The following is a 144179-nucleotide window of genomic DNA, read 5'->3' as shown; positions in this document are numbered from 1 at the left end:
ATCCATTCATGTTTAAGGTAATTATCAATATGTATGTTCCTATGACCATTTTCTGAATTGTTTTGAGTTTGTTTTTGTAGGTCCTTTTCTTCTCTTGTGTTTCTCACTTAGAGAAGTTCCTTTAGCATTTATTGTAGAGCTGGTTTGGTGGTGCTGAATTCTCTTAGCTTTTACTTGTCTGTAAAGCTTCTGATTTCTTCATCGAATCTGCATGAGATCCTTGCCGGGTAGAGTAATCTTGGTTGTAGGTTCTTCCCTTTCATCACTTTAAATATGTCATGCCACTCCCTTCTGGCTTGTAAAGTTTCTGCTGAGAAATCAGTTGTTAACCTTATGGGAGTTCCCTTGTACGTCATTTGTCATTTTTCCCTTGCTGCTTTCAATAATTTTTCTTTGTCTTTAATTTTTGCCAATTTGATTACTATGTGTCTCAGCATGTTTCTCCTTGCGTTTATCCTGTATGGGATTCTCTGCGCTTCCTGGATTTGGGTGGCTATTTCCTTTCCCGTGTTAAGGAAATTTTCAACTATAATCTCTTCAAATATTTTCTCCTTTCTCTCTCTCTTCTCCTTCTGGGACCCCTATAATGCGAATATTGTTGCATTTAATGTTTTCCCAGTGGTCTCTTAGACTGTCTTCATTTCTTTTCATTCTTTTTTCTTTATTCTGTTTCACAGCAGTGAACTCCACCATTCTGTCTTCCAGGTCACTTATCCATTCTTCTGCCTCAGTTATTCTGCTATTGATTCTTTCTAGTGCATTTTTCCTTTCAGTTATTGTATTGTTCATCTCTGTTTGTTTGTTCTTTAATTCTTCTAGGTCTTTGTTAAACATTTCTTGCATCTTCTCTATCTTTGCCTCCATTCTTTTTCTGAGGTCCTGGATCATCTTCACTGTCATTATTCTGAATTCTTTTTCTGGAAGTTTGCTTATCTCCATTTCATTTAGTTGTTTTTCTGGGGTTTTATATTGTTCCTTCATCTGGTACATAGCCCTGTGCCTTTTCATCTTGTCTATCTTTCTGTGAATGTGGTTTTTGTTCCACAGGCTGCAGGATTGTATCTCTTCTTGCTTCTGCTGTCTGCCTTCTGGTGGATGCGGCTATCTAAGAGGCTGTGCAGGTTTCCTGATGGGAGGGACTGATGGTGGGTAGATATGGCTGTTGCCCTGGTGGACAGAGCTCAGTAAAACTTTAATCTGCTTGTCTGCTGGTGGGTGGGGCTGGGTCCCCTCCCTGTTGATTGTTTGGCCTGAGTGGACCCAAAACTGGAGCCTATGTGGGCTCTTTGATGAGGCTAATGGCAGACTCTGGGAGGGCTCACACCAAGGAGTACTTCCCAGAACTTCTGCTGCCCGTCTCCTTGTCCTCATGGTGAGACACAGCCACCCCCTGCCTCTGCAGGAGACCCTCCAACACTAGCAGTTAGGTCTGGTTCCATCTCCTCTGGGGTCACTGATCCTTCCCCTGGATCCCGATGCACACACTACTTTGTGTGTGCACTCCAAGGGTGGAGTCTCTGTTTCTCCCAGTCCTGTCGAAGTCCTGTAATCAAATCCCGCTAGCCTTCAAAGTCTGTTTCTCTAGGAATTCCTCCTCCCATTGCTGGACCCCCAGGTTGGGAAGCCTGACGTGGGGCTCAGAACCTTCACTCCAGTGGGTGGACTTCTGTGGTATAAGTGTTCTCCAGTTTGTGAGTCACCCACCCAGCAGTTATGGGATTTGATTTTATTGTGATTGCACCTCTCCTACCATCTCATTTTGGCTTCTCCTTTGTCTTTGGTTGTGGGGTATCTTTTTTGGTGAGTTCCAGTGTCTTCCTGTTGATGATTGTTCAGCAGTTAGTTGTGATTCCAGTGCTCTCACAAAAGGGAGTGAAAGCATGTCCTTTTACTCCGCCATCTTGAACCAATCTTTAAAACAATTCTTGATTTTTACTATGAAACCCTCTGTCATTCTCAATCCAAAAATAGAAGCTCCATTCTTTCAATTGCTCAGGCCAAAACCCTAGAGCAAGCCATAACTATTCTTTTTCTCTCATAAGCCAGTGTAAAGTGTTGTTTTTATCCTTGATACAGATGAAAATCCTAACTATGTTATCCTGTCTCCAATCCTTGTACCCTGTCCAGGACATCATCATCTGTAATCTAAATTACTACAATACTAATTTTCCATCTTCCACTTTTCTTGACCTAAATTCTTGTTCCTTATACTTGTCATGCTCTCCATCTCTTCTTTCTCTGAAAATAAGGGGAACATCCATATGGCTCAGCTCCTAACTTCCTTCAGGTCTTTACTCAAATATCTCATTATTAGAAAGAACTTTCCTTACTTCTTTATGTAAAACAACACCTGATTTACTATTACTCTTATCTCCTTACTCTGGTGAAGTCTCACTGTAGCACTTTTGACTTCCTGAGATACCATTCATTCACTCATTCATTCTGTTTTTGTCTGTCATACCTCATTAAAATATGGACTGAACAAAACAGACAGAATTTCTCAGTGTTGTCCACCGTTTAACTTGGAACACTGACTGGCACATGGTGTGTGCTCAATAAATATCTATTGAACCAATCCCAAACTTAACTTGATTTCCAGTGATTTTCAGTAGGGTCTAGTCACACAAAATAATAGCTAAAATTAAACTTAATTTTAACTCTCATTATCCTTTAAAATCCAACTGCCACAATCACTGTTTGTCTTTCATGTGTATGTTTACACTGTAACCTTGTACTCTGCTGGAAGGGGTTTATATGGGATGGAATAAGATGACCCTGTGGAGACAGTCATGTAAACCAAACCAAACTGAATGACCAGTAGTGTGATATGTTGCAGCCAGATCTTAAACAAAGCCACAATGAGATGTCTGCAACAATAAAGAAGGTCAAACTCTTCTTTATGATTTTTGTTGGGTGAACAAAATGATCAATTATTATAAAAAGAAAGAAATCATTTAAAGAGCTCTCAAAGCCTCTGATAAATACAACTTTACACAAATATTTCCTCAGAGAGGGGTGTGGTTTTGGTGTCTTTTTTTTTTTTTAAACTTTTTATTTTATATTGGATCATAGTTGATTAACATGTTGTGTTAGTTTCAGGTGTAAAGCAAAGTAATTCAGTTATACATATACATGTATCTATTCTTTTTCAAATTCATTTCCCATTTAGGTTGTTACATAATATTGAGCAGAGTTCCCTGTACTATACAGTAGATCCTTGTTGGTTATCCATATTAAATGTGTACATGTCAATCCCAAACTCCCTATATATCATCTATAGTTTTTAAGCTGAATATACAGTTGATCAAAGTCAGTGACCTATTTTCTGTCTGATTGTTACCTATTCAAAAATCTATGAAAGAGATACTAAATAATTCTTTTTTCCCTCCCTGGAAATCAATTTTTTTAAATCAGTTTCTTGAATAAATTACTATATCTTAATTTTTGTTTTTAATCTTTGTGACTACTATTAGTTTTATTCACTGTATCCTTTTCCACTTATCTATGCTTCCACTCTCTACTTTTTTCTTTTTTTTGGTGACACTAACCTTAATAAACATCAAGAATTTTATAGTGCAGGATAGTTGAGTAAGATAATGGAACAGAATAACAAACATAATATATAGAACTTGGTATAACAAAAGTACCCATAACTGGGAAATTAACAAACTATTCAGAAAATGGAGAAGGGATGGGGACTGTATGGAAAAGGATAAAATTAGATTTCTACTTTATACTAAATATTTAAAGTCTTAAGTTTGAAAAGCTAAACTTTAACATTTTTAGTGGAAATTATCAAAGACTAATCTTAATATATCTGTTTCCTTCAAGGTAAGGGAGAGAATTTTGTAAGTAAGACATAAAAACACAAAATAAAATAGGAAAGATTTCATTGAGTAATTGAGTTCATTAACATTAAAATTCTTTTACTAAAGACTTAAAGAGCAAAGTTAAAAGACAAACCACAGACTAGGAAATATATTTGTAAAGATTAAATCACAAAGGAAAACTGTAAGAACCCTCATGACTGGACAATGACCAAGCCTGCAAGCCACAGAAGAAAAATAAGCATGGAAGGCTCATGCTATATTATGAAAGGATAGCTAATATCACTACTAATCACTTATAAATTAAAATAAAAACGAAATACCATTTTATACCTATTAAGTTGGTAAATTTTTAAATTTCATAATACTAAGTGTTGCTAAGATGGGAAATAGGACACTCTCTTATGGAGTTGGTAGGAGTTTAAATTGGAATAACTATTTTGGATAGCAATTTGGCAACTATATTTGCAAAAACATACATCTCAGTGATTTCACTTCAAGAATCTTTTTCTCCATATACAGTCTCTCTCTGTCTGTCTCACTCTCTTTGTCTCTATGTCTCTCCATTTCTCTCTCCCATTCTCTCTTGACAGAGCCCCCCCCCCCACACACACAATCACATATGAATTCTGGTTCATGTTCACAAGGAGATTTATAAAGAATATTTTTATAGCACTTTTATTATAATAAAAGATACAAACAACATGTAGGTAAAAGGGCAATGGGGAAATAATTTGTGGTTCAGTCATATAATTGAATACTATGAATAAGTTAAAATAAATAAGATGTTTAAATTTCATAGAAAGCTTAAATAATGCTTAATGAAAAAGCAAGTTATAGAATTATACACATTGCATAATATAATAAAGTTGCAATTAAAATAAGCATACTATCTGTTGTTAATGGATACATACATATGTATATAGATTTGAATGGAAGACAACAATTTCAGATTGCGGTTGCCTTATGGTAAAATGGTAGTAAAAATGAGATGGGTGGTGGCTTTTGTATTTATCTTTTACATATTACTCTTAAAAAGAATGGAAATCTGAAGCAAACATGGCAAGATGGTAACATTTACTAAATCTGGTTGATATGTATGAGTTTCTGTTACTTTTTACTTACCTTTTCCTCAGAAATATTTTGTAATTAGAAGGAAAATCTGTAATGAATTGAGTTTTATGTTATCTACTTATAAACCTCTATTGTCTTGCTGTTTAGAAATGTCATTATTATCTGGTCCCAAGCTACTTCTCTGAAGTGTAGGGCACTTTAACCATGGTCTGAGACCCCCAATTTATACTCAGACCTAGTCTCTTTTATGCTTAGACAACAAATTGAAGAGGGGCCTATAATTTGTATTGACTGGACATTGTTTGCCATGAGTTTAGGTAACATGAGCATTTTTAAAGGCAGGGCCAGGGCTATGCTCTTTGTATTTTTGTATTTCCATTACATATACTTTTTTTTCTTGATTAAGTGATCAAGGCAGGACTCTATTGATCTTAAAAGATCAGGGATCCTGGAATTCATACCAGTTAATGACCCTGATAGCGATCAGGGTCCTTTAGATCCCTCTAGGGTTTGGGCATAACTGCTTCCCCAGGAAACAGATACCATTATTTGTAAAATTAAAAAAAAAAAAGTGTCTGCCATTCCTGTCCTATAACGGCACAGTCACATATTTCAATTTGCACGTTTCAATTTGACTTTAGCACAGATGTCTTTTCAGAAACTTTTTCACAATCATTCTTGATTTATTTGTGCTTCAAATTTGATTAGAGTCAAGTTCATGTTAGACTTTAAAACTTTCATACACGTATAATTTTAGAATTTTTAATGACTTGAATATGAGGCAATGGCATATGTACAAACCTACTCTGATTATGTTAATTTGTTGTTATGTACCTGCAAAAAATTTTACTCTTTCAACTCATTCCTAACAAAAATGTCAAAGCAATAATACCCTTCTGGGACTATCAAATACGAGAGGAAGCAAAAAAAATTCTATCTACTTATAAAGTTGTTTGTCCACTTAAAGTATTTATATGCAATGTGACAGTTCATTCACTTCAGATGATTTACCTCAGTGAATAATTTAGTGACTTCAGGATTTGTTTACTTTTCCTATATTGCACAAATATAATGATAGATATGAGAAGGTATTAAATATGCCATTTCAATTTAATTTACTGGCTTACAGTGGACTTTCAATCCCCCAAAAACAAATATTTGTACCCTTTCATAGAAATCTTTAAAATGTTTTACATTGTAGGAGTACTTTTAAAATGTATCTGTGATATGACCAATTATATAATCTACTTTTTAATATTCAGAATATTAAAATATATATTAACTTTCTTCTTTCAGATTTTGATTTGTAAAATATCGATATATCTCTTGCTTTTATTCTTCATATTTAGGATAATGATTTGATATAGACTGAAATCTTGCCATTAGTAAAACTGAAGTTCTTCAGTGAGTATTCAAAGGCTCCAGACTCTTTTAAGTTGTTGTGACATATCTTTCCCCCATTCCTAATTTCAGGTGGTGATAGATTAAATTTAATTTAGTTTCTAGACCTGGCAGGGAGATAGCATGGAGACACATGCCGTAAGTTATTCACCCCGTGGAGATAACAAATGGCTCATTAAGTATAGCATATTTAATTATGGAATCATGGAGTGGAAGAGAGTTTTGAGAGCTTCTGGTTTAACCTTTCTTCCAGTCCAGGAACTTTTGTCAACATGCCAGATGGATGGTTATTTAGCCACTGCTTGAACATGTGTGGTGTAGAGGTTTCTGCAGCTTTTAAGGGAAACCCCTTACATTTGGGACTAGGAGAATGATTTGAAAATTCTCACTCATGTTTATCTAACAGATGCTCCTTTTAAAATTCAATCTCTTGGCCCCTGTTGTACAGCACGGTATCTTTAGCTTTTTCTTTTACTTGACAATCTTTCAGATATTTTAGTCTGCTATCATATCTCCTTATATCTTCTATTCTCCAAATTAAGTTCTAAAAATCAGCTTGTGAAAATAATGTATTTGATTACATAATGATAAAAATAAACAGAGAGAATCACAACCAGGAAAAATACATGATTATAAAAGCAGTACAACAATGGGAAGGACATAATATAGAAAATCTATATGCCATATTGGTTTCTATGGTTTATCTTCTATTTGGGCTCTGTACTTTCTAGTAATCAAAGTGAAAGCAGATGATATGGTCCCTTACATTAAGTTCTCAGTGTAATCAAAGGTTTTTCACCGACATAAATTCTGAAAGGATATGTTATGTGGTAATTCATTTAAAAACTCTCAGTGTTTTTTGTTTTTTAAACCATTTTTAAAATTGAAGTATAGTTAATTTACAATGTTGTGTTAGTTTCAAGTGTACAGCAAGGTGATTCAGTTATATATATATATATAAATAAAAATTTTCAGATTCTTTTCCACTATAGATTATTGCAAGATATTGAATATAGTTCCCTGTGCTATGTAAGTCCTTGTTGGTTATCTATTTTATACATAGTAATGTGTATATATTAATCACAAACTCCTAATTTATCTCCCTTCCTCCACCCTGGTTATCCCCTTCGGTAACCATAAGTTTGTTTTCTATGTCTGTGAGTCTATTTTTGTCTTGTAAATAAGTTCATTTGTATCATTTTTTTAGAATCCACACATGTAACTCAGTGTTTTAATGAACAATGTCCTCAATAACATGCCTTCAGCAAGGGTATTATCATTATTCCTATGGCATTTGTATCTAGAACTTTCATAACCTCTGATATACTCAGGGGAAAAAATTGGACTGTGTCTCTCATTTCCATGTGAATTAGAAAAAATAGACAGTGGACCATTCATTTAATAAATGCTGGCAGGGTGTCTGATATGTCTCACAACAGAGGTTACAAGGATGCTGCAGTTCCCCAGGATAAGCCATGTCAAGAAATAGGCTTGGTCATCTTTGAAAGACTCAGTAGGGAGTTATCAGCTACTAAGATGTCATTCCTTCTCATAGGAGTAGTAATAATAGGATTCCTGCTGCTCACAACAGCTTATATATCTTCATTAGCGCAATACTGTGTGTAGATGGTACTTCAGAAGGCTCAATGTTTTCAGAGGGATGAAAATGCCAATTCCAAAAGTTCATTCCAGTTCTATCGAATTAAAAATTATTTTTTTTCTCTTTTTATTTTTATCCCTACAATGGGGCCAAAAACTTAAACTGTAAATTGGATGACTTTTTCTTTTCAATAGCTCCAAAGTGACAAAAATAGATTTAAAAATATTTGTTAGGGCAAAACTCATCATTTCTGCATCAATCTATTCATAGAGTGTCTTTATTCATAACATGGCTGATTTTGATTGATAGGTAATGCAGTCATTTAACATCTTGACTGTGTGTCACTAGTAATTGCTACAAATAGGCATTTCTAAAGGTAAATTATAATCTTTATAACAGTAGTTATTTATTAGGAGACTAAGTTAGACTCTGATGTTCTCTTATCTTGGAAACAGTAAAATGAAAATTATTTGATAGAAGATCCTGTTTGATCTAAACAAAACAGTGTTGGAAATCTCAAAATCGCTCTGCATAAAATAGAACAAACACAATTATTTTAAAGAATATTAAATAAAGAATTATTTCGCTAGCTGTATTGCTGAAGAAAATGTAAATAATTAATTGAAAATAACCATGTTAATTAGAAATTCAGTGTAGTTGAGGTTTACAAGAGAACATTGCCATTTTCTTCTTGGTACTTCTGTAGATGGTCAGCACTCACACAAAAGGAGTGATGTGAAACTATATGTTTAATGCCTCCATAGGGACAAATTAGAACATTTAGCCTCCAAAGAAAATTGTTCAGTTTGAATTATCTGGTTCATCTCTAATTTTTAGCTGTCTCTATTCATCTGGTCTTTTCACATGCCTTTTCTTCAGGCTAAAGATAATGAGCCCTGACTGTGTTTTTCAACATCTCTGCATGAATAAAGAAATAAGTACCTAGAGACACTTTCTCATGTTTGTAGTGTTTATTATTATGTATCTGATACTTAGTTTTGCAAATGGAAGTCTATTCAAGTCAGTACTATTATTATAAATTTTAACTAGTCAAGCAATTGTAAAATACTAAGCTGCATAATATGAATTATTCATGCTAATGTTAGGTAAAAACAGGACAGATTCTGTAACCATTTTCTGTCACAAGAGGCTTCTCTGATGATATTCAAGAAGATATCTGGAGATCAGAGGTTGGAGGGGAGGGTCAAACATCGTGGAAGTGTTTCTAATTATGCAATTTCTAGTATGGAGGGGGAAGCATGTAGGCTACAGGCAGAATTCTAAATTCTTTACACTGACTCCTTCCTTTCCGAGATTCCTGCTGCAAAGAGGGTATGTGCCCTCAGGAACCAAACTGAAGTCCCTCTGGTACTGATGCCTTGGAAGCCTTGAGATGAGGTCCCTGAGTGTCCTGGTACAGTGCGGACTGACAGAGAGCTAGGAGGAGGAACACAGTTAGAAATGTACAGTTTCTATATCTGGCAAAAAATTAAGACGTGTGAAAACTGAATATCTGGGTCAGTACCTGGTTTGGGGTTTTGATAGATAAAAAGGGAGAATGAAGTGAATTCGCTCTATAATAAGTCTTGTAAAAGTGGTATTTACTTCTCCTAGTGTCCTTCACTTCAAGTAGTGAATGCTGTGAACAAGCAGTTAATTAGATGCTTTTAAGAAGAAACATATAGTGCACAAAACACAATCAGAGCTGTGATAGATAAGTTCAGATCTGTCTAGTGCTCTTGTTTTATTGGTCCCTCAAGGACTGCCTGGAAAGTACCACAGGAAAGATATTTTTAGGCTGTAGGCAGTGGACTGCTATAGTGAGATCACTTATTAATCTTTAAACAGTACTATCTGCTATTGTGTGTGTGTTTTAGCATCTAACTTATCTTACTTTCTACTGCTAGTACAGGATATAAGGTCACATTCATAAATACAATCAAAGAGCACTAAAACAAAAAAGGTGAAGAAAAGCTGCTAGGAGTGTTAATCTTTGACAAATTGCATAATTACAAATTAAACTAAAGTCCACTATTAGGCTAATAAACTCTTTGTGTGTGTGTGTGTGATTATGCTACCCTATATTGGAAATATTATCACAGGATAACACACACTTGTATGATTTTAAAACAATATACAGAAAAGTCAGTAGTCTGAATATGGACAAAAGCAAATTTTCTTTGGTTTAATTTTTTCTGGTTCATTAAAATGCTATCATGGAGTAAATGTAGATTTCTAGTAGAATTTGAATATCTATGCTATTATACTGCATTATCTAGAAGTTTTTCCATATTATACAGGAGAAAAACAAAGCTGTTACAACTCAAGATTAGATGCATAGTGTACTTGGGTAAGTACTCTGGGTACATACATAGAATTTGTGTGTGTGTGTGTGTGTGTATTTTTGTAAGGAATTTTGTACCTAGTGTGGGGAAATATCATGGGATGCTATTTTAATTTTTTTATATATCTCTTTTCTTACCAGTGACATGAGGAATTTCTAGAAACTAGTCTGAGAGACAGGCTTTCAGATTTACAAGAGATACCTCACAGGTTCCTCTGTATATGGAAAGTGAAGACTTTTCTGAAGGGGGTCCAAAAGTAAAATGTTACTAAAATTATTAATCAGAATAATTCAGATATTATGGAATTTCCTACAAATTAAGAATGTACTGCTTATATTTGCATCATCACTTATTTTCAGTGGATTATTTAGCTATCTGTTTGGCATTAAGTTTAGCCATGTATATGATGTGATAGGCTATGAGATGCAAAGTCCAAGGAAATCCAAGTGTATTCAGATTATTCTACTAAGTATTTCCATTCAGATTTAGAGATTGTGTCATCAGTCATATCTACAGAAAATTAATGCTCATATTTGTAACTGTAACAAACAGGAAGAAAGGTAAGGAAGTGGAAGTATTCATACCCCAAACAATCATTACATTATACTACAGAAGATCACATGAAATGAAGTGAAGGTACCAATATAGGACATTACTAACTTGGTTTTGTTTCTTGGGAAATTAGTATATTTCTTTTTTTATCATTTGTGAGAGGATTTATTTATTTGTTTTATTGAAGTATTGTTGATTTACAATATTGTGTTAGTTTCAGGTGTACAATAACGTGATTCAGTTGTGTGTGTCTATATATATATATATATATATATATATATAGACACACACACATACATTTCAGATTCTTTTCCATTATAGGTTATTACAAGATATTGAATATAGTTCCCTGTACGATAAAGTAAATCTTTGTTGTTTATCTATTTTATAAATAGTATTATGTATGTGTTAATCCCAAACTCCTAATTTATCCCTCTCCCTTTACCCTTTGGTAACCATAAGTTTGTTTTCTATGTCTGTGAGTCTATTTCTGTTTTGTAAATAAGTTAATTTGTATTATTTTTTTAGATTCCACATATAAGAGATATAATAATATCTGTCTTTCTCTGTATGACTTACTTCACTCAATATAATAATCTCTAGGTCCATCCATGTTGCTGCAAGTGGCAATATTTCATTGTTTTATATGGCTGAGTAATATTCCATCCTATACATATATCACATCATCTTAATCCAATCATCTGTTGATGGGCACTTGCATTGCTTCCATACCTTGACTATTGTAAATAGTGCTGTTATGAACATTGGGGTGCATGTATCTTTTCAAATTAGAGTTTTCATCTTTTCTGTATGGCTAGAAGTGAGATTTCTGGATTATGGTAACTGTATTTTTAATTTTTTAAGGAGCCTCCATACTGCTCTCCATGGTAGCTGTACCAATTTACATTTCCACCAAAAATGTAGGAGGGTTCCCTTTTCTCCACACCCTCTCTAGCATTCATTATTTGTGGACTTTTTGATGATGACCAGTCTGACCTGTGTAAGGTGATACCTCATCATAGTTTTGATTTGCATTTCTCTAATAATTAGCGATATTGAGCATCTTTTCATATGCCTGTTGGCCATCTATATGCCTTCTTTGGAGAAACATCTATTTAGGTCTTCTGCCCATTTTTTGATTGGGCCCTTTTTTTTGATATTGAGTTGTATGAGCTGTGTGTATATTTTGGAAATTAACCCCTTGTCGGTCACATCATTTGCAAATATTTTCTCCCATTCCGTATGTGGTCTTTTCATTTTCTTCATGGTTTGCTTTTCTGTATGAAAGCTTTTAAGTTTGATTAGGTCCCATTTGTTTAGTTTTGCTTTTATTTCCTTTGTCTAAGGAGAATGAGCTAACAAAATATTACTATGATTTATGTCAGAGAATGTTTTGCCTATGTTCTCTTCTCAGAGTTTTATGGTGTCATGTCTTATATTTAGGTCTTTAAACTATTTTGAATTTATTTTGTATATCATATGAGGGAGTGTTCTAACTTCTTTGATTTACATGAGGCTGTCCAGTGGGAAATTAGTGTATTTCACCATAGCCCTTAGGTGGAAACATCACCTAACCTTATGAAATATATTGCTAAGTATTTTCCATCATGAAAAAAAGGGACATATGCACAAATTTCTTTCCTTAATATTTGGAAATGCCACACAATTCAGACTTTATCATCCTGAATATCTTTAAAGAGAAAGGTAGAAATTCCATGGTTATGTGGCAAAGTACTGCTATTTCATGCTACTCTAGAACATATTCTTTCTGCATCTGATTTAGAACAACAGCATCGGCCATTTGGCCACCAAATCACACTCTGGCTCTAGGTACACTGTGGAACAATAGACAGCATTTCCAACAGCAGAGATCTGAGCAAAAGACAAGAACAGAAACCTGCCCTTTTTATTGAATTCATCAATCTTATGAGTGTATATGTTGCTGTCTCTAACTGATTACCAGATTTTAATAATATCTGTCCAGAGAAGTTAATACAGTTCATGAAGATAATGTTGTATGAATAACTATTTCAGTTAATGATGCATTTGTTGTCTCAGTGAAAATTTGTGTGTTGGGTTTGGTTTTATTTTATCTTTTTAAAATGGAGTTTGGTTTATGGTTTCAACAAACCCCTTAAAAACTAGTATCTGATTACTTAACTCCTGAACTTTGGCAATCTTATTGATCACTTATAAACCATCTTAACTCTAATACCCTTTACCAATGAAAGAATGTGATGGCTTCTATCACATGATAAATTGCATATTGCATTTCTATTATACATGTTTGTAAGAAATGTATACTTATATATTGTTTTATTTGTTCACAGTCTGTAGATTTCTTATACTCTGAACTGATAAACTTTGCACATCTTGAACATGTACTGTTTATTTCACAACTAAGTTTTTTAGCAGAAAGCCCATTTTTAGCTGTTTAGAGGCATCATGCCATATGTTGCTTTCTGCAGTGTAACGATGTGATGCACCTCCCTGATGAAGTCTGGACTTCTTCCAAAGAAGGAAAGTGATATAATCCTTCTGTTAAACTGTGAAATTCTCCACTTGCACAGTATCTTACCCAGCAGAAAATGAGCATTCTTCACAGACAGGTTCCTTTAGATAAGGGTCTAAAGGAAAGGAATACGTTGGGGGGATTCAATTCAATGCCAGCTTCAGTGGCAGGTTAATTGCTACCTCTGAAACATTTCTGCACCTTTTTTTTGAGGGAGGAGATTAAATTTTCAGCCACATACTCCAAAGCAATTAATATGTTACATTCTGTTGTTTTCAGTGTTGACATGCTTTTGTTGGCTTCTATAAACATTCCCGGAAGAGTTAGTGCTGTTGTTGGCAGCAACTTTTTAATTACATAGAAATCAGGGTAGGTGCCATGCTTATGGTCACTCTGATTTTCATTGTTTAGCTTTGTATTGATGGAAAAGCCCATGAACATAAGAAATATTAGCTCTTTTGAAATCAGACATATGTAATATGTCTCACACATTTACATTTGTAAGGCTGCTTCATGTGGGATGGTAATTTGAAGGAATATTTCCTGTAAAAATTTTAAAATGAGGTTGAGAATCATACCACACTGCTTCTCAGTATGTTGCATATGTAGTAGAAATAATAGGATACTGGTATCTGATTTAAATAAACCAAGCACTAGTGATGTAAAACAAAAAGGAGCAACATACGCTTCATAGCACAGGAGGCCAACTATTGCTAGGGTCACAGCAGCCCATGGGAACACATTGTTGCAGAGAATCCTTTCCAGTTCCCTGGACGCTGGTGTTTTCAGAAGAAAATAATGAGAGTAATCCTCCTTGGATATGTTTTCTCTGAAACTTCTATCACAGAGTTTATCAGTAACTAAGAAATGTTGTGGGGTCTGGCGGAAGCCCAGAGCTTTCCAAAGATTCTCACAGTTCTTTTGTAGGACTATTGGCCACGGTGTTGGGAGATTACAGACCCCTCTGTGCCTTTTACATATTAAGGGATACATACACTTATTTATTTATTTTTTCATTCTCACTTCTGTTTTTCTATGACAGCTCACTTTTGCAATTTTTGCCTTTATTTCATTCAGATGGTTTTAACTAGAAAAGATTCAATTTAAAAGATGATTTTTAAAGCATCCTTCCTCACTATCCATTCACTCTTTAAATACAGTTTCTTTGTTTACTCCTGTTTTAGCACTGTTCTTTTCTAGAGTGAGGTTGGGAAAGTTCAAGCCCTCCAGAGGTAGATAGAACTGGTTTTGAATCTGAATTACGACACTTAATTGTGAGCAATATTTAAGGCTGGACTGCTTATTTAAATTCTTTGTGCCTCAGTGTTTTTATTTTTAAGTGGGGATGTTAGTGATATCACAAAATTTTTGTAAGGATTGAATGCAATAATTCTGTGGCAGTAATATACCTGACAGAGTAATCATTTTCTAAAGAGGTATTTTTATTATTGTTGCTGAACAACAATTCTGGTGGACTTTCTCAACTGATACTATCATTGCTTACTCCTTTTTGAAAATCTTTCCCTTGCGTTTTTGATGTCATGCAGACTTTCCAAATTATTGCTACTCCAAATGGTGCACACTCTCTCTCTTTCTCTTGCCTCAGCTCACACAAGTCTCTCCCTATCTCTATGTGCTCCCCCAGCGCTAAGTGCCCCGCCCATTGATCTGCTGGTAAATCGTGCAGATCTGAGCATTTCGTTGCTTGCATTCCTCCATTATGGTGCATTAATCAGAAGGGAGTAATTGTTTGCATGTTTGTCTCTTCCACTTGATGGTGAACTCTGTGTTTGCTGTGTCCCTGAGATATAGTGTGCAATGAGTATATGGTGATGGTGCTTGTATGTACGTAATATTAATTGAACAGATGTGTGAAGGGATTACTTAATTTTAGCATTCCTTCCATCTCTCTAAGCACTTCTCTGACTCCTCTTCATAATTCCCTCCCCAAGTACAGAAAATCTTTAAAGTTTTGGCTTTTAGTTTTTATTCCATGTACTCCATCCTCAGTCACACCTGGCCATCGCCAAAACTTCAAATGATGCTCTATTCTCATTCCCTAATCATCCTGATCTTTCTGGCTCCAGAATCTCTTTATATCTATCTGCTAGATATTTCAGCAGTAATAAAACAACATCATTTCAAGCTCTGTTTCCCCACTCCAAATTCTTCCCCTTTCCCTGCTGCTCCCATCCAGTAAAAATGTTTTTCCTATAGCAACACTTTTCTTTCTTTCACCCCTTCTTGAAGATTATAAATTAAATAATTATTATATCATGTTATACTTTTGTAGAACTCCATTGCTTACAAAGCTCTTTAACAAATGTTATTTCATTGCACCCTTTAAAAACCCTCAGATAATATTATTATTCCAGATTTATTAAAGAAACTATCTCTTCCAATTCTATAAAACTTTCCTAAATATAATTTATAATAATAGCAAGAGCTACTATCTATTCTATGGCCACTTTTCACTTTTACTTTCCTCATATTTTTTAATTCTTACAACAATGCTCTAAGGCTGTTATTTTCCACAGAAAGGCCATCTGAATTTTAGAGGTTAAAAAACTTGAGAGAGCTTCTTAACTGAACTTTCTTCCATTTATTCCTCCCTTCAGTCCTGCTTGATAAACAGTTGCATGAGTCATTTTCCTACAATGCTGCTTGTATGGTATCACTCAGCTCATAGCATACTTTTAGTGAATACTCACTGCTTACTAATGCTGCCTACAAATAGTGGACATTTCCTACCATGACATTTAAAGTCCAAGATAAAATGGTCCAAAATTACATTTCAAAGCTTATGCCAGATTTTCCAATATTCTGCAAAACATTATATCTAAATTTAACTCTCCCCCATAACATCCCCAAACTTTCCAACAAAAATTTTTACTCATGCCAATATCTGTCTAAAAGAAATCTTCCCTATATCCTTCTGTCAGCTTCTAGACCTATCTCTAATATACCTTTTGCCAAAGAATCTTTAACATATCAAGAAGAAATGGTAATTTCTTCCATTGAATTCCCATGATATTTGCACTTTCTGAAGGTGTTTTGCAGATACTACCTTATCTTTTAGTCTTAAATTTTGCTTGTCTTATTCCCAAACTATTCTCTGAATTTTTGATACTATTAGGTAAATTAAATCACACTATATAAACCTCTGTATAGAAATGACCTAAGTCCAGTAAAATTAACTTTTTAAAAATATTCAGTTAAAAAAATAAAATCCAGAACTTTAGAGTATATATTACCAAAGACTATCTCAAATGTAAGTACTGAAGTGGGAGGAATAAAAATAATGGAGTGGGGGCTTCCCTGGTGGCGCAGTGGTTGAGAGTCTGCCTGCCAATGCAGGGGACACGGGTTCGCGCCCTGGTCTGGGAAGATCCCACGTGCCGCGGAGCCACTGGGCCCGTGAGCCACAATTACTGAGCCTGCGCGTCTGGAGCCTGTGCTCCGCAACAAGAGAGGCCGCGATAGTGAGAGGACCGCGCACCGCGATGAAGAGTGGCCCCCACTTGCTGCAACTGGAGAAAGCCCTCACACAGAAACGAAGACCCAACACAGCCATAAATAAATAAATAAATAAATAAAATAAAAAAAAAAAAAAAAAAAAGAATTCACTAGTGAAGCTATCTGGGCCTGGCCTCTTCTTTAAAAAAAAAAAAAAAAAAATAATAATGGAGTGAAGTTACACCTGGAGTTGAGGCACTGGATCTAATCAATAAAGGGGAAGAGAAGAAAAAAGAGTACAAAGCATTTCTAGAGATGGAAAAGAGTGAAACAAGTAGCACTCCTCCTCTCTTTTACCATGTATGTGATCCAATGGGGGTGTATACACAGTACCCATCTGCCAGCAGCCATGTCAGAATTTTCTTAATATTTTATAACCAGATAACGTCACCTGCCCAATGCGAAACATAATGACATTCTCAGAGGATTTCTTATAAAATCCATGTAAAGTTTTTGTCTTTGTCATTGAAAAATTTCAAATACCCAAAGGCTATGGTACCTTGCTAGGAAATATAGGCACTTTTAATTTTTGATCCCTGTTGTTAATATTTATGTAATATCTAGCACACAAATCTACTATGTATAGTCAAATCAAGTAAAAAATGATATGAACAATTGGAAAATTCACATTTATTTTTCTTACTATAGTCAGAGAACATTATCTCCCCCCATCATATATATATATAGATATATATCTATATATATATATATATCTATCTATATATATATATATGTATATATATAGGAGAGAGAGAGAGATGTGTGTGGGCATGTGTGTGTGAAACTGTAGCATCTAATTTAATATATCACATTTCTTCACAACAAATTTAACAAAAAATACAAATAAGTTCAAATTGAAGTGATAGTATTACTCTTCTCTTTGTTAAAAGAATGTAATATCCTTTCATATTGACCTTACATCAGCTGTTTTTTAATATTTTTCCAATTTTAATCCATCCTCATAAAATCTAACCACAATGATTTTCACAAAACAGCAAAATAGCCTAGGGAAGACAATATAGTGGAAAACGGTTTTGTTTGCTAATTACTCCCCATGCCTACCCCCAAAATAGGATTGGCATAGGAAACTTGTCCAAATTTATATTTTTATTGTTTAGGAAACTGGTCCTTACATCGAACATCCTGTATGAGTGGAATTCTGACGACTTGAACAATAAGTCTTGATAGAGTTTAGAGTTTAATCTACTTCATGGATAACATTGGAAAACAGTAAACGCCTGCATGTACTCTCCAATGACATACAGCTTTATTTTCCTCTAGATCCAAGGCAAGTTCCCTTCCCACTGTAATACCATTTTGCTCTTCTGAGTGTGGAATTATTCTGTGAGTCTTGAAATTAAAGAGAAAGGTCATAATTGAGAACAGCTGAACATTTGTAACATATGTTGGGCTCCAATGTATTGGTTCTCGAGTACTGTGCCTCTCTGATGACATTTTCAGCTAATCATGGACTCTGTATTGGACGTGCATGTGAATAGCAATGTGAAACAATATCCACCTCACAGAGCACCTTGAAATATTGTCTACTTAGGTAGGATAGCTGTCTTCAGACTGATCTTCAAAGGGGTAGGTGGTGGTCCTGGGAGTGCTGTAGCTGCTTCTTTGCCAACCCAACTTCTAACTTGAGCTAGATTTCCTAAATTTATGATTGTTTTGTTTTACTCAGATGTTTTTCTCATATGTTATTATTTTCAGGAATTTTATTTCTATTTGTAATTCATTTGTGTGAAATAGTCAATTGCTACTTTAATAACACACAATGTCCTAATTATAGACATCAATATGTGAAGAGTATATCTAAGTCTTCATTCTACTAGTGAAAAATGAGGTTTCTGAAAATTATAGTTGATCAAATTAAAAACAATTTTTTTTTTTTTTTTTTTTTTTGCGAGCCACTCCCAGCCCCCATGGATAAATGCAAACACGTTGCAGGCAGCATAGGCTCTGGCAGCAATATTAGCAAGAGAGAACTCAGCAGTAATCAAACCATAAGGCACCTTGGCTTATTTTAAAAACCTTCTGCACCTCTGATTGTTCTCATTGTCCTCCTTGTTCTGCTTCACCTGATTTTAGATGGCCTCAAAGCATTCTTGATTTAGGTCAAAGAGCTGGATGTGTTCAAAGCAGCTCAGTATTTCTTTCCGATGACTCCCTTCCACACACTCAGCCCCATGTGATAACCATAATCAGTCCCCTTCACTTGCATTTGAATTCTTAGGGATCCATATTCACATGTCATAACTATTATAAAGAAAACCGGTGACATTTGCTCCAGCAACATAATGATTAGAGCTGATAGTACAAATATAAACAGACCCAGATGATAGAGATGCTTACTTCTCCCTGTAGTTTGCTTTAATCCTTAGTGGTGACTGCTCAGTGGAGAGCTGCCACTGTGAGGAAGGGCTCTTCACTGTGACACTGGAAGTAACACTTGGAGGACAACCACATCAGGTGCTTGGAGTGAAAGATTGTAAAAAAAAAATGAAATGTACAAATTATTAATACTTATGCAGAATATTGGCAACAAACTAAATTACAAGGGGCTGATTTTATAATCCTCACTTTTATACAATAAAGGGGATATTAAAAGTGGAAAAAAGGAGGAAATTAAAAATGTACCAACACTATCACCTTAAAAAGAAGGAACCAATAGATAATATAAATTTTAATGTTGATAACAAGAAAAATATAGGTTTAAGCACAATTATTTCTTAAAACTTAAAAGGATCTACTTATAGTAAACAAAAATTAGTTTAGAAAAAGTCCATAAATCAAAGACCAAAAATAAAGTAATAGAAACAACAATAAAAAGTAAATAATGTAAACTGATGTGAAAAATAAGAGAAGCCACATCAGTTATGACAATAAATATAAATGGATGAAGTGCACTTATTAAGAAACAGGCTTTGAGATTAGGTTGAATATAAGTTCAAAGTAGAGGCTAGCAAAACAGATAAAACTAAAATGATAGGAAGGGGTAAAATGTAGAAAATTGATATATACTATTCAAATAAAAAAATGACAATAAAATCATTAGTCAGCTAACAAATCACGTGAAGATAGCTGACTGATCACCTTAAAAAGTTATACTCCCTACCAAAAAATTTAAAAGGAAATCAAATCTCTGAAGATTAAATACTAAAGAATAAGGAAGAACAACTTAAAATGGGAAGATATTGCAAGTAAATGTTTATGTAATTTTGTAGTGAATTACTCTACCAAACAGATTGTAAAAATCAGAAAAGATACTGCAAAAATAAATAGATTGGATTGTATATGCATATATGTGTGTATAATATCTATAAATATTTCTATAAACAAAATAAAGTAGTAAAAGCAAGATAAATATATGAAAACATTTATAGCATATGACTGTTAATCACATGAATAATTATCATATGTAAAAATTAGTGTTATTTTATAAAGAAAAAAAATACTTCAGTAGAAAAATAAGCAGATTAACAAAGCCTGACAAAAGAAAATGAGAAATATTCAAGAAAAATATGAAAACATGTTCAACCAAAGAACAATAAAACTAATAATGAGCTTTCTCCACATTAAAATTTTAAAAATGTATAATGTTAATATGGTTTTGAGAAACAGGCCCTCTTGTAGGTTTATTGTTACTCATAGGTGTAACATTTCTAAAGGACTATTTGACCATTTGGGTCAATATTCATAGAAGTATTTATGAAATTTGACTCAGAGATTTCATTCAAGAAATTGATCTTAATGAAACTATCATAAATATAGACAAAACTTTACAAGACTACTCATTATTCTGTCATTTCAACAGTGTCATATTGGGAATTGTCTTTATGCTCAATAACAGGAAACTTGTTAAATAAATGTTGATCTATTCACAGATTCATCTACTGTGAAATTATTAAAATATATTTTATTATAATAGTTAATAACTTGGAAATATAAATTATACTTTTAGGTGCTATCAAAAAGAAAAGAAAAAATGGTAATATCAACCTTGTCCTTATTTTGTCAGTCCTTTCATATTATTGACAATTTTTAACAGTGCCATATATTGGTTTTCACAACTCTCGTGCTGTATGAACTCTAGCTTTGTGTAATGAAGAGGATCAGATGTTGTTTATAGACATTTTAAATAATTTTCTTTAGCCCTGAAGTTTAAGTCTATAATTATAGATGAATAGATAAGATGGAAATACATTAAAAAGGTTTAATTTAATCTCATAAATTTATTTTAAGGAACCACATAGGAGAAGAATCATTAAGTTATTTGGTAAATTGAAAAAAAAATATGAAACGAACATAATCCATTTTTTGGAAGCTCATTATAAGCTCACTAAGAGTTGAAAAAACAGAATTTTATTTGAGAGATTACCTGAAATGGATGATATAATGAAGTAATAAACATATACCGCAGGAGAACGGAGAAGTGGTTTATTTTGTCAGTAGGAAGTGATATCCTATTTCTTTGATTCTAAGTAAGTCACATTTCCCCCGCCTCCACCCTAATTTAAGTGCTCTGAAATTGGAATTAAAATGTGGCATTTACAGAATATTGAGCAGAGTTCCCTGTGCTATACAGTAGGTCCTTGTTTGTTATCCATTTTAAATACAGCAATGTAACAACCTAGTCGGGAAAAGAATTTGAAAAAGAATAGATACATGTATATGTATAACTGAATCACTTTGTTGTACGCCTGAAACTAACACAACATTGTTAATCAACTGTACTCCAATATAAAATAAAAAGTTAAGAAAAATAAAATAAAATGTGGCATTTTACAGTCACCATCAGCCATGTGGAAGTGATGACATGATTGACACACTACTTCAACTTCTGGAAAGATCAAGAAAAAGTTAGCATCCAAGTTTCTTAGAGGAAATGAAGCTTTGAAGAATGTGTAAGTAGAAATGGTAGGATAAAACACTTTATTCTGAAAGTTGAGAAACTGCAGTTTTTTTCATAGATTATTGAAGCAAAAGTGGATCATAGATCATTTAATTTACTTCCCTCATTTTATAAATGAAGACACAAAGACCTGGGGTTGTTAAGAAACTCAGCCAAAGTCATACAGTAAGTTGGTGACAGATTCATAACTAGAGAAAAAGTCTCTTGCTTTTTTTGAGAACTATAAATATTAGACCCATGTGGCTGTGGCAGAAAGAACACGACTAGGTGAAAGAGCAGATAATTTTTGGAAGGTGGGTAGTTGAGAGTAAATGAAATTAATAGTGAATTTAACTATGCAAATTTAACTGGCAGAATGAAAAATTTGCCATTGCTTTCTACCAATTTAACAAATTGATGTAGGAGGAAAATATTTTCTATACGATGGTGGCAAGATGTGGGGAGGATTATGCAAGATCTTTTTCCTGTGGATTTTAAGTCAAGATTTGTCTCAGACCCTTTTTTTCTTTGTCTGTGTTATATCAACTGTAAACATGATTGACATCTTTTTGTTGTTGTTGCTTTGAAAAGTGCATTTGATACAAAGTTTAAATTTTAAGAAGAAAACCAAAAGAAATTGGAGGATAAGATAAAAAATGTCATATTCAGAATATTCTAAACTAGATTTTTCTAATAAATTATATACAGTATCCTTTGGGGTAAAATTTTAATGTCTCCTAGCTTAATATTCCTCCAGAAATTGATAAGTATTTAAGTATTTTCAAAAGTTTAAATGTGATAATGATACTTTTTTTCAGATTTGAAACTTGTGAAATTCAAATTCTAAGTCATTTCTGAGAGTATAAGTGGAAAATACGTTCTACTTAGAAATAGTGTAGGGTAGTGAAGAAAATGCTGGTCTAAAAGTAAACATTGGGATCTATTCTAAGTTCTTCTAACCAATTCTCTAACCTTGGAAAAGTTTAAAACTTCTTTGTTTTTCAGTTTCCTCAGTTATAAGATTGGACTTGAATTATGATCTCCACAGTGCTAATAGTGTTTGCTTCCATAGTTTAAAAATCCAATCACATTAAATGAATTAATTCTGTTAGTAAAATTAATTAGAAAAAACATTGAGATTTCTAATTGGCCAAAATTTGACCAGTAGATATGTTGGTTGTTTATACAATTTAAACTCGTAGCAGTAAAATATGAATTTGCTCACCAAGATTTTTCTCAGACAAGATAAAGAAACAAGTTTACTTTACAATGTCAGCATCCCAAAATGAAAAGAAACAGATATCTCTGACACTGAGACCTGTTATATGAATGTTTGTGGGAGGTGAGGATTTTCCCACAGTCTTTATACAAAGAAAAACAGGTATAATAGTTGGTACATCCTTGATAATATTCCTATAATAAATACAAAAAGACTTTGATACCATGGTTTCTCATGGCAGTCTTCAAACTGATGGGTAATACCAAAGAATAATTTTCAGCAAATGTAAATTTTTTGAGGATACAGAATACATTAGATTTCTAAGAAAATTTTTTATTTGATCTAAAAGTAAAATTCAGAACAGCAAGGGAAATTTATATTTATTTCTATAGAAAATTCTCCACAAATAGTATTTTTTTCATAGCTGCACTTTTGATAAAGGTGGGTTTTTTGATAAAAAAAGATTATTTCATCTGTCATGATCCTAAAGTCCCAATATTATTTGTTGCTGATTAAATCAGTCACATATGCTTTGATATTAACTTTAGCAGATTGTAGTTAAATAGTTGAGGAAAATTATGGAACTTAATCACAACGGGTACACGGAACAAGAACAAGGAATGACTCAAGTGCATTTCTAGAGTCTTTTTCATAAATTTAGTTTGCATTCATCACAACACATGGAAAAAAGGGCAATTCTATGCCAGAATTCTTTGCCAAAGATCGTAGATATAACTCTTTTATCTGGAAATGATTCTATCCACATAGGTTCCATTAATGTCCATCGTGAACACAGAAATGTTTCAAATGCTACTTGATTGTCTAGTTTTAATAAAAGGAGAGTGAACTCTACAAGAAAGCACATTAAAAAAGTATATCTAGATTAAGGAATATTTTCTGACAGAATCATTAAATCAGAGAGAGTTGATTGGATGTTAGAGAAAATTTATTAAAAATTGATAGGATTTTAGAGTATTTGACCTTAAGCCAGATTCAACTGTCAAGGCCATTCCTAACACCCCAATTCACATATCATGTAGCTTTAAGAACATTTACTTTTCTACTCTCAGTACCTGGGGTATATATATACAGTCTATAGTTTCAAATCATTAAGGAGCAAATTAAAAGTAGTGGGTAACAAAATCTATCCCTATTTGATAGTTCTCTTTGTCTAGAATATTTCTGCTGACCCTGACCTTGATAAGGTGTTAATACGCAAGTTCTACCTGAAGATTAAGTTTGATTTGGAAAGGTTTCACTCCAGAGAGCCAAGGGCAATGAAAATATCAATAAAACTAAAACAAGTGGTTTATTTTATGCCTAACAGGTTTTTTGGCAAACTGACTAAGCAGGGCCAGGAAGGGGGTGAGGAAAGTGAGGCACCTAAGGCACAAAATTTCAGGAGGCATTCCCTCTCAGCTGTGGACAAGTGAAGACAAAAGAGTATGATATGCAGAAGTAGAGATATGGGGCTCTTTTGCCTCAAATACAAGCACTCAGTACTTCAGTGGAGGAGCAGAACATTCCATAAGTGAGCTTGGGGGGCACAGCATAGGGATGTATTTTAGTGCTCTTTGTACAGGTAGTGGAGGTGGCTTCCACACTATTTTTTAACAGTGCAATTAACTGAAATGAGCACCTAGCAATGTGTAGGAAAGTCTCTCTTTGTAGCAAAGGTTGTGGTAACTCTTCCTTTGTTATTTTGCATTCTTCAAAGCTGTCTGTACAAAGATAAACCTTCTCATAATATATATGTAAGTAAATAGATATTTCAAAAAATATAGCGAATTATACAAAAAAGGAGCTTGGACATTTTAATTTTACATGTTTTAAACAAACTGAAGTGGGATGGAAATCATCATATTTTGTCCTTCCAAGGAAAAAAGAGCCAGGCACCTAAACCTAGAGTTTCCTCCATGTTCCACTACGAAGAGCCATTCTTTGACAGGTATGTAGATGTCTTGCTCTTTACATTTTAGATTCTATATTTTGTGAGCTTATGCCCATGTGACTAGTCACACTTTCCCCAAGGTATCACCTCATAATTTGGATTACTGAGTATGCAATTAATCATAACCCTCTTCTTCATTAGCTTCTAGACCAATAGAAAACTAAACAAAAAACATATGGAAAATACAGGATAAAGCTGGTTTAGATAATAATATTCCAGCCGAAAGTCAAAAGATGCCTTCCTAATGCTTCTCCCACCCCAAATCTAGGGACCTGGATCTGCAAAGCTGACACTTAGCCAGGCAGCCAGTGGGCAGGACCACACTCTGCCTTACACACCACAAAGTAATAGACTGGGCCTGTAAGGACCTGGACATACCAGAAGCAGGTGTGGGAAAGCAGGATCTGCTTTTCTTGCTGGCCATCAGCTGAAAGCAAGAGAGAAGGAAAGAAGGAGAGAGTGAGAAATCTGGGTCACACAGGATGGATTATATTTATTTCAAGATTATCTATCAATGCTAATCTCATAGAGAAGAGTATTGATAAGTGGAGAACTGAGTAAAAGCCTTTCTCCTAATCCTTCTCTGAGAGGGCAGAAATAGCACTAAATGTTCCTATATTTTATTCAAAGCAGTAACTTGTAGAAAGGGAAAGAAGAGTTTCCCCTGTGCTGTGTACTCTGTACTAGGAAAGCATTTAAAATGTATTATCCCTTTTTATACCTGCAAGAAACCTATGACAGGGGACATTTATATTCCAATTTTACAAATTCAGGACTTGAGGCTTAGAGAGTTTGAGTGACTTGGTCCATGTCACATGGTGAGCTGAGAGAGAGCTGGGACTCAAACTTGTGCTCTGAAATACTGCATGGCATTCTGTCACACACTCTTCTATGGCTCAGTCAGAATATCATCTTCCTTGATCCCTCCTATCTGATAAATATTCTACTCTCAACATCTTCATATTTACTTAGTACATCTGTGGGTCTCTAGCCACTCTAAGATTTTTGATCATTTATTTGGGTGCAAATGTTATCTCCTTTACTTGATTTTAAGCCCAGTGGGGAGGGGTTTTTGTCTAAATTATACTGGGGTACCACATAGGATCTTACAAGTGTTCATGTGGTGACTTCAATTTTGCTTTTGAAAATTTAATAATTCCTTTTGTTTTGGCAGTTTAAAAATAGTGAGAATTTGTCATTGTAGAGAAATTTTCTGTTTCCTTTACCTTAAGATAACATTGACATTTTGATGTGTTGAACTTTATGTTCAGTTGTATACAGAATTAATCTCTCCATATCAACATCTTCAATTTAAATTATCGGGTTTTTTTTTGTTTTTTTTTTTAAGCAAAAAGGCCATTTGGCAAGAAATGTTCTTTTGAACTCCATAGCTCTTGAATTAGTGCTGTCATGTTAAAATCCCTAATGTTGTTTTGTACCATTTGAATTGATATGTAAAAAGAAAGCTACTATTAACCTGGAACTCTTTTTCTCAACTGGAATTCTGCCTGAAGTCTGACAGGCTTTATTTTAAACCCTACTTCTTATATGAGGAGTTTGCATGCAAACCCTGAGATTTTGAAAGCTAATCATCATGGCGTGTGCATGAAATTTTGAGTCTGTTCTACATCTGTTATCTCTTTGAAAATTCTGACCTGAAGGCATAAAACATTTGAGTTACAGAACATATGGAACATCTGGAAATTCCTCATTTCCATTTGGTGGGCCATAACTAAAACCCCAACTCTTTCCTAGTTCATTACTTCACTCACTAATGATTAGTGCTACATCAGGTCTGTTTCAATTCCCCTTTCTGGCTCAATAGTTCTTTATGCCTTTTATTTCCTGCTGTCTTGAACTCTGCTTCACTCGCTTCCTTCCATCTCATTTGCTATAATAATAAGCCACCCTCCACAAATTATTTTGGTTCAGTTAAGTATCCAGGAAGACCAGACACTTTATTCCTCAGGTTAAATTACCACTTGTCATGAGCATACCTTATTTCAGAGAGTACTTGTGATAGTTTCATTCATAAACCCTATGCTTATGTAAGGGGCTATGAAAAATTTGGTCAAATACGTATATAGTATATATATATTTACTTTCCAATATGATACAGATCCAACTGCTGTTTTACTCTCATTTATTTAAAGATGACAATATGACAATAAAGATGTTACCTTTATAGCATTTCTACATTTTGTACTGCTCACTAGTTTTAGGAAGAAATTCAGAGAAAGAAAAGTTATTGCATATGCAGCAAGCAGCTTCTTCAGAATCCTCCTCTTTTTATTATTTTGTTCATTTATTAATTTTTGTGCTTCCTCTCCAAATTCTCTTCAGTAAAACTTATCTACTTCTGGCCAAGCTTGCATCACATTCACTAGCTCTTCCTTCCCATTAAATATGTGATAAAATTTTAGAGTATGAGTAATGGCTTTGGAGGTAAGAGCCTCTTTTGGAGGAAACAGGGCAGGAAGGTTGAAGAAAACAGTGAGAGTTAAAATATATGCAAGACCTATATATAATATATAAATTTGGAAATGAGACTTTTTTCCTTCTCTTTTCCCTTAGAGATGACCTGCAACCTTTTGTTATCGGTGGCACATATAGAAATATGTTTCTATACTCTATAACTCTATGTTAACTTTAAAAGAAAGCAAAAACATGTCCTTGATGTTGTAGGAGATTTAGGGCATGCTAACTAGGCATTTTCTTCTCTCTAAGCTATGAACCAACTGAGAAATGACACAGGAAACTAGAATAAAAATAAAGGTTTCATGACAGCTAAACATTAAAATGCAGCTTGGATCAGAATTCTCTTTCTCCCCCCACCCAGTGAACCTTGGGACCCATACTTGGTGAGAGGCATGGAGGGCCCAGGTTTCCCTCACACACCACTGGGAAGGAGGAGAGAGCCCAAGGGAGACCAAGTGAGCTTGGTCAGTACTTGTTCAGAAGAACAACACTGACTGACAGATAGCAGCCTGTCTCCATCTCACCCGCCAGGGAAACCCACCTGCTTTCTCTGGCAGTAGGCACAGAAGAAAGGGCAAGAGCTTCTATGATATTTTTGAGAGGGTTAATGGCTCTAAAATATGACTTGCTAAGAAAATGCGTGGAGGAAGTTCATAGTTCTCCTTACTAATGACCTCTCTATTAAGAAGAAATCCATACTGCTTTCGTCTTTACTATTTTGTACACAAGCTAAGTTTTTAAGCTTGAAATGCAATTTTATAACCTAGATACTTTTATATTTTTAAGCGTTCTGACTTACAATTGTTACTAGTTTGCCAAGTAACCATAGATTTAAAAGTAATATTAATCAGGAAAAAGGTTTTAACCTAAAAGTAGTCATCAATCTTGGGGCCAGAGATATGACATGATAAGATTAGAGAGTGAGAATTCCTGTGGCAGAGGCATGAATGGAAATGAAAAAAAAAAATTAAACAACAAAAAAGACTACTGTAATAAAAGGAAAGAAGCAAAGAAAGACAAAAAAACATATAATTTTTTTTTTCTGGTTTTTATTTTTAAAGCAGTTTTAGATTCATAGCAAAATTGAGCAGTAGGTATAGAAATTTCCCATTTTTCCTTGCCCCTTGACTGTATGCACAGTCTCCCCTACTGTCAACAACCCACACCAGAGTGGTACATTTGATACAGTCAGTGAACCTACATTGTCACATGATAATCACCCAAAGTCTGTAATTTACATTAGAATTCACTGTTAGTCTTATACATTCTATGGGTTTGGGAAAATGTATAATGACTTGTCCACTGTTAGAGTATAGGGGAGCAAAATTTGCCACCTCCAAATGTGTCTATTTGGCATGAGGATTAATTTAAGCTGATTATTTTAAGAAACAGAAGACTCGAAGTTTTTCTTGTTACCTCCCCCTTAACTGGCCTAAAAGAATTTAGATAAAGGTCCTGATTCAGGATAGATCTATCACTAGAAATTATCTGGTAATATAGGTGAGGTGGGGAAAACTCTCTGGGTCCCACTGTCTTTGCAAGGCCTAGCAAACCTTTGTATATCAAACATTTGCTTTCCCATCTCCCTGTGAATTGCCTTCCTCCTGTTTGAAGACTCAAACCACTACCCCCAATATCCTCTTTTGTCTTTAACTGAAGATGGTATTTAAAGTGAGGACTTTGGCCATTTTGGTAAGTTACTCAGTTTTCTTGGATCTCTCCCATGTATACATGGTATTAAACTTTTGTTTAATTTTCTCTTGTTAATCTGTCTCATGTCAATTTAATTCTTAGACCAGTCAAAGAACTTAGAAGGGTAGAAGAACATGTCTTCCTCCAATAATAATAATACTAAGCCCAAGGGAGAATAGAAGAAGGAGGTTAGTAAAAATACAAGTAACATGTACTTCCCACCTTGAAAAGGTTTTTAGTCTGGTAGAGGAAGACAGATATAAACCATAAATACACGTGAATGACTATGGGAATAACATGAGATGCATTAATATAAGCTAATTTTGGAAATACCTGATTTGAAGTTTCTAAAGTGGAACACTGGGAATCCAGTGTGATATGATCACTCTTGCTTAGTAGTTAAGGACACACCTTTGAATCAGACAGACTTAGGTCCTGCAGTACTATTTATTAGCTGTTTTACCTTGGGTGAGTTACCAGGAATACCTTGTTTCATTGCACTTTACTTAATTGCACATTGGAGATACAGTGTTTTTTACAAAATGAAGGTTTGTGCAACCCTGCATCGAGCAAGTCTATCAGCACAATTTTTCCAACAACATTTGGAAATGCTCTCTGTGGCACATTTTGGTAATTCTCGAAATATTTCAAACTTCTTCATTATTATTATGTTTGCTATGATCATCTGTGATCTGTGATCTTAGATGTTACTATTGCAAAAAATTATGACTTGCTGAAGGTTCAGATGATAGTTAGCATTTTCTTAGCAATAAAGGATTTTTAAATTAAGGTATGTACATTTTTTTAGACATAATGCCATTGCACACTTAATAGACTACAGTATAGTGTAAACATAACTTTTAGATGCACAGTGTAAACATAACTTTTAGATGCACTGGGAAACCAAAAAAGTTGTGTGACTCACTTTATTGTGATATCCATTTTATTGCAGTGGTCTGGAACCAAATCCACAATATCTCCAAGGTATGCCTGTACTTTATTTTTTTAATTTTCACCTTCCTCATTTGGAAAATGAGAATAATAGTAGTAGATGTCTTAAAATATTAATGTGACAAATAAGAATACTTATTCAGTGTTTAGCATAATATAACACATATATGGTCAATATATGTTGAAAATCGCTCATAGATAATTGTATTATGTTAATAAATCTCATTGTAGTGAATGATGAAAGCTAGAAAATACCTCTGGCTCTAGAATTGTGACCGAATTGGTCTCCTGGACCTGCACTGAGGTCCAGGAGACCAATTCAGATAAGCACAGCCAAAAAATAACAAAACCGATGCTGAGACTGGAACAGCACAAGCTTTATTCAATGGCCAAAGAGTGGAGAAGCTGGAACTTAGTTCAAATATCAATGTCTCAACCTGATTAGGGCTGAAACACCATATATATAGGAAGGTGGAGGTAAAAGGGAGGAAATTGAGTGAAGAGAGGGAGGAATATTCATGACTTATCCGAGAACGGGTGTGGTTTGGACCCAGAACTGAGGCAACACTCCTTTTCAGTCCTTGTTTGGGTTCCTCTTGCTGTTGCCATGGCAACTGTCAAACGTCATGATGCTGGTGGGTGTGTCACTTAGTATGCTACTGTATTACAATGAGCATACAATGAGGCTCAAGGTCCACTGGAGGTCAGGTCTTTTGCCATCTTGGGCCTAGCATTCTAACCAGTTCTCGTTTTCTTTTGCAACTTCCTCCTTCAGATAAGAACAATTATTTTCCATTCTGGGGAGGGGCTGGTGTATGATTTTGGGACAACAGCCTGTTAACAGAAACAGGAGAGCGGGTCAAGTATTGAGGGATTTTTTTCTCCTTTCTCTTCAATTCTTTGGTTTATATAACCATAAGGTATCAAAACAGTAATATTTATTGGCATAGAAGTGTTACAGACTGAGAAGTTAAATAGTAACATATTTGTTCATATGGCTTTATGTAGTCTAAGGTCTAATTTTAGTGAAAGAAATAAAATCATTTACTACAGAACACTATACCTTTTACTGCTAAATGATTTGTAAGTTGCCTTGCTAAGAGATCCTAGAATTGTACACAGATGACTTTCTTCCTACTTTCAGATTATGCTTTCATGTGTAGACTAGAACTTGATCACCTGGTCAGGAATAGAGCATGCTAATTCCTGATTCTGCCATGGACATTTAAAAACTCTTATCAACAATTTGAAATGGAAATGTTTCTCCAAAAATTTTTATTTGCTTACTAAAAGTTTTAAATAATATAGTTTAAAATGTATTTATTTACTTAGCTATATAGTATTAAACTGAGGTAATAAGTAATTACCTGCTAAATTTAACTGTAATCCCTTGGCTTTTCTTATTGATTCAATTAACTGCTTACTCTGAACCATGAGAAAAGTTCCACAGCATATGGCCACAATTGTAATTTACCCTAGCCACTTGTTGCAATTTAATATGCATCTATTGATTTTGGCACTTAACTGTTGTAAACACTAACAGTTTTCATCATTTAGGAGTTATAGCACCCTAGTCTGATAGTTAAATCTGAGGTAGGCATGCTTCATTTGAGTGAGAAGCTTTTTATGTCAACATAAAAAGCATCATGACTTACTTTTACTTAAGGCTACTGGAGTTACAATAGGTTAGGGAAACAGCATGAGATTATAAAGCACATCATGTATTCATGTATTCCTCATTTATACTCGTTCAGGAGTAGGAAGTATCATCTGTCATTACAAGTTATTTTAAGACTTTGAGTATGTTATTAGTTTCAAATTTTCCATGATTACATCTTAGATATACAACAGGGAGAATATAACGATACAATTAAATGCATACTCTCTTTTCTAATATCTGTCACTTAATGAAAAGCAGAAGCTTAAATCATTGCACTTAGCCTGAGTGTAATGAAATGAAGTGTTCTTGCTTGAGCAGAAAGAATAACAAAAATCTAGTTAGGCAATTAACATCTTTGGTTTTTGCTCTACTCCATACTCCATCATTATGACACCCATGTCTTTATCTCTGAATGGACTGGTAAGAGAAGTTGGATCTAGGAAGCCGGTAAACTGTGCTAGATCTTTTCACATATCATAAACTGTAGAAGACTTGGATGAAGTTTTATTGCCTATATTCTATAGTTCTGTCTTATTGCCTACTCTTCGTTAAAAAATTGTCAACAACTCCTTGGAGTGTGTAGTGTTTTTGTCCATGTAGAAATGCTAGGTAGATCCAGCTCTTGATGACACCTCCCTGTAGTATTGTTTTATGTAGCAGGCTCCTTGCACAGGACTGGAAGGCGGAACGATCGTTCTGAAAAACATATTCTAAAACAGAGTGAAGTAGAGATTTGTCTGGCTCGCACAATAGAGGGGACCTGCCTCAGAGACAAGTGAATGTACTCTTTTTAGACTAAGTTGTTTGTCTCCACTTATCAAATGAACAAAATGATTATATAACTCAATTTTTGTACATGGCAAGTATTTTGCTAAAAAAAAGGGAATTAAGATAATCAAGTCTAAATAAGTTACATAAAATTAAAAAGGAACCACTTTTGCTTCAGTTATCTAGATGTCAAGATTTTTTGTTTGTTTTGCTTAAATTTCTCATATATCTGCCTCATGTTGTTCTTTTATGGTGTTATAGTTTCCCTGACTCTGTTAGGAAATAGTCAAAATAAGTTGTTTTACTCATTTTTTAAGAAATCCTGAGAATGAATGCATAACTTGAGGAATAAAACTTGAAATTTTAAGAATCAATTTTAAAACTATTTAATAATTATATCAACAAGTCACTAGTTGCATTATACAGGCTCAGTAAAGATTAGGTGAGTAAATAAATATAAATACAAGACTGATTATAAGAATGATTATTAATCCTTTCATATTTCTTTTCAATGATAGTGGACATTTGTGTTGTTTTTATTTATAATGAAATACAATACTTCTTCCATTCTCCAATTTTCACCTTTGACTACTTTAGAGATTTGTTATTGGTAGATCATATATATTTATACTCCACAAAATAAACATATATCAGTCAAATTGTATTGTTTGTGAGGCATTTTCCTTTGCAGGTGCAGAATATGTTTCTAAGAGACAGAAAGGGAAACACTTACTTTTAAACTTAATTTGTCTTGCCTTATTTTTACTTTGGTGAGTGTTTGTAGGAAAAAAGGCTCAGTCATATTGATTTCTGATCACTTGCCTCAGGAAATGAAAGTGATGTTAAGTTTCTCCTTATTTCCTACTCTCTTCCCTCTTGAGTAATTATGCTTGAGAATCAGTTTTACTAATGGAGGGCTGCTTAATTTAATAGTGCAGAATATATCTGGGGAGAGCAATTTCACAATTGTGAAAAGTAGAATGGGATCTTACTTGTCAGGTTTAGAATTAAAAAAATAAAGGTAGCCACCTAATGAAACATGTTTTAGGAGATGTGAGAGTGAGGATGGACTTCCCTAAATCACTGATTGGTGAAATATTGCAGGCATAATGAGGCCACAGCAGAGGCCTTGTGGCAACTTGGCTTCTTTACATATTTTCATGCCCTTTATCTTTGTGCGCGTGTGTTTTTCTATTTTGCTTTTCCAAAATTAAATTAAACATATCAAAGGAATTTTCCTGTTGTTGATATTGAATTCCAGAAATGACGTCGGGCACATATCCTTCCAAATTCATATCTGATTGGTTGTATCATGTTCTTGATGCCTAAAAGTGGGACTGATTTACCATAGATGTTCAAATTTTATTTGAATTTTTTAAATGAATAAGGAATAAATGAATGAGTGAAAGGGATAGTGGGGGAAAATGGATGCTAATAATGAATCTCAGGTAGGGAAGGCTTTTCGGATGAGATAACACGTGAACAGAGGCAATAATAAAGTGTAGAAGAGAGCTGTATGGGTACAATGTGGATAAGTGTGCTTAGGCAGCAGGAATAGCAAAACCTCCAGTCTCTAAGTTAAAGCCTTAGTGTGTGTTAGAGAAACAGTAAGGAGGCAAAAGGAGCAAAGACAAAAATGGCAGAAGGTGTCATAGGAGAGGTTGCCAGGGCCCAGGTGTAATGAGCCCTTGAAGACTTTTGTAAAACCTTTGGGTTTTACTCCGGGTGAAGTGAGAAACCATTAAAGGGTTTTTGGCAGAGCAGTGACTTAGTTAAATATATATTTTAAAAGTGCATTCTGGCTGTTGTATGGATAATTGATGTACGGGATGCAAGAGGTAATGCTTGGCTGCAAGTTTGGAAGTGCATAGTCAAGATCAAAGAGGATGATAGCTTGGATTAGGTCAGGAATCTGGGAGAAGATGCTATGAAGTATCTTTTGATGTACAAAGAATTTGCTGACATGTTGTGTGAAAGAAAGACAGGAATCAAATAGGGCTACAGGTTTGGGGGCCTGAGCAAAGGGAGAATGATAGTGTCATATACAAAGTTAGGGACCCCGGAAGGAAGAACAAGTTGTGATTAGAGATTTGTAGAATCGAGAGTTCTGTTGACTTGTTAAGTTTGAATGGATTTATCAAGTTTGGAGTTGTAAGCAAGTAGCTAGGGTACATGGTCTGGTCCAGTGGAGACGGTGATTGCATGAGAGTCATTAGAGGAAATAGGTGTGATCAACAGAAGAATTGATAGAGAAGAGCTCTAAAGACTCAGGTTTGGGGTGGTGTAAATTAATACTCTTTGTTTTTGTGTTTTTAACAATGAGTAGTCAAATTTCATTAATTTTAAATAATAAATTTTAATTGTATTTATATAAACATATATATTCAATCTGTCAGTATTTTTAGTTCTTTTCTTCTTTTTTTTTTCCCCCAAAGAAGGATGCTCTGTACTACTATTTGGGAAGTATAAAGCTGACTGCCTTACTACAAGTTTTTTAGGAGGGCTAAGAGAGAAAGGCAGGTAGGAATTTCTTCCCTCTGTATCTTGAGTTCCATTTAACTCCATGCTTTGAGTTTGTTATTTTCACCCCACCCCCTGTCCAGATACACACACAAACACACACACACACCTCTTCTTACTGTCCAAATTCTGGTCTTATGTATGAGTTTATATCTATATCTATAGCTACATCTACATCTATATCTACATCTGTATATCTCCATCCTTTAATGTGCATGTAAATGTGTATTGCTAGGCCTAGGAGAAGAATTTCAGGGTCATAGAAGATTGTCATATTCAAACTTCAGTAAGTAATCTCAGATTGTTTTCTCAACTGGTTAGACAAATTTATACTTCAACCAGCACTACGTGAGTGCTCCTATTGATCCACATTTCACCACTACTTATTAGGGAGATTTACATACACATGTAATATTTATATAAAATATTCAATAATATTAATGTAAGTATATTAAATGTATTACATATATTTAATTTTTGACAATTGGAATGGTGTGAGATTGAATCTCATTGTAGTTTTAATGTGCATTTCTCTAAATTGTGATTAGGTTGTGGATATTTTCATACATTTATTAACCTGTTGTTTTTTCCTCTTGTATCAAATGTTTGTTGTAGCCTTTTGAGTTTATTGTTAATTGATTCATAGGAGTTCTTTATATATTCCAGTTACTAGTGTTTTATCAGTTATATGTGCTACAAAGTTTTTTTTCAGCATGTGGCTTATCTTTTTACTCATGGAATGGTATCTTTTAATAAACAGATGTTCTTAAGTTTAATGCAGTTGACTTTGCTAATTTATTTTCCTTAATTGTTTATGATTTTTGGAATCCTACTTAAGTTTCTCTTTGTACCCTAAAATGACTGAAACTATTCTACATTTTCTTTAAAGCTTTTAGTGTTGGCTTCTATACTTAAGACCTTAATTCATCCAGAATTGATGCTTTTGTATAATGTATAATGCAAGTCAATTTATCAAATTTCAGGTTTCAATACGTATGGAGTTGTGTTCTCTCTTCTATTGCATCTGTCTATTTGTCTCTGTGCCAATGTGCAAATATCACATTGTTATTATTTGTATATTCATATTATCTTAGTATCTTGTAGAACAAATCCTCTTCCTGATTTATCTTCAGGGCTAACTTGGCTATCCTTGAGATTTTCTTCTTCTTTTTTAAGCTTTTTGCTTGTTCACATACGGAAATGTGTGGAAATCCTAAACGCACAGCTGTACACAAAGTAAAAATACCAATGTAAACAGTACCCAGACAAAGAAATAGAGCACTACTAACACCTCAGGATTTCCAATCCCAGACGCAAAATAAAACCACTATCCATGCCTGTTTTTAAACTTTATATACATTTACTTCTAAAACTTCACTTCAGCTATATATCAGGTTTTATTAGGTAGTATTTTCATTATGATTTTGTTCTATAGATTTTATAATTTTCATTACAATGTCTTGCTTAATCCATAGATTACTCAAAATTGAGGTGTTTTATAAAATATACATATTTCTAAATCCATTGCATATTTTAGTCACATTTTTATTATTAACTTCTAAATTCTTTGGTTCTATTTTTAATGCCCTGATCATAGCTAGTTTTCATAAATTTTCCATCAGTACATGAATAGCTTATATACCATTGTCTTAATTTTTGGGTTTTTTTTCCTGTTTGGTCTATAATACTTCTTTTTCAATTTAATACTTTCTTGATTTCTTTTGATTTTTAACTGTGTTTTGCTTTGCTTCAATCCATTTTTTACCTTTACTAATTTTGAAGTTATAAACTATATTTATATACTTTTTGTGCTTGTAGTAGCCCCAAGCTTTATCTCCTACTTTCCATGCTCTTGAGGTCAATTAAAACCCAAACTCTAAACTATATTTAGAAGATCCCCTCACAGAAAATAGCTGCTTGGGTGTCTATTCTCTTTTCTCTTTGTAATCTTGCTTCTTTATCTCCTCTGTCCTCTAGTTGTTTTCCTTATTCATGTTTTGAGATGGTATTTTAAATTTTAACACCTCATTTGTATTTTTTTAAACTGAGAATGTTTTTTATTACATATTTTACCAAGTTGTTGGAAATAGAAATTAATTCTTTTTTAAAAATAAATATTCTAGCAGTTCAAATAATTTGAGGACATATTAGGAAATAGACATATGAATTCAGTCAGCCACTCTGAGCCACTCAGTTAATTGGCTCTATTTTTTCTGCCTCCTCAAGGGTCCCCAGATAATGCTCAACCATATGCCTAGTTTAACCTTCATAGAGTTACATGAGATACTGAGATTCTTGAGTTCAGCATTTCTGAGATCTTATCCATATTTCAAAGCAGGCAGCAGAGCATAGAGGCAGAAGAATAAGAACATGGGCTCTATTTTCTGAAGACTCTGAGTTCAAATAATAGTTACTTAGTAGTTAGGTGGCTTTCTGCACAATATTTCTTTTGGCCTCAATTTCTGCTTCAGAAAAGGAGAAGCCTAGTATTCAAGTTAAGTGTTTTAATGATGATTAATTAATATAATATATATCTGCTAATGTCCTTTTGTCCCTCTGATCCATTTCCTACACTTCTTAACTTCTCTCTGCTCTGGGATGCCTGCCTTTATGGACTACACCCAATAGACTAGATAGTATGTAAATAACCTGACACAGTGACTTACTTATGAGAGACATTCTTTAAATATTTGTTGAATAAATAGTGAGCTTTCAATTACCATTAACTAATATTATTGAAATTAAATAGATATATTAAATTAGGATCCAATAATAATAATAACTTTCGATGACAGTGTTGTGTCATGTTACAAGATCTGTGGTAAATATTTTTCAAGCATTATAGCAGCAGTCAGCAAACTATGCTCTATAATCCACATCTAAGCTGCTGCCTGCTTTTATAAATAAAGTATTATTGAAACACAGCCACCCTCATTCTTTTACATATTGTCTGTAGCTACTTTCATGCTACAACAGCAGCATCGAGGAGCTGAGACTGGATCTATACAGCCCACACAGTAGAAAATATTTACTATCTGGCTTTTCATGAAAAAAAGGTTGCTGACTTCAGCTTTATAGCATTGAATCCTCATAATGACCCCATGGAGTAAATATAATTTATATGCCCGTGTCACACCTGAAGAAACTGAGATTGGAAATGTTAATTAGCTTGTACAAGCTACTGTAGAATAGATTCAATATAATTTTAATTGATTTAAGAGAACCAATTATATATTTATCCAGTCTCCCAAGATGTTTTCAATAAATTGTACACTCTTCATACACCAAACCCTACAGAGAAAAAAGAGGCCTACTAATTTGGGCATTATGGATAAAAATGAAAAAGAGAAAAGTGATACCAATTGCTCATACTCCTTTGCTTCTATCCTTGGTCCTGGGAAAGTATTTCTTACAACCTGGGCATCTTCCTTAGAAAGGTGCTGATAGGATATGATGGTCATCAATTGGTTGCTTTAGGGCTTCTATTTTGGGCCACTTAACCAGCTCCTATAGGTATTCTTAAGAGGCTCAGAGCATCATCTGAAGGACAGTGTGTTCTCCAGAAGTCCCAGCCCTGACGGCACATCATCCCTGTTATGCCGTTCTCCTCACTTCCCATCCATGAGATGTTGGCTCTTTGCAAGTGGTTCTGCTCTTTTATGGCTGTTCCAGAAGTGGTGGTGGATTGTTTCTTCCTGGTTTATTCTCTACTCGTGCCTCATTTAAAAGAATGAGACTCTTTTTATTGGTTCTGTTCATTTTCATTACTTAGGGGGAACAATTTAATAATATTGGAAATCAAAACTTTTCTGTCAGATCATATTTGTGAGTGCAAAGCTACTGATAATTTTGAGAGCATTTAAAATGAAAATATACTCACTCTTGGAGAGTTGTTTGATTTCCAAAAGAGGAAACCATAATAATATTTTATGATTCACAATACAGAAGCTACTTTACCTTTCTTTGTGGTTTCTTGTTGGAAAATCAGAGACACTTAAAAAAATCTCTTCTGCACCAAGGCCCCAAAATTGGAGATTTAGCTCACATTGGAGTGATTTCAAAGTTTCTGTTATTAAGAGCAGACTTTGTCTTCATCCCTGATAACATGTTTGTTCATTACTGTTATTATTATTATTAGTATTAAAATTATTTTATATGTTAATATAAAATAATACAATGCAAAAGAATACTATAATAAGGTATGTATTAAGCTATTATTTATGAGATCATTATCATTATTGTAATTAGTAATGGTAATATATATGTGTGCATATACCACAAATATTATGTTATATAATATTAATATATGTTATTATACTATTATATAGTACACATATACCTATATATTATATATGCATAATTATATAGTGTTGTATATATTTACCGCTACCACAACTGTTTTATTATATGTGCTGTTGGCTGGATACTCACTGCAATAACCAGTCTAACGTATTATCTAATTAAAATCTAAGCAATGATTATCTCAATGCTCTTTAAATTAGTAGCCAGTAGTCTTATTGCAGAAAAATTTAGTACAAGAGAAATGCACCTTTAATAGCCTGGAAAACTAAATTGATAAAGTCATGATAAGTTAAGCTGATGAATGATTTTTAATTTTAACTAACATCTTGACAACTGTCAAAAGGATTTTATAAACTAAATGATGGCTATTAGTATTATTAGTATGCCATTTATGTCTTATTTTCTTAATTATACCTTATCTAGTGTATGAACTTTATTGACCCATAAAATAAAATTTTAAATTTGATAATTTTTAAAGCAGGCACTATTTAACTGAGGGAGTAGATTACCCCATTCCTATGTGAATGCATTATCTTATTGAAATATGATAAATGTATGAATAGTCTTGTACATTTCTAAATTATGATTTAATGTTTGAATGAAATTATTCCTTTACACTGCAAAACTCAGATGTTTGAAGTTAGGACTGTTTACTGGGATTTTTTTTTTCCTGAAGTTTCAGAGACATATTCCATTTCACTGGTATTAACAACTCTATGAATTCACATAGTTTTGCCAAAGTTCTATTTAAATGAAAACAGAAATACTACAACTTTCACAATTCTTCCATTATATAATAGAATAACTACATGTAGCCAGTGTATCATATATTCTAACAGATTTTAATAGTTATGAATGATTTAGTATTGTATATATTCAAAGTGTTTATTGTTGTCAGTATTTTGCTTTGTAGAGATAACAGTTGGAATGCATATTTTGTAGCATGCTTTTCCACTTTGATTAATGCTTGATGATTTTTTGATCTGATGTTTCTATTTGTTTATTCCCTTCTCATTTCTCATTGCTTTTCTATTTATTGTTTTATGTTTCCATTTATAGTCAACAATTTTCATTTAGATTTGAGACTCTTATTTATTATTCTCTTTAATGATTCATTGACATTTTTTTCCTAGGGATTTTTAGTTTTTACACATTGAGATATTTTAAAATTTCTTAATTTTTTTGATTAATTAAGTTAATGCTCATATTATATGTGTTGTATATAAGGTATGTTCAAAATGCATAATTTATACACATACAAGGTTTAGCTGGATAGCTGGATAATTTCTCACTCAGTGTTTACATGAGTATCTTGTAATCACATGAAAATAATCATGATATAAGCAGTGATAGCTTATTTCTGGAATTTATTTAACCAAATATTTTAAAACTTATCTGGACTTTGTTACCCTTGAGTGTCATTAAAATATGCCATGATTTTTGATGTAAAAGAGATCCTAAGTAAGTATTTTTAAGAATTATATGCAGGGGCTTCCCTGGTGGTGCAGTGGTTGAGAATCTGCCTGCCAGTGCAGGGGACACGGGTTCGAGCCCTGGTCTGGGAAGATCCCACATGCCACGGAGCAACTGGGCCCATGAGCCACAATTACTGAGCCTGCGCGTCTGGAGCCTGTGCTCCGCAACAAGAGAGGCCGCGATGGTGAGAGGCCCGCGCACCGCGATGAAGAGTGGTCTCCACTTGCCGCAACTAGAGAAAGCCCTCGCACAGAAATGAAGACTCAACACAGTCATAAATAAATAAATAAAAGAACGTGAAATTAAAAAAAAAAAAAGAATTATATGCAGGTTGAGCATTTATTACTTTATCAAAATATCTTATATATTTTTTTGAATATTCCTTTGTTGTATCATCAGAAAAAATAATTTTTCCATAATAAGACATTTTGTAATATAAGCCTACATTTGTGCTTACAGTTTATCTTTGCTAGCCCTTACTTATTTATTCTCCTGATAAGCATCTCTCACAAACTGGAAAAGACTTATCCTTTACCACTGTGCATTTATAATGCATTTTATCCCCACTGGATACCAGAAGATAACAAAGAAGCTTCCACTCTGTCTTAAGTAATTAAATCAAATATCCCTTTCTCTGTGAAAACTTCCATCTCCCTCAGGCCTAGTCACTTTGCTTTCTGTGATTATATTACATTAAAAAAAAAATCTCTTAGAGCAATTGTTATATTATACAATAATTATTTGAAAGTTATAATGAGAACTCATTGAGTGTACTTAATTTCTCTATGTATTTTCAGTAATTATCACAATGCCTGATATGTACTTGGTGTTTAATAAATATTTGTTGAATAAATGAATAAATTATTCAGTGAAAGAAATGGAATAGAAGTACAATTAGAGCTGGTCAAAAGATATGAGCTAAAGTATTGCTAATTGGAGAAATAAACTAGGATATTTCTGGACAATACAAAAGAGATGAAATATAGCATACAATTTACACAATTATTTAACATTTTAAGAAACTTAAATTTAATATGTTATTATATATAATTATACTATTGCATAGATATTGTATAATATAGAATATACTGTTGAATACAAAATATTTAGTCCCTAGATTTGTTTCTCAGAATCATCATCTATATTAAAGTTTAAAAAAAAACACTAGAGCATGCATTATATTGTCTTCTGTTTAGAGCAAAATGCATTTAATTTACCTGCTATTCTTAACTTTAAGAATATAAACAGAAATATTAACATCAAGTATGTAGATCTTCTGGAGAAAATTTTTTGGAAAGCAAGTGCAATAGTGAAGAAGAAGCAAGAGCAAGAGGGAATAGGTAAACATTTTATCTGTCAATTTTATTCAATGTGGATTAAAAACTCTTCCATCTGCTTGTGGCTGTAACAGTTTCCTGGATGCTAGTAAACTTAGTGTTATTACCTAGTAATCTGGTATCACTTGCTTCAGCTAATTAGTAATATCTCATATATATTCAAAGCACACTGCAGTGTATATACTACCATTGGTTGACTCATAACAGGCAAATTTTATATATTTGGTGGCAAAAAAATGAGTGAATTAAGTATAAAAATTCTTAGTTTTTACAAATAATCCTGCAATGTATGCATTTAGCAATCATATACCATATCCCTTTACCCCCATGTTTTTCTTTTCTTTTCTTTTTTTTTTTTAATTAATTATTTATTTATTTTTGGCTGTGCTGGGTCTTCGTTTCTGTGCGAGGGCTTTCTCCAGGTGCGGCAAGCGGGGGCCACTCTTCATCGCGGTGCGCAGGCCTCTCACTATCACGGCCTCTCTTGTTGCGGAGCACAGGCTCCAGACGCGCAGGCTCAGTAATTGTGGTTCACGGGCCTAGTTGCTCTGCGGCATGTGGGCTCTTCCCATACCAGGGCTCGAACCCGTGTCCCCTGCCTTGGCGGGCGGATTCTCAACCACTGCGCCACCAAGGAAGCCCCCCATTTTTTTCTTTTAATGATAAGCTAGAGAGTTTCAAGTTTTGGCATTGACCAAGGCATCCTTAATGTTCCCCTCAGGTTGACTAAACTTTATACAGGTTTCTTCCTTTTTTTTTTTTTTTTTTTTTTTTTCCATGCAACAAAACCTTTATTAACATTTTTTTTTCTTTATTAACATTTTGAACAGGTTCAGCTATTACTGAAACTGATAATTTCTAATCTTATATTGGGGCAAATGGCTAGAGTGCAGAGTGATGCCATCATTGGGCATCATGAATGCAAGACTGAATAATTAACAGCCACCCCTCAGACGGAGGACCAGGTGCAGTGTTGACTCTTTCTGGATGTTGTAATCAGAAAGAGTGCAGCCATCTTCCAGCTGTTTGCCTGCAAAGATAAGCCTCTGCTGGTCAGGGGGGATGCCTTCCTTATCCTGGATCTTGGCCTTCACATTCTCGATGGTGTCACTGGACTCCACCTCCAGGGTGATGGTCTTGCCGGTCAGGGTCTTCACGAAGATCTGCATACCACCCCTCAGATGGAGGACCAGGTGCAGGCTAGACTCTTTCTGGATGTTGTAATCAGAAAGAGTGCAGCCACCTTCCAGCTGTTTACCTGCAAAGATGAGCCTCTGCTGGTCAGATTATAGTCCCCTGACCTCCCTTTTCTTAGAGCACGTACTTTGGAAAACTTGCAATTGTAAATTCCTTTTCTGCCTTTTTGAGGTGCAAATTTTCTCACAGCCTCTTGCAAATTTTGCATCCTAGGAATGTCTTTCTCACGGATTTGGGAGCTATCCCTTTGAAATATAATTACAAAGAAGTATAGGGTCCCTGTCTCCCAGTCTCTATAGGAAGGTATGAACCTAATTTCTTTAAGTACCAATTAGCAGAGATGGCCTACTCACATTGAACAACCTCCCTTCTCATGTCCTCTAGGACTTTTCCACTAGCTCACATCAGTACTTAAAAACTCTTTGCCTTGAGTTGAGTTCAGTCTTTCTCCCCTATGGCAATAATCTTGACACATATTATAATATTCTTGAATAAAGTCTTCCTTACCATTTTTAACAGGTGTTCAGTACAATTTCTCTTTGACAGTATAGAATTTAAATATAACAAGTTTATCTGTATTAGTCATCCTAACAACTAACATTAAAAAAAAAATCAGTTGATGAAACCATGGTTCATCAGTCTTCAGATTTTCTTAACTCACTCTTCAGATTTTCTTTTCTTTTCTTGGTGTAGGCAGTAGATCCCTGTGATGGTTAATTTTATGTGTCTACTTGACTAAGCCATGGGGTGCCCAGACACTTGGTTAAACATTATTCTGGGAATGTCCATCTGTGAGAATGTTTCTGGATGAGATTAATTAATTTTAATTGGTAGACTGAATAAAGCAGATTGCCCTCCCAAATACGGGTGGGCTTCATCCAATCAACTGAAGGCTTGAATAGAATGAAAATGTTGAATAAGAGGAAACTCCTCCTGCCTGACTACTTGAATTGGGACTCTAGTCTTTTCCTGCCTTTGGCCTCAACCTGAAACATTCGTTCTCTTGGGTCTCAAACCTGATGGCCCTCAGGCTGGAACTTACATCATCAAATTTCTAGTTCTTAGGTCTTCAGACTCTAGCTGAAATCATGCCATCAGCTCTCTGGGACATTCAGCTTGCTGCACATCTTGGGACTTTTTAACCTCCATAATCAAATAATCATAAGCCAATTCCTTTAGGTCATGAAAGGTCAGAGGACCAAGTTCCAGCCCTAAGCAGAGAGCAAGGACATTGTTCCAAAACGTTTGAACCCTGTGTTCCAATTTGGCTTTCATAGGACTAAGATATATCCATTTGTTATCCAATATATGTAATGTTGACAGTATGTAACCAGAGAGTTCATAGTATCTTTAAGTATTATAAAATGGCTAGAATTTTCATAAAGTGAAGGTACTCAGTAGTTCTCTTCAGATCCTCTTTGATCTCAAAATATAATTAACATGAGGACCATAACTGTGGAATTTAAACATTTTATTGTCATGGAAATTCAGTAACTTGGTATCAATGTAATTCTACAAACTGTAGTCTCTGAATGAATTAAAATCATTCACACAAAAAATGATTTCTCCATATAATTTCCTCACCTTCAAAAAAAAAGAATTCAAACTATATTGCCTCTAGAGGATTCTCTGCCTGAATCATACTTGTGTCTACCAAGGTAAATGGTCAGCTAATTTAAAATTAACATCATTAGTTGAAGGGATGAAGTACTGAATATACTACAGCTCTCTGCTATTCCTTGAGAGTTATTTCTATGTCTAACACAATATTTCTTTTATTCTTTTCAACTGAGAACAGAATATTCAAACCCCTTGCATCTATAAAGGAAACTTCATAGGAGATGACTCTGCAAGTGTTTTGGGGTCCTTTTTACTCTGGAGACAAAGGTAATTATGTCAGTCTAAATCTTGGTGAGTGAAAGGGAAGATAACAGTAAATATTCACATTACTTATAAATTCCTATGAATCGCCTCTCAATTTTCCTCACTCACACTGATAACCAATGGAAAGCAGGTAGAAATTGGAGGTCAAGAATGCAATTAACTTTCCTGCTGAATTTTGGGAACAATTCTTTAATAAATGATGGTAATGATATAAAAAGTTAATGAATGTTGCTGAGAGGGTTGCTTGACTCTGGCCCAAATTGTCGCAAAATTCTCCATGACCCACATTTTAGACCGAAAACTAAATGAAAGAGGAGGATTAATTTTAAAAGTTACGTCATTGTGCTAGCCTCCTTTATATTTCTTGCACTCAATTCAGCTGTCAGTTACAAAGTTAGTTTTACCTATTGCCACTTTTTGTCCCAATTCAACATTTTCTGTATTAAAACAATAGAAAAATATTTCAAGCTCAAAAGAATTTTGGTACTTCTGTCATCTTTTAAAGTTAACTATTTTAATTAAGCAATAATGATTGAGACATAAGACACTTTCAGAAAATTAATAGATGCTAGAGAGTGCTGATGCTTTAGGCTAAACCAACAACTATATTCTCTTGATAAATACACAGACTTTTAAATCATAATTGCATTTCTGAGATAAAATGAAAAACAAATAATATGGTTCAAGTATTTTTTATTCCTTGTCTTATTTTAATTGCCTAAAATGAAGTATTTTTTTATCATTAAGGAAAAAAACTTATTTTCATAAAGTATTCTTTTTATTTTTAAAACATTTTTATTGAAATACAGTTGATTTACAATGTTGTGTTAGTTTCGGGTGTACAGTAAAGTGATTCAGTTATACATATATATATAAATATATATATTTTTTTACATTCTTTTTCATATCTATTCTTTTACTATGGTTTTCTACTTTATTCAATTCAAATAAAATATGTTTGTGCATATTCTTAAAGAAAAATACTGTCCTAAGCATAATAGAGAATGTAAATATTGCACTATCTTTACTCTTCAAAGGCACACAGCTTTGTGAGGATCTTTTCGGGTAAATGAAACATAAAGCCAACTGATACTAGCATTATTCCAAAGTTACAAAATACAAAGGAAGAATGGTAGCGATTCTTTAATCACATACAGAGGAATCCATAAAAGCCTTTGGAGAAAGACATCCATAAAGGCCTCTGGTGTAGAAGTATAATTTTTCCCTGATCTGTACATCAATTAGGATAGAATTCTTCTGTGGGTTACAGTAACCTCTACTATAGGATCTTAGGTAAATAAGAGGCTTAATTTTTTTCTTGCATGAGAGTAGTCTGGAAGTAGGTAGTCCAGAAGCAGTATAGCAACTGAAAACTTCCGTGAAGGAACCAAGAGCTTTCTCTCTTTCTGCTCCATCATCCTTAGTGACAACTGCTATGCAACAGATATGACATATATTCCAGGAAGTTAGAAGGAAGAAAAAAGAAAATATGGTACTTGTGTACTTCTACTTATGGCTTTTTGGAAAAATGCTGATGTTCTGCCCCATCTAGCAACATAGGCAAATGTATTTTAGTTTTCCAGTCACTGGGGCAGGTAAGAAAAAGATAAAAATAAAGGAACTGAAATCTGTGTTGAGTGATCCAACTTTCATTACCTACAACAATTCAAATCTTTGACTATATAGAACTACTCAGAATTGGAAAGGAAGTGGTATTACTTTCTGTCTTAGTCATTTCTGGCTTCTATAATAAAAATAGCATAGACTAGGTGTCTTAGACAACAAACATTTATTTCTCACAGATCTGATGGGTGGGAAGTCCAGGATCAAGGCACTGGAAAGTCTGGTGTCTGGTGAGGTTTGGCTCCTGGCTTGTAGAGAGCTGCCTACTTACTGTGTCTTTACTTGGCAGAGGGGAGAGGTGGTGCAGCAAAAGAGTAAGGAACAGATGAGGCATCCAGAGAGAGACAGGAAGCTCTATCCTGTCCTTATTATAAAGGCACTAATTCTATCATAAGGGCTCCACCTTCATGACCTAATTATCTCCCAAAGACCCCATTTCCAAATACCATCACACTGGGAATTAGGGTTTCAACATATGAATGGAGAGGGGCAAACATGCGGTCCACAATATTCCACCTCTGGATATGCAAAATTCATGTCCTTCTACCATGCCAAATACATTCATTCCATCCAAATATCTCCTAAAGTCTAAATTCATTCCAGCATCAATTCTAAAATCTAAAGTCCAAAGTCTTACCTAAATATCATGTATATCATCTCTTTTTTTCTTAAATAGCCTGGCTAGAGGCTTATAGATTTTATTGATCTTTTCAAAGAACCAGCTTTTGATTTTATTGATTTCCTCTTTCGATTTCACTGATTTCTATTCTAATTCTTATTATTTCTTTTGTCCTACTTACTTTGGATAAAATTTTCTCTCCTTTTTCTAGCTTCTTAATGTGGAAACTTAGATTATTGATTTTAGTTCTTTCTTCTTTTCTAATATGTACATTAAACACTATAAATTTTCTTTGAAGTACTGCTTTCTCTGCATCCCACAAATTTTGATGAATTGTGTTTTTATTTTCATTTAGTTCAAATATTTTTAAATTTCTCTTGAGATTTCTTCTTTGATTCATATGTATTTAGAAGTATCATATTTAATATATATTTATTTTGGATTTATATAGTTATCTTTCTGTTATTGATTTCTATTTCATTCCACTACAGTCTGAGAGCAGACATTGTATGATTTCTATTCTTTTAAATTTGTTAAGGTATGTTTATGACCCAGAATGTGGTCTATCTTGGCGAATGTACCATGAGATTTTGCAAAAAATGAATATTCTGCTGCTGTTGGATGAAGTGGTCTATAGGTGTCACTTATATCTAGTTTATTGATGGTGTTGTTGAGTTCAACCACATTCTTACTGATTTTCTGCCTGCTGAATCTGTCCATTTCTGAGAGAGGATTGTTGAAGTCTCTAACTATGATAGCAGATTCATCTATTTCTCTTTTCAGGTCTATCAGTTTTTTGCCTCACATAGTGTGATGCTCTGTTAGTCACATACACATTCAGAATTGTTATGTCTTCTTGGAGAACTGACTCCTTTATCATTATGTAATGTTTTTCATTATTTCTGAAAACTTTCCTTACTCTGAAATCTTCTGTGTCTGAAGTTAAAATAGCTATTCCTGCTTTCTTTTGATTAGTGTTATCATAGTATGTTATCTTCCTTCCAGTTACTTATAATCTATATGTGTCTTTATATTTAAAATGGTTTTCTTGTAGAGAAAATATAGTTGAGTCATGTTTTTAATGCACCCTGACAATCTTCATCACTTAATTGGTACATTTAGACTGTTGACATTTAAACTGATTCTTGATATTGTTGGATTAATATCTACCATATTCGTTAGTATGTTCTATTTGTGGCCCTTGTTCTTTGTTCCTAATTTTGTCTTCTCCTCTTTTTCTGCCTTTTGTGACTTCAAGTAAGCATTTTATATTACTCCATTTTCTATTCTTCCTTAGTGTTGAGGGTTTAGTTAAGCTTCTCCATGGCATTGCTTCCTTGGCATCCATTCTGTTTGGTCAAGCAGCCTGCAGTGACCTTAAACTGACACTAGCCCTTCATGCAAGTATTGTACACGCTGTAAATAACAGCTGCAGAGTCACAAGTAAATGTTAAGTTCCTGATATGATTTCCCCAATAGCCCTTGTGATCAACAGTCTCCTCTGCCTCCCAATACCTTCCCCTTATATGCCTCTTATATAAGACCTCCACAGGGCTTACCAAAATACCACTCTTTTGGTTTGAATTGACTAATACAAGCCTTAGTGTGGGAACCCCAAACTGCTCCACTCACATACCCTAATAAAGGCATGTGCCCCAGGTCTGTCTCTCCCTCTGTCTGCGCTCTTTCTTGACCTCTCCTTGTGGTCCCTCGAGATTTGCCAGGTACTTCCTCCAAGACCCGTGAGTAATTAATTTCTCTATTTCACTTTCTCTTGCAGTCTATTGTTGAACCATGGCTCACCATCCGGCACCCTGTGCACCACTTGACAAGTGTTAGTTTCACAGATTCATAACACTTAGCATATCAGTTCTTCCCCCCCCTTTAAGTGGTTGCCCTAGAGTTTTCAATATTCATTTACAACTAATCCAAGTCCACTTTTAAATTATACTGTATGATTTCACAGGTAGTGTGAGTACATTATAATAACAAAATAATTTTAATTCCTCCTTCCATCCCTTATATCATTGCTGTCATTCATTTCACTTATATATGTGTATATATACATTTATAATATAAAGTCAAATACATTGTTGCCATTCTTTTGAACAAACTATTATCTCTTAGATCAGTTAAGAATAAGAAAAATAAAAATTTTTATTTTACTTTCACTTATTCCATCTTTGATGTTCTTCCTTTCTCTATGTAGATCTGAGTTTCTGATCTGTATAATTTTCCTTGTCTCTAAAGAACTCATTTACCATTTATTTCAAGGCAGGTTGACTGGCAATGATTTTTGTTTGTCTGAGAAAGTGTTAATTTCTTCACTTTTGAAGGATAATTTTGCAGGGAATGGAATCCTAGGTTCGTGGATTTCTTTTCTCTGAGCACTTTAAATATTTCACTCCACTTTATTACTGATATGTTTTCTGAGCAGAAGTCAGACATAATTTTTATATTTGTTCCTCTATAAGTAAGGTTTTTTTTTTCCTCTAACATTTTTCAGGACTTTTTTCTTTGTCTTTGATTTTCTGTAGTGTGAAAATGACATGCCTAGATTTACTTTATTGGGATTTATCATGCTTGATATTCTCTCAGCTTCCTGGATCTATGGTTTAGTGCCTGGCATTAATTTGGGAAAATTCTCAGTCATTATTGTTTCAAATAGTTCTTTCATTCCTTTTTCTCTTTTTTTCTCCTTCTGCTATTCCCATTATGCATATGTTACACCTTTTGTAGTTGTCCCATAGTCCTTGGATATTCTGTTCTGTGTCTTTCATCTTTGTTCTCTTTGCTTTTTAGTTTTTGAGGATTCTATTGATATACCCTCAGCCTAACCAGTCTATTAATAAGCCCATCAAATGTATTCTTCTTCTCTGTTACAGTGTTTTTTATCTAGCATTTGGTTTTGGTTCTTTCATAGAATTTCCATCTTTTAGCTTACATTATCCATCTGTTCTCTTATTTTTTCTCCTTTATCCATTAGAGCCCTTAGCATATTAATCACAGATGTTTTAAATTCCTGGTCTGATAATTCCAACATCTCTGCCATATATGGTTCTGATGCTTGCTCTGTCTCTTCAAATTGTGTTTTTGTCTTTTGGTATACCTTATACTTTTTTCTTGATAGCTGGACATGATAGACTAAATAAAAGACACTGCTGTAAATAGGCCTTAATTATGTGGTGGTGAGGTGTGAGTGCAGGGGACTTATCCTATAGTTCTAAGATTAGGTCTCAGTCTTTCAGGAAGCCTATGCCTCTGGATTGAGAACTTCAAAAGTGTTTCTCAGTTTCTTCTCCTCACTTAGGTGGAACAGGATGGCTAGTGTGGGCTGGATTTGAGTATTTCCCGTCTTCCCTGTGGAATGCTAGAACCAACTGGAGTTTGGTGTTTCCTTTTCTCAGGTCAGGTAGGCTCTGATAATACCCCAGCAGGTTAGGCTCTGCTTAATTAGTTTCTGCTGAGGGTAGTCCTTGTTAAGAACAGAGTTCTCTGGCATAGTTCAAAAGGGTTTCTTTTTCCCTCTCCCATCAGGAAGCAAAAAGGAATTTTTCTCTGATATTTACTGTGGGAATCTGGTTGAGCTCTCTAGGTGAATCTCACAATATTGTGGGACCCTCAAGACTGGGTCCCCTTGGAATTTTTAATGATCAGAGTTGTCTACACTCAGCCTCCAGCAATGTGTCAATTAGAGTTTAGGTTTTTCCACCCCAGCAATTGTTCCCATGGCAGTTTATGAGTTTCTGCTCCAGAAAGCCATGATTCCCTGTAATCAACTGCCTGTCTCTCCAGTATTGGGGGCAGATGTGTATCCTGTGTTTGTTACTGAATCTAAGCCACCTTTATGGTCTTGCCTATACATGCTTCCTGCAAGATCCCTCAAGTGGTGGTGTATAACATTCTGGTCCAGTACTTAGGAGACCTGGGGCCAAGGTGAATTCTGCTGCTGATTAACAGCAGACCTGAACATTGTTTCCTTACTTCTCCTAACAGAAATTGTTTACATACATAAAGTACTTTATGATGTATTATTTGAGTAGTTTTAATGGTAGGCAAAATAATTCCCCCCCTCCAAAGATGCCCATGTCCTAATCCCCAGAACCTGTGAGTATGTTGTTAAGTGGAAAAGGGGAATTAAGGTTAATGACAGAATTCATGTTGCTAATCAGCTGACCCTGAGATGGGGAGAGTATCCTGGTTTATCCAGGTGGGCCCAATGTACACAAAGGTCCTTATAAGGGAGAGAGAGAGAGAGAGGGAGGTGAGTCAGTAGCAGAGAGGGAAGAAGGGTGCAAGGAGCCAAGAAATTCGGGCACCCTCTAGAAGCTGGGAAAGGTAAGGTAACAGATGCTCCCCTAGAGCCACCAAAAGGAGCTCAGGCCTGCCAATAGCTTGATTTTAGCCTCCTGTGACCCCTTTTCAGACTTCTGGTCTCCAGAATTATGATAATAAGCTTGTTTTAAGCCACCAAGTTTGTGGTAATTGGTTACAGCAGCAATAGAAAATGAATACAGTTATCATTACAAACCTGTAATGTAGGTATCATTTTGTCTGTTTTGTAGATAGGGAATGAGGCTCAGAGTTTAAATGGCATGCTTAAGGAAACTCGACCATTAAATATTGCTTAGGAAATTAACTCAGGTGTTTGGACTCCAAATCCAGTGAACTTTTTATTGTAAAATGAGGAGGTTGGATAACATACTCTCTAAGGTTGTTCCAGCTCTAACATTTACTGATTTAAAGTATCAAATGAAATCTCAGACTAAAATGGGAGGATTTGTTGGTTGTGTATCTTCTTAGTTCTCGGGAGTGTTTCTAAAGCAAAAAGGTTTTGGCCTCATTTTGCTGTATAGCAAAATACGTAGGTTTTTTGCTTTGTTTTGTTTGCTTTTTGTTTTTTGTTTCCAAATGCAAGCCTTGTAGGCTTTGCTCCTAGCTCTGAAGTTTAGCTGCTTAGGCTCTTTCACATACAGCACTGAAATAGCTTTTTCCTTCTGTGCTGTTAGGGATTTACTGACAGTTCACCAAACTGACTTTCTGCTGACTGAAACAGATTTTTGCTTGACCTGTTTCTTGAATGAAATTTGTCTTTTCAGCAATTCAAAACAGTTGAACAGGTAGGCTTAAATTTGGCATCTATTTTGAAGCATATTACATAAATTTCTTATATACATGGTAACTAATACATGTATTTATATACTGGTATAAATTCCTTTAAAATATTTGTTTCTTTTCTAAATGTCATTTTTAAGTGCTGGTGTTTTATTTTCAAAATATCATTTAATAGGATTTAGAGACAAGTGTGTAGAAATATGGTCCATGATTCCACTGACCAGATGATTCTCTGTTGACCTCTCAGAAAAAAGGGAATAGTCTATGCACATACTTAGAAAATATAAACAGACTAGGATGGTGTAAAATGAAAGAAAAAGGGAAGGTTTTTATGTGACTGGTTGGGTTTATGTGCATATCTATTAAATCTGATAAAACTTAATCACTTTCTATAAGCAATGTCACATATTTGTGTAGTATATTATGTAGCCAAACAAGAGAAAGAAAATTCTACATTGAATGCTGCTTACCTGATCTGTCATTCCAAAAAACCTAGATCCTGACTCTATCATATGGGGTACACTTTGCATAGGATTTAGGAAGTGGATTTAAAAATTGCATTCAATGAAATTGAACCCAAAACTTTATAAATAAAGCAACAGATGAACTTGAGAATGACTTAACTCAGGAGCGAAATGCACAATTATTATTTGTACATAAAAGAAACTGCAAATGCTATTTTAATTTTCCATCTTTTCTTAGTAAATATGGATGAAATTCTTTGCTGGGGTAATTAAGGGACTTGTTTTAGTGTATTTTCCTTTTTCACTTATTGTCAAAATTCTACTTTGTTCACTGATCTCTTCTATTCCTGTATTTGGCAGCAAAATAATTACTTCTATGTGCCATGGCTCTTATTTTTCACTGTAGAGAATTACTGGCTTCTTCATCAGAAATTGTCTATAGTTTAGACTTATAAAAAAAACCTACTTCAGATACACTGTAATTTGTCACAAGTTGCATACGTGTTCCTGAGGTTTGAGAGCTCTCTACATCCACGTATCTGTTGTGACTATCTGTTAGGTTTCTAGTGAAAGAACACAATGTTTGCAGTGCAGTGAAGCCACCGCAATCTAGTTTGGCAGGAAAAGATCTTCCTCATTGTCTAAAGGAAAGACAGCCACCTAATTGCAAAAATAAAAGTAAATTGTATTATGGAAAGATTTTGTATGCTAGTTTTGAAAATCTCTACTGGTTGTAACACTTCAAGTATTTTTTGTTGATTTGATTTTGGTTTTTATTAGAGTCTATTTTTAAGCTCTTCAGGACTTTTATCAAAAAGACTGATGCCAGAGTGGGCAAGAATATTAAAGAATGTCTCTGCTGTTAAGGTGCTCTTACATTCATTGGAGCAGTAGATTATATACGAAAAGTTAAATATTAGAATAAAATAGAATTCAGTGGAAACTGCCTAGTGTATGTATAAATAATTTACAAATAAGTCTGTTTTAATCTTTCATTGAAATGCTTAATAGACAAATGTGAAAAGAAATCCTTTTATATGTATGAATTATAAATCATTTGAATCCATGAAATACTACTCATTGAGCATTGTTATATCAGGAACTTTATAAATGTGAACATAATGATCACAGCAGTGCTATGGTGTGTTACTATTTTTCCTATTTTATAGATCAGGAAACTAAGGAAAAAGTTAAATAACATGTTGAAGACAGTATGGCTAGAAAGTCACATATGGAAATATAACTGGGGGCTTCTGATACCAAAGTATGTGTTTGTTCTTCTGTACTACTGCCTCTAAATGAATTAGAATTGTCTTGTTTTTCTACCCTGATAATAAACTTATTTTATAAAATTAAAAAGATGATAGCAATATTTTATTAGGTACAAACAGTTCCAAAGCTTATTTGCTACCCAAAGACAGACTATTTGACTTTTAGAAATACCTTCTTCTAGGGCAGTAATAATAGCATTCCAAATGATTTTGAGTGAGTAACTTAGCTATGAAAGAGAAACAGTGTTATGGGAAGATCAGTAAATTGTGAAAAATCAAGTGTCTACATAACCATAAGCCATAATTTTTTGCATTAATTCTATAGTTCTTAAAATGTTTTCAAACGATTCTTTTTTCCTAGAGTAAGAATGACTGCCAAGTAATCATTTGTTCATCCTGTAGTCATTTGCTGATAACGGAAAGGAACCATATGTGGTGAGGCTTATTTCTAGTTGAAGTTATTGTGTGCTTTTGTACAAGGTTATGAATTGCCATTCAATCAAATACATCATTCTTAGAATTTATTTGTGACAGAAATGTGGCACAAACTATTAATTAACTCCTCATCCAGTGTGAGAACATTATGTACTAAAATCAATAAATTGAACCCCAAAAGAGCCCACGCTGAAAGATTTATAACATGAATAAAAATATATTAGATTTTAAAACCAATTTTACAGAGAAGTAATTTAATGATAGTGATTTAAGGAGACATATTTTAAATGAATGGGCACAATTTAGAATCTAGGTTAAATTGGTTTAAAGGGCTTAAATTTTGAGTATCTCTTATGACATCTTCCAATATTAAAGCTGATTTAACTGTCATGTATACAAATTATTTGTGGGTGTGCATGTGCATGTGTGAATATATGTGCATATGCAATCTCAGCATAGTGAATTACCAATTCATACAATTTTATTTTAGTCTACATTGAAATATTTCTTCATATGTTTATCAATGTTTCCATTGTTGGGAAAAATGGATTCCTTTGGATACACATTTATGCTGGTTGACAGTTATATTATAATGGTTTTTTGTCAGTGATGTGTAGTGAGGTAAAGGGGTTGCAATGGGGATGTAATTTCAACGTGAAATTAGGTAAGATTTTTTAGTCTTTGAGCAAAAAGAGGGAACCAAGTTTAAGTTGGTGATCCATCCAGACTTAATTGACTAGTATGTCACATGCATTTTATATTTACAGTAATTCATTCTAAGTCACATTTTTAGTTCACAGTTTTCACCTCTGAAATGAGGATGCATCATACAGTTGACAGTATTTTACAATTATTGACCAGAAAGCAGTTGCAGTGTAATTGCTTTTACTGTGCATGTGGGGACTTGGTCACAGATGTTTGTTTCCAAAACAATTGAGTATATGCATTGTGCTACTGTAAATGTTGAATTTGACATTTAAATGTCAAATAATTTAAAGATAATTTGAGAAAGAAATGAGTACAGTTGTTGCCTGAAAACCTTCCATTGATAAATTATAGTGATATTAAAAATTATTAAAGTATATAGACTTGAAAATGGTATTTAGAAACTAAGGTCTGGTCCAAGGTATTGCCTATTGCTAATGGTGTGCCATTATCTTTACCCAACAGTGAGGTATCTGGCTCTCATTATCTACAATATATTTATTGTCTGTTCAACCCTAGGGTCAAAGAATTGTTAACCCATACCCTGCGAGAAACAAATTTACCAACTAAATTCATTGTTGCTATACCCTCATTTTGTCTTTCGCTTTATAGCTAAAATACTGTTTCTGAAAGTTAGTTCAGCTATTAACTATCTCTTCAGAGAGATTTAAAGAATAAGAAAGACTCGATTCCCCAGTTGCTGGTTTAAGAGTGGAGAAAGGAGGGCAACAGAAGGAATATAAACTGCCTCTACAAGCCAAAATCAACTCTGGCTGACAGCCAGGAAGGAAATGGGACCTGAATTCAGAAAACCACCTAAATAAGGTTAAGAGTAGACTTTCTCAAAACCTCCAGTAAGGAAAGCAGCTCTGCCAACATCTTGATTTCAACCTGTGAAATCTGGAGCAGAAAAAATCAGCGGAGCCAACTTGGATTTCTGCTCCTCTATTGTCTCCAAGATTGGCTCGGCTGATTTTCTGTTTTTTTTGTAAATTTTATTTATTTTTGGCTGTGTTGGGTCTCGTTGCTGCGCATGGGCTTTTCTCTATTTGCAGTGAGTGGGGGCTACTCTTTGTTGAGGTGCACAGGCTTCTCATTGCCCTGTCTTCTCTTGTTGCAGAGCACGGGGCTCTAGGCATGTGGGCTTCAGTAGTTGCTGCATGTGGGCTCAGTACTTGAGGCGTGTGGGCTCTAGGGCACACAGGCTTCAGTAGTTGTGGCACACAGGCTCAGTAGTTGTGGCTCATAGGCTCTAGAGAACAGGATCAGTAGTTGTGGCACATGGGCTCAGTTGCTCCACGGCATGTGGAATCCTCCCAGACCAGGGATCGAACCCGTGTCCCCTGCATTGGCAGGCAAACTCTCAACCACTGCGCCATCAAGGAAGTCCCTTGACTGATTTTCCGTAGAGGAGTGAGATGATAAACTTTTGTTTTAGGTCAATCGGTTTGTGGTAATATTTCATAGCAGAAATAGAAAATGAATATGGTATCCTACCCAATTGTTCATAACCTCTATCCTGAAAAAAGATCAGACAAATACAAAATATCCGACCTTAACTCTTCAAAGGTATCAAGGGCATGAAATACTAGGAAGGACTGAGGAACTATAACACACTGAAGAGGATTATTACAGTGACAGTGGCAACTCGATGCAATGGGAGTCCCCTGATTTGATCTGAAATAGAAAGAGACATTCATGGGAAAACTGGTGAAATTCAATAAAGTTCGCAGTTTGGTTGATAGTATTCTACCGATATTAATTTCTAAGTTTTGAGAATTATACTATGGTTATATGCCATAACTTTGGGAAGAGCCGGGTGAAATTACATGGAAATGCTCAGTGCTACTTTGAAACTCGTTTCTAAGTCTAAAATTGCTTTAAAATAAAGAAATTATGCAAATGGAGGTCATCATCTTGGAAGGAAATCTTGGAGACAATAGAAGAGCAGGTTGAGCAAAGCTGCTCAGTGTGCTTTATGATAGAAAATGTCTAGGAAAATGCGCATTGACAATGACAAGTTAAAAAAATAACTCGGGAGAGTTGGACTCTGAGTATGAAGATGATTTAAGAATAATCAATTTGCTTAGCTCTTTATCACTATGTATACATAAAAATATACAGTAAATATTTATGATTAAATTACTTTTAAAAAGAACTCTAAGTATGAAATAAGTGATCAGAAAGTATTGTGTCATAGCTTAATTTGCCACATGTACTCTGGTATAGTGGAATGAGGGCATTTTGCAATTGATGTGATAAAAATACATCTTTGTATCACTTAACTCTTGTATCAAACATGAATTGAAATATTACCATTATTCCTATTTATAAAGGAGGAAGCTGAAGTTCAGTGGTATTAATTTGCCCAAACTCATAGTGTTAATAAGAGGCAGAGCTGAAATTTAAAGCCGCTCTGTCAGACTTAACAGCCTATACTCTTTATGCAAAATATACTACCTCCCATAGCAAATGAAAGATTATGCAACTGGGCAGAAACTTGGCCCTGGACTCAGAATATTACTGTTCTAACCCTTTAGGCTGGCGCATCTAACATGTAGCATATTCAGTAGGAACTAATTCTATAAATGAAATAATCAAGCTTATTTAGAACTGAGAAATGTTGAAATTTAGAAGATAATTACATGAATTTACTCATTTAGATGTTAACTGCATTCTGAGGCACAAAGTAGCCATAAATTTGAGGGTGGTTTCATTTTCTTTAGATCATATGAGTGAAACATACACTATTCTGAATGATTTTTAATTATATTAAAATTATAACTTTTAGCCTATTAGACATAGTGAAAACAGGGGTGACAGTGGTGAATATTTCCCTTTAGACTCCCATAGTTTCTGACCCTGAAACACATAACAGCAAATTAACAAATATAAAGCACTAGGCATCATTGTGGGCTTTTCAAAGGTACTTGCTAATTTTTGAGAAAGAATCATAGAAGAACAAACAAGGGGTTTAATTTCTAGACCATATTTCATCCTTTATGTCATGCCAGTCAAAACATTTCTGTTTATTTCACAGCTTTCCCAAATGAAATGTTTTAGAATTGACCTTTACTTTCAACACTGTGTTTTGAAAATTTAAATAGCCACAAAGCTGAATAAGAATGGAAAAAAAAGATGTGGAAGTCCTCAATTTAGGGAACTATCCACATACACACACTTCTTTGATACTTTTGAAATCAGGTTACTCAAATGAGTCAGACTAATTTGGGTTCTTTACCCCTATTACCAGAAACTAGATACTTAAGCAAATTCTTATTTTTGGTATTTTTCAAGGTAATAATCTGTTTATGATATATTCAAGATGTTAAAAAAAACCTACATAAACTTAAAACCACTCCAGATTTTATTGCACAGAAATAATCATTAATATTAAACATTTCAGATATAGATTTTTATATATGGAACTAGTTGGTTATGAAGATAATATTTAGAGTTATATTTTTAAAAATGGATTCTCACATGTACTATTTAAATGTTCTTATTCTATTTTTCTTTAAGTAAAAAATACAGAGGTAAAATTTTAGTAACTCCTAATCTCCTTATAAATTTTCACAAAAATGAGACATTAAAAAAAACTCTCTACTTACTTTAGGCTTAAGTTGTTCATCTTTCTCTAAGTTCCTAAGGTGGAAATTTGCATGATGAGTTTTATATCTTTCTTCTTTTCTAATATACTAATGATATAGTTTTTTCTCTAAGCACTCCTTTCTCAGCATCCCACAAGTTATAAGTTGTGTTTTCATTTTCATTTACCTCAAAATATTTTAAAATTTATCTTGAGATTTCTTCTTTGACTCATGTGCTATTTAGAAGTGCATTGTTTAATCTCCACATATTTAGGGAATTTCATCTTTCTGTAATTGATTTCTAGTTTAAATCCATTGTAGTATTCTATTCTTTTAAATTTGTTAAAGTGTGTTATGTGGTCCAGAATGTGGTTTATTTGGGTGAATGTTTCATGTGAGCTTGAGAAAAATGTGCATTCTGCTGAAGTCATCTACAAATCCATTATATCTAGTTGATTGAAAGTGTTAAGTTCAGCTGTGTCCTTACTGATTTTCTGCCTGCTGAATCTGTCCATTTCTGAGAGGGGAGTGTTAAAGTCTCCACCTATGACAGTGGATTCATCTATTTCTCCTTTGGAGTTCTATCAGTTTTTGTTCCACAAAGTTTGGTACTGTTGATAGGTGCATACATGTTAGGAATTGTTATGTCTTTGGAAGAATTGACCCCTTTTTCATTATGTAATGTCCTTCTTTAGCCCTGATAACTTGCTTTGAAATCTGCTCTGTTGGAAATTAATATAGCTACTCCTGCTTTCTTTTAATTAGTGTTAGTGTGGTGTATCTTTCTTCATTTACTTTTACTCTATCCATATTTTTATATTTAAAATGAGTTTCTTATAGATCTAATTTTAAAAACTTCAAAGGTAAAGGTGTTGGAAATATTTAGGAACTAATAGGAGAGCTGAAAAATTAAAATTAGAACAGAAATCCATGAAATTGAAAATAGGAAATCAATAGAGAAAGTCGATGAAACCAAAAGCTAGTTCTTTAAAAAGATAAGTAATATCAATAAGCCTCTAGCCAGGCTAAGAAAAAAGAGAAGGCAAAAAATATTAATATCAGAAATAAAAGAGGGGGCATCATTACAGATCCCATGGACATTAAAACAATAATAAAAGAATACTATGAACAACTCTATGCCCACAAATTTTATAGCCTAGATAAATTGGTCCACTCCTTTGAAAGATGAAAACTGCCAAAATCACACTTACAAAACTAAACATACTCTTACCATATAATCCAGCAATTATACTTCTTGGTACTTAAAGGAGTTGAAAAGATATGTCCACATAAAATTATGCACACAGATGATTATAGCAATTTTATTCATAATTGCCAAAACTTAGAATCAACGAAGATGTTCTCCAGTAGGTGAATGGATAAACCCTGATACATCCATACAATTGTATACCATTCAGCAACTGAAAAGAAATGAGCTTTCAAGCCATGAAAAGACATAATAGAACCTTAAACGCATATGGCTAAAGGAAAGAAGCTAATCTGCAAAGGCTACACAGTGCATGATTCCAGCTATATAACATTCCAGAAAAGGCAAAACTGTGGAGACAATAAAAAGATCAGTGGTTGCCACAGGGTAGGTGTTGGGATTGGAGATGAATAGGTGGATATGTCATTAGACATTTGTCTAAACCGATAGAATTCTTCAGAATATTTTCAGGGTTTATCTTCCACTTTCTGAGGCTTATGTGTCTTACAAAGGTTTCCAGCAAGCTAGTCATTTCTTGTTCATCTGCCCTGATTAGCAAAATATCAATTTGATGTTCTGCATGATGTTTGGACCATCCACATCTCTTCAAACTTTATGACAGAGGGTGGGAGAGTTGACATGGTTCTGGGGCAGAAATGTAAATGTAGATTGTTGTCTCTTGATAATAATTCTGATGGAAATTTAAAAACTCATTGGCCAAATTAAAAAAAAAGCATAAAACAAAAAACTCTCTAATATTAAAAATGAGATTATGCAATAAATTAAGAGATTGCAGTATTATTTATAATAGCAAAGATATGGAAGCAACCTAAGTGTCCATCAACAGACAAATGGATAAAGATGTGGAATATATATAATGAACTATTAGTCATAAAAATATTTAAAATTTGTCATTTGCAACACCATGGAGGGTATCCTGATTAGTGAAATATGTCAGACACCAAGACAAATGCTGTATGTTGTCACTCATATGTGAAATTAAAAAAAATAAAACAAACGAATATTAAAAAACAGACTCACAGATATAGAGAACAAACTAGTGGTTATCAGTGGGGAGAGGGAAGTGGGGAGAGGCAAGATATAGGGGTTGGGGATTAAGAGGTACAAACTACTATATACAAAATAAGTTACAAGGATATATTGTACAGCACAGGGAATATAGCCATTATCTTGGAGTAACTTTAAATGGAGTATAATCTATACAAACATTAAATGGTGTTGTACAACTGAAACTAATTATATTGTAAATCGATTGTACTTTAATAAAAAAATACCTATTTGAAATAAAAACAAACTAAATTGCTCTTTTGTTGAAAATGTCCAATTAAAAAAATCTGGCAATAAATTTAGAAGTAGTTTAGTTCTTACATTTAAAGAGCTGGTTTTCAATCACTTCCTGAAATGGAGTGGGTACTTAGAATTTCCTACTGAGGCTGCTTGCTAAGGCTTTCGACTTTGTATGCTTTGAAGTTGTTATGGATAAATCTGACTAGACCATGTTCTTCCTGTATTGTTATTAACTGACTGGAGGATTATGTTTCCTAGAAGCCCAGGGTTGTCTGCCTTTGGCTTTATATCCGTATTTATTTTATCACAAATACTTCCTTGTGGCCATTTGCAACCAGCTGACCTCCAAGGCCCCGATTGCTTTTCTTTGGTAGTTGATCATTGGACTTATTCTTCTATAAGTAGCTAGCGGGTTTTTAAAAGCAGGTTCATATACTTTTCTTTGAATATTTTAACTGATTATTTTGCTAATATTATACACCCTCATTTAATTTCAGTTTTACAAATGGCAAACTAGAAATTCTGGCATAAGAGAAGAATTATGCAGAAAGTTAATGCTGAAAGTTAGGGAGATTGAACATTTTTTCCCAAAAGAGAGTCTATGAAATAGATCCCCATATTCCTTCTATAGCTGAAGTCTCTATTACAACACTAAGCCTGCAAGAAAAGGCTGACATGGTGAACAGAAAAACCACTGAGCTGGGCAGCTCAGAGAACCAAAAACCTAAACTTTCCCCTTGACAGCAGTAAGTCCACCCTGGGTTACAATTCAGCTGAATTATTTGTGCATGTTGTCTCCCTCTCTCTGGAACAATTTATTCTCTTTATAAGAAAGGGGGGAAATTATCCAAAATACATTGTCTCCAATGTATGTGATTAATTGACATTAGCCAATGTGTGCAAGCATAATAGGAGAAAGACAGGTTAGAAGAGCCTGCCAGAGAGGGATGCCAGAGTATGCTCCCTCAGGATTAACTCAGCAGTTAATCAAACAGTTCTTTACTTGCCACTCAGGTTTTCTGCAAAAGAAGTAAAGTGGAAAATCAGTAAACAAGACATTGGAAGCCCTTTCACCTGCCCTGGAACAAGTATCAAACATTTGTCTTTCATCAAGGTACAACTTTAGGTTTCTTCTCTTACGTGTGCTAGGTTTCCTCAACACCCTTTTCTAATGAAAGCTGTAGAAAGAGACTCCCCACCCAAAGAGGTGTTTTTCCTTTATTGTTGATGGTGGTGGTGCTGGTGGTGGTGATAGTTTTATTTCTAAATATAGAAGTTGCTATATCTGTTTCATCATGACTATCTATAAAAGTAGAAACAGCATGAGTCAACCAGGGATTATCTATAGTCACCAAGAGTAAAAATCTGTATTTCTTTTCCTTCGCCTATCACAAGGTTTCCTTGTGTTGCTTACTTCCAAGAAAATGGTAGGAGGCTTTCATGAGAAGACAAGTCACTGTAGAGATTCAAATGGACATGACAGTGATTTTAAATTTAATTTACCCAATCTGACGTTATTGGTATTTCCTGTTATATCTAAGGACCTTTCTAATTGCAAATGTTCTTTCATTCAAAGAATCTGCCCAGTTGACACTGATGTTAATGGGTCATATTGCTGAATTTCTCTGAAAATATTATTTCTTCAGAATTGTTTCTGTATGGTCAGACCTTTAGATGTTCTACTTCTCTAGCTGTACAATGAAACAATCCTCAGTAGCTGACTGGTTCCCCTCTCTTTAGATAGCTTGGTATAAGAAGCCCATCAGCTTTCTTACCACAATGAATTAGTCATTTATGCTGACTCTCCAATATGACATGTGGGGCCTATTCAACTATGGTAACATTATTGAAACTTCAGTTATGAAACTTAATTTCCAAAAATCTAATGGTTTCCTTTTCCCTCATGACATAGATTTTGCAAGATTATCTTTCAAGATAGATGATCCTTGGATCTAATGCAAAGATCCTGAACTTCTCTGATCATTATAAATTCTATTTTTTTATGAATGTAACTTAAAATATTCAGTATCTTTGTTGTTGAGACATAGAACTTTCTGCTACAAATAGGGATTTATCAACTTTGGCAATTACTATTATGTCAGTGGGTATTTTATGACTTGCTTGGCAAATTACAGACCATCTCTTTTTAGGTACTCAATAATATCAAAATTATATTTTAGCACTTACATTCCTTTTGTCAAGATGCATACACATTGTTAGATGTCTAGTATTAATTTTTTAATCTTTCTCTTTTTTATTATATCTATATCTGTTAATTGACATTATTTCAGGAAATCTGAATTCTAGAACCATAATAAATCTCTCTCTCAAAATATATATGTTCTTGGATGGTAACCTTATTTTTCAAGGGATTACTCTGATCAAATTATAAGATTCATTAAAGATACTTAAATTGTAGTTGATGGGAGAATTCTTAGCATCATCTTAAAGTCGATATCTGATATCTAATTGACAGATTTCATTTCTTTCTTGTACTCGATTCTGTGTTTCCCTGAAATATTAATAAGCTCACCAGGATGCATCGAAGAATGCAATTGAATGAGGAACTTTCTAGCATAATAGGCAATTTCCTTTTGATAGAGGCTTGCCCCCTACTGCATATGGATATATCACAGGGAGACTGAAACAGCTCTCTTTGTTCCATGCTTAGCGTTAAGATCTAAAACTAAATAACTTACTAATTTCATATCATTAAAGTAATTAAAATTTTATTACTTTCATAATTTGTGTATGAAACATCATTGACATTCTTGTATTAATTCACTTATTTTCTTAGATATTTGCAATAAAGATGACTCAGGATTGTAGTTACTTGATCAGGAATTTCTATAACAGCTGAATACACTGAGATGGGCTTCACAAAACCTTTCTAATTTTTTCACTACTGTGTGTGTGTTTCATCTTTGGAAATTTAAAAATATTAAGCTATTTCAATTTGGCAGCCTAATATCAATGGAAAATCAATTAATAAAATGAAAAAGTATATTGACTTTATATATTTCTCTCTAGTTCTATATTTGATTAAGTTTCTATGCTTAATATAGAAATATATTAAGTAAATTAAGAGAAGTACAATGTCTATTATTGAAACAAATATGATTAGACCAAAGGTATTACTCATGACTAAGTAGAAGGAAAAATTGTAATTCAATGAGGCAACCAGATAACAATTTTATGGGATGTCTTAGCTGCAGTGCTCTTTATCAACTAATTTTCCATGTAAATCAACTGACACATAAAGAGATATAGAGGCAATAAAATGATGAGTTTTTGGCCAAAATAAATTTCTTCACAATTAACATTGTAATTTTATTAATATGTATTATTTTGGTCTCAGTGATTTCACATGATTGTGATTTGAAAAATCACGCAAAAATATTGGTTGACTTGGAAATGGGGGTGTTGGCATAGAAATCTCTGAAGGTAAGAAGCTGCTAAATTTCTAACACAAGCTAGCGTGTATTTTCTATGTATTTTAGCTTAATACAGAAGTTCCTTCAGAAGTCCTTTTTCTAAGTAGATAGTAAATCAGATATGACATTCTCTTGAATAAAGTGTTAAATGTTATATATTAATATTTTAAATTGAAAAATGACAGTTGTTAAGTATTGACAAGGATTGAAAGCCAAATTTTTAACATTAATCACATACTGATCTACCATTTGCAATCTAAGATCACCTATTTCAATTCTACATAGTACAAAAAAGGAGGTGGATTGCTATTTGGGCACAGTGCACTAAAAACACAATTTGAAGAAAAACATATCAAACGCTGTGCAAATTTTGTGGGTGTTAGAACGAAAACAGGGTCAGCTTCTTAAGCAAACTTGTATTATAATTGAAATTTATTTTCAATTAATGATTTACAGGAAATTACAAAGTTGAAAGGTGCCATGTTTTCTTCACCCAGTTTCCACAATGGTTATATCTTGTGTAACTATAATACAATATCAAAACTAGGAAACTGACACTAGTGCAATGCGTGTGTATAATTCTATGCCATTTTATCACATACATAGATTCCTGTTACCACCACCGCCATCACTATACAGAACTATTCTATCACTGCAAAGATCAACTGGTGTCTATGTTTTTCAACTAAGTGTAGAGACCTTACTTTAATCCTGTTATCCACTTCTTTTAGTATTATAATTGTCAAATATTTCCACTACATACATATTCTGTGTACACACATATATTAAAGTCCACATCAGATGATGTTACACTTTTTTCTTTGAACATCAAACATAATTTAGGAAAATTAAAAAAAGAAGGAGTTTATTGCATTACCTGTATTTTTGCTTTTATTCTTTTCAGATATTCATCCTTAAATCTAATACTTCTATGACATTTGTTTAACACTTTTAGAAAGAAACAGTTTTTAGGGGTATAGCCAGTTATTCCAAATAAAGCTAGAACAAGAGATACCGACTACTCATTATGTTAGCGTTTCCCAATATGCCCATTTCTACTTAAGGAAAAAGATCAAGCATATCCTTCAGTAGTGGAATTGGAGTTTAGGGTAGTTTAATCATACATGGGAAAAGAAGGAAAATTGGAGTGAAGAGAATAGCATAGAAATCCTTTGCACCAAGGCAAACTTCAATCACACTGTATGACTTGGACTGATTAATATTTCCATGATATTATTGTCTTATGGAATAAAATCAACTGACCAGTTATTGAAGCTAGCACATGAAAATCAGGGTGATAACCAATTACCTTATTCAATAAATCTCATTACAATTTATTCACTCCTTCTCAAATTTTTCTTTACTCTTATGGGGTATACTTAGGGGTATTCTGTAGGATTTAATATAGGATTTTGAGAAATGCATTTTAAGAGTACAAGGTTGATTTATAAGGGACATAACTATTTTTGAGAAGGAAATATTTTCCCCTGTGCTATATTATTTTGTGAAAAGTCATCCATCAGATTAAATAATAAATGCTGTTTCTTTCCAAGAAAAGTATTTTTGAATAGTTCTTATATTCACATATTTCACAAATAAAGGTGCATTATGAAGTAAAAAGTAAATTCTCCCTTGTACCTTCTCCTATATCCAACTAGGATATAATTGTCTACACCATAAGTGATTTATTATTTACTTTTACTTATTACCATTATTACTATTACTAGTATCTTCTTGCATTTCTATGGAAATACAGATATAGATTCTTATTTTTCACTGTTTATACACCATTTTTTTTTCTTCTTGGAGATGCACATGTATCATTAATAAGTTCCTTATAGATAATTTTTTATGGTTTTCTATATTTTTCTAAGACAAACAATTATGCAAGAAACAACCTTGTATAAGTGTCACCTTACATAAGTGATATACCTGTGGATATATAGATAAAGGTAAATTTCTGGTAATGTAACTGCCAGGTATAATAAGGGGGCATGTATCATTTTATAATGCCATCAGTAATCCATGAGGCCACCCTTTCTACACATCCCTGACAAATGAGTTTGTTGTAGACCTTTTCCACTTTTTGAAATTCAATTTTTAACAGAATTTTCCAATCTGTTAGGTTTAATAAAAGGCTTTTTGCTGTAGCTTTGATTGAAATTTTACTTTGTATACATGAGGTCATATATTTTTATATACTGCAAATATTTTTCACCTAGTTTGTTGTGTTCTGACATGGTTTGTAGTGGTTTTCCCCTCGTTTAGAAGCTGTCATTTCCCTTGTAGTTGAATTTCTTAATCTTTTTTTTAAATGGCTTTTGGTAACTGCATTATTGTTCAGATGACTTGTAACACTCCATCTCTCATTTTTCTCCATAACAGTTATCACTTTCTAGTGTATAATTAATATACAGTTAATTTACTTATTATATGTATTATGTTTCCCTCATAAGATCCTAAATGTCATGAGCACAGAGATTTTATTTCACTACTATATTTTCTGCACCTGGAATAGTGCCTGGCATAGAGTGATTGTTCTATAAACACTTGTTGAATGAATGAATGAATGTAGGTTTTCTTGATCAGAACTTTTTAAAGAGTAATTCAATAATAGTCTAGAGACTGGATTAGGGTTAGAAGGCCAGGTGAGTACTATTGTCCTTGTTCTTTGGGTCATCCAGTTGAAAAATAACTAGGAAAGTTCTAATTAAAGATCAATGATCAGGAGCTAAGTAGTGAATGTGTGTCATACCCATGAACTGTCTGTCATAGGAGAAAAAAAAAAGATTCATTGTTCATTCTTTGAGAGATAATCAAATGGCTGATTTCTATGAATTACATATACAACATCTTTTTCTGTACTTTCTAGAGAGGAGTACTTGAATTACCAGTGGAAGCCATATAAAGGCCCTAATTTTCCTTCAGTGGCTGTGCCTATGCAATATCACCTTATTTTAGATGTGAAAAACCATGACACTTTTAGAGCACCTTAGAGACTACTGAATTAAGGAAAAAACTGAGATCATGAAAAATTTCCAAAAGAGAATAGAGATAAGATAGAAAAGAGCTGCAAAAGAATAAGTTGGCAGTTTGCATTCCCTCAAAGGACAGGATTTGAAAATATTTGAAAAGAGACAAACTAGGAATATGAACATGAGTAAGGGCTTAAAAGTGAAGCTAAAATACCTAAAGGTTGGTTTGATATGGGTAGGAAGTAAAACATGGATTTGCATGACTTTTGTTGGTGAGACCATGATCAAAGAACTTATTTGTTAAGGAGCCGGTTAATGGTGATTTGCGGGTTTCTCTTTGCAATTGGCACTGGAAAAGTATTGAAGAAATATGATACCCAAAGTATAAAGGCAAGCTCCTTGCCATTTTAGTTATGTTATTTAGAGATAGCCAACAGGGTGACAAGTTTCTTTACCTTTATTCTAAGCCATTCATGTTCTTGAAAATGGAAACTTAAAGAATATGTTTGAATCTCTTAGGTGTGAAGGGCCCACATAGCCACATTGAGAAAGGCATTTGCTGAAGAAATAAAAAGTTTGTAGCAAAATTAAGACGTGAGATGTTATGGGCTGAATTGTGTCCCACCAAAATTCAGGTGTTGAAGTCTTAAGCCCCAGTTTCTCAGAACTTCACCTTATTTGGAAATAGGGTCCTTGCAGATGTAAATAGTTCAGTATAGCTCATACTGGAGTAAGGAGGGCCCCTCATCCAATATGAGTGGTGTTCTTGTTAAAAAAAAGGGAGATCTGGACACAGGTAGACATGCATACAGAGAAGAAGACATAAATAGGCAAGGAAAAGACAGCCGTCTACAAGCCAAGAGAGAGACCAGGAAGAGATTCTTTTCTCACAGGCTTCAGAAGGAATAAACCCTGTTGACATTTTGATTTTAGACTTCTAACCTCCAAAACTTGAGAAAATAAATTTCTGTTGTTTAAGGCACTCAATTTGTAGTATGTTGTTAGAGCCTTTTAATTTACACAAAAAAATTGTTCTAAGTTTTAAAGAAATACAAGTTTTCACTAAAGAATAAATATCACTTTATCTGGCATAGGTCTCCAAAAAACTATTCTTATTTTTAATATTGGTCTATTTTTCTTCTGGGCCATTTTCTTACTCTTTTTATGCCTACCAGCAGATTTTTTATTTTTCTAAGGAATATTTAGGTAAAAGCCCTTTTAATAAAAATCCACTTTCCGTGAGATGTTTCTTTTAATCAGTTTCTAGCCTCCTTTAAGAGTCAAGCTAAAAAAAAACCAAAAAACAAAAGAGTCAAGCTATTCCTAATGAACATGGCAATTAATGCATTGCACAGGTACAGGTTTGTGTCATGTAAAATACAGTACTTCTCTGGCTTTGGTGTCTACAATTGTTGACAATAATGTCATTTGAACTTTAAATAAAACAATTTCTAGCCAGTTTCTACAAGCTACAGAAGATTTGGGGAGCTTGGTGCATTTTGCTACTCCAGGGACATTTCAAATAGAATACAAGTAACTCAACTGATCGAGGTCAGAGAAGCAGGTTAATCAGTTTGATCTGTTTTCTTTAAATTTCTTTTTTATTAAAATGTTAATGTTTATTTCCAAATTTTCAACAAAAGAAATAGCAGAGTTCACTAATAATATAAGCAAAATGCTAAAATGCAGTGAGAATGCTCTTAGTTGTCAAGGAATAACACTCTGGTTTTTCTCCTATTTATCACACAGTGTCACTCTGGGTATGGGTTTATGACAAACTGGTTCAGTACTTTAAAAAGTACTGAATTTTCAAATAAATGACTGAAGCACTGTTTCATATTAAATATCTCTAAAGTGCTTCTACATTTACACATCAAAAGATAGATGTCCCACCCTCCATTGTTCTTGGCTCTGCTAAATGGAAAATAAGCTATGTGATTTGTAAAACAAGGTTTTAACCAACACAGTTCTTGTTCATCATTTTAGGATAAAAATTAACTGGTGGCAAATCTTATAGAAAATCATTATTTTTCAACCAAATCAATTTTTGTTGAAAATTTACAGTTGTCCATAGATGTAGCTCGTTTCGTACTTATCTATTCACCTGTACTACTAGAATGGTAATAGATTTGTAAGTATTAACTTTAAATAACAATAATTAAAATATTTAACTTAAACTACTTATTAATCAAGAAAAAATATACTGGAGACTAGGTTTTACCTGAATTAGTATTGTCTAGATAGGAAAATCACTACTACTAAATAGCTAATCTGTAAGTGTTCATGTGTCAAATAATCTAATCCCAACTATAGCTCTCTAAGAGGAAATACCATTAGTATTCACTTTTTACAGATGTGAAAACTGAAGCATGGCCAGTTGAGTTGAAGAGGTAAGAAACAAATAAAATGTGATATAATACAAATAATATAAGTAAATAAAGAGTATTTAATCATGCTAAGGACAGAAATCATTTTGGCCTAAGGAAGAAGAAAATGAATTCATAGAGTAGGCAATGTTTGAGCTCAGCTTTGACATAAAAGTGGAAAGTTTACAAGAGAAGAAAAAATTTGTCGGAGGGGGAAAAATACAAGATGACCAAAAATAGCTTATCTGTTCTGTTCAAGACATTTTGGTGGAAAAGAGCAACAGCCTACTAAAGCTAGCTCAAACAGAGGAAGGCTTACTTTAAAAAGGCACAAAAATCTCAGTGAAGATTACATTCAGAAAGTGTCATGAATTAAGGTAGTCTGTTCATATTTCTCTGTCCACCTGCCTCTGTCTCTGATTGTCCTCAGTGACTAAACTTCTCGTTCTAAGCCTGCATCTCTTTTGACTGACTTCCTCCTGTTATTTTCTCTGTAGACATATAGCCGATAGCCGATGGCTTTCTAGCCCCAGAACCTGGATGACTTCCTAGCTGAGTTCTCCATGGATTACTGCGTTTATTCCTCAGTGTACAAATTTCAAGTTGTCAGTAGCGAAATCTGATTGCCCCAACTCACCTTTTCATACCAGAGCACACATTGTCTCTAGTCCATTCAGATATAACCAGAAGAGTGAAGTATGACCCATTCTATTGTCAACATCTATAGACAGACATTCATTGACTAAGTCTATTGGGTAATAATATGGGATAGCAATTGGCTTAGTATGGCAGTAATACATGCATTTGGTACTTACAGTAGAAAATGTAGGGTTATGGAGGGTCTTTGTCATGCAACTGACATTGATCTTTGTAGCAATTTAAAGCCTCTAAGTTTTTAAAACTTTGGAGTTTCATAATCATACTAGACCTTTAGAAAGAATACTTCTGGATATGTTAAGAATAAAATAAGTCAAGATACAGGGAAATAGGAGGGGACAGTTGTAGTGATCCAGGCTAGTGATAAGGAGTAACTAAATTCAAAATGATAGGCACCAATCCCTAGCATTGACACCCAATTCAAAACCTTCACAGAATGTCTTTCTGCTTCTGAAATACTGTAAGGATGGTATGTTCCTTTAGTGTATGGAAAATGACTCCATGTTTGGGGTGAAAATAACAAAAAAAATATATGAGAAAACAGAGCAAGATGTAAACTAGAATCCAGAAATCAATAAATAGACAAACAAGGGGAAAAAAAGGTAAAAGAATAAAAGTGTAATTGTAGGATTCTTCTATCAACTATACTGGTTTTCAAAGAGGGAGGCAATAGAAGGGACTCCTATCTGTTTAAAAAATTATTGTATGTTTTATCCTACAAAATAACAAAAACGTTGAAAGGCATGAGCAGATGCAAGGGATCTAGAAGGAAGACAGATGTATGAGTGGGTAGTTCTCTGTACGTGGGAAGATATCCATAGGGTGAAATAAACTCAAGAATGGACCGATATTGGAAAAATGGTCCTTAACTGTCAAAACTATCCATGATGGAGGCATTAAAGGAAAAAATCTAACAAATTATAACAGTAACAATAATGGTAAGACAACCACCTATTAAGCACTGCCATATATCAGGTATTATACTAGTATTCTGTTCAGTTTATTACATTTAATCTTCACAACACCTCCAAGATGTATATAGCAATAAGATAAAAACATTAAGGCTTAAAGAAGTTAATATTCAATTTATTAACCATTTCTGTAAGAAGAGCAGAAAGGCCTTAAACCTGTAGTGTTTATGTTGTGTTATAATGCCTCCCCAGAGTACTGTTGAGAGCTGACAAGCACCATGAGAATATGGGTTCATGTAATCCTTAAGTTTACAAGGGGCTGTTAGATATAGGCAGACATAAACTCCAAAATTTAGGACTAAGAAACATCATTTAAGATGGCATAGTTTTAGACTTCTGAAAACAGATTTTTTTTTGAGAATGAAGATTTCTAAAAATTGGAAATACTTCTGGTTTTTTATTACAAATTATCCAAATAAAGAAGTATCTCCTGATCAACTGAAGAAATCCAATATATGGAGATAGTAAATGAGCACAGATCTGAAAGAATTGTATGAATGTTGGACAAAATGACTTAGTTAGAATATAGATGTAAAAGTGACATTTATAGGTCAGGAATACTAAATGACAGACTGTGCTAAAAGCCTGTGCAAATGATTTTTATAAAGGATCATGTATGTCTTTTAACTATGTTAAGAGAAAGAAGACAGAGGCAGAGAATGCTATCACTTGAAGAAGATTTAATATTAACAAAATAATAAATAAAATAATACCATTAAACAGAAACTTAACCTCTAGTCTAAAAATGTTTACAAAAAAAGTAGACTTAAGAAGGAATGGCGCCCAGGATATGAGAACCACACAGCTGATTAAAATGAGTTCAGTATTTTTTCCAATTATTGAAAGAACTTAAAGATATGCTTGCACAGCAACTCATTGTTAAAAACTACAGAGGAAGAAATCAGGCTTTCTTAATCTTATTTCAGAAATAATATTCTATAAGGTATAAATGGTAAACCTAATAAAACTGAGCGATTATTAAATAGATGGTTTATAAATGTTTGCAAAAGAAAATGATGCTTGCTTAAAGTCACCATAGGTCTACCAACAAAAGTTCACCAGAAATCGAATTTATTATATTCTTCAACATGCTTCAACAGGTTATAGCTGTTCTTTCTACATTGTTTGTTTCCATTTCTTTTCTTGTAAAAGAACACTGGTTTTCTTTTCTTTCTTTTTTTGTTAAATTTTTTACTTTTTTGGCTGCACTGCATGGCATGTGGGATCTTAGTTCCCTGATCAGGGATGGAACCCACGCCCCCTGCAGTGGAAGTGTGGAGTCTTAACCACTGGACCATCAGGGAAGTCCAACCCTGGTTTTCTTTTGTGGAACTATTCCCACTCTACTCTGTGTTCATGGTGTTGGTATGGCCTTGTCTAGGTTTTGCCATTCAGAGAATTCCATCTCTCAGGCAAGTGGACTGTATCATCAGACAATAAGGAGAAAACTGGGACTTTTCTGCAACCATATAGAAAAAGGAAAGCACTTCCTCTGGCACTACCAACTGGAGGAATATGAGTTTGTAATTTTTGGTGGCAATTTTATATCATGAGGGGAAACTTTACTGAGAATATAGTCAAGACACAGAACTTCTAAGCTGAGAGATGGAGACAGAATTCTAGCAACACGATTTGATTATTTGGAATTTTCAGTTAAGCAAAAACGCTATTCATTATTTATGCCACTCTGAGTTAGTTGAAACTAAAAAGAGTTCTAGTTCTGAAGTTGCTCCCTGGAAGTGGAGTATTAGAACTGAAAAACTTAAAGTGTGGATTACGTTTACTTGCTGAAGAATACAAGATGAGGATTCCCCCTAACCTTGGTTGAGAAGATATTGATACCAGTTATACAATGGAGAAAATTGTTTATACTTCCTGCCAAGTTCATGCAGAATTCACTTTGCTCTCAGATTTTCAGTTCTCTGAGGCTAGGGCTTTTGGAAATTCTGTAGAGAAATGGCAGTATTTTGGAATGTGTTGACAATTTTTTGTGGCTTTCAATAAGTTCTTCTGAGAGAGAGAGATGAGTTTCTTCTAAATAGCCTATTTGAAAACAGAAGAAATAAATACAAACTGGTGAAGAGATGCTCTTTGTGCCTGCAGCCAGTGACATGAGGTGGCTGAGAATCTGATAATCCTCAGTTTGACAGGACTGTAAATCTTAATACCCTGCCCTAAGCTAGAGTTCATGGTAGAAAAAGCAGCTAAGGAGGTAAGAAGCAAAATGAAGATAGTACTTTAAAAACCCTGGAGAAACCACTGTTCTCCCCATGTAGCTAAGTTTTTCGATTTCTGATTGACAAGTGTAAAAATTGTTCCCACTGCAGAGTTTAGTCCACTGGGAAACAACCTTGAAGAAAGGACTCTATTAGTTCCATTGTTGCAGAATAGTGGTTGAGATGGAATCCATTATACCCAGTACTGGGGGAATGGCAGAGTAATTAAAGAAGTTAGATTATTACTCTTTATAACCATGGTCTTCTAGGCCTACAAAGGCTCTTCTCTAAGCACAGACTTAGATCTCTGTTTACTGCCCTAAGTGGCCTGAAAAACAACAGCAATGTAGGATTTAGAGTTATTTATATAGTTAAAAATATCTCATCTTAAGGCAGAACACTAAAAGCAGGTAAAATAATTTTTATTGGAACACAAAAAATAGATAAAATATACATGTTTAGCATTATATTTAATAGGGGATAAAGATACTGTGAAATAATAATTGGTCCCTTAGTCTTTGTGCCTCGAACATTTTGATCTTGGTACATTTAAATAATCAAATTTTCATCTCTACTATAGATGAGAGGCTGTCATATTTAGAAATCCTCAGATTCTACTACTAAAAATGACCAAAATCTAGGAGAAAAATTGACATTTTAGGATCTAAAATATCTCCAATAATAGAATTACAATTCAAAAGGCATCCATATATTAATTTTTTATTGTCCATGTATAATTTTTAAAAATTTAAAACATGATTTTCTTAAAGATAAAGGAACTTGTTTCAAAATTACTCACCTCATTATTGAAGGAACCAGTAAAATGGTAAATCTGGTCCAAATGAGAATTAGAGGAATAAGGATTATATAGTCTTTCAAAAAAGGCATTTAAAAATTGAGATTGCTGGTTTAGATACAAATATGGTGACTGCCCTACAAGGCAGTATAACCATAACCTTTGTGTTTTATCTTTTATGCTAAGCAGAAATGTGCAAATTAACATTCACAGAATCAATGCCCTTACTTAATAGGAAATAACAAAGATAAACATAAGCACATTTCTCTAGATCAGAGGCTAACAAACTAAGCCTGCTGACCAATCTCCTGGTTTTTTGTGAAGTTTTAATGTCACACAGCCATACCTGTTAATTTATGCATTGTTAGTGGCTAATCTGAGTATTTGTTATGTAGAGTGTATGACTTGAAAAACCTAAAATACTTTTAAGAAAAAGTTTGCCTACCTCTGCCTTAGATAATTAAATGATATTTAAATAAATAACTTATTAACAGTACCCTATTTTGAGAAATAATTTCTAAACAATAGTCTTGATGATGAAAAGGTTGTTCTTTTTATGTGTAAGTAAGGTCTGCTTATTTTATATAGGTTTAGCAAGAGTTGCCTATATAAGCCTCTTTATGCACACAATGTCCAGTAACTTATGAGTCTAAATAATTAAGTTCTTTTCAAGAAATTTTTATTTAAAATCTCATGTGCTTTTAAAAGCCGCAACAGTTTACTGTTCTGTACCGATGATAGAAAATCAAGTGAAAGAAGTTCTCTCTACCAGCATTATCTGTAGATTGGGGTGACTTTCTCTCACCTTGAGGTCCACCAGATTTTCTAAAGTTCTGGGCCTGTCATGGAGTCACTCCCTCACCAGCTGGGAGGCTGGGGCCCTGGAATCTGGGTGCCAAGCCTGTTTCCTTAGAAAGATTGGAAGGTGTTGGCTCCACATATAAAGTGAAGTTCTTTGTCATTAATGGTGGGCTTGTTATTATTAAATTGATTTATTACCAAACATGACACTCCAGGTATGATGTTGATTATTGTGTACTTAGTCTGTTCAATTTTATGCTAATATAGAGGAAGATTAAGTCTTATTGTACTTATATGAGTAACAATATAATGGAAAATAAGGAGACTGAATAAAAGTAATTGTTACCAAAGTCACTTTTCAGTAGAACAAAATTACTCTTTTCCTTGAAAACCAAAAAGATACACTGTTACTTTGCATACACAGTTGTATTTCTTTGCCATTATTATTTCCAGTATATACTCAATCACCCATATTAATTATACGTTTACCCAAATTTAAACTAACCACATCACCCATCTTAATTATAACCTTTAGCCAAGTTAACTACTGTTTCACAAAGAAAACTAGGAATTAGGTAATTGAAAATTGTCTGTTATACACAGGCATTTCAACAAAGCAGCAAAGCTCACGAACATATCTAATGACCACCTATAAACAGCCACATTATTTTCTCACCAAAAGTATAAGCACTCTGTAACATAACAAACTAAGAAACAGAATTTTCTAGCTTCTAAACTATACTTTGGGAACAATGTTTCAGTAGTCTATCTTACTTAGGCAATATTAGATATGCAAAGATTTATATTTGAACTCAATTTAATATTATCTAAGTTTTTTAAATTAAGTATCTTAAAGGATGTTTAAGCTAACATACTACTGAGCAAAATTATCATTAAAATGTTTTTTGGAAATATGGTTTAATTTAGTAGAAAATATAACTATGTTTCTTTTTTTTTCCTTTTTTTTAACCCTAGACATGATGTAAGAGTAATGTTAGTTTATCTGATAGCCAGCATAAGCAGTTTAGGAAGTTCAGAATACCTAGTTCTCTATGAAAAAAATTGAGTACCTGTATTACATATTCCAAGATGATAAAATCAGAGAAAGTGTATTTAGTTCTTTTTTTAAATCATATTTTCAAACCCTCTGGTTGGTCTAAGGATTCATCTTGATTGACTGAATTTGAATTCTTATACTACAATTCTGCTGAAGTAGCAGTTTCTATAAGAGGGATTTTTTAAAAAGCTACTATATTTACAGTACTAAAAATTTCATTTAAAGAAAAACTTATTCCGGACAACTGGGGAGGATATAATGCTTATGTAAACATGTGTTAATCTCTTCAAACCAATCAGAACAGAGCTGTTTATGTTTGAGATTTTCTAATCTTATTTATTAATATCTTGCAGAGATAAGAAAATATTTCACACTCGATAAAAGGTAAATGCCTTTATAGCTCTTCAGTCTCAGCAATGGTCAAGATAAAAGAAACAGAAAAACTCATAATCCAGATCTCAAAGGGCTATCCTTTGAGATCAAGAAAGATTTTCCTAATCGATAAGAGGTCATATAAACAAATCTAAAAACAAAAGAAGAAAAAAAATCTTGCAAATCATTTCAGAAAACAAATTTGTTTTAATTTTGTTCTCAATTTCCGAACCTGTTGCCACTGCCATTATGTCCTCCTCCCTCTGCCTATCACTTGCTAACAAACTGACAGCCACATGGTGTTGCTAGAAAACATCATTCAAGTATTTTTTCCTTCAATCCAAAAAGTAAAGAACAATTGCACTCTCCCAAAGGTTATATAATATTAGAATGGATAAGGATATTAAAGTTCACTTTTAATAGACAACTTTTTAGAGAAGTTTTAGGTTCAAAGCAAAATTGAGTGGAAGGTACAGAGATTTCTCATTAATCCCTACCCCTGATTATGCATAGCCTATTCCATTTTTTAACATTCCACATCAGAGTAATACGTTTGTTAAAAATCAATGAAACTACATCATTATCACACAGTCTGTAGTTTACATTAGGATTCACTCTTTGTGTTGTACAGTGCATGGGTTTGGACAAATATATAATGACATGTATTCACAATTATAGTATCATACAGAGTAGTTTCACTGTCCTAAAGATACTCCGTGCTTGACTGATTTATCCTTCCCTCCCTCCTAGCATCTGGCAACCACTGATCTTTTTACTGTCTCTATAGTTTTGCCTTTTCCAGAATGTCATATATTTGGAATCATACAGTACATAGTTTTTTCTGATTGGCTTCTTTCAATTAGTAACATGCCTTTAAATTTCCTCCATGTCTTTCAATGAGCTTTCAAATGAGCTTGATAACTCATTTCATTTTTAGTGATGAATAATATTTCATTATCTAGATCTACCAAAGTTTGTCCTTACACTTACTGAAGGGCATTTTGGTTGCATCCAGATTTTGGCAATTATGAATAAGGCTGCTCTAAACATCTATGTGCAGGTTTTTGTACGGACATAAGTTTTCAACTCGTTTTGGTAAATACAAGGAACACGATTGCAGGATCATATGGTAAGAATATGTTTAGTTTTGTAAGAAACAGCCAAAGTGTCTTCCAACATGGCTTCATTTTGCATTTCCACCAGCAGTGTATGAGAGTTCCTGTTGTCCCACATCCTTGTCGGCATTTGGTGTTGTCAGTGTTCTAGGTTTTGGCCATTCTAATAGGTGTGTAGTGGTATCTTATTATTGTTTCAGTTTGCATTACCGAGATGACATGATGTACAGCACCTTTTCATGTACATATTTGCCATCTATATATCTTCTTTGATGAGGTGTCTGTTCTATTAAGGTCTTTGGCCCATTTTTTAGTGGGGTTGTTTGGTTTTTTTTGATAAAAATTGTATATATTTCAGGTGTGCAATGTAACATTTTGATATAGTTCATATACATAGTGAAATGATTTCTACAGTCAAGCTAATTAACATATCCATCTCTTCACATAGTTACCATTTGTGTGTGTGTGTGGTGAGAGTACCCGAAATCTACTCTTTTAGCAAATTTCCAATATACAATACAGTATTAACTATAGTCACCATGCTGTGCACCAGATGTCTAGAACTTATTCATCTTACATAATGGCAACTTTGTACCCTTTGGCCAACATCTCCCAATTTCCCCCACCTCCCCATCCCTAGTAACTACTGTTCTATTCCACTTTCCTATGAATTCAACTTCATTAGATTCCGTATATAGGTGAGCTCATGCAATATTTTTCTTAATATGTCTGGCTTATTTCACTTAGCATAATATCTTTCATGTTGTTGTAAATGGTAAGATCTCCTTTTTTAAGGCTAAATAATTTGTGTGTGTGTGTGTGTGTGTGTAATCACAATTTCTTTATTCATTTGTCCATCAATAGACACTTAGATTGTTCATATCTTGGCTATTGTGAATAATGTTGAAATAAATATGATTCAGCTGTTTGTCTTATTGTTGACTTTTAAGAGTTCTTTGTATGTTTTGGATAACAGTCCTTTATTCAATGTGTATTTTTCAAATATTTTCTCCTAATCTGTGGCTGTTTTTTCATTCACTTGATACTGTCTTTTGCAGAACAGAAGTTTTTAATTTTAATAAAGCACAGCTTATCAATTATTTCTTTCATGGATCATACCTTTGGTGTTGTATCTGAAAAGGCGTATCATATCCAAGGTCATCTAGGTTTTCTCCCATGTTATCTTCTAACAGTTTTGCATGTTACATTTAGGTCTGTAATTCATTTTGAATTAATTTTTGTGAAGAGTATAAGACCTGTGTCTAGATTCATTTAGATCCCAATTGGTCATGGCGTATAATTCTTTTTATATGGTTTTGGATTTGATTTGCTAACAATTTTGTTGAGAAATTTGCATCTATGTTCATCAGAGTTAATGATCTGTAGTTTTCTTATATTTGTCTGGTTTTGGTATTAGAGTAATGATGGCCTCATAGAATGAGTTAGGAAGTATTCCTTTTGCTTCTATATTCTGGAAGAGATTATAGACAATTGGTATAATTTCTTTCTTAAATGTTTGGTAGTGAACTAATTACCAGTGAACTCATCTGGTCCTGGTGATTTCTGCTTCAGAAGATTACTAATTGTTTATTCAATGTGTTTAATATATATAGACCTATTCAGATTGTCTATTTCTTCTTGTTTGAGTTTTGGCGGATTGTGCCTTTCAAGGAATTCATCCATTTTATCTAGCTTATCAAAATTGCGTGTATACATAAAAAATTTTCTACCAGTGTTTTTGCATATTTCCACAACAGAATACAGAAAAAGGATTTATTTTAAAGAGAAGAAAAATAGTTTTTGCATTTCTAAATGTTTTGAAAACCATTATACGATGAGAAAAATCAATTCAGATAAAAACTGATTTGATTTGACAATTTTTGTCAGTTCAAAGTATCAATTGAATAACAATCAAAACCCTGTATTTTAGAGACCCAGTGCAGCATTTACCTCTGCTCTCTTGTCTTCCAATTCTAACTTCCTTTGATTTCCAATGCTATTGATTTGGAATAGCAAAATTTTGTTAAATTTGGGGGCTGATATACTGGGCTAAGCTTTGTCTATGAACATCATTCATGGCATGGATTCTGTAAGATGTGGATTTTTGAGTGTTCATTTAAGACTGCTAAGAAGACTTTAACCTATTTTTTCTCACTTGACCAGCCGTCCATGTGAGCTGTAAATAAATATATTTTTTAGGTGATGGCAAGAATTAAGAGTGCAGTTAGAAACATTTATTATAGATATTGAACCTAAAGTGTACCCTCTCAGACATTTTTGACAATCTTCTAAGCAAGAAATCACATGAAAATCTGGTGATCATTGGGATAATGAAATTTGAACTCTAGGAACTCCTAATTTTTCTACAACTGTAATTATGAGTATTTGTTATCAAGTACATTTTACATAATCATGACTTTTTAGGATCACAAGCATCAGAGGATATAAAATACTGTGTTCCAAAGCTTTTCTAGTGACCATTTTTTACCCTTTGTTCATATGTATAAGATATCAGATTTGACTTATTAATGGTGTTAATTCAATATAAATTTCCTCTGCGGATTATATTTCCTTCATGGTCAGAACAAAAACTTCTCAGACACCTGGGTTTCTTTTGAATTTCCTTCATTTCATATCCTGTGTCAAAATTGTAATGATGATACACAGTATTGTATTTCTGGTGTCATCCCCTTATATCAGGTTTTGATTATCCATGTGATTAGGTTACTGATGTGGCTATGTACATCCTGCTTGTTCTGCTAATTTCTTTAGACACATTCTCTCAAACAGAAAGACAATATCTTCTGCATCACAACATTTTTAAGGAATTTCTTTTTATTTTCCTGTAAACTTGTTTTAAAAGAGGATTTTCCTTTGTCCACTTTTGAATAATTTAAATATAAGTTAAGATGCAATTAAGAAAATTTTAAAAAACAACAGATATATAGTGCTTTTCACAATGATTATGAAATGACTGTATAACACATGCAGGAAACAGTAATGTGTGTCAGATATCAACCAGAAAAGAACATTTAATAGGTAAACATCAAGATCATGTGATACAACGCTATCATGAATGGAGAAATACATACTGTACATTGTTGTAAACTAATAAGAAATGTGTGTCTCAATCCAAGAAAATTTGAATATAAGATAATCATTAATTGAATCACAGGCCATTAATTAATTAATTATAAATTCCAACTGAATAACAATATCGCTTCTATTTCCTACAGATTGTTTGGTCTTTGCAAAAATTGCAATAAACTTTCTTTAGTTCTCTAAGTATAGACTCTGAAATGGAGATTTGCTTGCAGGGAGTTTACTGGGGGGTTCTCTCAGTATTAAAACCTGTGATATAGGTTGAAAGTTTGTGCCCCCCCCAAATTCATATGCTGAAATCCTAACCCCCAAGGTGGTGGTATTAGGAGGGAGGGGTTTTTGGAGTTGATTGTGGCATAAGGGTAGAGTTGTAATGATTGGGATTAGTGCCCTTATAGGAGAGACCCCAGAGACCTCCCTCTCCCCTCTCTGTCATGTGAGATTACAGCCAGAAGAGGGCCCTCTGTGAACTAGGAAGTGGGCCCTCACCTGACACCAGATCTACCAGCACCTTGATCTTGGAATTCCCAGCCTCTAGAACTATGAGAAATAAATTTCTGTTGTTCATTAGCCACATAGTTTGTTATTTTGTTATAGCAGCCATACTGAACAACCTGGGAGGGAGGAAAAGAAGGAAGCAGGATCTGGTACAGGAATTGCAGTGCCATGTGGAGTTGTGCAACTATGTGGCCCTCAGAATTGTGAATGGAAACAAGAGGGCTGGGGTTTTGTATACATGTGTACATCAGGAACCAGGGAGGGGTTTCAAGGTAGGCTGAAGCAGCTCCCTTAGGCTGATGGCAGTTCTAGGGAAGGGATTCAGTTGTGAACTGGCAGCAGGTGACACTCCTAGCAACTGAGGGAATGAGTGCTTTAATCTGTATCATGGAGGTATAAGCAGCACAGCCTAGCATTTACCACTTGCCAGTAACCCAATATATCCTGGTGATGTGCTGGACTTTAATATACTTTTCTAATTATCATTAAAAGGTATCGACCGTTTATCAAACCAACAAATGTTAAAAGGTGATGCTTATTTAATGATGGTTTGAATGGTACAGTAATAAACTAAAACTTTCCCAGAAGAGGTGAATATAAAAATAAATTATTCATTGATAAAATATATTTTAAATGCAGTAGGAATATAGCTTCTTTAAAAACCAGTAAAATTAAAAGGAAAATGTAAAATATGGCAAAGTATTAACAGTATATTTTGTTGTTTTAGTTATTTTGTGGAACATATTTTTTTTAATACTTTTTTTCTATTTTTCCATTTTTTGTCAATGAGCCTATATTATTTTGACAAACAGGTGATTTCAAAAATTAATAATGACTTTGGGGGGATAGCTTAGTATGTGTAAAAGCTCAAAGAGAGAAGTAGGAATCATGACATTATTCAATGCTATACTCCAGTGTAGTTAAGGACAGACAAACAGTAGATGATTTTTGCAAACCTTGGGTTTCTTGACATTGGTTTACTTTCTCTGGACATTCTGTTGTTATTTTTAACATGGTCATTTTGCACTCTAGGTTGCATATTATTTCTGCTGAATCAAGACCACACTATCCTAAAACAGTATACTACTATATATAAGTTTTGCTGATAGCAGTTATTTTTCAACTTTGTTATGTTTCACTACATCCTTGAGGAATTTATCCAAATCTCTGAGTGTTTTTTTTTTTTTTTTTTTTTAATTTTGTTCTTTCATATCACATGTCCAACAGGAACAGAAAACCATAATATTATATAAGAGACCACTCTATTCCTGGAGTGTTTCTTGCCCAAATACAGTGAACTATAGCAACTTTTCTAGAAAAATGAAGCATATAAAGCTTTGCAATATGTGAGGCATTTGGGGAGGAAGGATGTTGGGAGGGAGAGAAAAAGAAGAGAATGTAAATGGAAAGAGATGACGAGAGGGAAGCAAACTAGAATGACGAGAGAAAATAGAAAAATGATTTCCAGTTGGTATGTCTGTCTTCATTCCATTAGCAACAGAAATAGCATGTATACATCTTATCGCCTCTGGCTGCAGGGCTAACATCATTTCCTGGAGGTGTAGAGGAAGGCTGTGCTGCTTTAATTTCAGCACAAGGACATCTGTGCTCTAAACCTACATCTTAATAAGGTAAATGGTCTGTTTTAGATATCAGATATCTAAACACTGTTCTTTTGTATTAGCTGCATTTCTATGTGGTCAGTTCTCTGGGCTGCAACCCAAATAATGATATGTATATGTGTGTATATGAAATCATTGTTCCTATAATTGTGCTGTGCCTGACCTCAAAGCAAATGTTGATATGTTTATCTGCCTTGGCTTGTTTCTTGTTATTAGAACACATTAGTTCTGAAAACAAAACAGTGAATGTTATCTTTTTAAAGCTTTTTTAAATTAACTTCTTATCTACCAGAATCATGAGGGAAATGCCATATTTAAGAAATAAATTAGTATTTTTAAATAATATTTACTGTTACATAGTATTTATTCCTTTCACTATCATAACTGGAAAATACAGGCAACTCGTTCTTTCATAATAAGAGAGAAATGGGGTTTATGTGTTGTATGCCAAAAGAAAAAAATTATAAAATGTCTACAGGAAATGGCAAACTCATGAGGAAAAAGTTAATATAATATTAAAGTGTCAAATCTCTATAACTTTACAAAAGTCCACATGTAAAAAAAAAATCACCAGATTCTATTAGACATACATATTATTGTTAATAGTGTGCAAAGAGCTTGCTTACATTTTATTCCACAGGTGCCTTTGTCATAGAGAGTTTGAAGGAAGGATATTAATGTCCTCTGTATATAAGGTTAGAGTTTAGTAAAAATTATAAAAGTGAGCTAGTAAACCTCGAAGGCAAAAAATCTATGAACCATACTGAGTGTGGACCAATAACTGATGACTGTAATTATCTTGAGGGAAGTGATTTAATATAATATTAAAACAGACTTGAACATGTAGTTCTTGATTGTGTTTTTCTATATACAAGACAGCTAGATACATGAGTATGTGGGGATCATACCAGGTAGGAAGAAGTTCTGTGTTAGTATGTGGTGGTTGTATCACTAGTCATTACTCAAGAAAGTAGGAAGGAAACATAAATAAAATAGTTGAGGAATTTAATATTCATTTTATAGATTGATATGAATATATCAACACCCAAATCCCTGATCATTTTGGTTACTCTTGCCATGCTGGCTTCACAGAACTGTAAGTGCCTGGAATGGAAGTTTCACTCCACTGTGAAGAGATTGAATCCAACAAAAGATGAATATGTGCAATTTGTGCAGTAGTGGAAGTGTCAGTTTGACAGCTCTTTTGATTCAAGCTCAATTTAGCTGTCCCCTCCCCTCCCTTTCTTTTCCCTCTATCCCACCCTCTATTATTCTAAACTAAGAGCTACTCATCTAAGATATAGATGAAAAAATAGACATGAACAAAGAGCAATGCTGAAGAAAATGCAAATGCGTACTTTGAAGCCATGTAAATATGCAGGTTATCTCATAAAATAGCATGAAATGGCCAAGGGAAATGACATTAAACAGTAAATGGAGGTGGATCAGAGTGAATCTGGAAAAGGACAAGGGAAAAGGTCATTGCCAAAAAGTATAAGGTCAATATTTTAATATGACAGTATCAAACTATCACACTTTTTAAAGGCATTAAAGCAAGGGTTTTAAGGTCCTTGAAAAACTGAGTAAATGCTCATTAAATGTGAGCTGCTAGTATTATTATTATCTGCCATATAGCTTTCTTTTTTTCCCCTAAGTATCTCTAATATAGTTTATTTTTACCCTCTTTTTGAAGTTTATACATGTGGTACAATGCACTATTTATTTCACTGTGCCTGGCTTCTTTTACTCAACATTATGTCTTTAAGATTCATACATGTGATTGTGTGTCTCTGTAGTTCATTTCCAATGCTGTATAATGCCTCATAATTTGAATATACCACGCTGTGTTTATCGATTCTATTATTGATGGGCATTTGATTGTTTCCTGTTTGGACCTATTTTGAACACTTCACTTTCTATATTCTTTTGCAAGTACCTGGAGCATTATAAGCATACATTTCTGAGGCTATAGATTCAGGAATAGAAAAGGGTATATGTGTATCTTCAGCTTTAGTCAACACTGCCAAATTTTGTTCAGAGTAGTTTACAAACCTCTATTCCCATCTGCTGTGTATAAGAATTCACTTCCCACCAACATTTTCTATTGTCAAACATTTTAATTTTTGCCAATCTTGTGGACTCATACTGATATCATTGTGGTTTTAATCTGTATTTCCCTATAATTAATGAGGTTAGGAACATTTTTACGGATCTATTGGCTCTGTTGACATTCTCTTTTGTGAAGTACCTGCTCATATCTTGTGCCATTTTTTTATTAGATTCTTTTTCTTGTTGGTTTTGAAAGCATGTACACGTTTGGAGTACAAGCTTTTGATGATGAGTCAAAAATGTATTTTCACAATGGCTTTCCTTTTCCCTCTCTTTAGTCTGTCTTTCAATGATTTCAAAAAATCAGTGCACTCAAAACTTATCCATTTTTGTAATACTGATAAATGCTTTCTGAGTCTTGTTTTAAAAAATGTTTTCTACCTAGAGAACATAAAGATATTCTACATAATATTACTATCAGCATGAAATGATTTTTTTTTCTTTGTACGTGAAATGAGGTAGAGGTATGTCTCTCTTTTTTTTATTTTTCCCCCAGCATGGATGTTCTAGCATTGTTTCTTGAAAAGATCACCTTACTCTCCCTGCTCTGCAGTGTCACCTCTGTCATAAATCAGGTGTTCATAGATACCTAGGTCTGTTTTTATTCTGGGGCACTTGGTTTTTCTGTCTGAGACAGACCCACACTTTCATTTCCATAGTTTTAGGCTAAATCTTGACTTTCAGTGGAGCAGGTTCTCTCACCTTGACTCTTGTAAAGTTTCTTTGCTATTTTCTGACCGTTGTATTTTCATATAAATTTTAGAATCAGCTTATCAAGTTCCACCAAAAAAATTTTTTTAAGTATTCAGATTTTGTGTGGGATTGCATTATATCTATAAATTGGGAAGAACTGACAACTTTTATAATATTGAGCTTTCCAATTCGTGAACATGATTTATGTCTCTCCCTACCCCTGCATTTCTTTAGATGTTTCATTAAAATTTTATAGCTTTCTTTGTAGAGTCTTGCATATCTCTTGGGAGCTATATTCCTAAGTATTTAATAATTCATCTCTTGATCCTTTTGCATTCTAGGTATATCCAATCACAATAATATAATAACATTTTAATTTCTTTTTTCAATTCTTAAAACTTTTATCACTCTATCTTGTCTTACTGCCTTAGCCAAAACCTCCAATTCAATGATAAACAAAATTGGACATAGCAGGTATTTTTCTTTTTTACCCAAACTCAAGGGAATACATTTTATGTCTCCAATTAAAATGTTTGCCGTAGATTTTTTGTACATACAGAGAAGAAGTAAGCAAAAATTATTAAACAAGAAAGTTATCCATGACTCCTGTCAGTCTCTCATACCCTACATTTTACCCACCAGCACTTCTTACCACCTCCAGACAGCCATATAGCTTTCTTGACATAAATCAATCAGAAGTTTTCATTGGTCTTCATTTTTTATATAGCTAGGCATGTCCATGTAAGAACAATTTTTCCCATTAGAATCTTAAATAATTTTGATGAATCACTTCATTTTTATCATTTTTTTTTTTTTTTGACCACACTGAGCAGCATGTGGCATCATCTTAGTTCCCCAATCAGGGCTTGAACCCGTGCCCCCTGCATTGAAAGCGCAGCATCTTAACCACTGGACCACCAGGGAAGTCCCTCATTTTTATCATTCTAATGTCAAAAGTTGAATTTAAAATACCCTTAATAAATGAATATTTTATATGTGTCTAGTTATCTTTCATGTAGGGGCTTCTTCACAAATAGGCAGGATTGCTGCCCTTTAGTACATCTATTTTTAAATATAAATAATAGGTAATACACGTATCTAGTTTAAAATAAGCATTAAGTAAAACCTATTCTTATTTTTTCAAATGGAAAACGTCTCACTTTTATGACCGCCTTAGAAAAATTCAAATAGACTTCCATCTGTTAGCTATAGAGAACATACTATTGTCAACATTTTCATCCATGTTTGGGCTAAAGGCTACTAAAGAGACAAAGTGAATTTAAGGGTCACGATAACTAAGTAGCAGATTTGCAAATATTTTAGGACTTTTAAAATGAAAATTTTAGACACATAGTCACAGTAATTTCTTTTTTTTTTAAGATTAATGAAAATATCTTTATTGCACAATATGACTGTTAAATACAGCCATATACTGCTAAATCCAAATAATAGGGTCATATTTTTTCTTTTTTTTTTTTTTTTTTTTTTTTAGAAAATGTTCTTGCTCTATCTGTGTCTGAAGATGAAGGACAAGGAAACCCAAACTAATCCTCTGGCTGTTCTGGCCAAATAAAATCTTTGATAGGCTTCCTTCCGGTTCCCTACCCCCAAACCCTGTTTTCCAGTCTTACCTCCCCCCACCTTCTTCCCTCCCTTTCTAACTTTTTTGAGTACTTCCTATGGTACTATGCTATCTGGGGGGAGGATAATAAAAACCACATAGTCATTTCTCCTTAAATTGGATTTTTATTCTCCTTCAGGTATGAAATGAGAAAAATACTATATGATCTTGAAGAGTGGCCATAATTGATCACAAAATCATTATTCTCCAACGCCAAAACACATTTTGAACAAATTCTTTAAATATATCAGTTATCTACAAATATCCTCAATGCAACATTTTTATTTAGGTGTGTATTTTAAACTTTTTTCTCTAAATAAGTTATGCTTACTGATTCATCCTTTTCTCACAACAAAAATTCAACAGAATCCTCCAAAATTAATGAAAAGAAACATATTTTTCATCTCTTATATCCCTAATTTTAATCTTATTTTAACTTATCTGTTGGAAAAATTGTTTTCTATTTTAAAAAATTAAGGAAATGCTTAGCTAATTCAATTATAAAATATAAATATATTATAATATATAAATATAATATATAATATAAATATATATAAATCTTGTATTAGTATTAAATATTAAATAGATATGATATACATATTATAATATATAAAATATAGCTAATTATTAGCTAATTCAATTATAAAATTGTATAATTATAATTTTATAAAATTATAAAATTATAATTATAATTTTATAAAATTATAAAATATATAAAATATTCAATATTAAAAATATTCTTGAACATTTATGTCTTTATTATTTGTTGAGTGCTAACTAGCACTTCTGATCATCTACATGTTGGGATATTTGGTTGAAAGTATTACAATCCTCCATAAACTCAGTCTATAGAAAGCAGGCCCATGCAGAAATAACCTTTATTGGAAATACTATGAAAGCTGTTCAGCAAAGAAGAGGAACGGATGATTGGCAGAGTAACAGATTTCATAAACATTGACCCTCCCGTTATTGAAATTTAATTGGTGAAATGAGAAATAAACATAAGGTTAAAAAGCAATACAAGGCTCCATATAATAAGTACAAGCTTAGTACCATGCTCAGTAGATTCTGCAGAAGTTCAGTAGAGGCAATCCTTTCCTTTTAAGAAAGTTAAAGAAGGTAAATGGTCTTTATATTAATGAGAGTTGGGTACAAAAAGTCTATTTCAGAATTCATCTTTTTGGAAATTCTAAGATACCCTTTAAAATTCCCAAGGCAGGTATTATAATGCACTTAACTAATATGGAATCAGAGTTAAGTTGTATAGCACAAGGCTACTTAGTGACAAAGTTAAAACACAACCTGAATTCTGGAATCCCAGTTCATTCTTTTGCCTTTATTAAAGCTAAACTGTATGGGCTTGAAATTATTTTGGGCCTTATTGTTGGTGCTTAGTATACTATTAAGCATGAATAAGAAATTATTAAATATTCCTGGTATTATTATATATAATGCTGGTAATTATATCCAACTTGGAAATTCAATTTCATAAGTCAATATCTATGACAAAATTATATGCAAAGGGGCTATCTGACTTGATTTCTATTACTAGGATTGTTGATTTATCACTCTATAGAAATCAGCTGATTGCATGTGTTTAACTGTATATAGGAATTATTAAAGTTATATATATGTATATATAAATATCTTTTAGGCTGATTATCTAACTGTGCTCAACTGGGCTTATTGGAAGAGAAATTTAGTAAAATACATGGATTTGAATTCAGGGAACAGTTAGGTTTAAACAAAATATTTTTAAAGAGGAATTTTCTTAATTAGCACCATTTAAACTAGGAAAATAAATTTTATTTATGTATCCTTTTGAACATGGCCTAGAGACTCATTCTAAGGCATTTAAAAAAAATGGTTAATAATTAACATGAATGGGGTGTTTAGAGCATGCAGCAAGGGAAAGTTGAGAGCTAATCCATTAAAATAAGGTCTAAACAAAATCCTTTATGGGGCCCTAGAATTTAAGCTGCCTATAGTGGTGGGAAGAATAATTTATTCTCTTTGTATATATATTTATTTATGTATCTGTAAATATTTATTCTCTTTATATATATTTATTTATATATATATAAAATTTATCATCCTGGTTTGGTAGATGTGATTTATTCACAAAATGTTGATTATAGAACTGGTTACAGTTTGATTACAGTGGTCTATAAGAGTGTGAGATGTGGAATTCGTACATGGTGGTTTTACAAAGGGAAAAAATCAAAACTTCTTCAAGATTAATGTATAAAGATGACTGCAGTATATTCAGTTAAAAACTCTAAAGTCTCTTATAAATATAACATTAATTAGTGTTCATGTATGTTCCATTCAAATTATAGCAATAAAATTCAGAATTAGGACATATAATTAAATTTTTAAGCTTTTCGTTAGTTTTCAAGGAGGTAAACTTTTTCCTCTATCCCTTATGTAGCCTAAATTCATAGAGTTGGTTTATTTTAGTTGCATAGTTTATTGAATTTTATGATAGATGTAAACTTATTATCTGAGTTATATTCTAGCCTATCAGTAACAGTTGTAACATCAAGGATCAAGATATCTTCTGTAGCTTTTTCAATTTCAACATATCTTTGTTATTAAAAGAATTTTTCTTAAAGCTAATGAATGAAAGACAGAGTCTGCTGGAGGATTATTGATGTATTTTCATACTTCAGTTTTTAGAAATATAAATACCAATGAAAATCTGCTTTTACACATTAGGGTTTTTTAATAAACAAAGATGAGAATTTTTACATCTATTTAATGTTTCCAATGGAAATAACACATATGTAATTTATAAATCACATACTCTATAAAAGTATTATGTACTTTATATAAATGTAAAAATAATACATAATTTTGCAATCTAATCTTATTATCACTTGTGGCTTCCTCCAATTTTACTGTATTTTCCTTTATGGACTAAAAGAGGAGACACACAACATTAAGCAAAATCTATCACGCTTCCTTGGTAAAGCAGGTACCTGGAATCCCAGGTACTTTTGCAGGAGCTTTTATAGAAATGTGTGAATAACATAGCAAATATAAAACAAAAATATTGATCTGAAAAGTTACAAACTCGAACTCCATTCTCTGTGTGTAATAAGACAAGCTGAGGTGAATTTACTGACTGTGAAAGATGGTCATTTTGTAGCTGTAAGAGAGCATCTTAACAGAACATAGATGTTAACCAAGTAAAAGACAACTGGCATATTGACAAAGTGGAGGGGAAGGAGGTAGCTTCAGACATGCTGTGGGGCTAATGTCATCATTGATTCCCCCATCAAATATCATGATATTAGTTCTTTCCATCTGATATCAAGCATTCTGTTGTAATACTAAAGTCTCAGAAATGTAAAGTTAATTTAAATGTATCCTATAAAAGAGGCAACGGTGTTGTTTCTACTACACTAATAAGTAGATACATATAAGTAGATTATAACTAGGCATTTTAAAAATTTCTCTGAGGCAAGATTATCACATGAGGTAGGAGATATTTTACTTTGGAATGATACCTTTTAAGATATCATTGATAAGCCCTTTTATATTCAGCAATATACAGTGCATAACCATAGATGGCATTTTGTTTTACATGTTGATGAGTACTCATTTGTGATGGTAATAAGGATTGAGCTATTAGAATCATCAAGAAGGCCCAGTGTACTTCTACATAAACTAGAATGCAACAGTTGTGTTCATCATTTATTCACATTCTACACTAACCATGTTAAAATATTATATGCTTAATAGTTGGTTCTTAAATATGTTGATGTTCTAGCTTGGAAGCAAACAAATTATTTGGAGGGCACACTTCATTTTTGATTTTCCTAGTGCATGGTTTTAGACTCCTAAGATTGTAAGGAATTTAAGATAATATGCAGGTCTAAGTTGAATTTAAGGGAGGATAGCCCATAGATCACCCAAACAAGCTGCCCGAGGTAAGTGTTCACTGAAGTGGTCATAACAGAATCCTTTTATTCTACTTCAAAATTTTATTTCCCTGAGGACTAGAGTAGTGAATGGAGAATCCAGTTAGAGTAAGCTTTTTGTACCAAAATAAAAATAAAACAAAACAAAAACATGTTTTTTCTCAAACTAGTGAATCTTTTTAAAGACAGGAAGCAGTATACAATCCTGAAGTTTAGTCCCATGACAGCTGGTAATCAACAGAAGCTAGCAATCCCACTGAGGCTCAGTTTAATCTTATTCCTTTGATTCTGAGCTGCATTTTAAGGCTCTACACAAGCTGTTCTTTTAGAAATATGCATTAATACAACATTCTTGCCTTGAGATTTGTTACCTGCACATGTTAAGTGCCATGAGAGCAGATTGAAAATCTTTGTTTGTAGTATTGCCCTCATGGCACATCAATGACTTCCTGTTGATGTGTGACACATTAAAAATTTTGTGACCAGAATATATCCTTAATATATGTATAGATTTAAATAAAAATGGCCACACTGGAATTTGGTGGCTTATATATTATATTGGTAAAAATGGCACAAAAATTAATGAATCTTGATAAGCCACTTACTTTTTACTCCTGATTTAATCAAAACAAGGTAGACAAAAATGCTTATGTCTTTATTCAGAAACTCTCCATTACCATCACTTTCTTTTTTTTTTTTTTTAAACATCTTTATTGAAGTCTAATTGCCTTACAATGGTGTGTTAGCTTCTGCTTTATAACAAAGTGAATCAGTTATACATATACAATATGTTCCCATATCTCTTCCCTCTTGCATCTCCCTCCCTCCCACCCTCCCCATCCCACCCCTCTAGGTGGTCACAAAGCACCGAGCTGATCTCCCTGTGCTATGCGGCTGCTTCCCCCTAGCTATCTATTTTACATTTGGTAGTGTATATATGTCCATGACACTCTCTCACCCTGTCACATCTCACCCCACCCCCTCCCCATATCCTCAAGTCCATTCTCTAGTAGGTCTGTGTCTTTATTCCCGTCTTGCCACTAGGTTCTTCATGGCCTTTTTTTTTTTTTTTTTTCCTTAGATTCCGTATATATGTGTTAGCATACTGTGAGTCTGTCATACAGAGTGAAGTAAGCCATCATTTTCTGAGATCAAATCTAGAGATAAAATCCTCTGGGAATTTTCTTATAAGACTAAATGTTGAATCCTGAAGTAGTGAACAAGAAGAATAAAAACCCTTCCTTTAGGAGAAATGACTTATCTCAATTCCAGGAGATGTATATTTTTTTCTTTTACAACATGATGACAAGTATCTAAGCTAGGTTCTTGGATTATAGTTCCTAAATCCAGTTCTTGAACTTAGAGAGGAAATAATTTAACAAGCTATGTTCACTTATTATCTCTCTGTTTAAAATGTGTTTTTTCCTTTTGAGGTAAACAGAACCAAATTACACTTTTTCACTCTCTTGGACAAGCAGAACAGTTGTTCTCAACAATGTGTTATTAAGATTATAAATAAAAGCAGCAAGAATAATTTTGGAATATTTAAAAATAACTTCTGATTACACTTAGAGTAATGAGTGACATATAAAAATGAAGACTGTGTGATCTCTTTTGAGTTAACTTTAAACTTAACATTCACATTAAAACAGATAAGACCAAGACATGGCTATATATTTTATTTAGTGTTGTAAAATTGTTTAATATTGAATACACATTGCTTAATATAATAGACATGTGCTCAAATTATGTAGCAAGGTATGTGACATTTATGTTAACCAATCAAAAGATGATGGATTGCAATAGGCTGCATGTAACAGAAATCTGACAACAATAGTTCAGTAGTTCTTTTTCTTATAACAAGATATTTGAAGATGAGTAGACCAGAGCTGGTGCAGTGATGTTATGAAATCATCAAGGACTCTAGCTTCGTCTGGCTCCTTGGGTCACCATCCTTAGCATGTGACTTTTCCCTCATGGTCACAAGTTGGCTGCTACAGATGTCATATCTGTGTCTCAGGTAGGAGAAAAGGAGGACAAAGGCAAAAAAGGCAAAGCAGCTGAGTCCTTCCTTTTTACCAGGAAAACATCTTTTTGGAAGCTCATTTAGTAGACATCCCCTTACATCTCACTGATTCAAACTCTGTTACTTATCCATTGCTAGCTGCGAAGGAGCTGAGAAAAATCAAATCTTGTAGCTGGGCTTTGGGCACCCTGAAAAAAACCAGGTTTCTACTGGTAAGGAAGGCAGGGAGAACAGATGCTGTGTAGGTGATTTCAAGGTCTGCCACCATGAGATTAGAAGTCAGCTGGTAAATGCCCCTGCCTCAAAGCACAGAGCAAATGTCTCCCAGGGATTGTTTCAGTTGATTCTAAAAGGCAGATTATTACATAATTAAAAGAATGTTTGTTTAATTGATTTTTTACATGTGTTTTTCTAGTATAAATTTTGATAGAAAAAAATAGCATAAGCATTAATTATTTTCATGGAACACATTACATTTATTCAGAGCACAGTTTAGGAAATTCTGGCCTTAAGTCATAGAAATAACATATTCCAAATACCAGATATATTTACATTAAGAAAACTCAAAACTTTTCTCAAGATTTCTTTAAATCATATCCTCTCTTAGATTAAAAACATTTAATTTAATTAAAATTTAAAAATCTATTTATTTTTAAATATCTATTTATAAATATTTTTAAATAATTTATTTTTAAATATCTATATATCTTAGCACCAAATTTATTGTATCCTATTTAGGACTACAAATTTTCATTTCCAGATTCCAAATGGATAAATAGTAACACATTGTATACTTCCTGGGAAAATTTTCTAAAACGATCATGTGCACTTGTTAATATGAATCTTTTTAGTATCTGCTTCATTGTTTTGTCATTGTCCCTGTCAATCACAAAGTCTTCTTCTACTTTTTCTACTGACACTGGTCCATGTCCTGAGTGAAATTAATCCTTTCCTGCACTCAATTTTGAATGACTTCATTTTTAAATGTAAAAATAATATCTATATGAAAATAATACAAGCACATTGTAAATTTTTTTGAAAAATCACAAATATTTATGTCTTAGCTAGCACAAGTTCCCTCTCATAGATAACTGTAATGCAATTTATATTTTTGTGGACTTTTGAATACATGTATATCTAAGGGTTGTGGGTAATAACTCATTGTAGTTTTGATGTACACTTCCATGATAATTAGTGATGTGGAACACGTTTTCATATACCTCTGGCTGTCTGTATGTCTTCTTAGGAAAAATGGCTATTTAGATCCTCTGCCCATTTTTTAATTGGATTGTTTTTTGATATAGAGTTGTATGAGTTCTTTATAAATTTTGGGTAATAAACCATTATCAAACATATCATTTGCAAGTATTTTCTCCCATTCAGTAGGTTACCTTTTTCTTTTGATGATGGTCTTCTATGCTGTGCAAAAACTTTATAGTTTGATTAGATCCTATTTGTTTGTCTTTTGCTTTTGTTGCCCTTGCCTGAGGAGACAGATCCAAAAAAATATTGCTAAGATTGTTGTCAAAGAGTGTACCGCCTATGTTTTCTTCTAGGGGTTTTATGGTTTTAGATACCTTAAAAACATTTGTCTTTAATACATTTTAAGATTATTTTTATATATGATGTGAGAAAATGTTCTAGTTTCATTCTTTTACATATAGCTGTTCAGTTTTCTCAGCACCATTTTTTGAAGAAATTGTCTTTTTCCCATTCTATATTCTTGCCTCCTTTGTTATAGATTAATTGAACATATGTGCATGGATTTACTTCTGGGCTCTCTGTTCCACTGATCTATGTGTCTGTTTTTGTGCCAGTATCATATTGTTTTGATTATTGTAGCTCGTAGTATAGTCTGAAGTCAGGGAGCACGATACCTCTACCTTTATTCTTTTTCAATATTGCTTTGGCTATTCAGGGTATTTTGTCATTCCATGCAGATTTTAGGATTATTTGTTCTTGTTCTGTGAAAAATGTCATGGGTATTTTGATAGGAATTGCATGAAATCTGTAGGTTGATTTGTATAGTATGGACATTTTAATAATATTAATATTTGAATCCATAAACATGGGTTATCTTTCCATTTATTCGAATCACTTTTAATTTCCTTCATCAATATCTTATAGTTTTCAGAGTACAGGTATTTGCCTCCTTGTTTAGATTTATTCCTAGGTATTCTATTCTTTTTGATGCAATTGTAAATGCATAGTTCATTATTAGTATATAGAAATGAAACAACTTCTGTATATTTTGTATCCTGCAAGTTTACTGAATTCATTTCTTAGTTCTAATAGTTTTTTTTTTTGTAGAGTCTTTAGTGTCTTCTGTATATAGTACTATGGCATCTATACAGAGGGGAAGTTTTACTTCTTCCTTCAAATTTAGATTCCTTTTACTTCTTTTTATTGTCTGATTGCTATGGCTAGGACATTCAATACTATGTTAAACAGAAGTGATGAGAGTAGACATCTTTGTCTTGTTCCTGATCTTGGAGGGAAACTTTCAGCTTTTCACCATTGAGTATAATGTTACCCTTGGGTTTGTCATAAAGGCCTTTATTATATTGAGGTGTGCTTCCCTCTATACAAAATTTCTTGATAATTTTTAATCTTGAATGGATGTTCAATTTTGTCAATGCTTTTTCTGCATCTATTGAGATGATTATGTGATTTTTGTTCATGTGGTGTATAATGTTGCTTGATTTGCAGATGTTGAACCATCTTTGTATCCCTAGAATAAATCCCACTTGACCATAACGTATGATCCTTTTAACATATTGTTGAACTTGGTTTGTTAATATTTTATTGAGGATTTTTGCATCTATGCTCATCAGCGATATTGGCTTGTAATTTTCTTCTTTTTTTAGTGTCTTTGTCTGATTTTGGTATCAGGACAATGATGGCCTTATAGGTTGTAAGTGTTCTCTCTCCTTCAACTTTTTGGAGTAAGTTGAGAGGGATAGGTATTAGCTCTTCTAAATATTTGGTAGAATTGCCCTGTGAAGCCATCTGGTCCTGTGCTTTTATTTTGAGGAGTTTTTTGATTACTGATTTAATTTCATTACCAGTTACCAGTCTGTTCAGATTTTCTTTTTCTTCCTGAATCAGTCTTGGAAAATTGTATGTTTCTAGGAATTTACTTATTCTAGGTTGTCCAATTTGTTAGTGTATAACTGTTCATAGTATTCTTTTATGATTATTTGTACTACTGTGAAATTGGTTGTAATGTCTCTTCTTTCATTTCTATTTTTATTTATTTGGACTCTTTTTTTTCTTTGAGTCTGGCTAAGGTTTATCAATTTTTAAAATCATTTTTAAAAAAAAGCAGCTCTTAGTTTCATTGATATTTTTTATTACTTCTTTGATCTGTATTTTATTTATTTCTGCCTTGATCTCTATCATTTTCTTTCTTCTATTAACTTTGGACTTTGTTCTTTTTCTAATTCTTTTAGGAAGAAATTTAGGTTATTTGAGAATTTTCTTTCTTGAGGTAGGCCTGTATCACTATAACTTCGTTCTTTAGAACAGTTTTTACTGTGTCCATAGATTTTGGAAAGTTGTGTTTCTATTTTCATTTATCTCCAGGTATTTTTTGATTTCCTCCTTGATTTCTTTGTTGACTCTCTTTTTTTTTTTAGTAGCATATTGTTTATTCACTATGTGTTTTTGTGTCTTGTAGTTTTCTTCCTGTAAATGATTTCTAGTTTTATACCATTCTGGTCAGAAAAGATGCTTGATATGAGTTCAGTCTTCTTAAATTTATTGAGACTTGTTTTGTGACCTAGCATATGATCTATCATAGAGAATGTTCTATGTGTACTTTAAAAGAATGTGTATTCTGCTGCTTTTGTATAGAATGTTCTCTGTCTCTCTCTCTATATATATATATATTCATCTGATCTAATATGTCATTTAAGCCACCGGTTCCTTATTGATTTTCTGTCTGGATGATCTATACATTGATGTAAGTGGGGTATTAAAGTCCCTTACTATTATTGTATTATTGTTTGTTTCTCCCATTATGTCTATTAATATTTGCTTATATATTTAGGAAGTCCTATGTTAGGTCCATATATGTTTACAAATGTTACATCCTTTCCTTGGATTGATGCCTTTTTCATTATATAATGCTCTTCTTTGTCTTTTGTTGTAGACTTTGTTTTAAAGTCTATTTTGTCTGATATGAGTATTGTTACCCCAGCTTTATTTTCATTTCCATTTGCATGCAATATCTTTGTTCATCCCCTCACTTTCAGTCTGTGTGTGTTTTTAGCTCTGAAGTGAGTCTCTTGTAGGCAGTATATAGATAGGTCTTGTTGTGAAATCCATTCAGCCACCCTGTGTCTTTTGATTGAAGCACATAGTCCATTTACATTTAAATTGATTATTGATAGATATGTACTTACTGCCATTTTGTTCCTTGCTTTCTGGTTGTTTATGTAGTTCTATTCTGCTCTTTTCTTTTAGTCTCTTACTTTGCAGTTTGATTTTCTTTTGTGTTATTTTTGGGTCCTTTCTCTTTATTTTTGGGGGGTATCTATTGTAGGATTTTGGTTTGTGGTAACCATGAGGTTCATATACATCGACCTATACATCTATATCTATATAGTTGTTTTAAATTGATAGCTATTTAAGTTCAAACACATTCTAAAGCTCTACATTTTATGCTCCACTCCAAAGTTTTGTTTTTAGTGTCATATTTTACATCTTTATGTCTATATTTTAACTGTTTATTGCAGATGATTTTATGACTTTTGTCTTTTACCCTTTGTACTGGCTTTTTTAAGTGTCTGATCTATTGCCTTTACTATATACTTACCTTTTTTTCCTTCATATATTTTCTTTCTTTTTTTCATTTATGGCTCTTTCTTTTTTGCTTAAAGAAGATCCTTTAATATTTATTGTAAGACTGATTCAGTGGTGATGAACTCTTTTAGTTTTTGCTAGTCTGGGAAACTCTTTCAGTCTCTCAATTCTGAATTGAATTCTACCTTGTTGGGTAGAGTATCTTTCGTTGTATGTTTTTTTTTCATTTCAGCACTTTTAAAATAACATGGCATTCCCTTTGGGCCTGCAAAATTTCTGCTGAAAAAATCAGCTAATAGCCTTATGGGCATTTCCCTGTGTGTGACTCTTTGTTTATTCTCTTGCTGCCTTTAAAATTCTCTTTAACTTTTCCCATTGTAATTATGTGTCTTGCTGTGTGTCTCTTTGTGTTCATTGTATTTGGGACTCTCTGTGATTTCTGGATCTGGATACTTGTTTCCTCCCTCAGGTTAGGGAAGTTTTCAGTCATGATTTTATCTAATATATTTTCTGCCCCTTTCTCTCTCTCGTCTCCTTCTAGGACCCCTATAACGCAAATGTTAGTATGCTTGATATTGTCTCAGATGGCCCTCAAACTATCTTCATTAAATTGTTTTTTGTTGTTGTTGTTCTAATCATGTGATTTCTGCTATACTGTCTTCCAGGTTGCATACGTGTTCTTCTGTATCACCTAATCTTCTGTTAATTCTTTCTAGTGTATTTTTCATTTCAGTTTCTACATTCTTCAGCAATAATTGGTTTCTTTATATATTTTCTAATTATTTGTTGAAGTTCTCATTGTGATCCTCTGTTCTCCCAAGTTCAGTAAGCATGAGTATTTTTACGTGTATTTCATTGAACTCTTTATCAAGTAAATTACTTACTTACATTTCATTAGTGTTTTTTGCCCTGGGATTTTATCTTGTTCTATTATTTGGAATATATTCCTGTTTTTTTTTTGTTGTTGTTTCACTTTCTCTCTTTACCTTTATGAAATTAGGCAAAACAATTACTTACCCCTGTCTTGAAGGCATGTCCTTGTATGGGAGCATCTCTGTGTAGTCTGTGTGTGCCCACTGGCTTTCATGGGAGAACTGGATCTGAAGCAATTATAGTTCCTGAGCATGCCATAGTCATTGCCTTGGTGGGGGTATCCTAGAGTTGGAGGTCACTAGAGTCCAACTCTAGGACAAACCAGTGTTTCTCCTGGGGTGCACTGGGGACCACCACATTGGTGGGGTGGACTGGAGCCAGAGAAGCTAGAGCCAGAGTCTGGTGTGAACTACAGTTTCTCCCAAGGTGTGGTGACAGTGACCACCTTGGTAGGGCTGTAGCTGGAGAGGCTGGAGCCAGAGCCTGGTGCATGCTAGGGGGAGTGTTGGGGCAGTCTTGGCAGGCCAGCCAGATCACTAAGCACTTTTCAATCTGCTGCTTCTGCGATGGGACTATGAATTAGCACATCTTTGCATGTACCCTTTAAGGGTAGAGTCTTGCTTTCCTACAGCTCTCTAGTAAGCCCTACTTGTCTTCAAAACAGCTGAGAGAGTCATCCTCCCAGTGCCAGACCTCACTATTGGGGTGCCCAATATGGGCCTCAAACCCTCACACTTTAGGGAGGATCCCCTAGTTTATGATGTGCCCCTCTTGTGTTTCACCTGCTGGTGGTATGAGTCCAAACTAGACAGCTTCTCTTCCTCTCCTTCCAAGCTTTGTGTGTGTGTGTGTGTGTGTGTGTGTGTGTGGTTTTCTTTATATTATTGGTTGTAGAAGAGCCATTCTTCTCATCTTCCAGTCGTTCTCAGAGAGAGTTGTTCTATATGTGGTTGTAGTTTTGGTGTGTTTGTGGGAGGAGGTGAACTCTGGGTCTTCCTATTCCACCTTCTTGATCCTGCCTCCCAGACTATCAGGTTTAATTGACATAATCAAGGAGACACTGAGTCATCACGCTTTGTTGTATCACCATAATCCTGTCCTTTTAGGAAATTATAGCAGAACATTTAGGGTATACTGTTTCATTATATCGCTATTTTCCTGGTTACTCTATATTATGATTTGAAACTATGTATACTAGTTCAAAGCAACTTTTTATGTGCTCATAATTTAGACTAAGATTAAAAATACTAATCATCCTTTCAAAGGTAAACTGATATGAGAGATTAAACTTAGATAAGGAATAATATTTCTATTCCTTTCACAAATAAGTCCAAGGATTTTCTACTTTATAGCAGAATGTGTGGTTTCTTAGCCCCACAACTCTAGAAGTTAATATCAATATTAAGTTCTGGGCGTTAGCATAGATGTTAAGTGTGTAACCAAACAAACAGATGGCTTTGAGTCAAATCCAGTCTTGATTACTTTTGCTTTTTTTTTTTTTTTCATTCTTGATTACTTTTCACTTGGACAAGTTAATCACCTGAGGCCTTAGGTATCTTACTTACAAAATATTGGTAAAGTCCCTATCTCAGAGGGTTGCAGTCAAGGTTGAATGAACTGAAACTTGTAGCATATGACTTGGAAGTTAATGGCCTAGAAGGGAAAAAGACCTTGCAAAAAGTAATTTGGGGTATAACATGTGATAGGATAAAGGGATTCATAAAAGAATCAAGGAGTTCTTGGAAAACTAAAAACTTAGGCTAACTAGGCTTTGTAAAGAGAATAATGTGCTGAGCTAATACTTTTTGAAGGATGGATATTGTCTTATCTGCTCAAGGAAGGTTAACAAAATGTAAATAACATGGGAAAGGCACTAATGTATGAGAGGTAAAGTATACAAATTAATTACTATAAAACAAGGTACAAAGTATAGGACAAGTAAAGAAAGTGCTATGGTTTGTAGAAGTATAAATTATCCTACGTTGGGGATCCCAAGTCAGGGTTCTTGGAAACAGTCAGATTTGGGCTGTGTCTTAAAGATAAGGTGATATCAGTATACCCATGGTTACTGGTCCCTCTATGTATTTTTGCTTTTTATTACTCCTTTTGCCTGTGAATCAACTTGCCTAACCCTTTTTTCTTGCCACTGTACAAAAGCTTGTATATTTTTTAAAAAATCAATTCATTTATTTTTGACTAGGTAATGCATGCAGTCCCTATAAAAATTAAAAGCTAGGAAAGAATATACAATAGAAACTACATTTTTTCTCAAATTTTGTTTCTCAATGATTATTGTGAGTTTACTGTATATTATTTCACAAATAGTCTATACATTTCAAGTATATTTACTCATTTTTAATATAAATGAATATAATATGTATTTGAGTATATATATATACACACACACTGTTTTTTTTCACTCAATAATAATGCCTTACAGCAGTACATAAAGGAATGCATTTTAATTGTATTAACTAATCAATACTGCATTGTATGAATGTGCCATAATTTAGTTACAAGAGCTCCACTGGTGGACATTAATACATTTCTGATAGAAATTCTGCATTCTGATAGACATTTACTGCTTTCCCATTTTTTAACTGTTACAATTTTATAATAAAGGTTTTTTTTAAATTATATATATATTGAAATATATATTCTTTGTCTTAGGAATATAATGAAATATATTAAAATATTTCAAATAGTGAACCATCCTGAGACTTCTGAAAAATCTAATTTTGGTTGTATTTATTATTTGGTTGCTGTATTCTATAGATTAATATTGGTAGAGTTTTCATATCTGTATTCATGAATTATTTTTCTGTGTTTTTTCTCCCTATGGCTATCTTTTGGGTAGTATATTCAGGCATATCTCATTTTACTGTGCTTCACAGATATTGCATTTTTTACAAATTGAAGGTTTGTGGCAATTCTGTGTCCAGCAAGTCTATCAGTGCCATTTTCTAACAGCATTTGCTTCACTTCGTGTCTCTGTATCACATTTTAGTAATTCTTGCAATATTTCAAAACTTTTCTTTATTATTATATTGTGATGTGATTTGTGATTAGTGATGTCTGTTACCACTACAACTCACTTAAGGCTCAGATGATGGTTAGCATTTTTAGCAATAAAGTAAGCTTAAATTTATGTACATTGTTTTTTTAGACATAATGTATTGCACACAATAAACTACAATATAGTATAAATATAATTTTATATGTACTGGGAAACGAAAAAATTGTGTGAGTTTACTGTGATATTCACTTTATTGTGGTGGTCCAAAAATCAAACCCACAAGGTCTCTGAGGTAAACCTGTATTAACATTATTAATGAAAGTTTCCCTTTTTTCTTTCCCAGTGCTTTGAAACAGCATTAAATGTGTCAGCTTCTTAAAGGAATTTTTTAACATTACCCTGTGAATGTTTTTGTGCCTAGCAGAATTTATTTTTGGAAGGAGAGGTAGGTAGTCTTTGACAAATTTCTCCTTGATTTGTTTTTTAAAACAAGGTACTTGGCCCACAGCACCCAGAGCACCCTGTCCACCTCTCTGCACAAACTCTACTTTGGGAATAGCTTCATGCTCCACAGGCTGTGTCTGGGACCTGCAAATGAAGGTGTCCATTCTTGACAGGATCCCACTGGTCCATTAATCTTCATCGCGTTTGGCAGCTCTTCTTTATTTTTTTGTGTAGGAATTATAGATATTTCCTATTTCCATTAGGGGTGGGATCTATATTTCCATGTTAATTTCTCTGCCTTGTTTTGGGGCATAGTTCTAAGTATGAAGAAATCAAGTGCCTTCTCTTTTAAATCAGATACAGATTGTTATGGACCGAATTATGTCCCCAAATTTGATATCTTGATATGTTGAACTCTAACCCCCAATGTGACTGTATTTGGAGAAAGGGCTTTTAGGGAGGTAATTGAGGTTAAACGAGGTGATAAGATAGAACTGATATCCTTACAAAAAGAGGAACAGAAACCAGACCTCTTCCTAGCCCTCCCAGAAAGGTCATGCAAGGATACAGTGAGAAGGTGGCTGTCTTCAAGTCAGGAAAAGAGGCCTCCCCCAAAACCAACCTTGACAGCACTTTGATCTTCCATTTCCCAGTGTCAAGAACAGAAAATAAATTTCTGTTTTTTAAGCCATCCAGTCTGTGGTGTTTTTTTATAGTACCCCCCACAGACTAATAATTAGATTATGTAAAAGAACCATAATTGACAAATTAACAAGAAGTGTTAAGTTCCCTATACTTGTCTAAATCATAGTTGTCATATTTTCTTTCTTTCTTTTAGAAGTGAAATAATAATCAAAAAGTTGATGTTTGTCCTTAAAGGGAAGATAGGATGAACATAGATACACGGTTATGTGCTGACTTTTAATGTCTGATAATGTCTAAATGATCCCATTTCTGAAGACATTCTTTTATGTATGACTTAAGTTTGTCATATACAACTGCATTCTACATGAATGTCTGGTGTAATACAGCAGCAAATAATGAGATGGCATGTTAAAGTAGACTGTGTAGAAGCAAGAGTTCTACCTTTCTATCATTTTAAATTACATTTAACTAATGAATACTTAGCACTGTTATTTATGTATTTAAAATAGTTTAACTTGTTTATGTAACTGATTTCAATATGTGACTTAAATATTCTCAAAATATTATCGTAAAACCTCTGTGAATAGTAACACATATACAGCTTAAAGAAGTTTGTGTGTGTGTGTGCGTGTGTGTGTGTGTGTGTGTGAGACAGAGGGAGAGAGAAAGAGAGGGAAAGAGAGAGAACAAGAGCAAGATGGAATGAAATATGGTTTGGATTTTTAAAACATTTTAATATTTGGTCTTCTCTTCTTGGAAATAGTATTTTTCTGCTATTTGTTACCAATCCTCTACTTTAGATCTGACTGTGTATCTAATTCCAGAAAATATATGGTTTATTAACTTATGACCCCTTTTTCATGACTTTTAATTCTTAATATTGATGCCTCTTTTCTTTATTTTACTTATTTAGATTTTACCCATTAATCAAGTTTCAGATACTGTTATAGATTGAATTGTGTTCTCCCCAGATTCATATGTTAAAGTCCTAATCTTCAATACGACTGTATTTAGCATTAGGGTCTTTAAAGAGGTAACTAAGGTTAAATGAGGTCATAAGAATAGGACTCTAATCTTATGGAACTGGTGTCCTTAGAGGAAGAGGAACAGACACCAGTGAGCTTGCTTGCACCCTCTCCCCGCCCTCTCTCTTTTTGCTCTTCACCCCACCCCCCACCTGTGTGCACACAAAGAAGAGTCCATGTGAGTACACAGTTAGATGATGGCTACCTACAAGCCAAAAGAAGAAGCCTCAGAATAAAACCTGCTTTTCCAGCACCTGATCTTGCACTTCCCAGTCTCTAGAACTGTAAGAAAATAAATTTCTGTAGGTTAAGTCACCCAGTCTATGGTATTTTGTTATGGCAGCCCAAGCAGACTAAGACAGATACTAGCCCAACAATCAATTATACATGACAATTCTGTAACTTTGATATCTTTTTCGAAACTCCATTTTGGCTCTAATTAATATAGACATTTATTCATATTTTATTTTATTTTTCTCATTTCTTTAAATTTTAAACTCTGAGGGCAATTTTCATGTCATGTTACTTTTAAAAACACTATCACCTGTCAAAGGGGTGAATACAAAAACACAACACTTGTAATTTGATTGCTTAGGCATTTTGAATGCTCCAAAAGCTAGAAAAATTTATCTGGAAAATTTTTAGTTTCCTTTTTACTCCTGAGTGTAAAATTTTATGTTTGGATGACTGGATGAACATCTCAAAAATTTTAAAGATAATTATTCTTAATTTAGCAGGTTTTCTGACTTTGATTCAATTTATAAATGATGAATAATTAAATGAAGGGTTTTTAAAACTCTTATTGTGATCATCACAGTTAATATAGTATTATAGCAATAAAACAAGATGAAATAAATGGATTTGAACCTTTCAAAATGAAGATTTTGTCCATGAACAGAACATAAATTTCAATTAATATATATCCTATTTTTTGAAGGAAATTTATACATAGATATTCAGTGTACTAGAAAAAAATATTTAGAAAGTATTGCCTATGTATTTCAAATAATTGTTTCCAATTAATAATCTTCAGCATATATGCATAAGACCTATATTTTTGTCAAAAGTGTATACAAACAGAATTTGAATGTGAAAATAAACAAATTTCAGGTTTAGAAGAAATTTAATTTTCCATGGGTAAAATGATGAAAGAATTTCCGTAAGTTATTACAACTTTACATCAAACCTGCTGGTTTTAATGCACAGGACTTAATTTTTAGCTGCTGGGCTGAAAATTGGTGTTGGCAGACAAAAAGAAGCTGGTTTCATTTCAAGGATACAACTAAATGCTAATTATAAAAATGGATTTGAAGTTACCAGAAGGAACATTTTTAACAAGCCTTATGAAAAGAACTGTTAGACAATACTCAATTAATTAAGACACCAAGAGAGTTCTTTTATTCCTACATTCTATTAGCGCAATATTACTCATAGAAGAGATAAAAGGAGGAAGTTAAATTTTGATTGGCTGCATTTTAATTTCTGCCTTTTTAAAGCAGTCAATCCTGCCTTTCCACACTTGTTGTTGGTGTTTTGAGTATGTTTTCCCCAGCTTTGAAAATGAAGCATTATAGGAGAAAATAGAGGAAGAATGTTTACGTTGATAGGTTAAAGAGGATATTGCTGTTAATAAGGAAACACGTATGTTTTGCTTTCAATTGCATAAACATTATAGACAGAATGAAACCAAAACTCAAACACAAATAGGTTTTTATTCACATTTTATTTCTACTGTATTTCATTGAATGGTGAATTGTATTATTAAAAATGTTTGTGAAGAATATAAAGAAATGACAGTTCAAGAAGAGTAATAGTCTTAAAGGTCTCATGTTCATTTATTCATTCATTTAATTCGATATGCAGTCCTTTATTTATTACCATTGCTGTCCATTAATCTTTCATTTAAATCATCAAGTTCTAACTCTCTCAATTCCCCACCCTATCTTTTCCCCAACTTGTTATTAAAATTATAGACATATGCAAAAAAATTTAGTCCTATTTTATGCAGTCATTTGTTGATGTTTCTTGGAGCTTTCAACATTTCAGGAAATGAAGTAAAAAGCCTTTATAAAAAATGTTTTTTTAGAGATTAATTTTTCATGACATTTTCCAAGGAGTATATGGTGAAAAAAATACAAAAAAGGCACAAATAAAAGTGAACCAATGAACCAACTGCTGGGTTTTTAAAAGCATATGTATTTCTAATTCAATCACAGTCTTTAAATTTTAAACATGAATCTTTCTCAGCCTGTTGCAATAGAAATGGAGAACGGAGTCCTGCTACTTTCTTTTTCTTAGGAAGAGGTCAGTTGGTAGTAAAAACTTAAGAAGTTTTCAGTGATTTACTTAGGACAAAATCTATTGAAGAAACTTTAATATTATAGCAACTTAGAAAAATTTTGGAGAAAAGAAATTAGATTGAATAGCATAGTGGTACTTTATCAAAGTCAAGAAGAAAAGATCCCTAGGGAATTATGTATTTGGGAACAGCCTACCTTTAGCTTTCAACATTAAGTGTTAAAACACAAATGGGAACAGGTCTGAAATAAATGTTCACAGAATATAAATTTGCTTATTTTAGGTAAAGCAGAAGAAATAAGAAAGGATACAGCATATTAACATCTCAAACATGAAAAAATTGTGAGATAAAAAGTTTAGGAATTGACATTATATTTGTCATTCACTAAGTGATTAAACTGTTAATGAAATTTTATATTACAACATAAAATTGTGGCAATATTTTGAAGCTGGAGGAGGACAGTATATTTAGTCTTCATACAAATGATAATGGAAGTGGCTGGCTCCCCATTTGCAAAGTTACCTACCTTTCTCCATCAGCAGGACTGAGCAATCAGGGTAGAAAGCAATATTTGCCTACCTGAGGATTCTCTGCAAGGATCAATGAATATACTCTCCATTGTGCCCAGAAAAGTGTCAGGAGTTAAAGAGGAGTATGTCTAAATATGCTTTCAAAATAGTAGAGAATGGGAGTAGTTAATTGTGCATCCAACTTTAGTGAAGCAGGTAGAATCTTTAGAAATCTATTCATTCAACTAATATGTACTAAGTGCCTACAATGTGCATTCACTTTTTTTTTAATTAATTAATTTTTATTGGAGTATAGTTTCTTTACAATGTTGTGTTAGCTTCTACTGCACAGCAAAATGAACTGGCCATACATATACATATCTCTCCTCCCTTTTGGATTTCCTTTCCATTTAGGTCACCACAGTGCATTAAGTAGAGTTCCCTGTGCTATACAGTATAATCCCAACAGTTGTCTATTTTATACATAGTATGAATAGTGTATATGTGTCAATCCCAATCTCCCAAGTCCTCCCACCCCACATCTTTCCCCCTTAGAATCCATACATTTGTTCTGTACATCTGTGTCTCTATTTCTGCTTTGCAGATAAGGTCATCTATACCATTTTTCTAGATTCCACATATATGCGTTGATATATGATATTTGTTTTACTCTTCCTGACCTACTTCACTCTGTATGACACTCTCTAGGTCCATCCACATCGCTACAAATGACCCAATTTTGTTCCCTTTTATGGCTGAGTAAAATTCCATTGTATATATGTACCACAACTTCTTTATCCATTCCTCTGTCGATGGACATTTACATTGCTTCCATGTCCTGGCTATTGTAAATAGTGCTGCAATGATCACTGGGGTGAATATGTCTTTTTGAATTACGGTTTTCTCTGGGTATATGCCCAGTAGTGGGATTACTGGGTCATATAGTAATTCTATTTTTAGTTTTTTAAGGAACCTCCATACTGTTCTCCATAGTGGCAGTATCAGTTTACATTCCCACCAACAGTGTAAGAGGGTTCCCTTTTCTTCACACCCTCTCCAGCATTTATTGTTTGTGAATTTTTTGTGGATGGCCATTCTGACTGGTGTGAGGTGATACCTCATTCTAGTTTTGATTTGCATTTCTCTACTAATTAGTGGTGTTGAGCATTTTTTCATGTGTTTGTTGGCAATCTGTATATCTTCTTTGGAGAAATGTCTATTTAGGTCTTCCACCCATTTTTTGATTGGATTGTTTGTTTTTTTGATATTGAGTTTCATGATCTGCTTGTGTATTTTGGAGTTTAATCCTTTTTCAGTTGCTTCATTTGCAAATATTTTCTCCCATTCTGAGGGTTGTATTTTCGTCTCATTTATGGTTTTCTTTGCTGTGCAAAAGCTTTTAAGTTTCATTAGGTCCCATTTGTTTATTTTTGTTTTTATTTTCATTTCTCTAGGAGCTGGGTCAAAAAGGATCTTGCTGTGATTTATGTCAAAGAGTGTTCTTCCTATGTTTTCCTCTAAGAGTTTTATAGTGTCCAGCCTTACATGTAGGTCTTTAATCCATTTTGAGTTTATTTTTGTGTATGGTGTTAAGGAGTGTTCTGATTTCATTCTTTTACATGTAGCTGTCCAGTTTTCCCAGCACCACTTATTGAAGAGGCTGTCTTTTCTCCTTTGTATTTTTTTGCCTCCTTTGTCATAGATTAGGTCACCATAAGTGTGTGGGTTTCTATCCTCTTGGCTTTCTATCCCATTCTTTTGATCTATATTTCTATTTTTGTGCCAGTACTTTACTGTCTTGATTATTGTAGCTTTGTAGTATAGTCTGAAGTCAAGGAGCCTGATTCCTCCAGCTCCGTTTTTCTTTCTCAAAATTGCTTTGGCTATTCGGGGTCTTTTGTGTTTCCATACATATTGTGAAATTTTTTGTTCTAGTTCTGTGAAAAATGCCATTGGTAGTTTGCTAGGTATTGCATTGAATCTGTAGATTGCTTTGGGTAGTATAGTCATTTTCACAGTGTTGATTCTTCCAATCCAAGAACATAGTATATCTCTCCATCTGCTTGTGTCGACTTTGATTTCTTTCATCAGTACCTTATAGCTTTCTGCGTACAGGTTTTTTGCCTCCTTAGGTAGGTTTATTCCTAGGTATTTTATTCTTTACAGTCATATTTCAAGAAACAAGAAAAATCCCAAATAAACTACCTAAACTTACACCTAAAGCAACTGAAGAAGAACAAACAAAACAAAGTTAGTAGAAGGAAAGAAATCATAAAGAGCAGAGCAGGGCAGAAATAAATGAAATAGAAACGAAGAAAAGAAATCAATAAAACTAAAAGCTGGCTCTTTGAGAAGATAAAATTGATAAACCTTTATTCAGATTCATCATGTAAAAAAAGGGAGAGGACTCAAATCAATTAAATCAGAAATAAAAAAGGAGAAATTACAACTGACACCACAGAAATACTAGGGATCATAAGAGAGTACTACAAGCAACTATATGCCAATAAAATGGACAACATGGAACAAATGGACAAATTCTTAGAAAAGTACAACCTTCCAAGACTAAACCAGGAAGAAAGAGAAAATATGAGCAGACCAAACACAAGTAATGAAATTGAAATTGTGATTAAAAATCTTCCAACAAACAAAAGTCTGGGACCAGATGGCTTCACAGGTTAATTCTATCAAACATTTAGAGAAGAACTAACACCTATCATTCTCAGACTCTTCCAAGAAATTGCAGAGGGTGGAACACCCCCAAACTCATTCTATGAAGCCACCATCACCCTGATACCCAAACCAGACAAAGATATCACAAAAAAAGAAAATTACAGGCCGATATCACTGATGAACATAGATGCAAAAATCCTCAACAAAATACTAGCAAACAGAATCCAACAACACATTAAAATGGTCATACACCATGATCAAGTGGGATTTATTCCAGGGATGCAAGGATTCTTCAATGTATGCAAAACAGTCAGTGTGGTACACCATATTAACAAATTGAAGAATAAAAACCGTATGATCATCTCAATAGATGCAGAAAAATCTTTCAACAAAATTCAACATTGATTTATGATAAACACTCTACAGAAGGTGAGCATAGAGGGAACCTATCTCAACATAATAAAGGCCACATATGACAAACCCACAGCAAACATTATTCTCAGTGGTGAAAAACTGAAAGCATTTCCACTAAGATGAGGAACAAGACAGGGATGTCCACTCTCACCACTATTATTCAACCTAGTTTTGGAAGTCCTAGCCATGGCAATCAGAAAAGAAAAAGAAGTAAAAGGAATCCAAATTGGAAAAGAAATAAAACTGTTACTGTTTGCAGATGACATGATACTATACATAGAAAATCCTAAAGATGCTACCAGAAAATTATTCGAGCTAATCAATGACTTTTGCAGAGTTGAAGGGTACAAAATTAATACACAGAAATCTCTTGCATTCCTCTACACTAACAACAAAAGCTCAGAAAGAGAAATTAAGAAAACACTCCCATTTACTATTGTGCCATTCACTTTGATAAGTACAGGAATATAGTGGTGAACAAGGAAAATTCTGTTGCTGGTCTCATGAAAATTATAAGTATGTCAGTGAAAATATCTGTATCGTGAGTTTTCCTAGAGTCAAAGTTTATTTTAAAATTTTGTTTTATTAAAGCTTGATGGATTTTTTTTTTATTTTACAGTGAGATTACATTATTAGATAGCTATGCTTTTTTGTGTGTTACCACTGCAGTACTTATAATAAAGAGCATAATCATCTTGTCCAAAGGAGGCTTATTGTGACTACTTACTGCCCTCTGCAACCACTACGTAGCTTCTCTGGAAACTCTCCACTGGTCATACCTGAATTAAAATCTGGAGATTTTAATTGAACTAATCCTGTAAGAAATATTGTGCTTTCTCTAAAGAAAGCAAAAAGACCTTCAGTTTTCCCTTGGTTTTTAATTCTTTTGACAGCAATTTTTCATTTCAATGAGACTATCTGGCCAGAGTGAAAGTCATTTGAGACTCCAACACTGACCAGGTCATCATCTAATTTTGTAGGCTAATTACATTTTAATTTCCATGCTCATTCAGTTTCTTTTCTAAGATGATTTAAAAACCTGTGACCTCATTTTCTCTGATATGCTGAGGTGTTATCAAATGTATAATAGATTCCTCCATCTCTTTGTAAAATACACTCATTTTTTTAGGGCTTATGATATATGGGTTTACATCTACTATTGATTACTGACACCTGATGACCTTTTGGACAATCTCCTGCATTTCTTGATGATTTTGGTCTTGGCTTCTCAATCTTATAGTCCACTCTAATTTCTCCAATCATGCTGAGGGATGTTGACGTCTTTATTGATAATCCTTCCAACAATCTGGCATTTTGGTTCCTTGACCTCTTCTTCTCTAACCACCATTTTGCCTAGCCTACCTCAACCACCCACTCCCACAGTCATGCTCCAGGACTTTTTTTTTTTTCCTTTTTCCCCTTCATATAAATTGCATTGTAAAACTGTACATGGGAAAAAAATTACTTTGTGCTCCTAACCCCGTTCTGGTGAGATAGAAAAGCCAGCATGTCACAGGTTAGAGCTGGTCCTTGATAGAACCAGACAGTTTGGTCATCAAAAACGTGAAGTTATAGAATAATTAATACAGAAATGTCTTCCTCTGATGATCTTATTACATTTTATTAGTCCAACAATTCCCACTCTGACTGTCCTTTGACCTCAAGAAGACTTTCAGCCCGCAGACCCAATTATTCTTTCCCTATTCATGATTTTTTTCCTTAGTTTCCTCTGTTTCTACCTAACATGCTATGACTTGTCTTTTAATTACCTTTTTGGTCATTACTATTAGCATTTGTCTATTTCTCCTTTTGTCATTTTTCTTGGGAAAATAAAACCAAACCAAACACAATGTTTAAGCAAGCTGTTTTCTCTCTATGTCTATATTTAAGCAACTAAACCAGGCTGTAGAAAACCACCCAGCTGAGCATGCTGGTGACATCATTTATGAAATATAAACCATCTATATCCTAGGGGCACTAAATACAATTCAGTATTGAATACATTTCCTTAGTTAACTTGCTCCCCTCTTGTCTGCAATGCTGGAAGAATAGATCCAGAAAAACTAAAAAAAATTATGAGTTCCACATGGCAGACAAATATGTAGTAGAGAGGAACACAGAAAATAAGTGGGTGCTATTGCTGGTTAAAGGTTGTGTACATTTATAATTTTGATAGTGCCTTCCAGATTATTTTCCCTAGAGGTGAAGCTATTCATATTCCCACCAGCAACTGATGACACTACTCATTTCCTCTACACTTGCCTCTGTTGGATGTTACGAACTCGTTTTGTGTTTCTGATGGGTATAAATGGGTATTTCATCCTTATTTTTATTTATATTTTTCTGAGTTATAGTGAGATGAATTGCCTATTAATATAATTTGTTCATCTTTCTATTGTCTTTTTTATTCCTTTTCAATTTTTCAATGATTTTTTCTGAAAACAATTATCAGATTATAAAAACAGTAAAAGCTTATACTATTACATTTTATTTGGAAAATTAGTAAAGAAGCAGAAAAACTGCCTATAATTATATAACATGGAAATAAATACTTCAGTGTAATTCCTTCCCATCTTTATTACTAAAAATAAATGGTTTTTATGAAAAAAATTTATTGCAGTTGATGAACCTACATCATTATCTCTCAGAGTCCATAGTTTATATTAGGGTTCACTCCTGGTGTTTTTACATTCTATAGGTTTTGACAAAGGTATAGTGACAAGTATCCACCATTATGATATCATATAGAATAATTTTATTGTTCTAAAAATCCTCTGTTTTTCACCCATTCATCCCACCCTCCCCCCACCCGCTGGAAACCACTGATCTTTTTTTTATACTTTCCATAATTTTGCCTTTTCCAGAGTGTCATTAATTGGAATCATATAGTATGTAGTCTTTTCAGAATGGCCTTTATCATTTAGTAATGTGCATTTAAAGTTTCTCCAAGTTTTTCCATGGTTTGATGGTTAATCTCTTTTTAATGCTGAATAATATTCCACTGTCTGTATGTACCACAGTTTCTTAATCCTTTCAACCAAGTTCATCTTGGTTGTTTGCAACTATGTATAAAGCTGCTATAAAACATCCATGTGCAGGTTTTTGAGTGGATATAGTTTACAAATCATTTGTATAAATACAAAGGCATGATTTCTGGATCAAATGTTGAGTACATTTGTTTAATAAATTGCCAAACTATCTTCCAAAGTGGCTGTACCACTTTACATTCTCAACAGCAGTAAATGAGAGTTCCTGTTGCTCCACATCCTCGCCAGCATTAGGTGGTACTAGTGTTATGAATTTTGGACATTCTAATAAATTTATTTTTCGGTATCTCATTGTTTTAATTTGCATTTCCCTGTTGATAAAGATGTGGAGCATTTTTCCTGTTCTTATTTGCCATTGTTTATCTCTTTAGTGAGGTATCTGTTCAGGTGTTTAGGCCATTTATTAATCACATTCTTTGTATTTTTGATTTTTAAGAGTTCTTTGTATTCACTTCACTTCTTCCCTCCATTCATTCATTCATTCACTCATTTATTCATTTATTCAGTGCCAAACTTCCCCTCCCTCCTTGGAGCTGATTTATATTGGCTGTAACTGCATTTGTGCTCGTGGGCTGTAATGAGGCGTTGCTGCTTGTTCTTGATGCGTGAACTCTGTCAAAATATTCCTAGCATTCCCAACCTGGAGCAGCAGAAAGTCAGGAAAAGACATTTATTGTTTGGATTGTAGACAGGGTCCTAACAGCAGGGTGGTTTGTCATGCAAGGGAGAGACGAGGCCCAGGGTCCACAAGAAAAAAAAAAAAAGAGTTCTTTGCACATATTGGGTAATAGTCCTTTATCATATATGTGTTTTGCAGATATTTTCTCCTGGTCTGTGGTTTGTTTTCTCATTATCTTGACAGTGTGTTTCCTAGAACAAAATTTAAAAAAAAAATTTTTAATGAAGTCTAGCTTATAAGTTATTTCATAGACTGTATCCTTGGTGTTCTATCTAAAAAGTCATCACAATACTCAAGGTCATGTAGGTTTTCTCTGTTATCTTCTAGGAGTTTCATAGTTTTGCACGTTATGTTTAGGTCTATAATCCATTTTGAGTTAATTTTTATGAAGGACACAGGTCTCTGTCTAGATTCATTTTATTTTGAATGAAGATGTCCAGTTGTCCCAGCACCATTTATTGAAAAGTCTGTGTTTTCTCCATTGTATGGCCTTTGTTCCCTTGTCAAAGATTAACTGAACTATTTATGTGGCTGTATTTCTGGATGTAATTTTTTGGTTAAAGTTTCATTTCTTCTATTGGGTCTGCCTAAGTTTATGGACCTTTTATGTCTTTTGACCTTCCTAAATGTTCAGCTAATTCCTACTTATTCTTCATGTCTTAGATTAAATGTCAGATTGGATTATATGGCTGATGGTTCCTATAGTTTCTTTTTATATAATTTATTATAATTATAATTAATTTATTTCTTTAGAAAATTTGTGTCTTTTTTTTTTACTATTATCTGAGACTTTTTTCCTTCCAGTTTTATTGAAATATAATTGATTTACAGCACTGTATAAATTTAAGTTATATAGCATAATGATTTGACCTACGTCATGATGATTACCACAATAAATTTAGTGAGCATCCATCATCTCATATAGATAAAAAAAGAAAAAAAAGAAAAAAAATTTTTCTTTGTGACAAGAACTCTTAGGATTACTCTCTTAACAACTTTCATGTATAATACACAGTAGTGTTAATTATATTAATCATGTTGTACATTACATTCCTAGTACTTATTGTCTTCTAATTGGAAGTTTGTACATTTTAATCACCTTCATCCATTGTGTCACATTTTTAAAGTTCTTTAACTGGGGAATGCTATATAGATGTAAAGGAATACCCCTCAGCTATAAATACATGAACTACTGATACCTACAATAATGTCAATGAATCTCAAATACGTTATGCTCAGTGAAAGAAGTCAGACTCAAAAGGCTACGTATTATATTAATGTATATGACGTTTTGGAAAAGGCAAAATCATAGGGACAAGAATCAGAATAGTGTCTATAAAAGATTAGGGTAATGGAGTTGTTGACTGAAAGGGGCACAGGAGAAATTTTGGAGGGTGAAGATTCTATTCTATTTGTTGATTACATGCATTTGTCAAAACTAGCAGAATTATACACGAGTAAATTATACCTTAAGGTATATGTATATTTATGAGAATTTTATTGTTTTGTCATAATTTTTTCAATGCAATATTGTTTTCTAATTCCTAGTCTACATTTTTTTTTTCTTGAATAGGTAAAACTTATAACTGGCCACTTTAACAATTCCCTTAGTAATTAAAAAAAATGTTATTAGACCCTCTTTGAGTCTCTGTATATGCAGTCCTATCACCAGCAAAAGGAGATAATTTTAGTTCTTCTTTTAAATTTTTTTTCTGCCAGATTTTCATTATCTGTTCTTTCTGCATTTTCTAGATACTACAAGAAATATTACATAGTAATAGTGATAGTAACATCCCTGTGTAGTTCCTGTTTCATTTAAAATTATTTAGTTTTTACTTGAAATAATGTGTGGTTGGTTTTTGATTAAACCATCTTTATTTTACATAAAGAATTTGTTTTAAAATATTTTACTTAAAACAGCATCATTTATATGGAATGTATGGGATATAGGAAATGCATTACAAGATTTTTAGCATCATTTTTTATAATTTTTATGATATTTTGCTACAGTGACTCATAGCTGTTTAAAGAAGATATTTGAGAAGAAAAAGAAAGTACTTTTAATTGTGTAAAATAATAACCAGTGAGAACTTTGTTAAAAATAAGGGGGAATTTATCATCCAGTAATATTTATGTTCTCACTACCTCCTTACTTCTTTAAAATAACCATTGAACCTCTGTGCTAGAGATGGCATCAAGCTCGTGTGTGTACTGTATAACAGTTTTAATTTGAACAATATTTGGAAGAGGTTATTTTTATCTCCAACTTCAAGTTCAGCACATTTTCCTCCCAGGGTATAACTTGTTGTACTCCAATAACAACAAGCATAACTGCTTGGCTTATGCTGAGTTTTGTCATACTGGCTAATTCAGTTTTTATACTTTCTGATTACCTGTATGGTTTATCACACTCCTCTGTTGATTATTCAATTATATAGTTTAATTATTAACAATAGACTGTTTACTCTGAGGAATTTAATGTTTCTTGTTCTATCAGATCCACCTGAATTTATAACATCTTCACAGTTGTCAATCTATTCATGTCACTCTGTCCAAATCTACTTGAACTTCTTATGAAATAGACTCCAATTCTTTAACTACAAGAAAGAAACATTCCTTAGTTTGGTTATATTCTTCCAAATATCAACTCTTTTTGATGTAAATTATGCCCCAGTGATAGATAAAATATGCTTAGAAGAAATTTTTTATTTACAATATTTCTCATTAAGAGAAAAAGGAAATTGATATAAATTCTAGGCTATTTCAATAGACAATATATTTAAATCATAAAAATAATAAGCCTTGGAGCCAGACACATGTGACTATAAATCCTACTCACCATGTGAACAAAGTAAATAAGCTCAGTGAACCTCAGTTTCCACAATTGTAAACAGAGGTATTAAACATTGTTGTTATGATGAATAAGATAATTTATACAGCAAACTAAAACTTATTATTTACTTGGTTCATAGCAAAATAACAAATATAGAGGTAGTTGTTTTTATTAGTAGTAGTATTTTCTGTTTAAACAGGCAATGACATACTGAGTAAAGAGACATCCTGAATGTTCTTGGTAGATCTCCAGCATATATTTTAGTGAATAGTAAACATCTTCTCTCATCCTGTAAAATTAATCATTACCCTGATGGTGTCAACTTTAAGATTCTTGTCCACACCTTGCTTAAACTCATCTGAAATAAATCCATATCCAATGCCAATAAAACTGTCTGGTAATCTGTATACTGGAAATACAGGGACTTGAGCTATGTTAGTTAACAAACTTGGAAAAATTTAAGTACTTGAAGATACCTTCCCATTAGCAATAGCAGTAATTAAGTTGATTGACATTAGACTAATGATATGGATGCTATTTTTTTACTGCCTTTTCACAGTACACTAATGTTATTTATAGAGCTCCATTTTAATATTTGGTTGAGTGCCAGGAAAATCGGTCTCAGCAAAATGAATCTATCCTTTGAATATTATTGCTAGGTCAGCATAAAACCATGTGATTAAATGTTCAAACTCAATTATTTTTGTAGCAGAACAAAAACTTAGTTTCAAGTGATAAGGTTTTGTTGTGGTTGGATCCATATGTAATAATACGGTAACATATCAAAGGAACTTCTAACATAGTGCAAAGAGCCATCACTAGACAATGTTATCATTGCAGAGGACTGTATGTGAAAAGGTGTGGGAGATTAGATTGAATATGCACTGATCTTAAGACATACACTGATATTATACTCTCATGTCTTTCATCTTTTCCACTCAAAAGCAAAGTACACAAAAAAGTAAATTCTATTCATTAAGGTTTATTCTGCCATTGAAAATAAAATAATGAAAGATCATTGACACATTTAACTTTATTTCATCTTAAACATTATCCATATACATTTATTTCTCTGGTCCTTGAAAACGAGCAAAAGATCAAAGAAGATTTGTGTAACTGGAAAATAATTGTTACTGGAAAAAGCCAACTTGAAGAGAAAAATGAAAATTGAAACTCAATATTATGGAAATATTTTTTGAACTGTTATAAAATTTAGACGGAAATATGAACTATAACTTAAAGAATATATCAAATACTTTTTTGGAAGTTTTGGTCATTTCATAAGTAAATATTTTTGTGTAATAAGGACTTTTGCCTCCCGAGGAAACCTCATTACAGCCAGGAGTCTGATACTGATAGGATAATGAGGACCTTATATTTATACACATTTTACACACATGCATTTCCCTTACATGAATGCAGAAACACAGTTTTTTAAATGTAGACAATAACATAATAATAAAAATAAAATTAAAATGTAAGTAACAGTCAATGAGCATTTAAATGCACCAGGCAATATTATAAGCACTTTGCACATGAAATAAGTGTCATTACAACCATTTTGCTAAATAGTTTGCTTACTTGCCCAAGCTTTCAGAGCTAAAAAGTAGTCAGCTGGGATTCATATCCATTTACATGACGTTATGTATAGGTACAATACAATCAACAAATTCATGAGTTAAACACGAATTTATTGTATATCACCTGTGTGACATGCACTTCTATGTCCTGAGATACACCAAAGAGGCAAAATCTCTGCTCTCCCGAGATTTACATTTTATTTGGGGATGGAAATATTAGACAAATAAATATATACATTATTGCCAGTTAGAGGTAAATGTTGTGAAGAAAATTAAAGTAACCCAAAGGATGGAGAATTGATGGTCTAAAATGAGCTCTGTGAGGAGGTGACATTTAAATAGAGACCTGAATGCTGTGTGGAATGACCAGAGTAGATACGTGGATCAAGGGATTTCCAGCAGTGAGACGAGCAATTCTACATGCTTTAGGTAGGCATATGGGTGACACAGTCAAGGAATAGCAAAATGACCAAGGCATGGATCACAGCAAGTAAGAGGAAGAGAAGTAGGAGAATTGAGGGTGATTGTAAGAGTGAGCTAGGGACCAGATGGTGTATGCCACAGGAGGAACTTGGTATTTTATTCTAAAGATGTAGAAAAGCAGTCAGAGGGTTGACACAAAGAGAGTGGCTCAATCTGATTTGTTTTATAAGGATGGCTCTGAGTTCTGTGTGGAGGATAGTCAGTAGAGCAAGAGTAGGATCAAGGCTTTTTCTGCTTTCTGCATTGGTCATTGGAAAAGATGATAGGGGTTAAACTATGTGGTACCAGTGGTGGAAGCAAATCTGAATATATTGACTGATAGGCTGATTGGACTCCTAATTAATGAACTTAAAGTGCTTATTTCTGAAAGAATTGCAGTTAAATGAATCTCCTGTATTTTCAGTTTATTTATTTATTTTTTCTGTAGAACCAGATGCTACTATCCTTTGGAAAGCAGAGGCAACTGAATAAATGTCTGTTGAATAAATAAATGACAGAAATGTAACTCTTTTCTATTTCGTAGATCTATTTTCACATGCAGTGTTGAATAATTTATTACCACATCGTACTCTGGTAAGTTTAGCATGCTTCATAGCTTCAAAGTCTTTAAAAATTTTTTTTTTACTGTAGTTATCTAAGTAATCCTAAAATGTGGCATGGAGTGTTGGGCTTAAAACTACATAATCTTTTCTTATGTAATTCTCTACTGAATATCATATCTTTTAAATATCACCGATATTAACCTTTATTGTTGTATACTGATCAAACACATTGCAGATAAATTGTTACATCAATTTTAACTTTCTTTATGAGATCTGGGATAAAGTACATAGAATTATAAAAAAAAATTGTATTAAATGAAAATGGTTTCTAATGCTGCTATTATTTTTACCCTTTCATGTTTTTGAAGGAGAAATACTAATAACTTCATGTTCAATATATATATATATATATATATATATAGGAAATGAATGAAAATAATGAAAAATACATTTTCTTAAGAGACTGTTAAATTGGCTTTGAAAACTGTACTGAACATACAGCTTTTCTGGTGCTTTCCCTCTTCCTTGTTATTCTGAGAACTGTTTTTTCTCTGAATCATAGAAGCCATTAGGTGTAAAGATGTAGAATTGTTGGTGAATATACTTTGTGCCATGTGGATAAAGGTGGCTTGCAGTGAAAGGGGAAAATGTAGAGGACATACATGCAGACTCTAAGGCAATAAACACAAATGAGCCTTCAGTGCTCAAGCCCTGAGAATGCTGTCGTAAGATTTTCTTAGACACCACAAGTATCTTATCAAGTCCCTTCTTAGCATGAGCTGGATTTGTAACTTAAATAATACAACTGTTTAAAAGACAAGTTCAAAAACACTTGGACGAAATGTATGACTCCGCATTGTGAATACTTTAGCAAGAACAATTAAAAGGTTCTATAGTTTTGCTTAAAAACAATCTATATTTTCTATATTATTAATCTATAGATTATGTAATCATTTTTTATTGAGAAGTTCAGCTATCCCAAAACACTACAAATAAGCAAGGAATAGAAAACTATGTATATATGGTGATTCCCAAATTTATGTCTATAGGTCAGATCTTTCCACTTGAATTCATACTTACAGAGCTCATGCTCATATACCCAATATCTCCACTTAAATATCTTAATAAATTTTGAAACTCAATGTATTCTTTTCTCGTTTAACATGTGTGATTCATCCTCAAATCCTGTTAGCTTGACCATCGCAACCTGCCCATGACCTGACCACCCCTCATCACCACCACTGCTATTTTCCTGCCACAACCATTTGTTTCGCCAAAATGTTTCACTACCTTCTAAATCTGTCTTCCTACTTCTGCTGTTGTCCCTTTCAAGAAAGAATGGATATGTTAAGATGAAAATTAAATCATCTCACTCTGCAGTTAAAAAGCCTTTGATAACTTTCCGTCTCTTTTAGAGTAAAAGTCAAAAATCAGAGAGATGACCTACTAGATCCTGGAAGACGTGCTTCATCCTCAATCCCTTCTTTTCTCTGACCCATTTTTTACCATCTCTGAACTCACCTCCTCCCTGTCAGTGGCAGCCACACTGTACTCTTTGCTGTGTCATGAGCACTGCTGGCAGCTCTCTCCCAGATAGCTGGACTTGCTGTTCCCATGGTCCAGGATGATCTTTACCTATATGGTCATGAGTCTTGCTTTCTCACCTCTGTAGTATCAGGGTCTAAATATTATTTGTAAACTGCTTTGGTTTTTTTTATAAATTTATTTTATTGATTTATTTTTGGCTGTGTTGGGTCTTTGTTGTTGCACAGGGGCTTTCTCTTGTGGTGAGCAGGGGCTACTCTTCGTTGCGGTGCACAGGCTTCTCATTGTGGTGGCTTCTCTAGTTGCACAGCACAGGCTCTAGGTGCATGGGCTTCAGTAGTTGTGGCACATAGGCTCTAGAGCACAGGCTCAGTAGTTGTGGTGTACTGGCTTAGTTGCTCCGCAGCATGTGGGATCTTCCCACGCCAGGGCTCGAACCCGTGTCCCCTGCATCGGCAGGCGGATTCTTAACCACTACACCACAAATAGGGAAGCCCTATTTGTAAACTCTTAAAAAGTATTTAAGAAGAAGATTTAACACATGGAATTGGTTTTACAAGTGATGGGAGTGCTAAGAACCCACGGGTTACCAGCAGGAAGAAACCATCTAGCCCTGGGCAAGAGAGAGCCAGGAAAGAGGCAGTCTTATCAGAACTTATGTCCTGGAGTCAACCAGAAGAATCCTGAACTACAGTTAGCCTATCTAGTGGGAGTTAGAGCCACAGAAGCAAGGCAGCTGCTGGAGGCACTGCCCAAAGCAGAGAGTGGGGAAATGGGAAACATGATCTTCTTCCTTCCATCTACTCTTGATTTCTGCCCATTAGCCAGAACCAGCTAGTTACTACTAGCCTAGGTCAGAATCCCTGAAATACCAAGCAGACTAGGGGGAGACTGAGCAGTGGATCTGAGGACCAACTCTTTTTGCCTACCTTTATTTAGTTATTTTCTCAGATAACCCTCTTCAGTCTGGCCTTCTTTGAACTTTCCATCTAAAATTGTATCCCCTCCCCACCAAACATTCCCTATCCTTCTTTCTTAGGCAATTTTTCTCCATACTATTTAGCATCATTAAACGTTATACATTTTATTTTTTAATATTTTTCATTGCCTGTTTCTCCCAATAGAATGTGAGTTTTTAAAGCTCTAAACATTTTCCTGTTTTATTCACTGCTGATTTCCCAGCACCTGGGACTGTTTCTGGCACATCATAATTGCTCATTAAATATCTGCAAATGAATGATTGAAGGTGTAAATAAATGGACTATGAAAGTGGTCTTGCACTGAAGAGCATACCTTGAACTGAAGAAGTTTCATTTAAGAGATGTTTAGGCCTTCACACAGGGCTAATTAATTTATACTTCAGGTGCAGTTTAAAGTGCTAGCTGAAATCATGTTTCTGCATATTGCAAATTCCAAGGAACCAGTTGGACGTACAAAAATGAAGCATCTCAGCAAACAGGCACACTCACAACCAAAATAAACAGCCAATGAGCCACCAATAAAGTATTAAAAAATATCAAAAACAAACATAATAGTCCAGGTTCCATTAAAGTGAGGATAAATAGACCATCAATATCACTTAATGCATGACAACATTACTGTTCTCTATAAAATCTCATGATCATGTTGAAGCATCAAAAAAAATTCATGAATAAAATATGACAAAGTGTCTTCAAAAATTGCATGATTTTAGTCAGAAAACATAATTTCAAGTTATGTCACAAGTTGTTTGACTTTGGGCAAGTTATTCAACTGCTTTGAAATTGAGGTTTTTCATACAAGCTTACTGCAAGGATTAAATGAAAGAACATCGATCTTTTCAGTTACCTAGCACACTGCCTAACACACTGAGAATGTCCTTTTAAGTCTCTTGAAATGCAATTAAATACATCCAAGTACAGTTGAATAAGTATGTAAATAAGAAAATTGCATTTAGATATGATTTTCAGTATTTTAAGTTAGATTGAAATAGAATCTGAAGTACAACTCAAATTTATTTAAGTTTGAGTTCAATTATTCCATTTCTGCCAAAATAGAAATGGAATAATTCTGGTATATGTCACCATCTAGGTATATTATTAATCATTTTTTGAAAACTTATGATTTTAGAATACTTTCTATAAAATTAAATTTAAAGTTAAATTAGTATTTGGCCTATAAATAGTCATAATGTCAAATGAAAATTCTCATTTTTTAATGTTTAATTTTCATGAATTTATAGTATAGTTCAGTTGCATTTTTCTCTCAGTTTTTTGATATGCCTGATATAGACTTGATTAAAAAAAGAAAAATAATCACTCTTTATATCATGATGACCATTTCAACCTAATTGCCTGGAGCAAAATCAATCAGATGATTATGCGTTATACTTTAAAGGTATGCACTTCAGGAATACACAATTCATTGGTCCATTTATTTTCTCCAAACTCAAACAATAAAAACATGAAGATGCAGTTTTAAGACATTAAAATTTTTCTTTGTGAAGACTTAAGTACATTTTCCATAGTATCTGATTTTATTATTTAGGATTCTATAACATTAACGTGTGAAATATAATTACCAACCCCTAGTAATTTACAGAAGTATAGTGGAAATCACTCAAATACCATTGATTTTGGGGTTGATGTGATAAAGAATGTATACTTAAGAAAAGTTTAACTCTGCTACTAAAATTTAATCACAGAAGTGCATCAAAATACTGACCAAGAAATAGAAATAATGTGGGTAAAATGAAATGGAGTGATATTTTTCTGAGTATTAAATCTAAGTAGACATGATAAATAATTTCTATAGATGACAGTATTAGAGGTTAAAGAGGAGTTATGGAGGAATTGAATAGACATTGTTACACATACCTAGATAAATAGATAGATATTTTATGGTGGTAATTGTCCATTTATTTATTTTAAAAGTTTTACTGAGCTTATCCTACATACATAGCATTATGCTTGGTGGGAAACCCAAAAGAAAGAGAAATTTTATTTGCCTTTATAACTTACACAATAGTAGTGATAAAATATGCACCATAAGTGAGCTATACACTCAATCCCTGCCTACCCTACTCCACCCACATGCAAGTAATAATAAGTGTGTGTGTGTAGTTCTGTCCTACTTTTCTTCTAGAGAAGCAGGCTTAGGAAAATGGCAAGAATTTCCATTTACTAGTGAGACAAAGAAAGAAATAAGCTGTGCTCATGGTTTGGGATGCCCCTGGGTGCCTCATCCATACCTGGCTTTAGCCTCCTTTCCCTAGACTATGTGCAGTGACCCAGCTAACAGGCCCAGAGCTGAGGTTTCTAGTTCTGAAGTTTTACTACCAGGGTGAGACAAATCCTTAAGTAGTAAGCAAACAATTTTAATTATTCCTATATTTGTAAATGCGTATATCTAATGCAGAGTCACTGGTAAACGTACCCCTAAAAATTCATCCCATTCTAAAGTTATGTTCCATATACCTTTGGAATTTATTCTCAGATAAAATACCCAAATTTTTGCTGCTGGAGATTAGCAAAGTCCTGCAGTTCTTTTATGTGGCCTTGTCTTCCATGTTTTGACTTTGCAGTTGGCCACATATAAGTATGTTGGAACGTGATTCCAGATATATGTCTGTAGACTAAAATAGGTCATGAGGAAAACTAACTTCCTAAAATAAAAAAGAATTGGTGTTATTATGCCTCATAGATATGGGAATATTACTAGTCTGACCAGGGGAGTTCACTGGGCATTGGGAGTTTGGGTTACTCTTGGACTCTGAATTTTCATGTATATCTCCATTGCAGTGTTTGTGTTTTCTCTACTTTCTGGAGAATGCTCTAAATTTATCGTAAGAAATATGGAGATATGATTCAATAGATGTTGTAACCTCACAACTTGAAGAATCAAACTTTGGTTTTGGCCTCTGTGGAGAAGGAATAAATTCTATTAGAAAGTCAATATGACCCATCATTAGAAGGAGTTATTCCATTCCATGTCCATGAAATTCACATGCCCTTCCTACCATTCATACTTTCTTGTTGCAGGGTCCTCCCAGACTCCCAAAACATTTTGTTTAATTCATTTTCAGGTGACTATAGGTGATTAATTATTTGTTTCCCCTCTGCTGCTACATTCCAGTCCTTGAATACCAATAAGATCTTCTGCCTTCTGACACCCATGGGTCAACTAAATGGCTTACCCTAAGTTATTTGCCTTTCCTTTGGCTTGCAGGGTATAAGGAGAAGAAAATCTCTCTCTTGGGCTGTCATGGTGGGTAAATGGTCTGCCTCTTCCAGAGACTCATGTTGTGAAGAATTGATAGGTGATTTCAATCTCTCAAAAGAACATGAGATGAGATGGTGAAAGGCACTGAGTGTAGGAGTTAATGATCATAAACCAGCAATGGATTGCTTACCACTCTGATATATAATCTAGAAAACAGATTTCTGAAGTTTTAAAACCACTTGCTGAATAGTAAGTAGGAAAAAAACAAAAATATAAAAGCATGTGATTTATGAAGCTTATTAAACAACTCTAAATCCTCTAAAAAATTCTGTACCTCATTAAGATGAAAAAGTGCTGAAAAAACAAACACTCATAGAAATGACCAATGTTGTAATAAGAAAATAGTATCTTATAAATTTTTATTTTTTAATAAAAACTTAAAGTTAAGGTAATTGTTTGATTTAATTAATTGGGCTTATTAGAAGTGACTTTTAAAGAAATGCTTTTGGTAATTTTCAAAATAAGCAACTGAATTATGGCAATTGGTACATAATCTGTGGAATTTGCCAGCTATTGCAATTTACATAAACTGTTCATAGTTATCAGTGATCTCGGATGGCCTTGGCCTGCAGCGGCTTGAAGCAGGATTTTGGTTCCCGGCCAGAGTTTGAAGTCAGGCCACGGCAGCAAAAGGGCTGAATCCTAACCACTAGACCACAAGGGACCAGTGGCCAGTGACAAGGCCCTGGCCCATCAGCTGTGTAGAAATAAATTTCTACATAGAGATGGAAAGTAGCAAAATAAGTGTTTATTAGGAGGAAAAAGGGTACATGTGGAAAGACACATGGTCAGACTCAGAGAGAGAGTCACGTCATTGTGGTAGTTTGAATCACTTATGTGAGGCATTTCTTCCGGGTTTCCTCTGGCCAGTCATCTTGCTTTGCCTGGTTCTCAGTCCGTATTTAGTATATCTCAGTGTCGTCCCATGTGTGCAAGTGCATTTCTTAGCCAAGATGGATTCTAGCGAAGAAGCCTGTGGGTAGCTTGATATCACTTACTATGGGGTAGTACCCTCTCACTTTTGACCTCCAAGGAGCTTTTCTGTGCATGTGTAGTCAGGAAGTTCTCCTTGACCTCGAGAATAAGAAATATTTGGTCTCTTATCTGGGCAGGGCTTAGCTCCTCCTCCTCTTCATCTTGGAGTATCTGTCCACAGGGGACAAACTCCGGCTGTTCAGCCTGGGGCCCATCTATCTCCTGCCTCAAATGGAACATTATTTTTATAATCTTTATAAGGCTATCAAAAATCCATAAATTTATTTGAATACTTTTTCTTTAGACCACTTTCTTATAGCAGAACTGCTAACAGCACAGGCCTGCTAACAGAAACAATTGCTCTAACAGAAAATGTTTTCAATATCGAGGTACTTCCATTTACATTCATTAAAAGCCTGGTAAATACTTCTTTAGGAAGTTCATAACAATCGTCTTTGCTGTGATTTGACAAATAATTCTGACTTATTAAAAGAAAAAAAACCTTGATAATGAGATAATCTAATGGTCCTGTGATCTTCCATTAAGACAACTATCCAAATTGATGCAGGATTAAGCACAATTCCAGCTTATTTGATTTCACTTTTGTGTAGCCTTAGACTTCTAACTGTGATTCAAATTTCTCCTTTTTCTAACGTTATGACCAGTAATTTGCGAGACAAATTCAAAGCACAGTGTTATCTTTTATTCATCTCTGTGTTGGAGTCTCCTTAATAGTTTAAACAGATTAAAGATATTTATTATAATTCATCTTTTAATGTAATTCCAACATCTTCTAACAGAATATTTTTGCTAAAAGTTGTGTTTAATTAGACCCAACATTAGGAAAGAATTTTCCAGTTTATAGATCTTCAGCTATATACGTTCTTCATTAAGATTCATAGTAAACTTTTAAGAACAATCGTTAGCTAACAAGTTTCAAAGTGGATGAGTAATTATATGATGGAGAAGCAAATTCAGATTTTATGATTATAAATCACAAACATGCTGTTTTCACCATTAAACTATTATTTTGAGTGATACCACATTTTAAAAGTTATTTCCTGTTTATTTGCTTAAAAAGGTGGAAGAGGCACAAAGGGACATGATTGGTCAAATGCACTTATTTATTCAACAGTGAATGATACTTTAGTGGATAACATATTCCACTTTTCTTTCTAGTCAATGATGACACAGTACTAAAATTAAAATAAAATTCTTGCCCTGATAGAGCTTATATTCTATCAAAAATGTGTAAAGAGCGAATAGGTGTATTATGTAATGTTAGGAAATAGGTGCTTTGAGAAAAATTACAAAATGATACTGAGATAAAATATAATTTCTGAAACAAAAAAAAAATGTTGGGGGTAGGGAGGGAGTGTGTGTAGCCCTGTTACTTTAGAGAGAGAGCATAAGCCACTTTAAGTTAGAGCAACAGAACCCACATAGTTATCTGCAAGGTAGTGTTTCCAAAAAGGTTTCAAAAATGGAGGAATTTGAAAACTTAGATGAAACTAACACAAACACAGATAATTTAGCAAATATTGGGTTGGCCAAAAAGTTCATTCGGATCTTACGGCAAAACCCAAATGAACTTTTTGGCCAACCCAATAGACAAATATTAAACTTGAACTGACACAGAAGAAGAAACACATAAGACCAATAAATGTGTGAAAATATGCTCAAACTCAGTAATAAATGTAGAAATAGAAATTAAATTTCCAGTGAGTTTTTTTAAACCTACAAGCTTATTTAAAAATTCTGGTAATTCTAAGTTCTAGGAATAATGTAATACAACAGTGCAATTTACACACTACTAGAAGAGTACAGTTTGGTACATCTATTTTTGAAAATAATTTATCATTTTTGATAGAGTTGAACAAATACGAAGGCACCCTAGAAAAATTAACACATAGGCTCAAGAAGAGATGTTTAAGAATAAACCCTAGTGGCACTGCATGGGATAGAGAAAGCTAGAAACAATCCAAATTTTTTCTGAGAGGTGAGCAGTTAAGTAATTTCCTGGTTATTCATGCAGTGGAATGCTATGCACATGTTAAAGTATATGAGCTATAGCTACCATCATCACTTAAGATGAAAAGTTGAAAAAAAAAGTCACAATACACACAATTGGATATAATCCAATTTACATGAGATTTCAATCTGTGCAGAAGTAAGTAATATATTGATGATGCCTACATTTATGGTAAAGCTATAAATAAACAAGGGAGTGATAAATTCAAAATTCTATCACCTCACACCAGTTAAAATGGCTATCATCAAAAAATCCACAAACAATAAATGCTGGACAGGGTGTGGAGAGAAGGGAACTCTCCTACACTGTTTGTGGGAATGTTAATTGGTATAGCCACTATGGAGAGCAGTATGGAGGTTCCTTAAAAAACTGAAAATAGATCTACCATATGATCCTGCAATCTCACTCCTGAGTGTATACCCGGAGAAAAACATGGTCCTAAAGGATACATGCACCTGAATACTCATTGCAGCACTGTTTACAATAGCCAAGACATGGAAGCAACCTAAATGACCATCAACAGAGGAATGGATAAAGAAGATGTGGTATATACAATGGAATATTACTCAGCCATTTAAAAGAATGAAATAATGTCATTTGCAGCAACATGGACCGACCTAGAGATTGTCATACTGAGTAAAGTAAGTCAGAGAAAGAGAAGTATTATATAATATCACTTATAAGCAGAATCTAAAAAGAAATGACACAAATGAACTTATTTACAAAACAGAAACAGACTCATAGACTTAGAGAACGAACTTATGGTTACTAGGGGGAAAGAGTTGGGGGGAAGGGATAGTTAGGGAGTTTGGGATTGACATGTACACACTGCTATATTTAAAATGGATAACCAACAAGGACCTACTGTATAGCACAGGGAACTCTGCTCAACATTATATAACAACCTAAATGGGAAAAGAATTTGAAAAAGAATAGATACATGTATATGTATAACTGAATCACCTTGCTGTACACCTGAAACTATCACAACATTGTTAATCAACTATATTCCAATATAAAATAAAAAATTTAAAAAAATAGGTCAGCAAACTTGGCATGAATAAAAAAATTCTAGAAAGAATTTATCTCTGGAGAGGAGATGGGATAGGGAAAGAACATTTAGGACTTCAAGGATACATTAGTATTTCATATTTTTATCTGTCATGGATGCATGCAGGTGTTTTTGTGTAAGTTTTTAAAAATTAAGATATAATTGACATATAACATTAGTTTCAGGTGTACAGTATAATGATTTGATATTTGCATATATTGGGAAATGATCACCAAAATAAATCTAGTTAAACATTCATCACCAACATAGTTATAAAATTTTTAAAAATATGGTAACCATGATCTACATTACATCCCCATGACTCATTTATTTTATAATTAGAAATTTGTACATTTTTACCACTTTCACCTATTTCTCCTACCACAAACACCCTGTCGCTGGTAAACACCAAACTCTTCTCTGTACTTATGTGCTTCTTGTTTGCTTGTTTTGTTTTGTTTTAGATTCCACATATAAGTGAGATCATGCAGTATTTTTCTTTCTCTGTCTTGCTTATTTCACTTAGTGTAATACTCTCTAGGTCCATGCACATTGTCACAAATGACCATTTTTTATGGCTGAGTAATATTCCTGTGTGTGTGTATCACTTTTTCTCTATTCATTCGCCTATTAATGGACACCTAGTTTGCCTGTATGTCTTGATTATTGTAAATAATTCTTCAATGAACATGGGAGTACAGATATCTTTTTGAATTCGTGTTTTTATTTTCTTCAGATAAATACCCAGAAGTGGAATTGCCAGGTCATATGTTAGTTCTATTTTTAATTTTTTGTGGAAACTTCATCCTGTTTTCCATAGTGGCTGCACCAATTTGTATTCCTACCAAGAGTGCACAAGGGTTCCCCTTTCTCCACATCCTCGCCAACAATTGTTATTTATCTTTTTGATAATAGCCATTCTGATAGGTGTGAGGTGATATTTCATTGTGATTTTGATTTGTATTTCCCTGATGATAAGTGATGTTGAGTGCCTTTCATATACCTATTGGTCACCTGTATGTCTTCCTTGGGAAAATGTCTACTCAGATCCTCTTCCCAATTTTTAATTGAATTCTTTGGTTTTTTGCTGTTGAGTTATATGAGCTTTTATGTATTTTGGATTAATTCCTTATCAGATACATGATTTACAAATATTTTCTCCCATTCAGTAAGTTGCCTTTTAATTTTGCGGTGCAGAAGCTTTTTATTTGATGTAGTCTCACTTGCTTATTTTTGCCTTTGTCTTTGCTTTTGGTGTCAAATCCAAGAAATCACCAAGACTGATGTGAAATAGTTACTATGTTTTATTCTAGGCATTTTATGCTTTCAGGTCTTATGTTTCAAGTCTAATTCATTTTGAGTTTATTTTCCTGTATAATCTAAGATATTGGTCCAGTTTCATTCTTTTTCATGTGACTGTCTAGTTTTCCCAACATCATTTATAGAAGAGACTGTCCTTTCCCCACTGTATATTCTTGGATCCTTTGTTGTAAATTGACCATATATGAGATGGTTTGTTTATGGGCTCTATTCTGTTCCATTGACCTATGTGTCTGAGTTTATACCAACACCATACTCTTGATTACTATAGCTTTGAAATCAGGAAGTGTGAGCAATTTGTCTCAAGATTGTTTTGGCTATTCAGGGTCCTTTTTGGTTCCATACAAATTTTAGGATTGTTCTATTTCTGTGAAAAAATGCTATTGGACTTTTGATAGAATTTGCATGAAATCCATAGATTGCTTTGTATAGTATGGATGTTTTCACATATTAATTCTTCCAGTCCATTCCAAAAATGGATTATCTTTCCATTTTTTTGTGTTTTTTTCAATTTCTGTTTATTGGTGTCTTATAGTTTTCAGTGTAAAGGTCTTTCAACTTCTTGGGTAAATTTATTCCTGGTATCTTATTTTTTGATACAATTCTAAATCAGATTGTTTTCTTAATTTCTCTTCTGACAGTTCATTTTTAGTGTACAGAAATGCAACAGATTTTTGTATATTGATCCTTGTGTCCTGCAACTTTACTGAATTAGTTTATTCTAACAGTTTTTTTTTGTGGAGGCTTTAGGTTTTCCTATCTATAAAATCATGCCATCTGCACATAGTGACATGTTTACTTCTTCCTTTTTCATTTAAAAACTTTTTATTTCCTTTTCTTGCCTAATTGCTCTGCCTAGGATTTTCAGTAACTATGTTGAAAAAAGTGGTAAAAGTGGGCATTATTATCTTGTTTATGATGTTAGAAGAAAAATGTTCAGCTTTTTACCATTAAGTATAATGTTAGCTGTGGGCTTGTCATATATGGCCTTTATTATGTTGAGGTACATTCTTTTTCTACCTTCTTTGTTGAGAGTTTTTATCATAAATGGATATGGAATTTTCTCAGATGCTTTTCCTGCATCTATTAATAAAATTATATGATCTTTATGATTCAATTTTACTAACATGGTGTAACACATTGATTGATTCGTAGTTGTTGAATCATTCTTGCCTCCCTGAAATAAATCCCAGTAGATCATGGTGTGTGATTGTTTTAATGTACTGTTGAATTTGGCTTGCTAATATTTTGTTGAGCATTTTTGCATTTATGATCATCAGGGATATGGGCCTGTAAGTTTCTTTTCCTGTGGTTTCCTTGTCTGGTTTTGTTATTAGGATAATCTGGCCTCATGAAATGAGTTTGGAAGTGTTCTTTCCTCTTGCATTTATGCAAGAGGTTGAGGATTGGTATTAATTCTTTCAGTGCTTGGTTGAGTTCGCCAGTGAAGACTTCTGATCCTGGGAAGTTGGGAAGTTTTTGATCATTGATTCAATCTCCTTACTAGTAATTAGTCTATTCAGATTTTCTATTTCTTCATAATTTAGTCTTGGAAGGTAGTAAGCTTCTAGGAATATATCAATTTCTTCTGTGTTGTCCAATTTGTTAGGGTACAGTTGTTCATAGTAGTCTCTTATGATCCTTCTGTGGTATCAGATATAACATCTCTTTAATTTATGATTTTATTTATTTGAGTACTGTGTTTTTTTAATTGATGAGTCTAGCTAAAGTTCTTTCAATTTTGTTTATCCTTTCAAAAAAACAGCTCATAGTTTAATTCATCTTTTTATTGTGTTTTTAATCTCTATTTAATTTATTTCCTCTCTGATCTTTGTTATTTACTTCCATCTATTAACTTTGGACTTTGTTCTTTTTCTTGTTCCTTGGAGTGTAAACTTAGATTGTTTGATATCTTTCTTGTTTCTTGATGTAGACACTTATTGTTATGAACTTCCCTCTTAGAAATGTTTTTTGTTTCATACCAGAAGTTTTGGTATGTTGTATTTCCATTTTCATTTGTCTCAAGGCATTTGATTTCTCTTTTAATTTCTTCTTTGACCCATTGATTGCTCAACAGCAGATTGTTTAATCTCCACATATTTGTGAAATTTCCAGTTTTCTTCTTGTATTTGACTTCTAGTTTCATACCACTGTGGTCAGAAAAAATTCTTGATATGATTCTAATCCTTTTAAACACATTAAGACTTGTTTTGTGGTCTAACATCTCTTCTTTTCTGGTGAATGTCTCATGTGATCTTGAGAAGATTGTGTATTTTGTTACTTTTGGATGGAATATTCTGTATATGTCTGTTAAGTCCATCTGGTTTAACATATCATCTAAGGTTAATGTTTCCTTACTGATTTTCTGTCTGAGTGATCTATCCATTGGTGGAAGTAGGGTATTAAAGTCCACAACAATTATCATATTGTTATTTCTTTCTTTAGTTTCATTAATATTTGCTCTTACATATTTAGATGCTTCTGTAATTGGTACATAAATATTTACAAATGTTATATCCTCTTGTTGGATTGGCCCCTTTATCATTAGGTAATGACCTTCTTTGTTATTGCAGTCTTTTTTTTAACATCTATTTTGACTCATATAAGTACAGGCATGCCTCATTTTATTGTGCTTCACTTTATTGTGCTTCAAAGATACTGATTTTTTTTTTTTTACAAATTGAAGGTTTGCAGCACCTCTGCATAGAGAAAGTCTTTGGTCCCATATTTCCAACAGCATTTGCTTACTTCATGTCTCTGTGTAACATTTTAGTAATTCTCACAATATTTTAATCTCTTTCATTATTATTATATTTGTTATGGTGATCTGTGACCAGTGAGTGATCATTGATGTTACTGTTGTAATTGTTTTGGGGTGCCATGAATTGTGCCCATATGAGATAGCAAACTTAATTGATAAGTGTTTGTGTCCTGACTGCTCTACCGATGGCCATTTCCCCATCTCTCTCCCTCTCCTCAGGCATTCCTATTCCCTAAGACAAAATGCTATTGAAATTAGGTCAGTTAGTAATTTTATAATGACATGTAAGTGTTCAAGTGAAAAGTTAGTTATGATTAGGCTTAATGAGGAAGTCATGTCAAAAGCCAAGATAGGCTGAAAGCTAGGTCTCTTGTGCCAAACAGTTAGCCAAGTTGTGTATGCAAAGAAAAAGTTCTTGAAGGAAATGAATAGTGCTACACCAGTAAACACACAAATGATAAGAAAGTGAAACAGCCTATTGTTGATATGGAGAAAGTTTTAGTGGTCTTAATAGAAGATCAAACTAATTACAACTTTCCCTGGAGCCAAAGCACAATCCAAAGCAAGACAAAGCAAATTATTTAATTCTGCGAATACTGAGAGAGGTGAGGAAGCTATAGAAGAAAAGTTTGAAACTAGCAGAGGTTGGTTCATGAGATTGAAGGGAAAAAGCCATCCCCATAACGGAAAAGTGCAAGGTGAAACAAGTTCTGGTGTAGAAGCTGCAACAAGTTATTTAGAAGATCTAACTAAGGCCATTAATGAAGGTGGCTAACTAAACAACAGATTTTCAGTGTAGGCAAAACAGCCTTATATTAGAAGATGCCATGTAGGACTTTCATAGCTAGAGAGAAGTCAATGCCTGGCTTTAAAGCTTCAAAGGACAGGCTGACTCTCTTGTTAGGAGCTAAAGCAGCTGGTAACTTGAAGTTGCAGCCAATGCTCCTTTACCATTCTGAAAAATCTTAGGGCCCTTAAGAATTATGCTAAATCTACTCTGGTTATGCTCTATAAATGGAAAAATAAAGCCTGGATGAGAGCACGTCTGTGTACAACATGGTTTACTGAATATTTTAAACGCACTGTTGAGACCTATTGCTCAGAAGAAAGATTCCTTTCAAAATACTACTGCTCATTGAAAATGTACATAGTCAACCAACAGCTCTGATAAAGACGTACAGTGAGATTAATGTTGTTTTCATACCTGCTGGAACAACATCCGTTCTGAAGCCCATGAATCGAGGAGTGATTTTGACTCTCAAGTCTTATCATTTAAGAAATACTTTTTGTAAGGCTATAACTGCCATAGATAGGAATTCCTCTGACAGATCAGGACAAAGTAAATTGAAAACCTTATGGAAAGGAATCATCATTCTAGATGCCATTAAGAACATTTATGATTCATGGGAAGAGACCAAAATATCAACATTAACAGGAGTTTGGAAGAAGTTGATTCCAACCCTCATGGGTGACTTCAAGGGGTTCAAGACTTCAGTGGAGGAAGTCACTGCAGATGTGGTGGAAATAGCAAGAGTACTAGAAGAGAACCTGAAGATATGACTTAATTGTTGCAATCTCTTGATAAAACTTGAATTAATGAGAAGTTTCTTCTTGTGGATGAACAAAGAAAGTGATTTCTTAAGATGGAGTCTACTCCTGGTGTATATGCTGTGAAGATTATTGAAAAGACAACAAAGATTTAGAATATTGCATAAACTTAGTTTTAAAGCAGTGCCAGTGTTTGAGAGGACTGACTCCAGCTTCGAGAGAAGTTCTGCTGTGGGTAAAATGTTATCAGACAGTATTGCATACTACAGAGAAATTATTTGTGAAAGGAAGAGTCAGTCAATGTAGCAAACTTCATTGTTGTCTTATTTTAAGAAATTGCCAGAGCTACTCCAGCCTTCAGCAACCACCACGCTTATCAGTCAGCAGCCATCAACATCAACACCAGCAAAAAGATTACAGTTAGCTGAACACTCAGATGATGGTTAGCATGTTTTAGCAGTAAAATATTTTTAATTAAGATGTGTACATTTTTAACACATAATGCTATTGCACACTTAACAGACTACAGTACAGTGTAAACATAACTTTTATATGTACTTTGGTTTTTGGGAAACCAAAAAATTTGTGTGACTTGATTTTTTGTGATATTCAATTCATTGTTGTTTTCTGAAACTGAACCTGCAATATCTCTGAGGTATGCTGTAGCTACCCCAGTTTTCTTTGGGTTTTCATTTGCATGGAATATCTTTTTTCATTCATTCACTTTCAGTCTGTGTGTGTCCTTACATCCAAAGTGGAAGTGAGTCCTTTGTAGGCAGCATATAGCTGGGTCTTGCTTTTTATATATTCAGCTACTCTGTCTTTTGATGGGAAGATTTAGTCCTTTTAAATTTAAAGTGATTACTGATAGGTATGTACTTATTGCCATTTTGTTAATTGTTTTCTGGCTGTTGTGTGGTTTCTTTGTTTTTTTCATCTTCTCTTGATCTCTTTCTTTGTGAGTTGATGAGTTTTTGCAGTGGTAAGCTTAGATTCCTTGCTCTTTATTTTTTGTGTAACTACTGTTTTAATTTGTGGTTACCATGAGGCTTACATAAAACAACTTACATTTACATAAAAGTCTATTTTAAGTTGATAACAACTTAAGTCTGAATGCATTTTAAAGCTCTATATTTTTACCCCCCACCCACATCGCATGTTTTTGATGTCACAATTTACATCTTTTTATCTTGTGTATTCCCTAACAAATTATTGTAGTTATAGTTATTTTTACACTTTTGTCTTTTAACCTTCTTACTAGCTTTATAAGTAACTAACCCATCAAATTTGTGACATTAGATTACTCTGAATTTTACTATATATTTACCTTTACTGGTGAGACTTATACTTTCACAGGTTTTCCTGTTACTAATTAGTGCCATTTTGTTTCAGCTTAAACAAGTCCCTTTAACATTTCTTGTAAGTATGATCTAGTGGTGATGAAATCCTTTACATTTTACTTATCTGAAATCTTTTTCTCTTTCTTTCAATTCTGAATGACAACTTTGCTAGATAGAGTATTCTTGGTTGGAAGTTCTTTTTGCACTTCGAGTATGTAGTGCCACTCTCTTCTGGCCTGCAAAGTTTCTGCTGAAAAATACTCTGATAATATTATGGGGGTTCCCTTGGACCTAACAAGTTGTTTTTCTCTTGCTGTTGTTAAGATTCTCTCCTTGTGTTTAAATTTTTGCATGTTAATTTTAATGTATCTTGGTGTGGGTCTCTTTGGCTTCCTCTTATTTGGGACTCTCTGGGATTCCTGGATCTGAATGTTTGTTTCCTTCCCCAGGTTAGGGACGTTTTTAGCCATTATGTCCTCAAAAAAACTGTTCTCTTCCTTTCTCTCTTCTCTTCTGCTACTCCTATAATGCAAATGTTGGGATGCTTGAAGTTGTACTATAATGATCTTAAGCCATCTTCACTTTTTTTTTTCTGTTCTAATTGAGTGAGTTCTTCTGCCCTATCTTCAAGTTCATTGATCCTTACTTCTTATTTCTACTTCATAGAGTCTACTGTTGAACCCCTCTAGTGTATTTCTCAGCTATTGTTTCTTCAGCTCTGTGACTTCCGTTTGGTAGTTTCTTATATTTTCTCTCTCTTTGTTAAAGTTCTCACTTTGGTCATTTATACTTTGCCAAACCTAGTGAGCATTTTTATGACTGTTATTTTGAACTCTTTATCAGGTAAATCCCTTATCTCCATTTCATTAATGTCTTTTTCTAAGGTTTTATCTTTTTCTTTTGTTGGGAACATATTCCTCTGTTTCTTCATTTTCCTTGAGTCTCTGTGTTGGTTTCTATGCATTAGATAAAAGATCTACCTCTCCCAGTCTTGAAGAAGAGGCCGCATGGAGGATATAAATGTTATTGTTCAATCTTGCCCTAGTTCTTGGTTGTCTTTCAAACCTTTGTGATTATCCATGCAGCCCATTTTATTTTAGTTGTTCCTGGTATTTGAGGCTGTACCAAGACCTATCAGTGTTCCAAAGGGAAGAACCTTGGTCTGTACCTAGATTCAGGCTGATTGGATGTCAGACCCTCAGGCAGCAGCTTTTAAACAGTGCAAATATACACAGTCCTGTAGGACCACAGGTGTAAGTTCCACTGGCTTCCAGTACCAGGTGATCTAGAAGTATCCCCTGGTTGGCAACCATGAAAATTGGGGTGCCAGACAAGTGTACAATCTTCTTTCTGGTAGACACCAGTGATCTGGAGTGAGGCAGAGGGGAGCAAAGATGACATCAACTGGCTTCTGTCCCTGGAGTGCATCTAAGCAAGCCCTTAGATGTGCACCAAGCCAGAAGCCTGCCCCTCAGGGTGAAGTTACAGGAGAGCAAATCAGCCTCTGGAAGAGAAAGATTGGGGATGTGTTTTAGTCTGTCTGTTGTCTGTGCTGTGCCCTGGGAATGGTAGCTGGCCAATTACCATCTCTCTGTTACAATCCCACAGGGCCTAGGAATTCAACCCCTGCTGGCCACCAGGCCAGGTAATCAAGGGGTGTCCCCTGAGGCACCAGAAGTAAAAGCTGGGGCACCGGTTGTATGAACAAGCTCCCCTCTGGGAGATTCAAGTGCTCTGGAGCTCATCAGAGGAAGAGCACAAAGATAGCACCTGTCCTCCAAGGTCTCTGGATAGGATTGCAATTGGCCCTCATATGTGTACTTAATTAAAAGCCTTCCCCTTAGGACACAGCTATAAAGATGAGTAAATAGGCCTCTTTCACGGAAAGGCTGGGTGCCTTAGTTTGTAACCTTTCTGCTGTGCCCTGTGGGTGGCAGCTGATTAAGAACTTTGTCCTTTGGTTAGAGTCCTGTGAGACCCACAAGTATAAGCCCTACTGGCCACCAGAGCCAGGCAACTAAGATGTGTACCATGGGTGGCAACTGCAAAATTCAGGGTGCCAGACAAGGCTATTAGCTCCTTCTGGGGAGATACCAGCAAGCTGAGGCAAAGGAAGAACACAAAGATGGCACCCGCTGGTCTCTGTCCCCAGAGAGTATTTCAGTAGGTCCCTAGATGTGTGTTAAATTAGATGCCTGCTCCTCGGGTCAGTGCTTTAAGATAAGCAAGTAAGCCTCTTTCACACAGAAAGCCTGAGTGCTTTGCAGTCAGCTGCCTCCGCTCTGGTCCCCTGGGGATGAGGTGGATGAGTCTACACTTACAAGCCCTTTAAGAACTGTTTCTCAGGTTGCTATAGACTTGTGGGGCTTGTTGACAGGAGCTGCGCTGGCTTTCAGAACTAGATGTTTTGATGGCTTATCTCTCAGATGGAGGTCTTAAAACCTGGAGCCCCAGCTTTTTAAGAGGTTCAAACCCTTTGCTCCTCAGGGAGAAGCTTGGAGGTTTTTTTTTTCCTTATTTATTTATTTATTTGTTTGTTTGTTTGTTTGTTTGTTTGTTTATTTATTTATTTATGGCTGTGTTGGGTCTTCATTTCTGTGCGAGGGCTTTCTCCAGCTGCGGTAAGCGGGGGCCACTCTTCATCGCGGTGTGCGGGCCTCTCACTATCGCGGCCTCTCTTGTTGCGGAGCATAGGCTCCAGACACGCAGGCTCAGTAGTTGTGGCTCACGGGCCCAGTTGCTCCGTGGCATGTGGGATCTTCCCAGACCAGGGCTCGAACCCGTGTCCCCTGCATTGGCAGGGGGATTCTCAACCACTGCACCACCAGGGAAGCCCAAGCTTGGAGTTTTTAATTCCTTCTCACTTGTGGGTTGCAGAACCAGGGGTGGGGTTTATGGCAGGATTGTATCTTTAGCCTCTTCTACCTACTTTGATGTGGGTTTTTTATCATTTGTTTGATGTATAGCAGTCCCTCAGCTAGTGTTTGACTTTTTTTTTCAGAGGAAGTTATTCCATATGTAGCTGTAGATTTGGTATGTCGGTGAAGGAATGTGAGTTCAGGATCTTCCTATGTTGCCATTTTGAACTGGAACCCATGTAGGTGTTCTTTTATTTTCATTATGTGTATATTATACAGGAAATTTATTTATACATATTCTTTTGGTTTGTAAGCAATTTACATTAAACACAATTTTCAAGAACAAGAATTAGGTGTAATTAGTGGAAATAAGTATATCCAGCCCTTTCAAATAGTTTTGCTGTAAAAACAGAAGAGAGATAGGTGGTAGATGGAGCGAATAATGTGGCCAAGGACAGGGTTTGGTATGTTTGTCTATATTGAGGATGTTTTTTTTTTGGTCAGCATTTTTGGATTGGCTATTTTGCTTTGTTTGTAAATTAATGAAAGTGATCTAGTAGAGAGGAAAAATTGAAGTAGCATGAAGAGATGCCAATTACTTGAACAAAGTCCTTGAGTGGAAGAGAGGGGAAGACATCCACTGATTAACAGGCACTTTGTGCTTCCGCCACATTGAATATTGGCAGTTCTACAGAATTACTGTGTCTTTCACAGCACCATGGCTGAACACTGTTTACTCTATCTTTAATTCTCCTTCCCCACTCTCCACCTGTGAAAGTTTTCTCATCTTTCAAGAATTCAGCTCAAATGTCACCTCATTAATCAACCTTTTCTTACCAACCCAGATGGAATGAGTCATACCTCCACCAGATTCCACAGTATCTCTACATATGTCTACTGAAATCACATTTATCATTCTGCATTCTGACTTCCTCACTTGTCTTACTCATTTGTGTATATTTCTACTGTCTAGTACTAAGCCAGACATATCATAATTCATCATACAATATTTAAATAAATGAGTAAAAAATAGAGATTTCACTTAAAAATATTGTATCATACAAAATGTTTTGAGGGCATAATTAGTTTCCCCATCTCTTTACATCCCAAAGTATGTGAAAGTGTGCAATTTAAAGAAGGTGAAGTAAAGATATTTTAACACACTTTCCTCCAAAAATCAGTAATAACCTATAAAGAATGAAAAATCGAGAGGGTATAAACCTTCCATACTCAATGAAAAATAAAAATCATACAGAAAAAAATGTATACTTGATGCTACTACAAAATCTTCTTCATGATTACACACATTTTCTATTACCTAAAGCAGAAAACAAATTTCCCCAAAAGGTAGTCTCATGGTTCTGAAGATGCCTTGATTAGAACCATATTTCAAAATTTGTAGCTGGGTCATAGGATTAAAAGACAGTATGGAGACCTAAGTCAATAACATAGATTAGTAGGAAAGATGATGTTAAAAGGGAAACCATGCTGACACGCCATGTAGACTAGTTCTCTAGCCAGGAGGACTTTAATCAGGAGATATGTTCTAAGTTCTAGGAAAATGATTAGTTTTATTAGACAGTAACTGATTGTAAGCTTAATAAGACACAAAGCTAATTCAGGTTACTTTCCTGCTGCTTTTAAAATTATTCCTCAACAAATATCTAGCCCTAAACAAAAATGAGTAATAATCTGAAAAGAACCACTATAAAACACTGATACTGTAAAAGAATAGAAACATACTTTTAAATTGACAGGAATTTAAAGAAATTATTAAAACTTTTAAAGAAAGTACTTTGTAAAAGATAGTATAACAAAATGTAATCTGAAAAAGATCAGGGAACTAACAAGAATAGAAAATGAAAACATAAATAAATTAAAACTGTATTACAAATGACATTCATAGAATGTATACTACTGAAAACATACTTGGGGAAATCAAACAGAACAGAATGGAAATAACAAAGACAATAACATCTATTTATACCATAAATACGTAAGACAAAAGGATCCAATACACACACACATATATAATTTCTTTATCATATGACAACTTTAGATGCCCATAATATCAATGGCAAACAATGTGGAAGAACAATGACTACCATGTGTGCCTGCTTGAAGAAATTTGCCTTTCCTGTTGGATAAATTTACTGAGAAAAGGATAAATCTTCACTTGCCATGTGTGTGCCACTTCGAAAGGAAGGCATGCTTAACAACTTTTTGCTCTCTTACAGAAGAAGAGATTGATAATTTAGTTAATACAATTTTATGAATGGTGGGTGTGAGACTAATTATGATGGGCTCAGGTGTGTGTACTGTAAAGCAGGACATTGCTACTTGAATAAGCAAAATTGCATCTAAATGACAATCCACACAATGAATAGCTACTGGCCATAAAACGTCTTCCCTAATCTTAATCATGCTGAAGGATGTAACAAGAAAAATCAATTTGATCAAATGGTGGTCACTAAGTAATTTCTTTTCACAGTGATTTTGAAAAGAAGTATTGATTAAAAGCTTCCTTTTGTTTGTCCCTGAGAAGTAAGTTGGTCTGTGAAGGCAATAGGTGCTTGCTGGGGTTTTTTAATTGAGGAATGAGATAAAAACCATTCCTTCATAACACAGAGAATGCCAATGAAGACCAATCCTATGATTTCAAGTGGTTTGCTCTAAGGACCTATCTCAGGTCAAATCTAGGATGTGTCACATCTCCTCAAATTTCGTTGCTCAAATCAAGTCATAAGGCCAAGCCAAATACATGTCAGAAGAGAAAGTAAGCTTCTTTTAGGGGAGGGGTTGGAGGAGTGAATATTGTGAACAATAACACAATGTATCATACAAACCAAACACTTTCATTATGATTTTTAATATGAAAAAAAGTTTTTTCCAGCTACTTTAGAAAACTAAAAATGTCTTATTTATGTAAGTAAAATTCATATACAGAAATTTGAGGGATATTAGTCCATATGCAATTCTCAGATAATTACTCCTAACATATAACATTAAATAAAATTATTTTACTATTAGGTATTTTTTCCTAATATACATGTATTTGAATTGTTAATTAGGCAAAAGCTTGCCTGAAACTGAATATTTTTCCCAATAAACACATCTATTTTAATCAGAACTTTTAATAAAAGGCATAGTTAAAGTAATTGGACATATTTCAGCAAGGATTAGACTTGTGACATAGGTGGAATAGAGAATAGCATAATGCATATTGTTAAAATATTGTTAGTATATAAGACAGTTTTAACTTATTCTATGTGGTTCAAGGAACGATGTTTAGAAAACACAGAAGACAGATGTTATGGACTGAGCTGTGACCCCCCAAAATTTATATTCTGAAGCCCTAACCCCCAGCGTGATAGTATTTTGAGATAGGGAGATAGTTAAGGTTAAACGAAGTCATAAGGGTGGGTGCCTAATCCAATAGGACTATTATCCTTATTACCAGAGCACTGTCTCTGTCTGCCATGTGAGGACACAGTGAGAAGATGATTAAAAGCCATGAAGAAAGCTCTGACCATAAACTGAATTTGCCAGCACCTTGATCATGTACTTGCAGCCTTCAGAACTGAGACAATACCTATTGTTTAAGCCACCCAGTCTGTGGTACTTTGTTTTGGCAGCTCAAGGAGACCAATACAATAGATTAAGCCGCAATTTGGCAAATACCTTTCTTATAATTAGAGTTTTAAAAAATGAAATGCAGCCCGTATAGTAAACGTTTATTTGTGGGAAAGAAACAGTAGCTTATACACTTGGACAGGTATTAAACTGAAATAGTTATTTTTGCTATTTTATATTTGTTTTGCATAATACATGAGTAAGTTGTTCATATTTGGATACTGACAGAATTTAATAAAACTGCTACAGAAGTAATCGTGCATTTGAAAATGATTCAATCATCATATATTTCTTTCATCTTGGAGAGTTCCTTAGTGAAGATTCAAGGGCAAATTTGTCAGAACAAAAGGTAACGAGATGACCCAAAAAAGGTGACAGAATCTCTGATGCTCTTGAGAGCAACAAAACAAAACCCATGACCTTGTGTGAATTTTACCATATACTCTTCAGTTTCTGCATTTAATTTGCCATATGTTTTCAAAATAGCAGTGCCTTAAGTTTCTTTATCTGCGATATAATATGGTAGCCGTGCTCTATCTATATATCTATGTTCTCTCTCCTAGAGTGGTGGAAAATGTCTGAAAGAGAACTGAGAGCAGTTGCATTAGATGTACGGCAAAACAGTGAACTAATTTGACATAAAAAGAGCAATTCCTCAGTCACCAAGGTCCATGTGTCTGTCCAATTCTGGTTTTGCAGTTTAAAAAAAATCACTGAAATATGATTTAATATCATCTTTCCTAGAAACACAAAAAGAATCCATTTAAACAAAGTTCTTGCATCTTTTATAAATTTGTAGTTTAAATTGTCCACCATGATAGCTAATATCCCTTTTACTTGGGTCTGTAAGATATATTTATATGTGAGTGTAATCTCAGAAAAAATGTCTTAACATTATTTATAATTTTAGGAAATGAAAGCAGACTATAACATCACATTTCTCCTCTTTGCAGTTAATTGATTTACAGGCATTTATATTTGTAAATTATAGAAGTTAAGTCATCTATGACAGAGGTCCCCAACTCCTGGGCCGTGGACCAGTAGCGGTCCACAGCCTGTTAGGAACCAGGCGGTACAGCAGGAAGTCAGCGGCAGGCGAGCAAGCGAAGCTTCATCTGCTGCCCCCCATCGCTCT

At 33.8% G+C, this 144179-nt stretch overlaps 1 protein-coding gene across 1 annotated transcript; it reads right to left on the bottom strand.

Annotated features, from left to right (window-relative positions):
* Window positions 1-42893: 42893 nt before the first annotated feature.
* Window positions 42894-43357, bottom strand: LOC118890380 (ubiquitin). Its single transcript, XM_036843178.1, has one exon. The coding sequence runs from the start codon at window positions 43245-43247 to the stop codon at window positions 43014-43016; it is 234 nt and encodes a 77-aa protein (XP_036699073.1). The 5' UTR covers window positions 43248-43357; the 3' UTR covers window positions 42894-43013.
* Window positions 43358-144179: the final 100822 nt, after the last annotated feature.

The sequence above is a fragment of the Balaenoptera musculus genome, chromosome 2 (genome assembly GCF_009873245.2).
Source record: "Balaenoptera musculus isolate JJ_BM4_2016_0621 chromosome 2, mBalMus1.pri.v3, whole genome shotgun sequence".
NCBI classification, from domain to species: domain Eukaryota; kingdom Metazoa; phylum Chordata; class Mammalia; order Artiodactyla; family Balaenopteridae; genus Balaenoptera; species Balaenoptera musculus.
Note: the sequence above shows the minus strand (reverse complement) of the source record. Positions and strands in the feature narration are given on the sequence as shown.

Coding starts and splice junctions, on each gene's coding strand:
- LOC118890380 (XM_036843178.1), bottom strand. CDS start 43,247: ATGCAGATCTTCGTGAAGACCCTGACCGGCAAGACCATCACCCTGGAG.